At 45.9% G+C, this 143,035-nt stretch overlaps 3 protein-coding genes across 4 annotated transcripts; 1 reads left to right on the forward strand and 2 right to left on the reverse strand.

The window, feature by feature from the left end:
• The first annotated feature begins 27,694 nt into the window (after nucleotides 1-27,694).
• Nucleotides 27,695-60,025, forward strand: PHGDH (phosphoglycerate dehydrogenase). Its single transcript, XM_040471473.1, has 12 exons — nucleotides 27,695-27,952; nucleotides 34,977-35,128; nucleotides 36,883-36,948; nucleotides 42,357-42,411; nucleotides 42,510-42,608; nucleotides 50,332-50,464; nucleotides 50,963-51,111; nucleotides 52,527-52,679; nucleotides 56,247-56,379; nucleotides 57,337-57,467; nucleotides 58,562-58,799; nucleotides 59,718-60,025. Exons 1-12 carry the CDS (start codon nucleotides 27,815-27,817, stop codon nucleotides 59,870-59,872), a joined length of 1,602 nt encoding a protein of 533 aa, XP_040327407.1. The 5' UTR covers nucleotides 27,695-27,814; the 3' UTR covers nucleotides 59,873-60,025.
• Nucleotides 60,026-63,595: 3,570 nt separating this feature from the next.
• On the reverse strand, nucleotides 63,596-83,075 carry HMGCS2 (3-hydroxy-3-methylglutaryl-CoA synthase 2). Of its 2 annotated transcripts, XM_040471474.1 has the most exons (10): nucleotides 82,903-83,075; nucleotides 78,146-78,600; nucleotides 74,555-74,680; nucleotides 73,804-73,968; nucleotides 72,199-72,364; nucleotides 69,955-70,125; nucleotides 68,563-68,669; nucleotides 67,838-67,963; nucleotides 66,004-66,115; nucleotides 63,596-63,956 (listed from the first exon to the last, which is right to left on the reverse strand). In XM_040471474.1, the coding sequence occupies exons 1-9, from the start codon at nucleotides 83,004-83,006 to the stop codon at nucleotides 66,009-66,011; spliced, it is 1,527 nt and encodes a 508-aa protein (XP_040327408.1). In that variant the 5' UTR covers nucleotides 83,007-83,075; the 3' UTR covers nucleotides 63,596-63,956; nucleotides 66,004-66,008. The 2 variants fall into 2 exon arrangements, with proteins under 2 accessions (XP_040327408.1, XP_040327409.1); XM_040471475.1 differs by lacking the exon at nucleotides 73,804-73,968.
• A 26,918-nt stretch (nucleotides 83,076-109,993) lies between these two features.
• REG4 (regenerating family member 4) lies at nucleotides 109,994-122,771 on the reverse strand. The gene is made up of 5 exons (XM_040471476.1): nucleotides 122,632-122,771; nucleotides 119,515-119,612; nucleotides 116,433-116,570; nucleotides 114,625-114,727; nucleotides 109,994-110,372 (listed from the first exon to the last, which is right to left on the reverse strand). Exons 1-5 carry the CDS (start codon nucleotides 122,696-122,698, stop codon nucleotides 110,305-110,307), a joined length of 474 nt encoding a protein of 157 aa, XP_040327410.1. The 5' UTR covers nucleotides 122,699-122,771; the 3' UTR covers nucleotides 109,994-110,304.
• Nucleotides 122,772-143,035: the final 20,264 nt, after the last annotated feature.

A 143,035-nucleotide genomic window follows, 5' to 3' on the forward strand; every position in this document is an offset into this window, starting at 1 on the left:
ATTCTTGAGAGAGACAGAGACAGAGAGATAGAGCACAAGCAGGGGAAGGGCAGAGAGAGGGGAGACACAGAATCCGAAGCAGCCTCCAGGCTCAGAGTGTTAGCACAGAGCCAGACGTGGGGCTCGAACTCATGAACCGCGAGATCATGACCTGAGTCGAAGTCGGACACTTAACTGACTGAGCCACCCAGGCGCCCCCTGAACTGGTTTTTTAAGAAGACATCTGCAGTAAGTCTCCATACTAACACTTTTACTAGAGCGCACATCATCTCTTCACATGTTTGGCTACTATGGCGTAACATATGGACCTTTCATTTAGCCGACACATCTCACAATAGAGAAGATTATTTCTGGAGACCTGCAACCAGTAGAAGTTGGAGAACCGCAAGGCTTTCCTTGTAATTGATCTTGAAAGGGAAGGCTGTTTTCTCAAAGACCATTTCTCTGGGGACAGCTGTGTTAATTTAAGTGGAAAGCATCTTTTAGGACCAAATTACAGAAAACAAAGCAAATCTGGAGTGGCATGGGGATTTCATGAGTCTCTGCTCTAGAGATAAATATACAAAGTGTGCATGTTTGGCTTTCTCTGTTACCACCTTAGGCCTAGGGAGTTTGAATTCTGCCAAACTGCTTTTGCCTTTACATTAATTATTGACTCAGCTGTCTCCAAAGTATTAGTGTACTTGGGCTGGTATATTAGAGCATTGACAAGAGTGAGAGGAGATGCGGCCTAAAAGTAATGTGTTTTTTTTTTTTTTTTAAATAAACCGAAACCATATTTCTGGATTTGTGCAGAATGGGCTTCACTCTTCCAGCTAGTGACAGGGACAGGTGAGAAACTGCAAGCAAAAACAAGTGTTAGTGAGGAGGTGGAGAAAAAGGAACCCTCTTGCACTGCTGGGGGTGCAAACTGGTGCAGCCACTCTGGAAAACAGTGTGGAGGGTCCTCAAAAAGTTAAAAAGAGAATACCCTGCAATCCAGCAATCGCACTACTAGGTATTTACCGAAAAAACCCAAAAAACCAAAAACAAAAACCCTAATTCAAAGGCATATATGGATCCTGATGTTTGTAGCAGCGTTATCTACAATAGCCAAATTATGGAAGCAGCCCAAGCATCCTTGGATAGATGAATGGATAAAGAGGGTGTGGTGTGTATATGTATACACACACACACACACACGCACATGTATATGTATATATGTATATGTATATATATACATATGTATGCATATATATACATATATATACACACACACACACACATGCATTCAAGTGAATATTCAGCCATAGAAAGAATGAAATCTTGCCATTTGCAACAACATGGATGGAACTAGAGAGTGTAATGCTAAGCTAAATAAGTCAGGCAGAGAAAAATAAATACCATATGATTTCACTCACATGTAGAATTTAAGAAACGAAATGGGGGCGCCTGGGTGGCTCAGTTGGTTAAGCGTCCAACTTCGGCTCAGGTCATGGTCTCGCAGTTCATGAGTTCAAGCCCCGCATCGGGCTCTGTGCTGACAGCTCAGAGCCTGGAGCCTGCTTCGGATCTTGTCTCCCTCTCTCTCTGCCCTTCTCCTGCTCATGCTCTGTCTCTCTCTTTCTGTCACTCAAAAATAAATGAACGTTAAAAAAGAAAGAAAGAAACAAAGTAAAAGAGGAAAGGGGAAAAGAGAGAGAGAGAAAAACCAAGAAGCCGACTATTAACTATAGAGAAAAAAACATTGATTACCAGAGGGAAGGGGTGGGGGTGGGGGAAATAGGTATTGGGGATTAGGTTAAGGAGGGCACTCACAGGGTGATGTATGGAAGTGTTGAATCACTATATTATACACCTGAAACTAATATAATATTGTATGTTAACTATTCTGGAATTAAAATTAGTGAAAAAGAAACTGTGAGCAAAACCCATGACCATGTTAGTGAGGAAGCACATGAAATTGAAATGAAACGAGATGAAATGAAATAATGAAATGAAATGAAATGAAATGGAAAAGAGGTTACCTGAAAAACATTTAAGAATTATGTTGTTACTAGGATTTTCCTCAAAATCACTTAGGTATCACAAAGTCTGACGGGGAAGGGTGGGTTTGGCTGTGGGGGAGCCAACTAGGGACACGGTTACCCAGCGGTTATCTGAGAGACAGTCTCTTCCCAGCTGTTAATGTCATAGATGGTGTATGACAGACCCCAATCAGACTACACGCCTCTGGAGGGCAGGGACTAGTTATTCCCTCAGAAAAATTCATTAAGCACCTGTCTGATGCTGGGGGTGGCAAGACGACGTTTCCCCTTGGCTGAGCTTCTTGGTATCGCGTATGGGAATCCTTGGCTAGTCCTGCTCTCAAACTCCTGACAACTCTCCTCCTCCTCTGGAGACACTCTGTATGTTTTGCTGAGACCTCACGATGCCCATCATTTATTCGGGCTAGCGCCTGTCACTTGACTGAGTGTGTTTTTCCTCACAGACCCTTCTCCCACCACCTGGAGCAGGTCCCCCACCCCTGCTTCCAACTAGTGGTTCTACTGGTGTTCTAGGCCCTTCCAGACTTCCCCATCCAACTTTCCCTGGGCTATGTTGCTTCACTCACAAGTGTGTTCATTCCACAAATGTTTTAAGCTTCCACTTTGTGCCAGATGCTGAAGATGCCAACTGTTTACAGTCATTACATTGCGAAGGGAAACACAGACCTGTGGACAAATACGTATAAGAAAATCTTACAGAGGGCGCCTGGGTGACTTAGTCCGTGGAGTGTCTGACTCTTGGTTTCAGCTTAGGTCATGAACCCAGGGTCGTGGGGTCGAGCCTCATGTTGGGCTCTGCACTGAGCTTGGAGCCTGCTTGAGATTCCCTCTCTTTCCCTCTGCCCCTGCCCCCCACCCCGCTCATGCTCTCGCTCTCTCTCAAATTAAACAAAAAAACCAAATAAGTGAAAATGTTATAGATACCTTGGATGGATGTGTGTATGGCATTCAGTGGGGCACCAAGGGCTAGCTGATAAGTACTTCATGAGGTTAGGGGTAGGCAGGTAAGACTTCCAAGGGTAAATGTTAGATGAAGTAGCTTGAATCAGACCTCTGCTCCTCCAACAGCTCTCGACATTCTGTCCTGACCATGTTGCACTGCTGGTCAGAGCTCTGGCAGTGGTGGACAGAAGAGAGGGCAAATACATACTACTAAAAGGTGCATCAGCCTAGTGTCCAAGGGAATACTTGGTCATGGCATATGATTATTTTTACACGTTGCTAGTATTTCATTGAGGGTGTTCGTGTCTAGATTCATAAAGGATGTTGGTCCACAGTTTTTGATGTCTTTGATTTCATCAGGGTAACACCCCATAGAAGGATTTGGAAGCACTCCTACCTCTTCCCTTTCTTTGGAAGAATTGTAAATAATCGGTCTCAATTCCTTCATCACATGTTTCCCAGAATGACGTGAAAAGCTCAGAACATATTCTTTGAACCTGAAAGGGACAAACTAATGGTTTGTCAGAAAAAAAAAAAAATGTTCTTTTTAATAGAAAGAAGACCAGCCCAAATTGAGAGGAAAAGTGCTCGAGGGTTTGGGAGAACTTTTCATGGTCTGACAAGACAGAACACCATAAAAATTTACAGTCCAATCCATTTTATGAACTGTCATATGAAAATCCTCACCCGAAGTACCAATGAATCAAATGTGACACCACCACTAATGGAAAAATCATGATGACAAAGCAGTTTCATATCAAGGAGGCAAGGACAAAGTACTATTAAAAAGTCTATTCATATAAATAATAGGTCAAGAAAAAAATCATACGAACTCAGTTCATGCTAAAACAGCATTTGATAAAATATCCATTCTTGATAAAGGCTGTACAAAAGTCATTCATAGATGGCATGGTAACAAGAGGGATAATGGTAGCGATGTCTCAATTTAGGTCCAAAGATTACAACAAATGTACCCCTTTGGTGTGGGATGTTGATGGGGGCCAGGCTGTGCATGTGTGGGAGCAGGGGCTATATGGGAACTCTTTGTGCTTTCTGCTCAATTTTGCTGTGAATCTAAAACTTCCCTAAAAAAAATAAAATATTATTTCAAAAAGGAATGGCTCATAGAAAAATGCTTCTTTAAAAATGATTTAAAAAACATAACTTCAGACCAAAAGCCAACATTGTATTCAAGGTGAATTCCTGAAAGTCATTTCATTGTAATATCTACTATCTCTTGTATTATTACCGTCATTTGAAAGATCCTAGCTAATACATGAAGACAGGACACAAAAATAAATCCCCTTTAGAAAGGAGAACACGGAGAATTACTATTTACAAAGGATAACATCCGCTAAAGAACTCAAAGAAATAAACTAAAAAAAAAAAAAAAGAAAAAGAGTTAAAATGAGTAAGAACAGAGAGCACAATGGCCAAACACAAGGCAAATATAATTCAATAGTTTCTTTCGATAACAATACCCATATCAGGTGAGCGCATGTTACTTATGTAGCAGACACTGTGGAAGTGCTTTTCGTGCACAATCTGATTTAATCTTTTAAAACCCTGCAGCCATTAATGAATGAAATTCCACAGCAACTTTTATGAGGTAGGTACTATCATTACCTTCATTTTATAGAAGAGGGAGCCTGGACTTAGGAGGCAAATAAACTTGCCCAAGGTCACAAAGCTAGTATGAAGCACAGGTAGAATCAACTAAGTCCCACTCTATTATTATTGCTATTATTGTTATAGTTATTATTATTATCAAAGAATATAGTAGATCCAGGTATTCTGAAATGGAAAGGTTGACTAAGATGTGTTCGTTAAGTGTTTTTTTTTTTGTTTTTTGTTTTTTGTTTTTTTTTAAGCAAGTTGCAGGAAATCAGTTATCGTGGGAAGCCATTTTGCAATGCGGGGATACAGTTTTGGTTGTCAGAACTGGGTGGCGGTGGTGGGGTTACTACCGGCAGCCAGTGGTTAGAGACCAGGGATGCTGCTAAATGCACTACAAGGCACACAGCAGTCCTCCAAACAAAAAATAGTGCCAAGGGTAAGAAACCCTGTTCTAGAGGAATATGTGCCAAACTCCCAACAGTGAGTATCTCTAAGACTTGAATTATATGTAGAGGAATTAGACCCTTTCTAAGTCATTAATTTCTCTTTGCATTTCTTTTAATGAGCTTATTATAATCAGGAAAAAAACCCAACGTTTTGAAAAGCTATAAGTGGTTGGAATAGACACATTAAAAAAAGAAAAACCAACCAATATATTTAATCAAATTAAATAGCAGATGAGCAGATGGGGACCAAGACCAGAGCAGCTATGAGAGGAGAGACTGGGCTTGTTCCTAAAGGACACCGCGGAGCTGGTTAATGAACTCAGGTGACAATCAGCCTTCCTATCCAAAGGTGTTTCCTGCCCCCTGCCGGGGCAGTTCTTTGCTGGTCTCACTGGGAAAGGGCTCCGCCTTCGGATTAGCGTGGGCAGGGCAGGGGCCGGCCGTGTGGGAGCTGGTGCTCCTCCCGGTCCCAACATCACACCCAGAGTCCTGGGGGTTGGGGAACGTTGGAGGCTTGATGGGACATAAGAGTACCGTGAAATGGAAGTCATGGTGCCACGTTCTTCAACAGGGTAAAATTTGCCCCGCCCTCGCCATGCCCGGGGTGGTTTTGTTACACTGGGCTCTCTTGAGCGCCATCTGGTGGACAGATTTCTATTACCAAGTCGGACGTGCTCTGGTGTTCCCCACAAAGATTTCAGTCACGTTAGCTTCTTGTCTGCGTTTTCAGTTCCTTCCGCAGTAGCGCTAAGACTTGTCTTCAATTCCTCAGTACCGTGTGCAATTGACAGAGTGCAGGCAGCCAGAAATTGTTGAAAGAATAAATATTGATCCATGAGGAGCTGGGAGTGGATTTGGAGTCAAGCCTGAAACTGTAATGGAAGGAGCCGAAAAGCAGGAATAAGGGACTCTGGTTGTAAAGGGTGAGTGCAATGCCTGCCACTAAGGGAAAAACAAACAAACAAACAAAAAAAAAACAGCTCCAGGCCAGAGAGCATCTGAGATGCCAGACAGCCTCCTGGGCACACACAGGAATCTGGGAGTCCTGGACTCCAGGCGATTTCTGAGAGTGGACGCGGGCCCCCACTGTGATGAGAAGCCACGAGGGGCGCAAGTTCTCCCTGTGTGATTTCACTCGCCCCAGCCATTTCAGCTCTGCCCTCACAATTCCCCAGTAACACAACTGCCAGCCTCCAGACAGTGGGCCCCAGGGGAGTGCAGGCACTTCCCCTTCTAGAAGGGACAGCTGCCAATGAGGGGGCCCCAAGGGAACACAGGGCCGGAGGCTGCAATGTTTCCAGACTTCTCAAAAGAAAAGGAAATCTTGATTATCATGTGAAATCCCTGAATTTTCCAATATTGGCTCAAGTTACTTTTGAAACACTCAGCGGGCCCAAAACCCAGTGTGTTTTGGGCCAGTAGTTAGTGACCCAGCAACTAGAAGATCTCTCTGCTTCTTTTCACTCTTCTGCCTCTGGCCTCCACCCAGATCTATGCATGGCTGGTTTTTAAATTGAGGTCAATTGATAATCCTGGCTCAGTGTGAACCTCAAGGTCCACGGTGCTCTGTCTTTGAAGTTTCAGGACAATGAGCTTCTCTTTAAGGAAAAAAAAACAAAAAACAAGGTGTTTCTCTTTAGGTAAAATATCTTTCAGAGCAACCCAGGCCTGCCCCCTAATTCGACCCCACCCAAACCCAGCTGTCTCCTCTGTTTCTTTCTGCTACAGATCTCTGCAGCATGTTGTGTTTTGTGCATCTGAACTAGATCAAGCCTCTGCATTCTGACCTTTTCCCCTGGGGTGCGGTCTTTCGAACTTTCTGCTTTCATTAACTTAGAAGCCTATGATGCTGTCAAATTAGTCAAATTAATTTCAGTCAAGCACCATGCGCTAAAGCTAGTGAATCACTTTGCCAATTGGTCTTTAAAAAGAGCAGGGTTGCATGTAGACCCCACGACACACACACACACACGTGCGTACAATTATATACGTATAATTATATATGTATATTATATTCCATATGCACAGGCTATATTACATAGAATGCACATATATAATTGTCTATGTGTTTCACTCAAGCTACATGTTTTCACTTTATTCATGGCTTGAAAGTTCTAGAGAACTCAGTGTGGAAAGAAAAAGTTAATGAAAATGTCTGACCCTTTCACTCAGCATTGCTGGTAGTTGTGGGAAAGTTTCTAGAGTTGTCAGTCACAAGTTCCTATGAGAATCTGACCTAAACAACTTAGCCTTCCCTCAAGAAAACACTCCTAGGCATACTGTCATACTATTTCCCAATGCTTGCTCATAGATGCCTAGGAATACATGGACCCCAGGTTACGAATCCCTGCTATGCGAACGAGGAGTAAGGCCACAGCACAGAGCCTATAGATCTAATTTAATTTGAAGGTAGCCTGTCAACCATAAACTCCCAAAATACATCAATCACACCTTCCAACAGAATTGACCCAAGACTTGAGACACACTTTATACTGTCTTATTAACTCAGGGCCTGTGCCATACAAAATTTCCTGTGTCGTTATAGCCTATTAAGGTCATATCTGACCACTAAGCATTCGTACTTCTGACTTTTTGCTTGGGTCCTGTCTCCTCCATTTATCTGTATCTCTCTTCCTTCAGCTGGATTAGGGCTGGGTTAGGGTCAGAACTGGGGGTCTGTTAGCATCGATGAGGGGCTCACCAGAAGGCTAAGACCCCCCAAACTTGACTGTTCTACCATGTTGGGATAGGCTTCAGTAATAGGTACCATGAGGCTGTCCTGGGAGTCGTATCGGGAAAGTAACCAGGGGGGAGGGCAAAGCAGTACCTCAAGGAAGCCTGACAAGATATCAAGTGGCATCAGGAACCTAGCCAGGGAACTGAGAGTCAGGCCAGGACTATAATCTCTAGGATTGGGAGAAGTAAGACAGGAACTAGCATTCCAAGCTAGGAGCCAAGACATGAAATTAGACACAGGGAAATAAAACAGACCCCTAGTCACCAGTGTTACAGTAGAAGTGGCAATTTTGAGAAAGCACATACAGTAAAACCTTGGTTTGTGAGCATAGTTCATTCCAGGAACACGCCTGTAGCCTGTAATCCAAAGCACTTGTATATCAAAGCGAATTTCCCCATAAGAAATCATGGAAACTCAGATGATTTTTCTGCAACCCAAAAATATTCATGTAAAAATCATTACAGTACTGTAACATAATACAAACTAATAAAGAAAATGCAAAATATAAAGAAAAAAAAAACTAACCTGCACTTACCTTTGAAAACCTTCGTGGCTGGTGTGAGGGAGACCAGAGAGAAGAGGGTTATTGTGTAGGGCGACTTTCACTATCACTAATAGAATCACTGCTGTCTATTGGCACAATGGAATCTTTTTCTTTTCGTGCAACTTTAGCAAGGAACCTGTCCAACGACAGTTGCTTTTGCCTCCTTTTGAGGACTTCACGGAAATGTGACATCGAATTGATGATCACCCACAATCCGCAGCGAGCGATAGAGAGAGAGAGAGAGAGAGAGAGAGAGAGAAAACCATTGGCTCAGTTGTGATCACCTGACGCTAAGCATCACCTACGACTCGTATTGCAAGACATCTCTCGTTTACCAAGTTAAAATTTATTAGAAGTGTTTACTCATCTTGTGGAACACTCGCAGAACAATCCAAAGTTTTTCTGTACTCCGCAAACAAAAGTGTAAGTTCGCAAGAGGACTAGCAGTAGGTTGACTTGATTCTAAGTCAGTGAGCCTTAGTTCTATAGTACCTTACATTCTTCCTACGTATCAGTCATCTCTGAGTCAGGGATGTAACTGAGTCTGCAAGTGGGAACCAAATGGATCTACTAAGGCGTCTCAGAGATTTTGAGGGGATAGAGAGCCAGGCAAAACCCAAACCATGTCACTGGCATGCCCATCGTTGGTAATATTTATATATATCAGGTAATATATATATATATCAGGATGGGAAGTCAGAACTGAACATATTCTAGACCAGAAAGTCTGTAGTGTGGGGAAGTTTTTTTGTTTTGTTTTATGCATTTGTTTGTTTTCCACAAAATATATATATATATATATATATATATATATATATATTAGGATGGGAAGTCAGCACTGAACATATTCTAGACCAGAAAGTCTGTAGTGTGGGGAAGTTTTTTTGTTTTGTTTTATGCATTTGTTTGTTTTCCACAAAGCTAGCAGAAAGATAGTAGTGTTTTCGATGTGAATATAAACTTTGGAGGTAGACTCCCTGAGTTTAAATCTCAACTCTGCTATGAGGTTAGCTGCAAGATGTGGGCACGTGTTAAAATCTCTATATTCCTCATAGAGAGGTTAATATAATCTCCAATCTGTGATAGAAGATAATATTAGTACCCGCCTCATGGCATTGTTATGAGTAACGAACGAATGATTGCATATAAAAGTGCCGATGACAATGTCTGGCACATAATAAACACTGTATGTATTGAAATATAAATAAAGAAACTGAAAACATTTATGACTCAGGCCACCTCAATATGAATCCTGAATCCCAAATGAAATCTCTTGGACAAGAAGGTACTCAAGAAATGGTCTATAATGGTGACAGTGCTGGGGTGGCATGCGATGATAACCACAGGACTCCGGGAACCTATTGAGATTTGTCCCTAATATATTTGGGTCTTGGTTTCTGGAATCTGAAGTGTCTGCCTAAGAATGAAGACGAAGTGTCAATACACCAAAGGGAAGAAGCAATTGGGAAAATGCACAAGGTAATGGAATAAAACATTGTTTGTCTCACACAATAGAAATCCAAGGGAATACCCGTTTTAAGGGGGTAAAAAACAAACACTTGACTAATCCAAATATTACTTAATCCCAGTTTGCGTTTCTCAAGGTCAAGAACCATGTTCAATTCTTGTTTTTATCCCCTGTTCATGGTAGAGGTCCTGTACTATGTAAGAGTTCAAGATGTGTCTGTTGAATGAAGTATGTAACACGAAGCGAAGGTGTTTGATACTTACTTTGTGTCTAGGATTTAAGAAGTTTGCAAGACTGGGGCACCTGGTGGCTCAGTCGGTTGAACGTCTGACTCTTGATTTCAGCTCAGGTCAGGCTCTCATGGTTGGGATGGAGCCCTGAGTTGGGCTCGGAGCTGTCAGCATGGAGTGTGCTTGAGATTGTCTGTCTCCCTCTCTCTCTGCCCCTCCCCCGCTGGTACACACACACACACACACACACACACACACACACACACATCATGTGCTCTCAATAAATAAATAAATAAATAAATAAATAAATAAATAAACAAACCTAAAATTTTTTAAAAATAATAAAAAAAAGTTTGGGAGACTGAGCGTTAGTTAACCATGGGTGGAGTAGGGATTGCCTTGGAGAAAGAGGGATAACTTCTAAGAGGAGAGTGGAAGAAGAGAGGAAGAAAGAAAGAAAGAATAAGAAAAAGGAAAAAAGAGTCAAGAAGGAAAAAATTCTGATTTATTTTTATTTTTATGTACTTTATTTTATTTTATTTTTTAAAATATATGAAATTTATTGTCAAATCGGTTTCCATACAACACCCAGTGCTCATGAAAAGATTCTGATTTAATGATTCTGTGTTAAACAGCATGTTATTAAACAGAGTAGCACTGGTTCTGTATCCGTCTACTAGTCAGGGACCTCCAGAGAAACAGAACCAATTGGAGAGATATATATATATGTGTGTGTGTGTGTGTGTGTGTGTGTGTGTGTGTGTGTGTGTGGAGAGAGATGTATTATGATGAATTGGCTCATGAAATTGGGGAGACTTACAAGTCCAAAATCAGCAGAGTGGGCAGGTAGACTGGAGACGCAGGACAATCTATGCTAGTTCCAGTGCAAAAGCTAGCAGGAGAGCCCGTGGTGGAGGTAAAATCTGTGGGTAGTCTGCTAGAGGATTCCCTTTTGCTGGGGGAGACTGGTCTCTTCGTTCAATAGAACAAGCTGATTATATGAGGTTCACTCACATTCTGGTGGGCAGTCTGAGCAGTCAAGATTCACCAGTTTAATTGTTAACCTCATCCCCAAACACCCTCCAGGGCGACACATCTATTATAAGCTCTCGGTCCCCTTAGAAACCAGAGATAACCTATGGCTCTCATACCCTTATTTTGAAAGAGAAATAACACATTTAATACATTTTTGTTATCCTTTTCTTTTTTAAGAAAGTTTTTAATGTTTATTTATTTACTTATTTATTTTCAATGTTTATTTTTGAGAGAGAGACAGAGTGTGAGCAGGGGAGGGGCAGAGAGAGAGAGAGACAGAGAATCCAAGGCAGGCTCCAGGCTCTGAGCTGTCAGCACAGAGTCCGATGCAGGGCTCGAACTCATAAACCCCAAGATCATGACCTGAGCCGAAGTCAGATGTTCAACTGACTGAGCCACGCAGGCGCCCTAAATGTTTATTTATTTTTGAAGAGACACAGAGTGTGAGCAGGGAAGGGGCAGAGAGAGAGAGAGAGATACAGAGAATCTAAAGCAGGCTCTGGGCTCTGAGCTGTCAGCACCGAGTCCGATGGGGGGCTTGAACCCAGGAACTGTGAGATCATGATCTGAGCTGAAGTCAGATGCTCAACCCACTGAGCCACCCAGGTGCCCCTCTGCTATTCTGTTCTAACACATACTTCACAAGTGTACCAGTATACTCGTAGTGGAAAAGTTTGGACATCGTTTGGGGTGAGTTCTTGCATGAAAAGCACCTGCGATCGTGAAAACAAGGAAAGCACCGAAGGAAATAGCACAGCGACAATGTGGAAGGAAGGGGAGACCCTGGATGGCCTTGTGGAGCACAGCACTGACCCATGGACTGCTCAACTGGGGGACCATCACGTATAAGAGAAACTTCATTTGTTGAAGTACTATGTTTTGAGGCCTTTGCTACAGCTTAGCCTTTCCTGATAACATAAACACTGGTACCTGGAGACGGATGCTGTCATGAAGAGACCTTAAATACGTAGCATCAGCTTAGCAGTGGGGGTACACAGCGAGCGCGGTTGTCCTGGCCCAGAAAGTTGGTAAGCCTCGTGGCAGGCAGCCCACTCTCCCTTCTTCTCCCCGTGGGATGCGCTAACCTGTCAGCCGTATGCCACGGTACACATCGCTAACATCAAATGCTTTTGATACCTAATTGTTTCCATATATCCGTTTTCGCAGGAATATTTGCTTACCTGAGCTGTTTATCTCCGTCATCTAACACAGTGCCAGGCCCAGAAATACAGGTTGGGTGAATAAATAAATACATGCTCAAAGAATGCATGCATGCATGCATGCATGAAAGAATGATGAGGAAATTCTCTGCTGCAGCTTGGACTGTGTAGGATTGGTAAAGCACACGGAATCTCCAGGTGTCCGGACAGCCCTTCATTCCTACTAAGCTATGAGACTTGTGTTAGTGATCAATCAAGGTGAGCCCTGGTCAGCCAGGGCTTCAGAACTGACTGGAAATGCCAGGTAATAAATTCTAAGCTTTGCTGACTCACAATGTTGCTGCTGGCCCGGGGAAATCTCCCTTTGTTTGCTGCACAAGATCCCTTTCTGTTAGAAAGGACCATGATTAAACTCCAGGAGAAAGTAATCTTGCTATGAGATGATAAACAGAAAGCAAAAAATTAAAATAAAAAAATTTTTTTGTTAAGTCCCAAATATCCTTTGTACTAGATCTGTTTGTTTTAGAATATACACGGGTCAGGGGCGCCTGGGTGGCTCAGTCGGTTGGGTGAGTTCGAGCCCCACGTTGGGCTCTGTGCTGACAGCTCAGAGCCTGGAGCCTGCTTTGGATTCTGTCTCCTTCTCTCTCTGCCCCTCCCCCACTCATAGTCTCTCTCTCTCTCTCTCTCTCTCTCTCTCTCTCTCTCTCAAAAATAAACATTTAAAACTTTTTAAAAAAAGAATATACGCTGGCCAGAGATCTTGATGTCTTCTTTCTGTTCTTCTGATGTCTATGCTATGAGAACAGAAGGAATAGTTTATTGAGAAATTATAGGAGAGGGGCACCTGGGTGGCTCAGTTGGTTGAGTGTCTGACTTGATTTCAGCTTAGGTCATGATCCCAAGGTCGTGGGTTTGAGCCCTATGTCGGGCTCCACGCTTAGCGTGGAGCCTGCTTTAAGATTGTCTCTCTCTCCCCCTCTGCCCCTCTCCCCTGCTCGTGCTTTCTCTAAAATAAAATAAAATAAAATAAAATAAAATAAAATAAAATAAAATAAAATAAGAAATTATAGGACAAATAACTGGAGGAAGGAAATGTGTATCATTGTAGGTTCTATGAAGACAATAGTAACATGAACAGAATAAAAAAAAAGGATAAATTATGTATAATCTTACTGTTTCACTATGCTTTAATTTATATGTTCTGTGTCACACTATTCATATGTTTGCTTATTTTTTTTTACAAAGATGTAACAAAGAACGTACATACTCACAAACACAAACATACACAGACAAATCTTCTGTGTCTACAGGGGAGTCCAGCCTGAGGGTAAACATCAGGCCACACTGGGAATAAGATTCCACCCCATTTCATTCAGCAACGGTTCTAATCCTCAACCCCCCTCCTCACTAGTTCTGGAGTTCTCAGGAAGGAATCCTCCCAGCCATCTTGCACCCAGCTCCAATTCTCCTCCAGTTCTCAGCATCTCCCTTGGTAACATCTCCCGCTGCTGCTGCTGCTGCTGCAACTGCTACAGAAAGTTCTGGAACCTCAGGAGAGGGGCTGACTCCTCCCTTTTCATTCTGCCTCCAGCCGCCAAGGAGGGCCGGTTCAGTGCATGATTTAGCTTGTTTCTGCTCTATGGACAAACCCACTGCATTAGAATCAGCGACACAGGCTCTGAGACAGTACAAACGGCAAGATTTTAGTGAAACTGCGCTTGTTTTCACACCTACGGTTTTCTGATCATCCCCTTTTCTTTTTGCCAACTCTGCCCGAGCTTAGCTTACCTGACTCGTGTCTCTTCTCTTTATGATGGAGTTTTACTCAATAGGTTCTCAGTCCCATGTGCATAGATATACGCCATGTGGGTCCCTTCAGACGGGACCAGATAGGTTTAAAGCCTTGGATGAACATAATTTGGTGTCTGGGCTTCCTGATACAATAACATTGATAAAATCCTGGGTTTTGCCTTTTCTCACTTTAGTATTTTGAGAGTATATCCAGGTTACTACATAGTTCTTGAAGTAATTATGTAAGTGGTTATATAATAAGAATTATATAAGATTAATATACCATAATTTACCTAATTGTTCCCATGTTTTGGACATTTGGGTTATTATTGTTTTTTTCTCCAGTTTAAATAAGGTGAATTGTGTTATAAGTAAGCGATGAATCATGGGAATCTACCCCCAAAACCTAGAGCACACTGTACATACTGTATGTTAGCCAACTTGACAATAAATTATATTAAAAATAAATAAATGAATAAATAAGGTGAATTCAGCAAGAAAATTTAAATGGTCTTGACTGTGTTTTGGTTTGGAGATCTACTAGTTAGGGAGATTCTAGCTTCTGTAACACCCCAAATTTCAGAGGTGTAACACTGCCACCATTTATTTCTCACTCATAGAACCATCCAGTGTGGGATTCTTGGTCAGCAGTGGCGGGTAGGGGAGGGACTGCCTCACTTATTCACTAAAGGACCCGGGTGATGGGCTTTACCATTGTCAGCACATGGCTTCCCAAGCCTGTCTGTCCTCAGCCAGCAAATAAGTCGGAAAGAGAGGCTCATGTGAAGGTGTCATAAAATCAAATCCACCCATTTAATGATACAGTTTGATGAGCTTTTGGTAATTGTGTACCGATGTATAACCACTGTGACAATAAAAGTATAGACATTTCCAACACCCAAAAAAGTTCCTGGTGCCCCTTTATATCTGGTCCCTTCTCCCAACCCTTAGCCCCAGGTGACTTTCTGCCAGTAAAGATAAATTTTTCCTGTTCTTCAATTCCATTTAAATGGAATACAATATGTATTATTTTGTGGCATGCTTCCTTTGTTCAGCACACTCCATGTTGATGATTGTATTAGCAGATCATTTCTTTCTGCTGCTGAGCACTGTTTCATTGTATGGACACACCGTGACTCACTAATTTATTCGCCGTTCGCCAGTTGATGGACCTCAGAATGAGTTCCAGTTTTTAGTTATTATGAATAATGTTGCTCTGATTTGCATATATGTCTTTGTGTGTACACATGTTTTCACGTCTCCTGTGGAAATACCTCGGGGAGGGATCACTGGGTCATAGGGGAAGGGTATGTTTATAAAATATGGCTATACTGTTTACTAAAATGGTGGCGCCATCTTGTATTCTCAACAGCAAGTCCTGAGATTTCTAGCTGCCATGTCCTTACCAATACTTGGAACTGTGAGTGTTTCCAACTTTAGCATTCTAGCAGGTGTGTAGTAGAATCTTGGTTTTCGCTTGCATGGCCCTAGCAACTACAGGCTGAGCGTCTTTTCATCTGCCTTTTGACTATCTGGATGTTTTATTTTGTGAACTACCAGTTCAAATCTTTTGCCCATTAAAAAAAATGGGTTGTCTCCTTATTTTTGAGTTGTAGGAATTCTTTATATATTTTGGATATAAGCAAAGAGTGTACTCTTCATTATCCAGTCCTTTCTAATATCTTTAGATAGCTGCTTTTTGTCTTATGTTCAGACTTGATCCTTGTTTTTGCAGAGGGGGATGTTCTGTAGCATCTTCCTCTCTCATTACAAGAGGTGGAACCATGAAGGATGTTGGTTTTAAGGGCCAGGACTGGAATGGGCGCTCATCGATTCTGCTTGCTTTCTGTCGCTAGACTTCAGTCACAGGACAACACCTAAATCCAACAGGGCTGGAAAATTTTGGTCTGTGTACCTATAGAATTGTGTGCCCTGGAGAACAGGATTGATGATCAACTAGCAGTATCTGCCACGGGGGACTGAGGAGGAACATGTAGTAGCAGGAGTTCTAGCCTGGGAGCATGGTAAGATTATTTCTAGATCCCTCCAACAATAAATCATTGCATGATACTTACCGTTTACTAGACACTGGGCTATAATAACAGAGACATTATTGAGCCCTTACCAAGGGCCAGACATGTATAGACTCTATAAATGTTTCTTGATTGTTGAATGGACCTTACTTCCTAAGGTGGGCTGAGGAAGACCGTCTACACCTTTCACTGCTACTGCTGTATGATGGTATATCTAATGATGCTTCCCAATCTCACCATCCCCAGCGGAAGCAGGGTTTATGAGCGATGAGGCTGCTTGCCAAGCCCTCCTGTTCCCCCTGAGGGAAAGGATCACTGGAGAAACAGAGCATTATTAATATCCCCCCCACACTTCCACAAGCCAGTTTTTCCACTCTCTGGAATTAATTATTTGTAGGCTTCTGTTGACCCTCAGGGGTTTGGGTAATAGTCTGATTTATAGGCTGTCTCTTAGGTCTCTGCTATGCATCGCTATCAAACTCAGGACTGCACCTAACCCTCCATTCTAGAGGATTCACAGACCTGTATCTGATGTTGCAGAGAACTTCCTGCCTCCCTACATGGTTTTGCCAGGTTTACTTATAATAGCCCTTTGAGTTTTCAAATGGATTAGAAATGCTGCCTGTTATCATCTCTCTGTCCAGAGGCTCTAGACACAAAATATGTATAATAATAATAACAGGCACTTGGTAGATGCTGCTGCCCACAAACTGCTTCCATTTTAGTCTATCCAGCCCACCCCCTTCACATGAGTCATTTGGATGACACTGGTAGAGCTCCCTCACTTATTCACAGGCTTCATTTCTCTTTTTCCTCACCCTAGGCTCTTGTCACGAGGTTGCCACATGAAAGTGGTCCAGAGATATTCAGCAGCGGTAGCCAATACGAGAAGTAAAAGGACCAGACAAGACAAACAGGATCTAAGGCTCCACAGTTGTTCATAACTGAATGCTGTCCACACATCCATACCTAGCACCCCTTTTACGTATTCCAGATAAAAGCCCACCGTCTAATCAACTCTCCATCCCTTTACAACTTCCCTATTTCTTTTTGGATAATATGCACCCTCCTTGACTGCAGGGCTATTCCGGACCTGGCCAGTATCCATCCACCTGCCTCATTTCACATCACCACCTCCTCATATCCTATGCTCTGATATTATTGATCGATTTGCAGTTTCCAGAACATGCCATTGTTTCTCACCCACTGGAACTTTTAGGTATCCCATTTCCTCTGTACAAAGTGTGATACAGTTACTGGATTGCTCCTGTAGGCTTTCGATATTCAGCTCAGTGTCCCCGGTGCTGGGACTTCCTCAGCCCGGTGCCGTAACTGTGCCGCAGCTGATCTCGTTTCTACTAGCGCATCTGAGACCACCTTTACCAGAGCACTTTCCACATTGCTCTGTATTAGTGTCGCTGATTTGTGTGACTGCATGAGCCACTCACTGTCAGCTCCAAAAGATGCAGATTCTCTCTTATTTGCATAGCTCATGGCATATTTTCATTGAACCATAAATACACCGAGGAATAAGTGAATATTTACACAATATGCTTCACTCTTTGGTTTGTTTGACTTGTATTTGAGGTGATTCTTATAATTTTGTACAGATGGGCGAGTCAAGAAGAGACACTGGAGTAAAGGCCAATCAAAAAAAATGTCTATAAGGAAAACACGTTCAATGAAAATGGTTGTAGAATGACAGAAAATGAATAGTCACCTTTGAACATATTTGCCTTTTTTCTTATCAAGTAGGTAGCCTTCAAACACCCCCAGAATAGTAGTGGCTCTTTTTTCTCATCACTGAGCAGTAAAAACAAGTAACAGTTGTTAAGGATGCTTATTTTCAAAACACATTCACTTTATTTTTTCAGGACACGTGCACAGGTGTACAACAACCGTTTTCAGACGTGGACAATGAGCTACAGAGAAGTGATTTATCAAAGATCCGATAGCCACTATATGGCCAACCTGAATGTCTATCAACTTTAATTATTGGATTGCCAGTTATACCTTCTCTGCCTATCTCATGTCCTAAGAGTCTCTGTTTGCCTTCTGGAGAATACAGAAACACAAGTGCTTATGTGTATATATTATACACGGTCTAATAACTTGTTATATAGACGGCTGGAGAAAATTGCTAATGAGGATATAATCATGGACTTGACTCTAGAATTTGCCAGTTAGCTTGTCTGTTTTTCCTCCCTATCAACAGCCTGAGTCCTGTGCCAATCTCTAAATTAAAAACCCCTCTGCGACATGAAAGGTTTTTCCATAACCTCCTTTTCCAAATTGATCTCCTTTCTTCTCCAACAAAAGGCATCCACTACAGGCAGACCAATGTCCCCTACTCTCCCTGCCTTCACCTTCACGAATCGCTAATACGCATTGCTGCTTCCACACCTGTGCTTAGAACCCTTTGGAAAGGTTCACTCTTCTTTACTGCCTATCCTATCCTATCCTATCCTATCCTATCCTATCCCTTTTTAAAGGCCCAGCCCACCCATTCCATGAAATATTCCAGAAATACTAGCCCACCTCTGAGCAAACCACCAAACATATGGGCCATTCCATTTTCTTGGTACTTAATAATAACGATAATAATAACATAATGCCTTACTAGTTTTCATATCCTCAACATTTCTCATAACTCATAAGGAAGCCCTCAATAAATGCTTGTCAAAGGAAAGACTAGTGTTATGATTTTGTTTAAGTCTTCAAATGGCAGACTCCGTTTGAACTATCACTGAGAACTGTTTTAGGACCATCGCAGGTCCTGGGCCCTGAGCCTGGAGTGCCTAATGGATGAAGACACCTTGCTCCTGATTTCAAAGTAGACCCATGATACCAGTGTCCAAATGTGCAGTTTTGATGGTGGAGCTCCACTCTCCGTTCAGATGCCGAGCTTGCCCTGCCCTTCTCTAAATTTAGCCCCTTTTTCCCCCCATGTCAGATTCCTCAAATAGAATACAAACTTCTTTGGGAACAGAGCTTGTATTTCATTTACGCCTGCATTTCTTCAGATTGCCAACCCTGCATAGCACTTTGTAATAGGTGTGTAATCACTTTGAATTTATAACTCATCTCCTCCTCTATATTTGTGTTCTGGAATCTCCTGTGCACTGTGCTATAGAAGTATGGACCATTGGGCTTGATAGATGTTGAGGAAGCCTGACCTTGGAGCTCGTGTTTGTAGGGGGGGAAATGCTAAGGTGTTAGAGAGTGCTACAGACTGAATGTTTATGGCCTCCTAAAATCCATATATAGAAGCTCTAGTCCCCAAAGTGATGGCATTTGGAGATGAGGCCTTTGAGGGGGATAATTTGATTTTAATGATGTCATGGAGACAGAGCGTTCATGCTTGGATCAGTATGCTTACAAGGGGTTAAGGGGATCAGAGCTCTCTCTCTTTGCCAGGGGAGAACTAGCAAGGAAGTAGCCGTCTGTAAACCAGGAATAGGACTTTCACCAAGAACCCAGCCACACTGACAGCCTGATCTTGGACTTTCATCTTCCAGCACTGTAAGAAATAAATATTGTGTCAGCCACCCAGTCTGGAGTATTTTGCTATAGCAGCCCAGGTTGACTATGGCATTTACAGGAAAGCAGCTCTGTCTTCCCCGGCTCTCTGATTCATTTTGGTAATGACAGGAGACGAAATGGGATGAAGCTTGCTGTCTGGTGCCTACTCAGAGATGCCCATTTTGTCTTCGGTGCCCACACCTACCTTCATGGCAATCATTAAAGGAGTGACAGTGCCTGGGTGCCCTCCCTACCCAGTCCCTAAGACCCTTGAAGGATCAAACTGCACCTTCTCTAGAAATTGGTCACTGTGCTTGCATCTTCAAAGGCGCATCGGAGGACTGCACCTGAAGCCGCAGAAGATTCTTTGATTTAGATGTAGCTTCCATGTTCTTATACTACACTAATGTGGAGAGGCTGAATTCTCTGGTTCTTGCCCCCTCGTCTACACTAGTGTCTGCGCTTGCCTCCTTCCGCTCCTCTGCTGGTGCTCCAGGGACGGCTTCTCTGCCAGTGATGCAGCCAAAGGTCCCCGAGGCATTAGAGTGATGCTTGGCACGCCCTGCTCTCCAATGGCTCACAATCCAACCCTTGAACTGGTTGGGGATGGACAGCACCTTGTCCTTCATTTCCTGTCTCTTTCATCTCTGCCCTCAGGCGTCCTTTATCAACCAGCCATCCTGGAAATAGATGCTCAAGGAGGAGTATGGAGGAGAAGGGGAGAGAGTCCTCCCACCCCATCCACCCTGTCTCATTTTAGGCTTAACTAAGTAAGGGCTACCCAGGATTTTTGTTTCTTTGTTTTAGTGTAAATTCCTTGGCTAATAAGAGGCAAGGTAGGGAGGGGTCCATTAATGCTCCTTTTACCCTTCTTGTCTTCTCAAATTTCTTTTTGCTTCGCCGCTGCTTAATCTCTCTGTCTGGATGAAAATTTGTTCTTTTCATTTAGCGTGATTTCCAAGTGTATTAGATTTCTACTGCTGCTTAACAAATCATCATCACAAAATCGGTGGCTTAAAGGGATGCACATTTATTCTCTTGGAGTTCTGGAGTCCCAAAGACAGAAATCAGTTTCACAGGCCTAAGGTCAAGGTGTCAGCAGGGCTGGTCGCTCCCAGAAGCTCTTAGGGCAGAACACGGGTCCCTGCCTTTTCCAGTTTCTAGAGGCTACCTGTACTTCTGGCTTGTGGCCCTCCCCCATTTTCAAAGCACATCATTCCAGCCTCTGATTCCTTCCACATGGCCTCTCTCTCCTTTGGCTCCCCCTTGCATCCCTCTGTGAGGACCCTCATGATTAAATCATACCACCCAGACAGTCCAGGATCGTCTCACCACCACAAATTCTGTAGCATATTCACATCTGCAAAGTCTCTTTTGCCACAGAAGGTAGTCCCAGGTTGTGGGCATATGTCTGGAGAGCCATAATTCTGCCTCTCAGACCAAGATTCACATTTCTCAGTAAATACCAATACCTTGGACAATTTCTCAGGCAACATAGAATCCTGATTTCTGCCTGTCCTCGATAGTCACAACACATTCAAGGGGCGCCTTGTAGAGGCTGCTTTTAGGCAACAGGCTTGAGCCATGGAAACTTGAGCAAGGCCAAAAGGCCCATAGCAACCACCCCACTGAGCTGAATACAAATAGGCTCATTAAGCGACCCATTTTGAAATAGCCATAGGCCCTAACTGACCAGTTACAACCAGGCACAGTTCCTAAGATAACCAAAGAAAGGGAATTTCCATAGGTCCCTATACTCCCTCACTCTACCCTATAACTGTGGCTCTTCATCACCACCTGGTCTCTCTTTGCAATCCTGCCCACCCCTCCCTTGCAGTGTATTCAGAAAACTTCTATCTCTTTTGTTCTACCTTGGGTGAACACTGCCTGCACCACCAGCCTCCTACCCCAATTGGGACATCCCACATTTGGTGGCCCCCCATCCAATCAGTGTGCTCCATATATCTGTCCATAGAGCATGCAACTCTTGATCTTGGAGTCATGAGTTTGAGCCCCACGTTGGATGTAGAGTTTACTTAAAAAAAAAAAAATAGCTATAACACGAAAGCCTGTCGTATTGTTTCTAAGTTGAGTGTAATGTTTTAGAGAAGGAAGGACTTTTGATTTTATTTTGAAAGATGCAAGGACAGCACAAGTAGAAGTTTGACTAGAGAGGTGCCTGTGTGGCTCTGTTGGTTAAGTGTCTGACTCTTGGTTTCTGCTCAGGTCACCATCTCACAGTTTGTGAGTTCAAGCCCCAGGTTGGGCTCCAAGCTGAGAGTGTGGAGCCTGCTTAGGATTCTTTCTCTCTCTCTCTCTGCCTCTCCCCTGCTTGTGCTTTCTCTCTCTCTCTCTCTCAATAAATAAATAAACTTAAAACAGAAGTTTGACTAGAGATTTAAGGAAATGCTGTAACCATAACTTTACAACCTATTGTCATGTAACTTTTGGTAAGTCATTTTACCTCTCTAAATTGTAAAGCTGGGATAAATATGTGTATCAAATCTATCATTTATAAAGCACAAATAATAGTGGCAGCTATTCCTTAGAATTATTGTGAGGCTTTACTGCATTACACTTAGCTAGTGCTTTTAAAATGATCAATTAATTTTGTATTATTATTATGATTATTTTGCATTTGTTACCATGTCTAATCCATGGAAATATGGGATTCTAACAAGAGGGGATCCTAGGAGGCCCACGAAGAAGCCTTAAAAGGTGCATGAGTTCCCCCAAACTGCACAGTTTTGTAGCTTCTTTCAGATTCTTCTAGAGTTCAGTGACCTAAAGGGGTTTTGGGAGCCTGTAGTTGAAGGTAAGGAGAGGAGAGCCTGAGACCTCAGAGGGAAGCTAGTAGTGATCAGAGTTTCAGAGACTACTAGTAGCCTACCTCACAAGAGACAAGAGTAAAAATTTGCATCCTGGGGAGGAAAATTTTTCCTCTATTATTCTAGATTCTTCTGACTGATCTAGTCATCGAATTAACACAAGACAGATTAACAGGACAAAAACAAATTTAAACACATAGGTACCCGAGCCCCATTAGAATATAAGACCCAAGGTCAAACAGGGCAATAGAAGATTATATGCCATCCTGAGCTAAGGACTAGGATAGAGGCCTGGGCTTCCAAGGGCAAGAGGGTAATTTAAAGTACTATAAGGAGAGCAAATGGCTAGTAATTAGATGTAAGCCTTGCCATGTGGATAGGACTTTCAAATAAAAAGTTGTCTTTGGTAATAGCTCTTTTTCTGGGCCAAGCCTACTTCTTTTAGTTAAGGACTTGGCAATGGGATCTGGTGAAAAACAGATCTCAGTGACCCCTTACCCCATCAGGGTATCTGGAAAATAAAATAGTTATTCAGAAGAATGGCAAAGGAAGGGAGTTGCACAATCAGAAGGGATATTTTCTTTTCAATTAAAAAAAAATGTTTATTTATTTTTGAGAGGGAGCAAGACAGAGCACGAGCAGGGAAGGGGCAGAGAGAGGGGGAGACACAGAATCCAAAGCAGGCTCCAGGATCCGAGCTGTCAGCAAAGAGCCCAACGCGGGGCTCGAACCCACCAGCTGTGAGATCATGACCTGAGCCGAAGTCAGATGCTTGACCAACTGAGCCACCCAGGTGCCCCCAGAGGGATATATATATTTTTTTAACGTTGATTTATTTTTGAGACAGAGAGAGACAGAGAATGAATGGGGGAGGGTCAGAGAGAGGGAGACACAGAATCTGAAACAGGCTCCAGGCTCCGAGCTGTCAGCACAGAGCCCGACGCGGGGCTTGAACTCACAGACTGCGAGATCATGACCTGAGCGGAAGTCGGATGCCCAACCGACTGAGCCACCCAGGCGCCCCTAGAGGGATATTTTTATACAGACTGTGACAAAATCTGGTGAATTCTCTCCGTACCACATTGAAGTACACCTTGCTACTGGCCACGGCACTCCTGTACATTCAGTCTTCCTCTCTTTCTTCTGGAACAGCACTGGGTAAACACCAACACACAGCTTGGATCATCTTTTTGAACATGCAGACCAACCTTTCTATTAATATATTCTTCAAGCAGAAAAAGTATAATACAATTGATCATATTAAGAGGGTCTTCTTTTTCTTTTTAACATTTAGCAGTAGTTGGATGAAACAGTATTCTTCTCTTAATTTGACCTGGTGGCTCCCAAAACTCCTTTTTCAGACACTTACCTTCTTTCAGGATGAGTTACTTTCTCTGGTGGTTAACTTCACCCATTGTTCATTGGTTCTTACCAGTTTCACTGTCAGAGATTTGCCTTTTCAAGTCCTGACTGTACCTTACCGAGTGATTCCAGGTGCCAAACAAGAACCCACCTCTCTGCCAGTCATAATCATCATGGTATTCATTGTCATCATCATCATAATGATAATCAAAACTATACCTAAAGAGGAGCTTTTTGGGGGTTCAGTATAGAATGATCATTTTAAAGCCAAGATAATATGTTCCCCGCCTTACACCTTCAATTGTCTCCCATCCTACTTAGAATAAAATCTGAACTCCTTAGCATGGTGGACTGGTCAGCTGTTGGGGTTGCCAGTCTACCCTCCACTCCTTCTCTTGTCTTAACACCGTGAAGTTTCCTCATACTCTTAGTGTCTATTCCAGACGGGACTAATCCTTTCCTCAGATCTGAAGTGGGTGCTTTCTTCGGGACTGACCAGTCAGCATATTCATTCCCTTGGCCACAGTGTTAGGTTCATGGGTGCGTGACCCCAGTTGGCCCAATGAGGATCAGGTATGAAAATATTGCCACAATTCTTAGAAGATGAATACAACCTTTTGGGGTTACTAAACTTCTTAGAATATACGACTGAATTTTATATTCTCCACTAGCTGGTGACATTCTTGCCACATCTTGCCTTTCTAGAAATGAAACGAATCCAGAGAAAACAGAGACAGGAGGGAGACGGGTTGCCAATGACACTGATTTAAGTCCATTCCTGCCCACGTTTGATCCTTTTGGACACCTTGAGCCAGCTGAAATCGAGTTTTTATTATTTGCATCCATAAAAGTCCAGACTGTTCACATGGCCTGAGTGGTCTGTCCCCCGTCAACCTCTCCACCTCACGTTGTGCCATGTTCCCCCTTATTGTCTATATGACAGGTACTGTTTCCTACCCAAGTGACCTTGTTCTTAGTTTCTCTCGAATGTTCCTCCAGATGTGCCCCACTCTCTTCTTCCCCCTTCAGATCTCAGCTGAAGTGCTGCTTTCTCAGAGATTTTCCTGACCATTCACCACAGGCCACACACTCCAACACTAGACTGTGATTCCTCTCAGGGCATGGACCACGTGTGACACGCTCAACATTGTTATCCCAGTGCATGGTCATGTGCCTGGCACACAGTACGGGCTACAGGAATATCCGGGGGCAAATTCCTTAAATGTGCCAGACTTAAATGTGCCCTCTGCCCAGAATTCTCTTTCCTCCATTCTTCGCAAATTAACTTCTTATTTCAGTGTCACCTCGACTATCATCTTCTTGGCAAGGCCTTCCCTGGCTCTAAAGTCTAAAACAGATCCCCTCCTTCCCCCCCCCCCCACCCCTTCCATCCTCTCTAGCACGTTACTCAGTTTTGTATTCTTCATCATGCTTTCGCAGCCTGAGATTGTCTTGTTCCATTCTTCGTTTATTTGGTTATTTTCTGGCCCCAAACAGAATATAAGCTCCGTGAGACAGGGACCATGTTTGTCTTGTTTGAACCTTCATTCCCAGCACCCTCAGCCATGTCTGGCATGTTATAGGCTCTCAATAAATATGTATTGGCTGCCTGATTGAATGAATGAATAAATGAATGAACGAATGAAAGCCAAGCACCACAGATTGCACTCATTTGAGTCCTTCGCGTTAGTTAATCCTCATGACAACCTTGTGAATAAGCACTGTCCTATGAGCCCCATATTGCGGAGAAGAAAACTAAGTCTAAGAGAAGCAATGTCACCTGCCCAAGGTCACGCTATCAGTAATTTCAGAAGCTGGAACTCAAATTCAGATGTGCCTATTTTGCAGATGACAGTTCATCATCTCCTGCTTAAATTGTCTGTTTTTATTACTCATAATGTGACTTTGGCGATCACAGCTGGGCTCCAAGTAGAAAAATAAGATTCCTACCTCTCCCCCTCTACTCTCCCCCTTTAACCTCATCCTCTATAGGCAGAGGTGCCGGACAGCTGTGGCTCCTGCACCCTTAGGTGCATGGGGTTGGTTGGGCTTGCCCTTGGAGGGCTCACCACACGCCAGGAAGCAGGGAGGGCACATTATTTGTGGGCTTCATCTCCAAAAGAGACAGCTAAGCAGAGGCTGGCCTGGGCCGGCACTAGGACCTTTCCCCTAAACTCACTAAGCAGACTGTGACTCTTCTCAAGGGGCTTGGGGGCTCAGGGAGGGGACGGAGTGGGGGGGCTGGAGAGAATTGCAGAACTATTTTCCCAGAAGGCCAAAGTTCCTGGGGCGCCTGGGTGGCTCAGTCGGTTGGGTGTCTAACTTCGGCTCAGGTCAGGATCTCACGGTCCACGAGGTCGAGCCCGGCTTCTGGCTCTGTGCTGCCAGCTCAGAGCCTGGAGCCTCCTTTAGGATTCTGTGTCTCCCTCTCTCTCTGACCCTCCCCCGTTCATGCTCTGTCTCTCTCTGTTTCAAAAATAAATAAACACTAGAAAATAAAAAATTAAAAAAATTAAAAAAAAAAAAAAAAAAAGAAGGCCAGAGTTCCTGCTTTATGGATGGAAGCAGTAACATGGGGTCGGGGGAGACTGGTCACTGATCGTAAAAGAAAAATCCTCAACTTGCAGTCGATGTTGGAGGGTGGATGTTGGATGGTGAAGGATGGGAGTGGGGTGGGTGCAGAGAGATATTATCTACATTCTCGGTGTCAGGGCTCCACTCAGCTAAGGTAATGGTATCACACAGCAGAAAATCACTCCGCACTCCTGCCCTGCTTTGGAGAGCAGTGCAAACTCCTCCTCAGGGCAAAACCCTCCTGAGCAACCCTGACCCCTCCTTAGTTTGGCCTCCTGCACCCCTAGGCACACACCCTGAGCCTTTGTAAATGTCACTTCTTTTCTACCTGGTTATTTCTTATTCAGCCCTCACGATTAGGCAATTGACTAGGAGCAGCTTGAAGGCAGATAATGTCTTACTTATTTCCTTATCCTCAGGCCTGGCAGAATAGTTGACTTCAGAGAGCAGTAGTGTCAGCTGAAAGGCAACCTTGCTGGAAAGCCTTCCTTGGTGCCCCTAGGCTGTGCTGGATGGTTTTCAGGACCAGGGCACACAACAGCTAATGTCTGGACAGGTTAACAGAACTGAATTCTAATTCACCTGGGAGCATGCCTGATGCTGCTTTTGATTCTAGATGGCCTTAAATAATCCAAAACGGATTTTCCCAATATTTCTGTAAATATTGGGGCATGGAATAGTATATTTGTTGTGGGGTTTAAACATAAAGGAGTTAAGAGATGGAAAGTGCCTCCTTGGTCAGCATAGAAGTTAGACCAGACTGACATCTCACATTCTTTTTGTCTTTTTCATAATCAGAGAAGAAGTGGGGGAAGAGGAAAATGGGGAGCTCTAACAAAAATTCTGCCTGCTCTAAATGCATCTCGTCCTTGTTCTCTTTCATACTCTTAATTCTCATTACGTCATCCATCTGTAATTAAGCACTGCTTTGTGAGGTCTCAGAAAGTTTCCTATTGCTTCTTACTTTTTAGCTTTCCGTGTCTGCCTTTGGTACCCTCGGTGTTAGCCCACCACAGGATGTCTTTGCCCCTTCAACATCCAGCGCGGTGCCTTGCACATTTCAATGAATTCTTGTTAAGGAATTATTGAATATGTTCTGAGACAGAAAGAAGTGAACATGAAACATTTCTCTCACGGTGAGAACAAATATTTCTGTTTCAGATACGAATCAGCTAGTCAGCGCAAATTGTGCTTCTATATGCTCACCAGGTGTAGGGAAGGCCTTTGGCTGAGATTGAGAAATTCACCGCGGGAGCATAATAAAGGGGGCGGGGAACTAAAGGCTCAGAGCCTCGAGGAGGAGGCGGAGTCACCTAGAGTTTGAGTATTTTTGTCCAATCAGAAGGAGGCCGTATAAGCAGAAGGGGGAGATAAAAGGGGCGCGGGAGCTCGTGAATCCTGCCCAGTTACACCAGCCCGCCAGCAGTAACCACAGTTCATAGACTTAGGTGCTCCTGCCCCGCGCGAGTGGCCGATTCCGAGGCAGACCCCAGCAATGGCCTTTGCAAATCTGCGGAAAGTGCTCATCAGTGACAGCCTGGACCCTTGCTGCCGGAAGATCCTGCAAGATGGAGGGCTGCAGGTGGTGGAGAAGCAGAACCTGAGCAAAGAGGAGCTGATAGCCGAGCTGCAGGTAAGGCGAGCGGGAGAAAGACGGGGGCTCGGTGGCATCCTCTGCCGAGACGGGCCGGGGCCAGCGCGCCCCACCCCCCACTCCCCGTCCCCGGTACCAGTCAGTCCTGGGGCCTCCTGAGATTGGAAACTGGGGGAGGGAGGAGAAGCAGAAGAAACAGCCGCGAGCTGCAGGATGCAAACTTTGCGTTCAGTTTGCAACCCCGTGTTTCGCGCTGGCTCGCTTCCCGCCGGCATTGCAAAGTGCAGGCTGCCCGGACCGGTCCTGCGGGCTGCCCGAAGGATGCCAGCGCGGCTCCCCTGAGCCTTCGCGCGCTGTGGCCCTGGCAGCCCTGCGCCGCCCCCTACCCGGGCGCCGGGGCACTGGGGGAAGGGGCGCCAAAGTAGCTTCGCCGCGGGGAGCCCAGGGACCGGCGATTCTTCCCGAGCCAGGTCCTGGCTCGCCCGGCAAGTACAGCCTTCCTTGGGGGAGGCCGGGGCGTTGGCGGAGTCCCAGCCAGTCTCGTGGCCGCCGGAGAGGCTGCAGGGAAGGCGGCCCGGCTGGGGCAGCAAACGCCGTACCCGCCTTTCGTCTGATGCAAGACTGCCGCGGGTTTTCCCCGCCCCTCGGCCTCCAGAAAGCTCTCGGAGGGAAGGGGGGCGGGGGGGGGGGGCGCCAGAGGTCCCCGGGCCGCCCCCGCAGCTGCCGTCACGGCGCCCGGGCTCCAGGCTTTAAAGCCCATGCCCGCCTGCCTTATGGTTGGCCTTGTCGCTGGTCACGAATGACCAGCCTGGGTTCGAATCCGATCCCAAACGCCCCCAGGACATTTCTGTTTCTTAGCAAATCTTTCTCAGACATGTATCAGTTTGCCTTGCTGCACAGTTAGCGCAATCTGCTTAAAGTCTTCCTCTGCCTTGGTCCGGTGAGGTTTGGTGACCTCGTGCAACCTTAGGGCACTTACTTTGTGAGCTCTTCACTAGTTCCGCGCCCCCCCCCGTCCGCGCCCCACTGTATTCTCTCCCACCCCCAACTCCCACAGCCCCGCAGTGCCGCCTCCTACCAACCTCGCTCAACCCCGGCGCACATCCACCCCCTCCATTTTCTCCTCGGAGGGCCCCTTGAAGCAAACCACAGAGGCGGCAGCAGTTGCTTTCGCTGTGCCGGAACCACATGTCCTGGAAGCTGCCTGTGCTCCCTGTCTGCCCTCGTATCTGCGTGTCCCTCCCCGTCCGCCCCGGCCCTGCACCGCCACGGTGGTGTATCTGGGTATCCAGACCCCGTCCTGTTCTTAGAGAAGTGTCTGCCTGGTCCCTGCCTTCAAGAGGTGTGTGGACTAGTTAGGGAGCCTGGCCATCACTCCTGAGAGTATTGGCCAGATGACACAGTACTTGAGTGCCAAGTGAGACCAGCCGGCAACCTAGCTTCTGCCTGTTCTGCTGCTGCAAAAGTGGAGACAAGGGGGCTGATGGGTCTGAATGGGGGTGGGGGACAGGGGCTCAGGACCTGATCCAAGGTAGGGCCGGATGGGAGGTAGGCACCTCAGCTTGTTGCCTTCTCTTTTGTATGGGTGCTGTCAGTGGCCTTGACTCGGCAGTGGCCAGAAGGTAGTGCTGTGGCCTCTAGACCAGCTTCTGACCCTCCCCTCCGCCAGAACACCAGGTTGGGAAGAGTGGCCTCCCCTGGGGCTTTGCAGCTTTCCTGTGGAAATTAGAAATCCTAATTTCTAGGATTTCCAGGGAGGGACAGGGTGCGGGATACAGGCAGAACTGAGCAGAATCCAGGCCTCACCAGTACTGGAGGGGTTCCATGAAGTTGAGAAGTTGGCTGGGTGGGTTGCTGGAGTCTGGAGCTACAACTTGGAAGGACATCTTAAAGGCACTGACAGATCCTGGCAGGAGAGGAGGGGTGTTTTGTCAGCTACTGGCCAGCATCTGTCTTGCTGGGCTGTTGGAGCCCCCCAAGCCTTCGTGACTCTCTTTGTAAAACATTCACTTCAGAACATCAATTAGTCGACCTAGGCAGCCCCCTGGAGGGGCCTCGTATCCACAGTGTCTTTTTTTACTCCGGGTGGAGAGGGATCTGTGTTAGTGCCTCCTGCCCTCTCCCATTTAAATCTTCTTAACGCGGAGGGAAGCTGGAGCGCATTGCCTGCCCAGGCCTGGCCTCTGTACCCACTCCTCGCTGTTCAGGGCGGGCACAGTTTGCTCTCACTGGCTCCGTGGTCAGAAAGTACAATGACCCCTGAGAATGGTGCTTTTCAGACTCAAAGCAGTTCCTTGCATGCTGTGGGTAGCTGGTGGCTGGTTTTGTGGGTCATGATTAGCATTTTAAAAAAACAAAGTAAGTAGCTGGGAGCAGGGCAGATAGGCTGAGTATTATGTCATGAAATTTGTTTCAATGCTGTGGGCACTTGTAGTGTCTATGTGGTTAGTGAGCATAAAATCACAACTTACATAGATGTTTCTTCCTGTAAGTCTTAGTCAAAACAGTTTGGAAAACACTGTCTTGGAATAATAAACTTAGTGATACATAGATTTTTCTTCTGTTTTATTGAATAGCAGTGCCGGTCAGAAACCACTAAACCACATGCTAGTAGTAATGCATTTAGCTTACTGAGCACATTTACATCTTTATCTCAGAATTTTAAGAAAGGGGAAAAACTTCCATGCAAGATTCCATCCTTTGAAAGGCTCCGTTAAAATAGCAAGTTCCTAGCCTTTGCACAGGGATGTAATTTGCAACAGTTAAGGTAGCCATGTACTTAATCAGGATGGCACACATTGTGCTAAACAGCATCTCCCTGCATTCTCTGTAGCTGGGGAACATGACCTGGAGAGTTCCGCTTCCCTCGAGATTTAAGTCAGAGGCACCAGCAATGCTAGCTAGCATCACCCTCAAGGCCAAGCCTGTCCTCTTTGGGAAAGGAAGCAAGTTTGAACTTGAGAAACGTGAACAGCTTTCCACTGCTGAGTTAGCATGGTTTTGTCCGGAACAGCTATAAATCCAGCAGAACACTGGCTGTTTTCCAGCTCTAAGGCAGCTGCAGAGAGCATTAGACGGCAGACAGAGTGGGTGCAGCATCGAGAGGTGCCAAAATGGACTGCAGGACACCGGAGAAGAAAGTTGTAGTCACAGCAAACTGCACGGAGGACGTGGGCGGATTGACATGGGGCTGCGGTTTGCCTAAGTAGAGGAGCCGGCAGCTTGGACCCAGGTCTTGGAGGGTTGACCTGTGACCCGAGGAGGGGATGGTACCTAGAAGTGCAGGGGTTTTGAGGGGTCACCAGGAAGCTCTCAAGAAATATGTGCTGATTGGGGCACCTAGGTAGTGCAGTTGGTTAAGCATCCGACTCTGGCTCAGGTCATGATCTCCTCATGGCTTGTGGGTTCGAGCCCTGCATCGAGCTCTGTGCTGACAGCCCATAGCCTGGAGCCTGCTTCTGATTCTGTATCTCCCTCTCTGTCTGCCGTCCCCCGCTCATGCTCACTCTCTCTCTCTCAAAAATAAATAAACATTAAAAAAAAGAAAGATTTGTAAGAAGCCTTTATTATTTTTGGTGTTGAGTCTTTGTTCTGCTATACATGGTGCAAAGAGTTTTTCCGCACGTTAACGCATCACTTTCTTTTAACTTTGTTTAGGGGATTTTTTCCATAAGAAATTTACATTTAAAAGATGGTAGAGCCTGAGCCTCTTGATCTTGATCTCTGGGGTCCTGGGGTTTAGAGCTTACTTTAAAAAAAAAAAAAAGGAAGGATGAAAGAAAGGAAGAAATTTACATTTGAAAAGTTATCAAATTTGTCAGTGTTTTCTTTTATGGTTTCTGGGATTTGGGCCTTGTTTATGAAGTTTCCCCATCCTGAGATCATAAAAATATCCCCTTACATTTTCTTCTAATGCTTATCCGCTTTTATTTATTTATTTATTTATTTATTTATTATTTTTTTAATGTTTACTTATTTTTGAGTGGGGGGTGGGGAGGGACAGAGAGAGAGGGAGACACAGAATCCAAAGCAGGCTCCAGGCTCTGAACCGTCAGCACAGAGCCCGATGCCAGGCTGGGACTCCTGAACCGTGAGATCATGACTTCAGCTGGAGTCGAACTCTTAACCGACTGAGCCAACTAGGCGCCCCCTAATGCTTATCTTTAAAAAAATTCTTTAATTCTTCTGGATTTTTAAAAATCTATAGTGAGATAGAAATTTATTTATTTTTTCTAAATTTACCTCATACCGTTTATCACATAGCTCTTCCTATCCCCATCAGTTTGAATACTACCTTTATCATTTTCTCAATTCCCAGACAGACACAGATCTGTTTGTCTATTCCAGGCACACATGGCTCTGTTTGCCAGGTCCCCATTTGGTTCTGTTGAGCAATTTGTCAGTTTCTGAACATTTTCGTCCTGGTTCTCTCTTAACTTATCCTTTCTTTCTTTTTTTTTTTTTAAATTTTTTTTAAAGTTTATTCGTTTATTTTCGAGAGAGAGAGGAAAGAGAGAATCCCAAGCAGGCTCCATACTGTCAGCACAGAGCCCAATCGTGACTCAAACTCACAGACTGTGAGATCTTGACCTGAGCGGAAACCAAAGGTCGGACGCTTAACCAACTGAGCCACCCAGGCACCCCTTGACTTATTCTTATGCTCACAGAACTCTTGAATGCTGTTGTATAGGTCTTCTGCCTCCTTATCACAGAGAGGAGAAGGAATTTCCAGTGGTGGATTTTTAAAAAAAATTTTTTTTAATGTTTATTTATTTTTGAGAGAGACAAAAGTGTGAGCTGGAGAGGTGCAGAGAGGGAGACACAGAATCTGGATGAAGCAGGCTCCAGGCTCTGAGCTGCCAGCACAGAGCTCTATGTGGGGCTCGAACTCACGGACCGCGAGATCATGACCTGAGCTGAAGTCGGACGTTCAACCGACTGAGCCACACAAGCACCCCTACAGTGGTGCATTTTTGATCATGTGACATGTTTGAATTATTTAGGGAAGGAAGGTGGTGGTGGGGAGAATGGTGAGGGTAGGTTTCCATGGCCTCTCAAATCACTGAATTCATTTATTCAATGGAGTATTCTAGCTATCAAAATAATAAGGTATTTTAAAAAGTAAGTTATCAGCTATTAAAATAACCTGCTTTAGAGATGTAACATATAGATGAAGAGACCAAATTGCAGGTCAGACCGAGAACACCTGACTGTAAAACAGATGATACAAAAATAGGAGGAGGGAGTGATGTTAAATCCAGGGTTGTTGGCAAAGGTTTCATGGAAGAGAAGTTCGCTGTACCTGGAAAAGTTGGTAGTGGGTGGCCAGGCATGGGGATCCTTTGCTTTGGAGCCAAGAGCAGTGGACTTGAATGTGGGACAGTCAGCAGTGTCCCCATGTGCCCAGGCATTGGCTCATGTCCAACGAGGCTGCTTTATAGGGAGGAATTTCAAGCACCCTTGAGATTCTCCCTGGCGTTGGCCAGTGTTGGCAGTGAGCCCAGATGGGGTGGTTCCTGTTCGGTTCCTCTAACTTTTCCGTGTGCGTGTGCCTTGTACGTTCCGAGGTCACAGCATACATGCGTAATGGTGAGTTTTGGCATGTCTGTCACTGTGAGCTCCTTGAGGGGTGGGACTATGACTTACTCCTCTTGTGTTGACGGAGTCTAGCATAATGCCGCTACATACCTACCAGGCACCCCATAGGTGGAAGGAAGGCATGAAAAGGGCAGGAAGAGGGGACACGGGCATCCTGAATTTTGTCAGGCTTCTGTTTCTCATCTGTGAAATGCAGTTGGACCAGAGGCTGGTCACGTGTTCCTTGGAGTCTCACATTTTGAGGTTCTGTTTCAGAACTGTGGACGTGAAAGGGCTCTCTGTGGTCAGGCACAGCCCCCCCCCCCCCAACCAGGGAGCATGCATGAGGCATAAGCACCTCCTGAGGAAAAATTTTACAACTTTTGCTGAGCAGTCATTCCAGTGCTTAGAAGACCCCCGTGCGGAGCCCGGGGAGCCGGATACAGTGGCCTTTCTCTGTCCTCCCAGTGTGTGTGGTGGGCAGGGAAGGGAGAAGGTTCTCATGGCTTCCAGGTGAGAGCTCTGCCGGGGGAAATGGCGGAGCGGCTTACATCAGTGGGGTCAGATCAGACATGGGGCGTCTGCTCCGTCCCTCTTACTTTACAGGTGAAGACCAGGGGTGGGGGAGGTGACTTAGCACCGTGACCCGCCTTAACTTTGGCAGACCTGGAACTGGAACCCCAGCCTCCTGATCCCCAGCTTCCTGCTTTTGCAACAGCACTTGCCTCCTCAGCAGCCCCGGATAGCCAGTTTGGGGCAGAGCGGGCCCCCGTGCACCTGGCCCATTTCCTGGGGACTCACACTGAGTGTTTGGGCAACAGTATCCTTATTCAGAGAACATATCACGGGATTCTGGAAGAGCCCAAGAAAGCTTGTCTTGAGGTCTAACTTAGCACAAGTAAAGCGGCTTCAATGCATCCAGAAAGTATGCATATTTTTTAGTCTAAAACGGCCTGTGTTTCTCAACAGCTATAGACTGGTTGAACTGTTCTCCCTTCGTCCTCTTACTTTGGTCTCTATTTTAGGAAATGTCTTTCTTTCAACAGTTTGTCTTTTCCTCACTTTTTAGTCGCTCAGCCAGCCAGCACTTACTGAGTGCCTCGCATGTGCCAGTCATAGGGGCTTACAAAGTAGAACTTGGTCCCACCTCTCCATTCAGCAGCAGTGTCCGACGGAAGAGGTCATGTCTGTTGAGCGGGGCAGTGTCCGATGAAGAGGTCATGTCCGTTGAGTGGGGCCAGAGAGCCTGCCAGGTGCGATACCTATCCTAGCTCATTTTCTCATGCACTGGAGGAGGCCAGATCTCAAATTCTGAGCTCTTAGGGGAGGGAGCCGGGACTTGACTCCAGGCCTGACTAACGGCGGACTCTTCCTTACTGTGAATATATCCAAAGTCAGCTGGCAGGCAAGAACTCCCACTTTGGGCAAAGAGGTGCTAGGAGGTCTGGAAGACCGACTGTGGACCCAAATGTTTCTTCTGCCTCAGGATTGTGAAGGCCTCATCGTCCGCTCAGCCACCAAGGTGACTGCTGATGTCATCAACGCAGCAGAGAGGCTCCAGGTGGTGGGCAGGGCCGGCACGGGTGTGGACAACGTCGACCTGGAGGCTGCCACCAGGAAGGGCGTTCTGGTCATGAAGTAAGTCGAGGAGCCCAGGAGGGCATGTGGAGGCTCACCACAAGCGGGGAGGGGAAAACTTCAAGAAGGCCAGGGCAGAGTAGGAGGCTTTCAGGAGGATGGCTGGTCCAGGCTGAGCCCAGACAGGTGGTCCGTGCTCACAGCATAGTGGTGCCCCAGGTTTTTGACCAGGAGGCTCTCTTTGTAATCGCAAATCACTTCTTAAGCCCACCCCACGGATGTTTGAGCAGCAGCCTGGTTCAGGAAACGGAAGAATGTTAGTGCATCTGTCTGCGTTCCCTACTCCAGCCTTGCCCCTTCCCCTCCACTGCATCTGGGGTCAGGTTTTCCTGGGCTCTGCTTGGCCGAGCACAGCCTTTGCTTGTTGAGTGACTATATTCTTTCCCTTCCTCACCTCCCCTCACCCTTCTGCAGGCAGGAGCTCAGCTGCCCTTTCACACTCCAGGGCCAAGAGGGAAAGGGTCCCGATAGAGCTGTTTTTGCAGAAACTCAGAGCAGAGGTCACGACTGCGTGCCAGGGCTAGGCCACACTTCCCTCTGGCTCCCGTCTGGCACTTAGACGGTGTGGCAATGTTATTCTAGCCCACTTCTTTGTTCTCCAGCCTCTTCCCTTCCCTTGGGACGCTGTGTCCTCAAAATCTTGCCCTCCCTTCCCTCCGATTCCTCCTATAGTGGAGGGGTTAATTGGTCATAGCCCATCCTATGTTCTTGCCCTGGACACAGAGGCAGTGCCCCCAGTCCTGCCCCTCCTCTAGCATCCCAGTCTAGCCTTTTCGCTAGGTGGAAAGGCAGGCTCTGAGAATCCTTTTATCTTGACCTTTTTTTTTTTTTTTTTTTTTTTTGGTAGGATCTCTTAATTTTTTTTCCTCCTTGTAACTTTCATTTCCAGAGATGGAAAGATCCAATAAAGGAAAAAGGAGGCTAAACATGTGTGTTACACTTGATCTTAGCCAGAAGGCCAAGAAGCAGTGAATATGTGTTTTAATAAACTATTCCAAAAACAAAAAACAAAAAACAAACAAACAAAAAAAAACTCACAAAAAAACACAAAGAGACTTTGAGAAAAGAAAAATACCTGTGTGAGTTTCAGCTCTATTCTCCTGTCTGTGAAATGGGCAGAGTCAGCATTGCTGTGTGTGTGAAGGTGTGAGGAAGCTTTCTCACTTCAGAACTTGTTGAGAGATAGGAGGAGAAGTCAGTCAGGTGGAGGTAAAAATACTAGCTTTGTGATTGATAGAAGCCAGGCTGGGCAACTTGATGAAGGTGTGTGGCCAGTGGGCTGACCTGAATCTGATAGACTTGCTCACCCATCTCAGGCGCAGCCCCGGTAAGACAGATGACACAGAACAGCGGGAATCTGGGCTTCCTGTAGGCAAGTAGTTCCTCAAAGGAGAGCAAAGAAAAGGACTGAGCCACATCTATATCTCCCCATCGAGTGAGACCCTTCTCTGCCTGCGGAGAAGCGAGTTTGAGTCAAGAGGCCAGCTGTGTTTCTCTAATGGACGTCCCTCTGCATGAAAACATAGAGTCAGGGCGAGGGGGTTGTCTTCTAGCCTTGGGATTAGGGGAGGGGACCATCGGAGAACCCGGGGGGGGGGGGGGAGGCATGGGGCTGGAGGTTGTAAGAGCGGGTGAGGTGAGAGGGTGGGAGAGCCAGCACACCGCACTCAAGGCTTTCCGTCCGGACAGGAGTGGGGATATGGGGTCTATGGGGTCTGGACCTACTGAAGTCCCCTCTCTCCTTTGCTCTTCAGCACCCCCAATGGGAACAGCCTCAGTGCTGCGGAGCTCACCTGCGGGATGATCATGTGCCTGGCCAGGTAAGTCCCTGACTCCTGAGCGGAGCCAGTCTCTCTGGTGTGTCAGTTGTTATGACCTCCCCAAACAAAGTGACCCGGAAACGCTTGGCGACACGCAGACTGCTAAAAATGCGTCAAGGCCATTAATCCCTTACGGAACGCTCCTTCGTCGTTTCCTGCTGTCTACGCCACCCTCTGGCTTTTCGAACTCTAAGCCTCAAAAATAAGGTTTCTGCTCCCTGGAATATCCTTCCCGATTATCTCTTTTTTTTCCCCAAGTCATTCCATTACTTTATTTTTATCACACTCATTATTAAAAATTCAACTAGGGGCGCTTGGGTGGCTCAGTCAGGTAAGCCTCCAACTTTGCCTCAGGTCATGATCTCATGGTTTGGGGGTTCGAGCCCTGCGTCGGGCTCTGTGCTGACAGCTCAGAGCCTGGAGCCTGCTTCAGATTCTGTGTCTCCCTCTCTCTCTGCCCCGCCCCCACTCACACACACTCTCTCTCTCTCTCTTTCAAAAATAAATAAACATTAAACAAAAAAAATTTTTTTAATTTAACCTCACATAGATATAAAATAGAAGAAATGCTCAACATTTTTATTTACTTGGGAACATTTTTGAGTGAACTAATGCCAAAATGTAACAGCCTCCACACCTCAGGGACTTCTCATACACCACAGGTTCCCAAACTTTGTTGCACGTTGATATCATCTGAGATGATAATACTAATGCCTGGCTTGCACTCCCAAAATTCTGATTTAATTGGCATGGGTGAGACTTGGCATAGGGATTTTTTAAATAAACTTTTTTTTTTGTTAAGTTTATTTCTCTATTTTGAGAGAGAGAGAGGTGTAGGGGCAGAGAGAGGGAGAGAGAATCCCAAGCAAGCTCCATGCTGTCATGACCTGAGACTTGATCCCATGACCCGTGTGATCATGACCTGAGCCGAAATCAAGAGTCAGAACGCTTAACCAACTGAACCACCCAGGTGCCCCAATAAACTTTTTATTTTCGGAGTTTTAGATACACAGAAAAGTTGTAAACATAGTAAAGTTCCCATATACTTCATACTCAGCCTCCCCTATTATTAATATCTTAACATTGGTATGGTGGATTAGTCATAACCAATTTGCCAATATTGAAATATTGATACATCTTTTTTAATGGTAAGGCTGAGATTTAAATTTTTTTTTAATATTTTTTTAATGTTTTCATTTATTTTTGAGACAGAGAGAGAGCATGAGCAGGGGAGGGGCAGAGAGAGAGGGAGACACAGAATATGAAGCAGGCTCCAGGCTCTGAGCTGTCAGCACAGAGCCCGACACGGGGCTCGAACTCACGGACTGTGAGATCATGACCTGAGCCAAAGTCGGACGCTTAACCGACTGAGCCACCCAGGCGCCCCTAAAAATTTTTTTCGTGTTTATTTATTTTTGAGAGAGAGCACAGAGGAGAGGCAGAGAGAGAGGGAGACAGAATCTGAAACACACTCCAGGCTCCGAGCTGTCAGTACAGGGCCTGACACGGGGCTCGAACCCCAAGATCATGATCTGAGGCAGAGTCAAACACTTAACTGACTGAGCCATCCAGGTGCCTCTGATACACAATTTTTAACTAGTCTTCTCCATCATCTTTCTCTGGATAACTCTTATTCTCAAGATGAAGCAGGAATGTTAATTCATCTAGAAAGCTCTCTCTGGATCTCCCAGCTAGGCTGTGTCCCTCACTGATTCCCCTGGCCTTCAGGACTTCACTCTGTCACTGTCCCTACAGCTCTTTATTGTAACAGAATGGAGCAAAGCCGCTCTGGGATCCCTGTACCTACCTGTGGATTCTTAACACAAGAGAACTCAAATGGTCACATGTCTTGCTCTACCAGCAGGAATTCTGGGAGTGCAGGCCTCTTCAGTAGAGGGGACGGCCTAGGAACTCATAGATATGATGCACATAATGTGTTCAGTAGTAAAATGATGGTATTGAGCACTGCTGTTGAATAGGCATTTCTGTGGCCAGTGGGGAGGGCAAGAAGCCAGTGGACAGGTCAGAAAGTTCACTGGGTCCCTTCTCACACCCTTAGATCCTTAAACCAGGGGGACCTAGGCAGACAGGGCTCTTTACTCCTCTACTCGGGCCTGAGGCTTCTAGGGCTGAGAAATTAACTCTCTCTCCCTCTCAAACCTGTTCTCCCTCCTGGGACAGGGTCTGGAGGAGTGACCTTTGTTCTAACTCTTCCCCTACCGGAGCGCTTAGGTATTCACTGATACTCATGGCCAGTGAAGAGGAAAGACTGGAGAAAAGAGTCTGGATGGGGTCCCTGAGCTGGCCGTCTACAGCTTCCAGAACCTTGGGGCTGGATGTATTTCCCCCTGGACAACTGTAGTAGCCCGATGTCCTGGTTTCCCTCGTGCAGTTAAATTCAGCGGTGTTTTTGTTTTTTGAGTGAGGGACTTCTCTATCAGCTTTCTGTCTAATTAATTCTCTTACTCTTCTCTGGAGGTAGAAAGAAAGGCTTGGGAGCCAGGAATAATTTTTCTCCTGTTCCAGGACCCAACTAAAGTAGAAGGATTTCAAGGAAGTGAAATTTCCAACCTCTCATCCAACAACCTCACTCATCAAAGATACGTCAAAACTAAGAAATGAGCACCCTGTGGGACGCCTGGGTGGCTCAGTCGGTTGAGCGTCCAACTTCGGCTCAGGTGATGATCTCCCATTTTGTGAGTTTGAGCCTGGTTTTGGGGTCACTGCTGTCAGCACAGAGCCTGCTTCGGATCTTCTGTCCCCCTTTCTCTCTGCCTTTCTGAAAGGAAGAAAAAAGGGAAGGGAAGGGAAGGGAAGGGAAGGGAAGGGAAGGGGGAAAGAAAGAAAAGAAAAGAAGAAAGAAAGAAAGAAAGAAAGAAAGAAAGAAAGAAAGAGAAAGGGAAGGAAGGAAGGAAGGAAGGAAAGAAAGAAAGAAAGAAAGAAAGAAAGAAAGAAAGAAAGAAAGAAAAGGAAGTAAGGAAGGAAAGAAAGAAAGGAATGAAAGAAAAAGAAATGAAAGGAAGGAAAGAAAGAAAGGGAAGGAAGGAAAGAAAGAAAGAAGGAAAGAAAGAAAAGGAAGGAAAGGAAGGAAGGAAGGAAGGAAGGAAGGAAGGAAGGAAGACGGCTAGTCTCTCATACCTTCTTGTGTGTCTGGTCAGACTGCTTTTCCAGCAGGGTAGCGACAGCACAGTGGGAGCCGTGGATGTGAGGTTGAGAGCGTTGGGCAGTATGGGTGGAGAGAGGGCCTGAATGGGCCTCACAGTGGGGGACTTTGAACAGATAGCAGGAGTTCCTAAGGTGCAGGAGAACAGTGACACAGAAAGAAAGAGAGGGGAATGCAACCTCTCCCCCGCTTTAGCTTCTCCTTTTGTGAGTCAGGAGGCTACCATTTGGTTCTCGGGAGACCCCTCGCCCCCATCACGGTCCTCCCCAGACTGGTCCTGTGAGGACCCCGAAGTGTTAAAGCCTGAGGAGGACTCGTGGGCTCCTGGAGGGGCTTGGGAGTGTCTTGTGCCCCACGGTGCCACATGCACCTGTCTTAGATGGTACTGTGGGCTCAGGAGGGCAGAGAGAGGAAATAGCAGGGCTCGGGAGTAGCAGTGAGCCAGACCTGAGAGGAGGCCGTGGGCTCTGTCTCACTAGGTTAGAGCATGTTTTCAGGCTAGCTCTGCTGAGAAGCAAGCCCTTCCTCAAGGCAAGTCATTATCCTTGGGACATTCCTGAAATGAGGACCCACTACTGAGGCCTGATGGGTCTGATGGGAGCTTCTCCCCGTGAAGCCTGTTACTTGAGCTTTGTGAGCTTACCCGTGATGTCACGGGGGCACAGATGCCCCCCTCAACCTGCCCTCAGATGGAAGTGTGTCGGCCATGTGTAGACCACGAAGTGTATTTTTTATAAGAATTCAGTGAGATGGAGATACATGAACAGCATGTTGGAATCTCTCTGTTTACACACTCGTGCTTGTGTGCGTGCGCACATGCACACACACACATACCGCCCTGAGTTTTGTGACTGGCGGGAAAGACTGCATTTAAATACTTTGGAGTTTAACTGTGAGGGCGATGTCCTCCTTGGCTTTGAGTCAATTCAGCTACTTCCAATGGGTGATGCCTGCTCAGGGTGTTTAGTCCCTGCCTTGTCTCTCTCCACGCAGATGTTGTGAGCATTACAGGTGCTAAGATGTGTCTAAGCATTTTTTTTAATTTATTTTTTTATTTTGAGAGAGAGAGGGAGAGCACTCTTGCATGGCGGCGGTGGCGACCGGGGGGGGGGGGGGGGGGGGGTGTGGAGGGACAGAAAGAGAAGGAGAGAGAGAATCCCAAGCAGGCTCTGTGCTGTTAGCTTGGAGCCCGATGTAGGGCTCGAACCCACAAATCGTGAGATCATGACCTGAGCCAAAACCAAGAGTCAGATGCTTAATCAACTGAGCCACCCAGGTCCCCCTTGTCTATGCATTTCTTATGGAGTGTCTAAAATAGAGAAGGTACTCCTTAAACATTTTTTAAATTTTTATTTGTTTTTGAAAGAGAGACAGAGTGTGAGTGGGGAAGGGGCAGAGAGAGAGGGAGACAAAGAATCCGAAGCAAGGCTCCAGGCACTGGGTTGTCCTCATAGAGCCTGACGTTGGGCTCGAACTCATGAACTGTGAGATCATGACCTGAGCCGAAGTTGGATGTTTAACTGACTGAGCCACCCAGCATCCCGCTCCTTCAACATTTTAAACATTGTTTCCTGTCTCCCTTTTGCACTTCCAGAGAAGCCCGGATGACATAATCTTACCCTCTCACCTCTGACTCTGCCCTAACTTCCTTTGTCCCCTCCAGAAAACAGGTGGAGACTCAGACCTTTGTTTTAACCAATAGGAGGAAATAGGCTGGGTGTTGGGGTAGGAGTTGGTATGCACCGTGGCACCCACCCGTCCTAGGGTAGCCTGAGACTGCTGCGGCTTAAGAAACTGTAAGGAAGAATTAAATAACTAGCTGTCTGTTGATACAGTAGAAGATGCAGGTGGCAGCCTTTGATGGAAAAATAAAATGAAAATCCTTGAACTTCCTTAATGAACCTGATGTCTTCAGAGTCGCTCAATACCCCATTCGTTATCCCTGGGAACCCTGAGGATTGGCTCTGACTTCTTACATGCCTAGAGTCACTTGGTGGTTGAGGTGGAATCAGAACCTTGACCCGGAGTCCTGGCTGGAGACAGAAATCCCAGGGCTCCCCTGTCAGGCCTCGCTGGGCGGTTTCCCTCTGCTCCACTCCCTTGACCCCCCTCGGTGTCTCTGTACCTGAGCTCCAGACCCAGACTGAGCCCGGCCCCCAGGGGAATGACTGTCAGAGGCGGCCGGTCAGACCTCACGCCCTGCCTTCTGCGTGGGCCCCGGCTGAGCCTGTGTCTGTCCTTGCAGGCAGATTCCCCAGGCCACGGCTTCCATGAAGGACGGCAAATGGGAACGGAAGAAGGTGAGCAGCCGGTCTTGCCCCGCCCTGCCTGGCTCGGTGCCTGGGGTCCACTCTGCCGCTCACTTTGGCTTCCTTGCCTTTTGCTTGTTTGCTTGCAGTTCATGGGAACAGAGCTAAATGGAAAGATCCTGGGAATTCTTGGCCTGGGCAGGATCGGAAGAGAGGTGGCCACCCGAATGCAGTCCTTTGGGATGAAGGTAAGAGGCTGGCGAACCCCTTGGACGTGGGGCTCTCTGTAGCAGTTTCGGGAAAGGCAGCCTTGCTCGAGAGAAGGTAAAGGTTTTTTCCTAGGAGGCTCTGACCCTCCGGTAGAGCCCCTGACTAAGTAGGCAGTGTAGCCGGGGAGGGGAGGAACGTTGGCCTGCCATTCTGGATACCTGACCTCAAAATCTGGGAATAACTTGGTGCAGGCCACTCAGCTCTAGGGGGAGTAATTGCCCTGAGTCCCCGTGGAGCAGAGGGGTCTAGTGTCCTGCCCTTTTCCTCCCCTGCCACGAGGGCTCGTTGTTTTGCCGTGTCTGTTCCCTGGGATAATTTAGAAAAACAGGAGCAAATTTGGAGCCTTCTAGCAAAGCAGCTGTCCATCCACTGGCTGGCTCCACTCCGTAGTGCAGAAGAGACCGCAGCGTGCTTCCGTGTATGCCGTGATACGATGTTAAAGCCTGCGGTGGCTGAGGCACGACATATTTCTCAGAATTCTTCCCTGACCCCCGTCTCCCTCCAGGACCTGCTTTATCCCACTCTGGGAACTCAGTGGTTCTGGCTGAGCGAGGGGCTGTCATTAAGAGCAGCGCCACCCCCTGAGGCCGGTCTGGGAGGCCTCGCAAAGGGGGAGGCCGCTGAGCCACACATAGGAGAGCACCTGCAGGGGCCGGGGACTAGGCAGCTCGGAGTGCTAGCTGACGTCTCCTTATTCACCGGGGCTGTGGGGGGATCGTGTGTTCGAACTGCAGCCAGGAAGGCTTTTGTGAAACATAAAGGAAAACAGTTTTGGCAAGCAGATCATTTCTAGAAAATTTTTCGTAGACCTGCTATGGCATTCTCCCTTTCTCCTCTTCTTCCTCCCTTTCTTGTGTCCTTCCCCCCGCCTCCCCACTTCACAGAGTTAGAAGGAACCTTATAGATTAACGCTTACTTTTATACTGATGTGTGGAGTTTGTATGTATTTGCTAAGACTTCCCGCAAACGGAAGGTAGACAAGAACCCAGGTGGGTGCCCCATGATACCGCATTGAACATCTTCCTCTCCCTCCTGCCTCTCTTCCCCACCACATTTATTCATGCCAGCCAGACATCTTCCCTAAGCCGCAGCGCATTTTTCGAGATCCCTGGCCCAGCAGGATCCACTGGTCATGAGAACAAACCAAAGCCATCCCTTTGGTGCAGGGGCAGCGAGGTGCCATGCGCTGAAAGGTGTGCTTTCTCCTCCTCTCTTTTGTGAGGGATTAACGTAAGGGCTCTGCTCTAAAAGCAGGGGTCAGGGCTTCACGTAGGTGCTTCACTTGGGGGTTCTTCTGTCCGGATGTCTCTGGAGGGTCACTGTCGGCTGTCTTGCTTTGGGACACGATCTTTGGAAACCCCTGAAACATCCCTTGGAATGGTCATTCCCCCCACCCCTCCACCCTTGCCAGCAGCCCTGGTCATTTCGGAGTGGCCCAGGTGGCCTTTGTTTATACTCTTTGCTCACTTTGACGGAGCTTCCTAACATATTCCCGAGCCCAGGTGAGTTTTGCCGCAGGGCAGACAGATTACTGACCCGCTTGGTCCAGATCTGCTAGGTTGATGTGAGCGGCTGCAAAGGGCAAGATTTTCCAAAGGGCGAGGAGGGAGGATCGTTGAACAAATTGTGAAAGGGATGGGTTTATCGGCATCCAGGCAGGAAACAATGATCAGTGTTTACTAGACGCAAATTGTTTTCCATTGGCCTTGTTCTGCCTTTGGAAACCAGCAGTAAACTGATGGATGGTGGGAATCCCCAGATGTCTTGTACCTGGGGGGTTTAAGGTTTTATTTTAGTTAGATAATAGGTGAATGCCTTCTCACAAAAACTGACTTCTAGATCCTTATCTCCTTGGGTAGCACCCCAATCCTGGTCTCACAGGTAACATCACTTTAGCGTGTGTCACCTTGGACTTTTTTCTGTGCGTTTACACGGAATGCATACAGTTCTTTGCCTACAGAGGGATTCTGTGCCCTTTGAGAATAGACTGTTATACATGATGCCAACATAAAAATGTATGTCTTGTAATAAATACATTTACCATATTTTTAAACTATTGCGTGGAATTCTGTTGTGTAGACAAATAGCCTTTTATTTAGCCACTTCCTCAAGGATAGACATTTAGATGGTTTGGAAATGTGGACGTCAGTAAGACGTTGGTGAGGTCTTTCATGATACCCTTGGGATTAAGATGGAAAACGTGAGCTTAGTGCTAAGGCTTTAGTAACTGGTTGAGCATAGCCCTGTCTCCATCTGGAGGGAGATGGTCCAGGATGGTGAAGGGCTCTCTGCCTTCTCCACCTTTTTCACCAATGGCCTGGATGACAGGAAGCAGGGAGAGGTGGTTAATTCTCAAGGGTGTGGAATGAGATCCTAAAAAACATAAGAAGGCTAGAATGCTAGTTGGGCATCCTAACAGGAAGTCTGGCTAGAATACCTACCAGTGCCCTACACATGGTCCCCCAAAGCAACTGAACATATATTAGATGTAGAGGTGTTGTTAAAAAGCTTTTGTAGCAGGGCAGACCTTTGGCTGACAGAAATACAGTGTACAGTTAAAAGTGGCATGGCTGATAGGAAGGTCATGTGATGTTTGGCAGCATTAAAAGAAGCATGGATTCCAGAACAAGGAAGGTGACATTTCTCATGCTCTGTACCAGTCAGACTCTGAAGTATTGTGAACCCAAGCTCTGCGAGACTGAAAGTTCTGGAGATGGAAGGTGATGGTGTGAGGTTCCTGTCTATACTTCCTAAGTAAGGGTTGAAGGCACTCGGGTCACTGAGCCCCATCGTGACTTGGGAGGCATCCTGGGAGGCTGCCCAATAGCTAACGGGCAGTCTGTAGAAGAGTATTGCTCTCTAAGCAGTGGATCCACGGAGGACCAAGAGGTACAAGCCCGAGGGAACAGAGCTACAGCCAGAGCTGGCCCCAGATGGAAGGGAGAGAGCCAAGTCTCCCACTACTGCAGATACACCTGTGAGACTGGTTGAGTACTTGGCCGGCATGTGTGGACGAAGTGTATGCATTGGCAGACGTAGAAGCAGACGGCCTTTAAAACTCTGGTATCTCCAGGCACCCCTTACCCATGGGCTACAAGTTTCTTTATCTGTGGAGTGGTCCTTAGCAGGGAGTTCACTGTGCCGTCGTTGGAAATAGAATAAAACTATTAAGGGCTGTGGTTTGTTACAGTAACTTGGGCGAACACTGTGGTTGAAGACAGAGTGGACCAGGAGGCGGAGGAGACTCCGAGGAGTCCTGGTTGGGCGGCTCAGGCAACTCGGCTGAGCATGTGCAGATTATCTTTATCACCCCTCCCCTCGGGTCTTACCCCGGGCTTTAATCTGTCACCCAGGCTGTTAATCACTAATGAGGCTGTTAATGGATGACTAACATCCAGCCCCTTCCACAGTATCATGATTTAAGAGTTGACCTCTTCATGTCACAGGAGGGTTGGCAGAGACCCTTTTGTGCTCAGATGTGGGGGCTGCCCCCCCCCCCCCCTTTCTTTCCTGTCCTTTCTTTGTCACTATCTGGTCACTCAGGGAACGGGGGATATGCTGGACCTTAGCTCTGCTAGGGGACTTCCCAGCAGCACCTGGTTGAGTGTGTGTTGGGGGAGAGCCCTTCTATGCTGTCGTTCCCAATGAGCACAGGCCTGGAAGGAACCTTCCCAGGCCCGCTGAGAGCAGCTGCTGACTGGCTCTGGGCGTCATGGCGCAGATGTGTGTTTTGGGATAATTCTGGCAGCCGGTAGCCTGCTGGTGGTCTGGGTCATCTGAGTCAGGCTCCATGGCATTCTTTCTGCCTGAAGATTTTTCCCAACCTCGTGCCGAATCACAGGTTGTACGCTTCGGAGACGTTCACGCTGGCGTGTCCCCTAGAATGTGTGATCAGACCCAAGCCCGCCAGGAGCTGAGCCTTGCACTCTCTTACCAAGGTTTTTCCCTGAGGAGCAGACAAGCATCTCTTGACAGTTACTGTGCGGCCAGTGTCGTGATGAATCTGAAGTTGGCCCAGAGGGGTGGACATTGAACCCAAGGCGCCAGCTCTCACTGATTTCTTTCAGACCCAGCTAATGTTTACTGAGGTCTGCCTGGTCAGATACTGTGCTCACGGTGACCGCTCGGGGTCAATATTATCATCCCAGTTTTACAGATAAGGAAACTGAGGCCCAGGAAGGCTGTATGATAATGTTCCAGATAATAGGACTAGTAAATGGTGGAGTCCAGCTGAAACTCCAGGTTTCCTGACTTCCAGTCTGGTGCCCTTTGTCGTGCACCAGCACGGTCTTCGGTCCCAGTCTGCACCGGCTGCATGGTGCATGATCCATGCCGTGTCTCTGTGCTCCTCCTTTCTCAGGACAAAGCCTCCCGAGGCAGGCAGCTCGTATCTCAGTCTGGTAACCGCAGTTCCTGCTGCCCTAGAGTACTGATTTCAAGTTCTTCCCAGAGCCTGAAGTTCCAGAAAGGTGCCTTAGGGACACAGGGAGGGAGACCCTCGGGAGACAGTAGGTGGTGGGGCTCTGGGCCTTCACCTCTGCAGCCTTGGTCAGTTTTTATATTGGGTTTCTGGTAAGATTTCATTGTCCAAAGGGGAGAGGGTTCTAATCCTAAGGCAAAAGAATTGGCTGTGGGGTAGAAAGGGGGTATGACGGGGAGGCACCTTTCCTTTGAAGGCCCCCTTGCTCTCTGGCATCCACTGCTAAGCCAGAGGGCCCAGAGTAGTGTAGGCAGCGTCTCCTGCCTTCTGTGTCACCAGCGGGGAGGTGGCTCTGCATGAAAAGCTAGGCTTCCGCTGCTGCCCAGCAACAGGAGGCTGGTGAGGCCGGGGTTCAGGCGTGGAGCCCCTCTGCGGGTGTCCCTAAGGCTCCTCTAGGAATAGTCATCGGATGGTATGTACCTGGAATTGTTCCAACTTCTGTCCATCAGGACATCTGACCCTTTCCAGGACCCGTCAGGACCCTACTCAGACATTGGTCTCCTGGGCCCAGTGTCACTCTTCCTACTCCCCCCTCCTCCCCTGATGGTCTCCTGATGTGAGAACCCCAACTCCTGGCTGAGTTCAGCTCCCGTCTGCCCTGAGGATCTCGAGTGAAAAATGCAAACGGGTTTTCTCAGCCGAATTCTTCCCTGCAGTTGTCTACAGCTGAACAAGAGAAAGAAAGCTGAGTCAGGGCCCGTTGACCACTGTGGAAGATGCCCATCTCCTCCTTCCCCATCTCCCCCTTTAGCTATAGGCCCCTCCCGTGGGGACGCTGAGCCAGGCTCGGCCCACGGGACCCTTCCTCCCAGCATCCCCCCGCTGCTTCTTGGCTCCTGAGAGCCCAGAAGCCCTAGCGTTGCGTGAACTTGCCTCCATGAGGCTGGGCTTTGTGACCTCTGCTGGTGTTCCCGACCTGTCCCCACTCACATGAACAAAGTACATCTGGATTAGACATGAACAGGGCCATTGTTCCGGACAGCCTCTGAACCGGCAGACAAAGAGGACTTGTAAGGACATGGGCGAAGATCCTCTCTCCTCCCCCAGACACCTCATTGTCCCCACGAAACGAATAGGTTCTATCTGAAGGGAATGACCATTTGGGCCGGGGTGGTCATGACCTTGTGACCTACAGCCTCTCCCCCACAAACCTCCACCTTGGCTTTCCTGGTTCCACGAGGCTGATGATGAAAAACGTGATCTGAAATCTGTACCTTATTCATAACCAACCATTTTCAGTTCCTTCTCTGGAAGGGCTGAATTTTATATAGAAAGCTTCTTTGCTGTGATTTTCTAAGATAACTTTTATGTTTCCCCCAAAGAATTGGTGATCAGTGGGAGAAACAGTACAAAGCACAGGAAAACATACAGGAGCAAAAAATTCCACCACACAGAGGTGACCACCGTTAAAGTGTTCGAGTATTATGCGTTCTGTTCTGTTTGTTTTTGTTTAATCCTGGGCCATCTCTGAACATTGTAGGGTTCACCTGTAACGCTTCCGGGTTAAGGGAACTTTTTTTTTCAAGGAATATTGAATTATTGAATGTTGGAACAGGGGAGGACTTTGAAATCATCCACCTAATTCCTCTACTTAGGACTGAGGACCCAGGTCCAGGCCTCCTGGTTCAGTGTCCGCCCCTTGGCTTCTGCCGGTGTGCCCAGGTCAATTGGCTGTCCTGCCTTCTTGAGGACATTGATGCCTTTGAGGTTTTTATGGCTGCCACACCTCTTTCCCCCAGTCAATGCTGCTGACGTGGACCAAGCTGAAGGAGAGAGTTCGGGGTCGACCTCCTGGGTAGACCCGACAGAAAGTGGATTAAGTCTTTGCTGTTGAAAGAGGTGTGATGCTTCATGGCTGGTTGCGGGTTCTTCCCAGCTTCTTGTGCTGGCTTGGTAACCTTCAGAGCGTTGCCCTTGCTGAGACATGTGCGACTGGCACCCAACACTGGTTCTGATGCAGGAGCGAAGTGTCTATTTCCTCCACCCCTGTCTTCTCAGGAGGGGCTGTGAGCCTCCCTACCTGATGTAGAAGGATGGGCACTGTGGGCACAGGCCCCAAAATCCAAACACTGGTTCTTGTCCCCACGCCACCATTTGCCCCCTGTGTGACCATGACTAAACCATTTCACCTTGCTGCCTTACTTTCCTCATCTGTAAAATGGGGGAAATCATCGTGCCTAATCCATTGGATATGAGTTGGAAGCACCTGACATAGTAAATGCGAAAGGAGTGTTCGCCATTATGAGCGATGACTACTCCTCTTTTCTTCTTTCTTCTGAGCTTTGTCTTCTCCAACTGTCCTTCCCTCACCGGTATCTGATGGCCTTTGGTAAATACCATGAGGCTGATGGAGTCTGTACCCCCGGAGTTTCCTGCCTGCCCCCTGTCTCCCAGGAGTCGGCCTCCCTTCCTTCTCAGCAGCCTCGGAGAGGTCACTCCGCCTGGGGAATCCCCTCCTTCCCTGTCAGCCCAGAACGTTCTTCTGGGTCCCTCCCCATCCACGGTTCCTTTATGTCTCCCTTTCCCCCCTCTTGACGTCCTTGTTCCGCACCCCCATCAAACCTGTCTTGTTGAAAGGATCCGTCTCTCATCCTTTAGACTTCTGTGTGATTAGTCACCAAGTCGTGCCTTCCAAGACAAGATGCATTTTAAGAAACTTCAAGAAGGAACCAAACTTTCCTCGCTGATGTGTCTACACCACTCCCCAGTGTCCATTCTTGGTCTCCTTGATCACACTGCCCCCACCCCCTGCTTCCTCACTCTGCTGAAGTTGTCAGTGCCCCTGCCTGCGCTCTGACCCTGTGGGTCCTGGGCCAAGGCCAGCCTGTCCTCTCTTGCCTGGTTGTACCCCACGAGTGCATCACTGCTCCCCAAGTGGTCGTCCTGCCTCTCTGAGGCTCCCTGCTTGCCATGAGTTTCTGAGCTCCACCTTCCCCCCGCCCCCCCCCCCCCGCCACGCTGCTTTTGCATCTGTTGATGGTTAAGGGCCTGGGCCTCCCTTTGCACTCGGGGCCTGCTCCTCCTAATGTGTGAGCCCCACTTTCTCCAGCTCTAAAATAGAATAGTGCCAGCCTTTACTGTATTAGTGTGAGAGGTAAACCGGCATTTGGAAAGGTTTAGCAATAGTGGCTCACTAAATGGCCACCGTTATTAATAATACCAATACTAAAATTAATAGTGACATCAGCCCCTCTCTCTGTCTCTCTCTCGCTTCTGACCAGACTATAGGGTACGACCCCATCATTTCGCCGGAAGTCTCGGCCTCCTTTGGTGTTGAGCAGCTGCCCCTGGAGGAGATCTGGCCTCTCTGTGATTTTATCACTGTGCACACACCTCTCCTGCCCTCCACCACGGGTACGTGTGTCCCTGCTGATGGGTTGGCCTCAGAAGCCACAGACCGGATCAGGGTGGGCCCTCCGTCTGGCCCTTCTGTAGACGCTGGTGACCAGGTCCCTCGGGCATGGCGTACGGTGATGCTTTGTTAGCCAGCCCTGCATCACACGGAGCAGGGGTGAGCTAGCTGAAAATGCACAGTATGAACTGGGTCAACATGTCCGACCAGTGATCTCACAGTGTTTTCCTGGGGCCACTGCTGGCCTTTCTGGTTCTGGGGCCTGCTCAATGTACAAATACCTCAGGCAGTACTCGGATGTTTCTAAACTGAGTTAGGCCTAAGTCTGGAACAGAGACTTTTGCCCCAGAGCGTCCGAGAAGGGAGAGGTGAGACCAGAGAGGCTGTCGCCCTGCTGGAAGGAGGCCAGTGGGGAAGGAGCTGGTGGGCAAGGGGAGGCCTGGTACTGGTGCCCGGATGCCAAGCACCGGCGCTGCAGTAAATCTCCTCCCTCCTCGCAGGCTTGCTGAATGACAGCACCTTTGCCCAGTGCAAGAAGGGGGTGCGTGTGGTGAACTGCGCTCGGGGAGGGATCGTGGACGAGGGCGCCCTGCTCCGGGCCCTGCAGTCGGGTCAGTGTGCTGGTGCTGCACTGGACGTGTTTACGGAGGTGAGTGCCTGGCAGAGGACAGGAGCGGTGAGCAGAGGGGCCCCGGGCAGAGAGCCCGGCAGGCACAGAAGCCTTTGGCTTAGGGTCTCTAGCACCTGTGGTAAACGGGACAAATCGTGTTGCCACAGATCATGCCCTTGTGATCTGAGGAGCCCTTGCAGAGCTTACTACAGAGACAGCCATGTTGTTTTTTGCAAAACTCAGATGTTAAATAGGACCCAATTCCTGGTCGCAGGCGCCCTCCACTGCTGCCATGTGGATAACTTCTGGGGAGACGGCACCACAAATGAGTTCTGAGGTCGAGGACCTGGGGCAGAGAGAGGTCACTTGGGGCAGGGTGCAATGTATTGGTGCAGGTCTCTGATGAAATGAATCCCATTGCCAAGAAGACGTTCCACCCAGTGTCCATTGGCTTATCCTCTCTTCAGGGAAGGAAACGAAGCCTGAGAATAATGGCCAGAAGTGTCCCCCTGGTCCCGAGCATGGGCTGCTCTTTCTGTCTCTCCACGGGAGAGCTAGAATGATGGATAGGGCATTTCCACTTGGATGCTGTTGGCCTCTCTCAAAAGCCCTGCCACCAGCATCAGAGATCCGGGAGAAAGAGCAGGGATTTTGGATTAGGCAGCTGGAGGTTGCTGGTTACTTGCGGTGGGGCCTTGGCGGGTCCCCAGCCCTCTCTGAGCCCTGGAGCACTCACTGCGTCTTCCCTGCCCTGGGACACAGTGCCTTGGGTTGGTACTCCCGGTCATCTTAACCAGACGGTAAGCTTCTCGAAGGCAGACTCACGCCTGGCCATCCCCCAGCCCAGCACCTTCCTCTTGCTGTCTTTGGCCTCCTCATGGCACTTGCTAATATGTGGACAGCACTCACAGGCCCAAGCGGCCAGACAAGAGACCTGAGTGATGTTCCCAAAGGCAGTGCGTTGTGCTCAGTGAGCCGAAGGGTGGGAGGGACACTGGAGGGTGGGCAGAGGGGCTCGGATGGACCGCCGGTTGTGGTGACAGCCAGGATGTGACACCTGTGCAGAGAGCCTACTGTGTGAAGAGCTGACAGTCCGTGCTGCACGGATTCAGGGGAAAAACCAGTAACAGCAACACTGGCTGACAGCCTCCTGAGTTACTGGCACATAATCTGCACAGCGGTGTTACCAGATGGCTGGTATTAGCCCATCTTATAGATGATGAAACCAAGGCTCAGAGAAGTAAGCGGAGATTTACCCGAAGGCGCATAAACGGTGGAGCTGAGATGCAAATCCCATCCATCCTTCTGTCCACTCTGCCATGGTGGGACATTAATGAGGAAGCCGGGCCTGGAGACCAGCGACCTGGCAAGACTGAAGTAGAAGGCGTCGTCACCCCTGCCCTTCTCTCTGGTTTCCCTGGGCAGCCAACCAAGAGGTGTCTCTTTCTGGGTAGGAGCCACCGAAGGACCGCGCCTTGGTGGACCACGAGAGCGTCATCAGCTGCCCCCACCTGGGTGCCAGCACCAAGGAGGCCCAGAGCCGCTGCGGGGAGGAGATTGCCATCCAGTTTGTGGACATGGTGAAGGGGAAGTCCCTGGCGGGGGTGGTAAGTATGGCCAAGTGGGGCTGGAGCCCAGGGTTCAGGGGGAGGAGCAGGAGCGGGGCATCTGGTTTTAGGGAGTGGTGATAGGTCCTGTGAACAGTAGTGTGCCGATCTGATTCTGCTCTGGGAGCAGAAGATAAGGAGTCCCTTGAGCCAGGCCTGTGGGTGGGGTGGCAGGAGCCGCCCTGTCCCAGCCTTGGTAGCTACAGCCGGGCCGCGGGGACCCGGCTCGGCACTGCTATATTGTAGCCTTGCTGCTGAGATTGCTGCTCTTCCCAGGGTCTGGGCTCCGGAGAAACGCTCCTTTGTTCTCCACAAGCCTTGGGAATGAAGGAGTGTGGCCTGGGTGATGCTGGATGATGCTGGATGCCGTGGGGAGTGGCAGCTGGGGGACCGGCCGGTGGAGAAGCTTGTCAGGGTCCTCTCTCACCTCCGAGGCCTGAGTGCTCCTTGTCCCATGTCCACCTTAGAACCTTGGGCGGGACGAGTCCCCAGTCCCAGAATGAACCCTCCCAAGCCCCCTCTGTTTCCCCAAATCATGGCCTGGTGTCCCTACTTCCTCTCTTAGCTCATACTCAGCCCTTCCTGGCACATTTTGCCTCCAAGCTTAACTTACTTAACTTACTTCCAGTCCTGTCTCAATCATTCAGTCTTTGGATGTCCCTTAAGCTCCAGTGGGTACCAGAATCTGTCCTAACCCTCTGGGGACACCGATGACTAAGGAAGGCATAGCTCTCTTTCAGGGGGGCTTGCCACCCCTTCACAAAGACATGCTTGACCTTTCCAGTCCAGTTTCAACCCATTGGCAATGGACCATATTCTCCCTTGTTAAGATCTCATGAGTTTATATCTTTAAGTTCTGTATCACTACTCCAGAAGGGAGCCAAGGTTGGTCCCCGACCTTCCTGGCTGAGCCTCAGCCTGGGGATTTTCACAGCTGAGGACGGAACCGTAGCAGGAGAGACACAGGATGCTTTGTTCAGCCCGCCAGCCCTGGTTTGATAGCCCAGCTTTCCGGGCCACCCTGCCGTCTACACCCTGAGGGAGTAAGGGAGCCAGCTGCTCCCCTGAAGGACCGACCCCATCCCCCGCCCCCAGGGCCAGCCTGGTGGTCAGCGACCACACTTGGCCAGCCCATCTGTGTGCCTCTCCCCTATGTATTCTGCGTCACTTGGCTCCCCAGAGTGGGGGGCACTTTCTCCCTGTGCACATCTAGTTTCTGAGCAGGTCCCTCCAGGTGATGTGCTGGGACCTGGGCTGAGGCCTGGGCAGTGGCCAGTATCCACCAACTGGGGCTGGACTTTTCCCTTTGTAGCCCTTTGCCAGGCATGCGTCTGCCCACCTGTCACAGCCCTTGGGAGTTCCCATGGTGTCATTAGGTCATGGTGACATTCCAGGCCTTTTCATGCTGGGGGCTCCTTACCACCAGCTCCATCAAATAGAACCACAAGCTATTCCCATCTTATATCAGAGGTAAACTCTCTTGGTCAAAGTAAACTTGGGCAAAAAAATTTTTTTTAATTATTTTTAATGTTTATTTATTTTTGAGAGAGACAGAGCGCAAGGCTGGAAGGGACCGAAAGAGAAAAAGACACAGAATCCGAAGCAGGCTCCAGGCTCTGAACTGTCAGCACAGAGCCCGATGTGGGGCTCAAACCCATGAACTGTGAGATCGTGACCTGAGCCGAAGTCTGAGGCTTAACCAAATGAATCACCCGGGTGCCCCTAGACTTGGGAAAATTTAAGTCTCACGCAAAGCAGCTGGCTGTCCTGCGGTAGGCTTTTGGAAAGAAAGACATTTGTGTCACATGGGAAATCTCTCCCCGTGCGTCCACTTCAGTTTCGTTCTGTCCTAACCTTAAACACAGACTAACAGTAGGGTCAGGCGCCTGACTCTTGGAGCCCTCCCACTTGTTCTGTGACCCTGCAAGGAGCACCCCCGGGTTGGGTCCCGCAGGGGCTGCCCAGAGGACACTTTCCTCCACGTCCTGCAAGCTCAGCCCAGCCCACTGGCGGGTGGCACTTCCACTCGGCTCCTGGCCACTGGGCCTGCCTCGTCCCACCTCCTGATTCACTGCTGCTCTTTTCTGTGTCCCCTTGGAGAGGAGCAGGGAAACCCCGCCACAGGAGCCCTCAAGCCAGGGTGCCACCCGCGCAGAAGGGTCTGGTGGGAAGCTCTGCCCCCCTGGCTATTTCCGACATCAGCAGCCTGTTTGATTTGGATCAAACCCCAGGTTTCAAATTAAATCCTTCTTCAATTCTTTGGTTCTCTTTACATGTTGAGTCACCAAAGTGGCCAATGCTTAAGTTCAGAGCCAGACCATCTTTTTTCTTTTTTTCTTTTTTCTTTTCTTTTCTTTTCTTTTCTTCTTTTAAGTTTATTTATTTATTTTGAGAGAGAGTGCACACGCAGGGAAAGGACAGAGAGAGAGGGAGAGAGAGCATCCCAAGCAGGCTCTGTGTTGTCAGCACAAAGCCCTACACAGGGCTCAAACTCACAAACCATGAGATCAGGACCTGAGCTGAAGAGTCAAATCAGGACCTGAGCTTAAGAGTCAAATGCTTATCCAACTGAGCCACCCAGGTGCCTCACCCTTTTTTTTGGGTAGAGTTTATTTACAGAGCCAGACCATCTTGAGCCACAAAATGGAATCAAAATTCTGACCCAGGACAAGCTGGCTTTGTTACCAAGTTCTTGGTTGGGGGTCCAGACCTACCCTAGACTTCTACCTTTAAAAAAATTTTTTTTTAACATTTATTTATTTTTGATAGAGAGAGACAGAGCACAGCAGGGGAGGGGCAGAGAGAGAGGGAGACACAGAATCTGAAGCAGGCTCCCGGCTCTGAGCTGTCAGCACAGAGCCAGGCATGGGGCTCGAACTCATGAACCACGAGATCATGACCTGAGCCGAAGTCAGATGCTTAACCGCCTGAGCCACCCAGGTGCCCCTAGACTTCTACCTTTAGAAGGACACATGGCTTTTGCCCCCTTTAGCTGCCCAGGTTGCCTTGTGGTGGGCCAACGTTTGAAAGGTGATAGGATCATCAAGAGTATGTGAATTCAACTTCACAAATTGTGATATTTGGTCAAAGTGATTAATGACCATGTACACACTTTTTAAATTGAGGTATAAAGTAAACAGGAAGGCATCCTGGAACGACCTACCACTCTAGGTCCAAGTGATCTGTGACTTGCCATACAGCTTACATCAAAGACCCACCTTCCTACTGTGCCGTCCGGACCCTTCCCCAGCACAGGAAAGACCAGTCTCCCACGGCGGGGGGGTGAGGCTGGCACTGTTCAGGGACGGAGACATTCCTTTATCCCCCTTCTGGAGATTTGGAATGGTCTTAGCCTTTTGTGTGCTTTTCTGGCTCTACAGCAATCCCCAGCAAGTTATTGTCTTGGTGGCTGATGGAAGTTGCCTTCCCTCCCAGCCCCTCAGGCACACGAAGCAAGGATGGGTCTGTGCCTTTTGCTGTCTACGTGGAGCTGTGGTTGGTAGCCGAGATGGGCAGACGTTTGCCCCTCCTTTTCCTGACCTTAGCTCTGCTCCCCTTTCTGTGCAGGTGAACGCCCAGGCCCTTACCAGTGCCTTCTCTCCGCACACCAAGCCTTGGATTGGTCTGGCAGAAGCTCTGGGGGCACTGATGCGAGCCTGGGCTGGATCCCCCAAAGGGACCATCCAGGTGGTAACACAGGGTGAGCTGGGGACACTGCAGAGGGAGGGGAAGAGGGTTGTGTGTGCAGCAGTTCAGCGACAGTGAGGGACTGGGAAGCAACTTGACCTGGTCTTGTGACCCCATGTCCCACGTTATGTCTGCATATGGCTCACTTGCTACCCAGTGGGGAAAGAGGGGAGGGGCGCAGAAAAATCACTGGGAAATACATGTGATTTTCACAGGTCACGTTTATATAGTATTTTTAAGATGTAGGTGTTCTGGGTGCCAGAGAAACCTCCACAAGAGACAGAGTTTCACATGAGAGGCCACAGGATTGGTGGAGGGAGTCCCAGATTAAGCGACAGGACCTTTGATTCTAGGTTTGGCCCTGTCGCTTACCTGCTGTGTGACTTTCCTTTCTCTGAGCCTTGGGTTCTTGAAAAGTGAGAGTTGGGGTGGGTGTGCTAGACGAGGCGGTGGGACAGTTCGGGCTCTGTGACATAGTAAGGTGGGTCCTCGGGCAAGCCGATGGCCCTGGGGAGCAGTTGATCAGCTGGGGAGTGGGCATGAGGACAGTACTTGAGGTCTGCCCTCAGGCTCCAGCCACTTTTGCAGTGGGTCCAGCTTGTGCGGATGTGGTGAGAGATGGGGGAGGAGTCTAGCTCCCCAAACCCTTCTGAGGCTTGCCCCCCACTATGGCCTGCTATGCATCTGCTCACTTGGGGAGAGCTCGGGGGTGGTTAGACCCTGAGCACTGACAGTAATAGGCAAGGTCAGAGCCAGGGGATCCCCGGAGAAAACAATGCGGGGAACTGGGTGGCAGTTACTGGCTCTCTGCCCTCCAGAGGGAAGCAGAACTGCCCCGGGCAGGGTGGGGGGTGGGGGGGACAGGGCAGCGAGGAGGCCGCGACCCAAAGCTAGGCGCCAGTGGTCTCCGGCCCGCGGCTCCTGTGTTGTTCACCAAACGGTGATCTTATGATAACTTCTCCGTCCCCAGGAACCTCCCTGAAGAATGCTGGGAACTGCCTGAGCCCCGCAGTCATTGTCGGCCTCCTCAAAGACACTTCCAATCAGGCGGATGTGAACTTGGTGAACGCCAAGCTGCTGGTGAAAGAGGCTGGCCTCAATGTGTGTGCCCCTCGCCCCCCCTTTCCTTTCCCTCTGGGCCCTGCCCTTCTCTCCCTACCTTTCCAGAATATGCTTACAGCCCCGCTCATTGAGTGGGAGCCCCGAGTGTAGGCCCCGTCGTTGACACTGACCGTCTGTGATAGGCAGCCATCGTTTCTCTGTCCGCCTGCCTCTGAGTGTTGCTGAGTGAACCTAGCACTCCTGATAGTGCTTTGTGTATAAGTGCCCCATGAGAATGGGAGGCCGGAGCAGCACCCCTATTTTACAGCTGAGGAAGACGAGGGGCCAGGCTGCATCTGGCTGGAGGCTGGGAGGTAGACCAGCAGTCTCTGACTCCTCTTACCATAGCACCCGGTTTCTTTCTTTCTTTCTTTCTTTCTTTCTTTCTTTCTCTCTCTCTTTCTTTCTTTCTTTCTTTAATTTTTTTTTTAACATTTGTTTATTTTCAAGAGACAGAGTGCCAGGCGGGGAGCGGCAGAGAGAGAGGGAGACAAAGAATCCCAAGCAGGCTCCAGGCTCCAAGCTGTCAGCACAGAGCCTGATGCGGGGCTCAAACCCACCAACTGTGAGATCATGATATGTGCCGAAGTCGGACGCTTAACCGACTGAGCCACCCAGGCATCCCCATAGCACCCAGTTTCTTGATTAGCTTGCAAATTCTGGAAGCTTCCTACACGGCCCTCATGCCTCCCTTTTGGTGTCTTCCCCTCTGCTTCCCTTTTTAGAGCACAGTCTGCGTTTCTCAGCCAGCGGGAACTCCCATGTCTCCCTCTTCTTCTCCTCCTCCACTAGGCCAGGGAGTCTGTGCAGGAAGTGGTGGGCAGGGTGGGCCGCCCCTTTCTCCTCCTTCCCAGCTCCCAGCCTTTGCCCGTACCTGGCAGATCTCTCCTTGCCCTCCCTTGATGGAGGCCTTTGTCCCAGGAAGCTAATGCTCAGGGACACCTGACTGGGCCCATTGGCCCTCTCCTCCGGCCCTGAATCGCTGAGCATGTTGGCCGGCCTGGAGCGCTACAGATCAGCAGTGAGGTGGACACAGAGGGGGGATGCAATGCAGCCGGCAGGCATAACGGAGCCCCCTTGCCTTCTCCCCGCAGGTGACCACCTCCCACAACCCTGCTGGGCCAGGGGAGCAGTGCTGTGGGGAAAGCCTGTTGACCGTGGCCCTGGCAGGTGCCCCCTACCAGACTGTGGGCTTGGTCCAGGGCACCACGCCAGTGCTGCAGGCGCTCAACGGAGCTATCTTCAGGCCAGAGGTGCCTCTCCGCAGGGGTCTGCCCCTGCTCATCTTCCGGGCTCAGCCGGCTAATCCTGCGATGCTGCCCACCATGATTGGTGAGGAGGGGTTCGTAGGGCTGGCCTGTGCCCTTGAAGCAGGGGCGAGTGTGTGTGTGGCACGGGACTGGGGCGGGGGGGGGGGCGGTGGTCTCCCCTGGCATTGGGCTCCATGGACCTTTGCCTCCTGTAGCCCCTCTCTGCCCCTCAGGGCATTTCTGGATCTGCAGCACACAGTGGGGGGGAGGTGGTGTCTGTCCTGCCAGTTCCCAGAACATTTGGGAAGTGGATACAGAGTTCAGAGAGAAAGTGCCTTATCCCAGGTCACAGAGCCGTGGGCCGGCGGTAGGACCCCAGAGCCCCTACTGACTGGCCTGCTCACCATATTAAGCGCACAGCGTGGACGTGCCTGGAGAGCTGGGTCCCAGGCCTCTGGGCCCAGGAACTCTGAGCCTTTGAGTGTGGCTCTCCTGCCTGTGGGCCGGACGGCAACCAAGCCTGTGTAGACATCCGCTCCGGCAGTCGTGAGCATCTTGGACCTGCCCCAGGCCTCTGGCACCGGGACACTGGGAATTTTGGAGCCCTTCCAGGTTTGGCTGAGTGCATCCACAGACCTCAAAGGGCCTAGTTTCACCATCCTTGCCAGCTGACCAGAGGCACTTTCCCCTGCTTTTCTCCTTTGCTGTTGGTCCAGATAAAACCGACAACAAGCAAGTCAGGAGAAGGCTCGAAATCTGTGGCTGGATCTTCCCTTCTCTGCCTTGCCTGATGGTCAGGGTGTTCCTAAAGAGTCTCTGGATAGCGAGGGAAGCTGGGCAGGTGCCCTGGTGAACTGTCCCTTAGCTCTTTGATTCTGAGACTATCACCCCCCATTGCAACTTTGATCACAGGAATCCAGGACTTCCAATCCTGCTCCCTGTCTCTTGCTTCTTCCCCCATGCCCCGTGCCAACCAGGAGTTTGTCTGTCTACTTCCCAGGCCTTCTGGCAGAGGCAGGAGTGCAGCTGCTGTCTTACCAGACCTCGATGGTGTCAAATGGGGAGACCTGGCACGTCATGGGCCTCTCCTCTCTGCTGCCCAGCCTGGACGCGTGGAAGCAACATGTGACTGAGGCTTTCCAGTTCCAGTTCTGAGCCCTGGGGGCTTTTCTGAAGAAAACCTGCCCACCGTGACCAACAGAGAGAGGAGACCCACATCTCGGGCCGACACTGCTTACTCTGCAGACCTCAGCTGACCTCTGTAGAGCAGTGAGAACCACCCAATAAAAAGCCTACCCCAGATCGCCAGTGCGCTGCTGTTATTACCCTGAAGAGCCACCAGAGGGCACCCGCAGGCAGCCGTGGGCAAGGTTCGGCTGCAGGAGGGTAGTGGGTGTGGCGGGAGATTGGGGTGAGCAAAGTGCATGCCTGGGTGTGTGCTCAGAAGAGGGATCCCTCTCTTGTCTGTCTCTCAGGTTATTCAAGCGCATTTTTTGCAGGTAGAAAACTCGGTATTTCAGAATCCTGTGGGATTTCAGATCCCTTCCATCTGGGAGTATACGTGCACGTGGAAAAACAGAATTCTTCAAACGGGCACGTTACGCACGCAGGCTAGGTGATTTGCCCAGGAGGAAGCTTAAAACCCAGACCGTTCCCAAAGAAGTCACCGTTCAGTGGGAGGGACAGCACACAGAGGCCACTGGGTGTGCTGAGGTGTGTGTGAATTCATGTTGAGTCCAGAAGAGGCATGATTTGAGCTGAGGGTGATATCCCTGAGGTGTTCGGAAGGTTTCATAAGGGGAAGAAAGTAAGTTAAGGTGTGAGGCATGAGAATACTTGCGAGTTCACAAAGCCAGCTCAGAACGGGTTGGACAGTGTATTACTTGACTTTAAAAAAGAAAAAAAAAAAAAAGATGGTTTTCACGAAACATGACAGAATGGCACTCTCTGACCCTAAAGGCTTTGCCTTTTGATGGTTCCTCCCCTTTAGGAGGAGATGACCTGTACCTACCTTGGGCCCAATAGCATCTGTTTTTGAGGCTCCCATCTGGACTGAGAAGGCCTGGCCCAGGGCTGCTGGTGGGCATTCGCGGGAGCGACCCCCCACTATGGCCTCTTGAGTGCTGTGATTGAGTGAAAGGCCCAGGGGAGCCACCGGGGATGGTGACTGTGCTGTGTCTGCAGTGCTCCGAGAAAAGGGTGGGCCTTCAAGGAATGTCTAATTCTCCTAAACCTTTGTTTTCTCATCAGGGGGAGGGATGGGTGCCTCAGAACCCCAGTGAGGATTAAAGCAATTAACATGGGGTTTCTGGGAAGTACACTTGGTAAATACGAGTTTCTTCGTCCCTTTCTTTGAGAGTAGACGGCAGGTCTCCCTCAGTCTCTTTCACGGGATCCCATGCATCAACAAGGCCTTCCCTTGAGGCCACCGATCCTAGAAAAACAGGCTGAAACTGATCAAGTTCCAAAGTGCGTTGAAATTCGAACTCGACATTCAGTCTCGGTGTTTTTCTTCGAAACTCTCTGGACACACCGTACTTGGTGCTCAAAGGTGGTCAGAACAACTTCTGGGAACTCTAACTATTGGAGCATCTCTAAGTGGCTTTCTAGCCTTGGTGGCATGAAAAGGCATGGGACAATTTCCTTGCATCGTCTTGTCCCACGACCATCCACATAACTTCCAGATCCATAAAAGCAAGACTTGCAAACCCAGCTGGCGCCACACAGAGGATGCTGTTTATTCCTCGGTGTCCCTCTGTGGTTTGTGGCATCCTCACTTTGGAGAGCAATGGCATTCCTGTGTATCTTGCCCTGGAAGGAGAGGCGTGCCTTCAGCTCTCTCATGGAAGCAGTGGGCCGGCCAGTCTTCACGTCTGTGTTGATGCGTCATGTGATGCATTCCTGCTCGAGGCACCTGTAATGTGGCTTGGTGCCCTTACCTAGTGATCCTTTCATCCTCTTTCCTGCTCCAGGTCACCCAGGGCAATTTGGTTTTTTTTCCTACACAGGGAAATTCTTTACCCGCCAGCCCTCTGTGGACAAATAAACCAATGATAGTAGCAGACTTTAGGGTGAACGTGGGACAGGGCAACTGAAAATCCTTCCCTCCTGTGCTGACCTTCCGTTGGTGGGGAGGGCTCTTTTCACAGCCAGCAGGTGTCAGTTTCAAGGAAGTGCTCCCAGAGCCATGAGAGGAAGGCCCAGTGCTCTCAGAGAAGGAGGGGACTTGCATGGGGCCAGGAACCTCTGCGCAGTAGATGCAATGACCAATGACACCCTGGGTGCCCTGGGTTGAACCAGGGCTGATAACCGGCTGGTGTGCCAAGGGCACAGGCAGCATCTATTCAACGGGTCGGCATCCTGATATCCTCATTGTTAAATCTTTTTATGATCACGCCCACATTGTGTTCACATGACTCCTGAGTGGAGGCAGGCACCAGCATCGGGTGATATGGAAGGTTCTGGTTGCTCAGGCCAGCAGAGGCAGTTTCAGCACCAAGACCCCACAGTGAGCTCCGTTTGGATAGAAGGCAAGGAAGGCCCAGAAACTGATCTCAAGAACTCCGGTGAGTAGGGTTTTTTCCCCACGCCTACAGACGCCACTCCAGAGACCTTAGGAAAGGCTTATGTTGTCCTGCCAGGATTGCCAACTAGACTAAGGGCCCCCAAACAGCTTGCCGAGGGGGAGCAGGCAGCAGGGTTCAGCAAAGAGGGGCTGCTGAGCCATAGCCCCAGCTGGCGTAACCGGTGGAGTTCAGCACGCGCCCGGAGAGGGCTGGGAAGTCAGCTGATGCTGTGTTAGCTGCTCAAATCGGGGTTTATCTCAGATTTTCTGGTGCCTCTTGTGACACGAACGGCCTTGGGCACACAGTGAAGTGGGCTGGCTCAGCATCTCATTCCCACAGGCCCCATGCCCTGCTATCCTTAGCGCCTCCCCTGCCAGCCGGCCCTGCTCCCCAACAACGGAAACCATCTTTTCTGCCTCATAGCACCCCTTTCTCACTGGAACAGCTGAGGAAGCTTTCTAAAAGGCCCCTTGTCCTCCGTCCCCCTCTCACACCTCTCCTAGCTCAGTCCCACCTCCCTGAACCACTTCTATTTTATGAGGAGCCTAGAAAAAGCAGTGCCCTAACCCAAGGGGGTACAAACCATCTTGTGGTGGAAAAATTCCCTGGTAGCTACCAAAATACTTTTTTTTTTTTTTTTGGCTGGAGGAGTAAAAAGCATGCTGTATTAACCTCTGCCCTGTGTTTATTGCCCCAGATAACACTGGCAAGGCCTGAACAAGGAGCTTTGGTTGCCCTTGAAGTCATTTCTAGCCTGTTCTGCGTGGTGGCATCATTAGATCAGGGAAGGAAGCTGGGTGCAGAAGCTATTTCCCCTAAGCCTCTCAGAGAGTGGAACTGGACGGAGAGAGGGAGGGTGTGAGGTGTGTGCTTAGCAGTTTTACAGCTGGAGGGGGGAGCGGTGTGGTGAGGAGACTGGGGGCCGCAGAGCCCAAAGGTCCAGCAGGCTTCTGTGCATGTTGGCTGGTGCAGGTTTTGTGTTGGTTTCCAAGAACTATAAGCGAGTCCCTCCCTCTAACTTTTGCATTGTGTTACATGGGCTTATATAGGGGCACCTGGGGGGCTCAGTCGGTTGAGCATCCAACTTAAGCTCCGGTCATGATCTTGCGGTTCATGGGTTTGCGCCCCACGTCCGGCTCTGTGCTAACAGCTCAGGGCCTGGAGTCTGCTTCGAATTCTGTGTCTCCTTCTCTCTCTGCCCCTCTCCTACTCACACTCTGTCTCTCAAAGATAAATAAATGTAAAAAAATAGATAAATAAAAAAGTTCCCGGTATAAAATTTAGAAATTGACAGAAAAACTTAAGAAAGGAGTGAAGCTATAACAGCACAGAAATTTAATAATGATACAAACAGCCACAAAGCTGTGATGAGCAAAGTTATCTGGATGTTTTCACAGTTCTGGAGGGCAGCGATTGTGAGCTAGGCCTTCTTTCCAACCCCTCCTCCCCGGAAGACCGCTGCAGTACCATAAGCCCTTGACAGTGATTGTGGCAGAGAAAGGCATAAAGAGCGCTAAGGATGGCCCCTCACCCTCCAGGGGCAGTGCTTCTGGGGGCTACTGTGTCCGATCTAATCCATTTCCATCTAAGAGTGGCCTTTTAAAAATATGATCCATGGGCAGAAATTCTGCTGGTGTCGATTTCTCAGGAACCACTCCATGGATCTGTAGAATTTAAAGAAAGAAAAGAACCACATCAATGCGACTCTCATCCTGGGCATCCCCCCCTTGCTCCTGGTACCTGTTTCTTGTCTGAGGTGAGGCTATGCAGAGGGGCTCTCCTACCTGGTCCTGAGGTCTGGGGAGCTCCGCTGCCCACCCAGACCCGAGCCTAGGTGCCTGAGCTTCCCCTGTGCCCCGTGCCACGGGAGCCAAGGGACACATTCTGCCTGATGCAGGAGCGGGCTGGTTGGGGTGCCTGGGTGGTTCAGCTGTGCTGACAGCTCAGAGCCTGGACCCTGCTTCGGATTCTGGGTCTCCCTCTCTTTCTGCCCCTCTCCCACTTGCACTCTGTCTCTGTCTCTCTCTCAAAAATAAATAAACGTTAAAAAGTAATAATAATAAAAAAAATAGCAGGCTGGCAAGGCTGGATGGTGACGAGACGGAGCTCCCCAGAGCACCACACTGACATAAAATCTAACTCAGCTAAAATTTCATTGTGGTAGGTTCCTCGCTTGTACGACTTATCAGCACGAGAGAGACGATGACTGGAGCCCCAGCTTTCCTCTTCAGAGGCATCATGTTTATGGATCGTGATGGGAAGGGAGCCTAATTCGGAAACTCTCCTTTGAAAGTCCCAAATTTTTCTGTCTCTCTCCTTTTTTTTTTTTTTTTTTAATTAATTAATTTATTTTTTGGAGAGAGAACAAGAGTGAGTGGGGCAGAGGCAGAGAGAGAGGGAGACAGAGAGAATCCCAAGCAGGCTCCACACCATCAATGCAGAGCCTGATGCGGGGCTCGAACTCATGAACCGTGAGATTGTGACCCGAGCTGAGGTCGCACGCTTAGCCGACTGGGCCCCCCCCAGGCGCCCCCCTCTCTCTCCTTCTGATGCCTGAACTAGCTTGACACATGCAGCTGTCTCCTCTTTGCCATTGACTAGCCCGTAAGAATCAGACTGCAAACAAGCAAGCCAGCAACCAGTGACCCCAAGGCAGTGCCAAAGTCTGTGACCCTGCTCGCTGAGCTCGTGGGTCCACCACACCCTGCTGGCCTGGCCCGGCAGGCCCCTTGTCCACCTCGCCTGGCACTTCACATCCCCACAGGGGAGGCCAGGCTGTGTGAACCGAGGACATCTGCATCCTGTGGTTTTGCTGCTTTATCCGCATGTCTCCTTTTCCCGCGGGCTTCCTCTTCTTCCCTTGCTCCACACCTTGTCCTTCGCAAACATTTTTACCCTTCTTCCTTCATCTACCAAAGGAGGGAAACTATACACGTGCACACACAGGAAGTGTTTGGGGATTGCATTTATTGAGATTTGTGGGTCGTTGCAGAAGTTGCTTCTCTCTCTTCCATTCTCCATTTTACCAACTTGCAAGATAAACCGAAGGCAGATGTCTGAGTCCATGAACTACAAGATTCCAAATCGGAATTCTTGATTTTCCTTTTAAAAACACCCAAAGAAGTCTCCCATGCCCCCTTCTCAGGCAGTCCTCTGGCAGGAACCCTTCTGTCCTCCCCACCCCCATCCCCTGCTGAGTTTCCACACCTCACCCCTTCCTCCCCAGGAAGGACTACATGGTGAGGCTCCCGTCCACCCAAGCTTCTGGCTCCAGCAGAATCCCCAGCACCCTGTTTCTTCATGGATCTGCCCCCAACACACCAGTGAGTACCTTTCCTGAAGCCACTCATCTTTGTTACTGGTCTGTCCCCGCTGGAAGAACAAGTCCCACAGGCTCAGGCTCACAGCCTGCTTCCCCTCATAGATGCTAACTTGGTTTCTGCCAAGCTTCTAGGAGACCTTCCCCTGGTGAGCAGATTGGGTAAACCAGTTGCCCCCCCCTTTTTTTTTTTTTGACATTCCCAAGTTTCAAGCACGGCCCTTCCCCAGCTCTAGTCTTTCCAAGGCAAAGAGCCCCAACAGTTTGATGTGGTCCTCGTGGTACAAACTCCCCACCTCTGATCACCTTGGAGCTATGGATCCAGTCTGGCCTGGTGACACTATCGGAACTGCATCTGAAGAGGAAAAGCTCTGTGCCACCAGCCCTGCAGAATCACTCACCACCTTTAGACCGGTCGCCGGGCGTACTTGCGACGATGTAGCTCATCCACTTGCTCCAGGTACCAGGTGCCTGGGAACAGACTGCTTATGTCACCAGGTGGTGAGAAATTCACTGTGGAGGGAGCAGAAGCAATGCTTAGGGAAGGCTGCATGGGGGTGGGGAAGAGACAATAGTTTGGGGATGCCTTCACGGTGAAGCTGTCCTGGCTGTGCTGCAAGGGGCTGTGAGGCCACCTGTTACCTCCCCACCAACAGAGCCCCGGACCAGCCCAAGAACCACAAGCAGCCATCTTGAATCTACTATTTGGCTTGCCTATTAGAACTTTTCCTCAAGGAGTATGACCTTTCCCTACAGTAAGCTCACCCTTCCTCTATTGAAGTCCTCATCATGTCCTTTTGTCAATGCTATCTGGCTTGAGGTATGTGTGCCTTTGAGCTTCCTGGCTTCTAACAGACACTTCCTTCCTAGCCCTAAATTCTCTGGATCTGATGCATTGTAGTATTTCTGTTCTTTGTCTGTCAGCATTCATCTTGGGTCCTGTTTTTATTTTGTTTTTCTTCTTTATTCTAACATGTCCCCTGTTGCAGACATGCAGACTACTAGGTCTAAAGTTTTCCAGAACGTTCCCATTTCTGTGAATTCTGTGGTCCTTTTCATATCACACTGCAAGCCATGTGTCCCAAGTCTCTGAGAAAATATGTTTTGTTCTGGTACTGTTTTTTTGTTTTTTTGTTTTATTTTTTTTTTTTCAACGTTTATTTATCTCGTTTATTTATCTTTGGGACAGAGAGAGACAGAGCATGAACGGGGGAGGGGCAGAGAGAGAGGGAGACACAGAATCGGAAACAGGCTCCAGGCTCTGAGCCATCAGCCCAGAGCCCGACGCGGGGCTCGAACTCACGGACCGCGAGATCTTGACCTGGCTGAAGTCGGACGCTTAACCGACTGCGCCACCCAGGCGCCCCAACTGGTACTGTTTTTAAAACCACCGCCTGAGTGGCTAGTCGGTTAAGCATCTGACTTCGGCTCAGGTCATGATCTCATGGCTCATGAGTTCAAGCCCATATTGGGCTCTGTGCTGACAACTCAGAGCCTGGAGCCTGCCTGGGTCTCCCTCACTCGCTGCTCCTCCCCTGCTCATGCTCTGACTCTCTCTCTCTCAAAAATAAATAAACATTAAAAAAAAATTTTTTTAAACCACCATCTGGTCTTTCCAGTTGTAACTTTAGCTTTTGTCTTTTTTTCCTTTGTTGCTTTTTTTTAGGGGGGGGGCAATACTTTTTTTTAATGTTTCTTAGGGAAAGGGGGCAGGTAGGCAGAGATAGTAATATCTGTTGATAGCTTATTTATATACATTAATTCATTTAATCAATTGGCAATCCTGCAAAGCTGGTAATGACTTTAGAATGAGACAACTAAGATTTCAAAAGTTTCCCCAAAGATAAAGAGCTGATGTTTGTCACAGGTCAGTTTAGATTGGAATATCCAGCTCCAAAGTCTGGGTTCTTTCACCTGTTACACAGATAGCAGTTTTCAAGACCACGCATCTAGTATCCTTGGGACTACACTGTCCCGTATCCTGTTTTGAGTGGGTAGCTACAGTCTATCCTGGGAAGTTACATGCTGCCTCCCCCCTCTTCTCTACTCTGCCAAATGCTTCCCCACTCAATTCTTGCACCCTTAGACATAACAGATTTTCTCCCCATCATATCATAGGCATATTTGCGCTGGCCCGCTGTAGTCCAGACTTCCGATGAATCCCCAGCTCTCTGCCCCTGGCATGGAATCTGAGAACAAAAATCTGTCTCTTTCTCTTCCTGCCCTTTTTCTTACCCTTATGGTAGAATTGTTCTCTTTGGTCCATTATTTCTGTGAACTCCTCGGGAGACATACGCTTCCGGGAGGCGAGGCGTTTTGGCAGGTCTGAGACACTGGACACCAGCTTCTCCAGGGGGGATCCTGGGAGACAATGGCCAGACTGTTAAATCTACTTCACGGTCATTATCACTGCTGCTGACCATGAGTCCGATAGACAGCGAGGTTCTGTGAAAGTTCAGACCCTGAAGGAAAGTGCTGTGTGTGGCTTAGCATGTCAAGAAATGATAAAGGTCAGCAAACATAATGTTAGCAAAACATACAAGCAAACACACTCATCCAGTCAAGGCATGTCCCACATAGTGCTTACGTGTGCACCCCTGATCACATCTGACGTAAAATAATCAGCAAATATTTATTGGATATCTCAAACCCACCAACTTCCCTTTAACCGGTTGTGACAAATGACCATTGATTACTTCTTGCCTCGTCCATTTGCTGGAACGACCTGACTTGTTCCCCCGTTTTCGCCTTTGTTTCTCTTCAGTCGAGTCCAAGTAGGAGCCAGGCAAATGCTTCAACTACATTAGTTAAACTTACTCCATTGCTTAAATCCCTTCAGGGAGTTCCTTGGCTTTTAATCACAACATTGTTCTCTCATGATAGGAGCCTCAGTAGTGATGAGGCAGAGCGTGGTTTCTTTTACCAGATGAATCTTACCAGAAGTGCCTGATAGAACTCACCTGGAGAAGCATCCTGGGACACTCGAAATGAAAAAAAACTCGCTGCCAAGCCAGAGCCGTAAGAGAAGGCCCCAATCCTGGAGCCAGCCAAGTCTTGGGCAGAGTGCCTAGAGGGAAAGAAAACCCCAGAAATGTATTGGCATTATACTGTGCACTTCAAATAAGCCACCAACCTATCGGCCCAATCTAGTCAACCTCTTGCAAGTAGAAATGGGCTCCAGGCTCTCTACGCAAATAGGGACCTTTGGAAGACCCTGGGGATAGGCCCAGAGAGAAGAAAATCTCCCGGGAGGAGAGCAACTAAACCCAAGCTACCGAAGGCACAATGAGCATAACGGAATTTGGGGGTATGAAAGGGGCTCCTTCTCACCTATGAGGACAAGATGAATTCAGTGAACTCGGAAGTTTGGAGGTCAGACCAATTCAAGGCTTCCATGTTTGCTGGTAATGTTTCACCACGTGTAACTTTTTTATCATCCCCTCATCAGTAATAATTTGATCGAGTTCATATATATATATATACGCATTTATATATATCCTATGTTATATGCAGGTACTATAGTACAGGTATCGCCTTATAAAACCCACAAAATAGAATATCAACAGAAATACCAAATAACATCTGAGCACTTGCTGAACACTACTGTTTCAATTCTTAAAAAAAAAAATTTTTTTAATGTTTATTTATTTTTGAGAGAGAGAGTACAAGCGGGGGAGGGGCAGAGAGAGAGGGAGACACAAAATCCGAAGCCGGCTCCAGGCTCTGAGCTGTCAGCACAGAGCCCGACATGGGGCTCGAACTCATGGACCGTGAGATCATGACCTGAGCCAAAGTCAGAAGCTTAACCGACTAAGCCACCAAGGTGCCCTTAATTCTTTTAGACATTTAACACTCATCAAAACCCAAAAAGGTAGGTATTATTAGTGTACACATTTTATAGATGGGGAAAGTGAGGCACACAGAGGTTAAGTATTTTTCCAAGGTCAAAGCTGATAAGTGGTATTTGAACCTAGGTTGCAGGTTCTACAGCTTGACTCTTAACCACCAGTTAAGTGCTCTCTAACTCAGTGGAGTGCTGTGTACTCTCTTCCTAAGTACAGAGATTTCAAACGGATGGGATAAAAACATGCACAAAAGTGCTCCTGTATACTTGCTGCATCCGGGCAGGTCTTGCACATCCCTTGACATCATACAACATCACGTTGGAGACCATTGTTTAATACCGATAGTAAAGCTGCCTATACATATACTTTTGAAACAAGTTTCTTTCATTCTCTCTCCTTCTTTCTTTCCTTCCTTACACATTTCTGAGCTAGAAGAGGAACCAAACTTGGTTGACCCCTCTGACCGTGGGTTGGGAGGGAGATGGTGGGACCAGACACAGTACTCACCGGGACAGAAGGGAGGCCAAACATCCATACAGCGATGAGGTGTATGTATTCCCGTTGTGCGTGGAGAGGTAGAGGGAGGCCTTGGTTTTCTTGTTGAACATGTCCAGAGAGGCCTTTTGAAGTGCCTTATCCAGGTCCTTGTTGGTGTAGGTGTCTTCCAGCTTTAGCCCCCTGGGAGGCGGCCAGAAAAACAGGCCAGGTGAGACAGCATAAGAGGGGAGGGAAGTAACAGCTTCTGGAAAGAAGACTTTGGGGCACGTGTTTTTATTATAAAATTCTAGGAAATACAGACAAGCACAAAGAAAAACGATGTCACTAAGAGTCCTACCATTCAGAGAGAGCACTTAGGTCATACTGTTCTCGCGGAATACATCCTGCTTTCGTATAGTTAAATGGAAAATAAAATCATGCTATGCATTCTACTCATCATGCTTCCCTGGCTAATTTTCCCTATGACATTAAATCATCTTCCATAACATTATTTTTATTTATTTATTTTAAAAAAATTTTTTTTTTCAACGTTTATTTATTTTTGGGACAGAGAGAGACAGAGCATGAACGGGGGAGGGGCAGAGAGAGAGGGAGACACAGAATCGGAAACAGGCTCCAGGCTCTGAGCCATCAGCCCAGAGCCCGACGCGGGGCTCGAACTCACGGACCGCGAGATCGTGACCTGGCTGAAGTCGGACGCTTCACCGACTGCGCCACCCAGGTGCCCCCTCATAACATTATTTTTAAAGGCTGCAGAACAAGTCATGGTACAACGTGCCCTACCTTAACTACTCTCCCCACGCCTGTCCCCCAGTGAAAACACTACAGCAAAGAGCTACCTGTTCCCTTAAACATGTGGATTTACTGAACCAAAACGTGTGCACCTCTTCAAGGCCTTTGCTTCGTGTTTTCCTATTTCTCCCCAGTGTCCTTGTGTCAGTTGACACGTCCATGGTTGCCTGTCTTCCCAGAGCCTTGTCACTTCTGGGTGTTCAAATTTTAAAACAGCTATGTAAGGAAAATGGTAACTCGCTTAGATTTGTTGCCACTGAGTGCACACGGTGAAAAATAGGATTATGTGCACTTCTTCTTTGAGAAAATTTCTGGTCCGTATCTTTTTCTCCATTTTCTATCAGGGTGTTTATCTTATTGTTGATGAGGCTTTCATATATTAAAGACAGTAATCTATTACCTTTGGTGTATATTAGAATTTTGTTTTTCATGGGACAGAAACACTACTTCTAAGACATGGATCTAAGACATGGGTCTTAGAAGCAGTGTTTGTGCTAATTTTGATATTTTAGTTAGTGGTGAGGTTAGTAGGGGCAGTAGGTCAGCAGTAGGGGCAAGTGTTGGTAGAATGCACCAAAACCTGAAAAAAAACAGCTACCAAGAATAAAAGGGAATATTTTCTTCCCAGTGGGAACTGTATATTGAAGAGTCTTCTTTTCTAAATGTCTTGGAGTGATGCCTCAATAACTAGTACTCTTCTAAGGGGGTGAACTAGACTATCTCCATTTCATAGGTGGAGGATATTGAGGCAACAAGTGAGACATTAAACCAAAGGCAAGTGAGAATGAGGCCTGATGCTCCTGAAGTTGCCATCCCATACTGTGATTATCTGCTTCTAGGTGTTTCTGTAAGATCCTCAAGGCAGGGACCAGGGAGTCACATTCATTCTGGTGTCCTTAGAGTTTAGTAATGATGCCTGACGCATAGCTGATGTTCATAAAATGTTTTCTTGACTTGGGACACCTGGGTGGCTCCGTCGGTTAAGTTTTGGACTTCGGGTAGGGTCATGATCTCACGGTTTGTGGGTTCGAGCCCTGAGTCAGGCTCCGTGCTGACAGCTCAGAGCCTGGAACTGCTTCAGATTCTGTGTCTCCCTCTCTCTCTGCCCCTCGCCCGCTCATGCTCTGTCTCCCTTTCTCTCAAAAATAAATAAACATTAGAAATTTTTTTTAAAATGTTTCTTGACTGAATGATTTAGCCACACTCCCTTTCCCCTTTTTTTCTTATTCTCTGAAGCTTCTCATAGCCACTTGATCTCGAGGTGCTGGCAAACGCCCTGTGCTCCCTGAGATAAAAGGAGGAGGGCGCTATGCAGACCATTACCCAATAACTCGTGGACTCCGTGTCATTGGTATTGTGTTGGAGGATTGCCCCTTCTCCCCCCATGGCTGCCTAGACGTGCAGAAACCTCCTCTTTCCTCAGCCCTCACGAACCTCTAGGTTCCCCCAAAGAGGACTCACCTGAAGTCCTCCAGCCCCTTATACAGGCTGGTCTTCGTGTTGCTGCTGGCTGACAGGAAGTCATTGAACATCAGGCGAGCCAGAGATTTCTGGACCATCTTGCAGAAGGGCGTGTGAAAGATCATAAACTGTAAGTCATCGAGAGTGAAAGGCCGATTGATGCCAGCTGGAAGAGGAAATGTGAAAGCAAGGATGTGCCATGGCAGATGAGCCATTTAGACCTGTGTCCCGCGACCTAAGTGTGCTGAGGGACTCACAGCCTCCAGCAACCCACATGGGTTTGTTCATTCACTTAATGAGCATTCTGCTAAGCACTTACTTATAAAGGAAGAAGTGAGAGAAACAAATATTTTCTTCCTCTCTACTGTTGCCAACCTTTCTGACAGATAATTCCTCCAAATCAAACTACTGTTGCATTACTTTCTCTATTTTTCAGAGGAGGAAACAGAGTCTCTAAAATATGAAGCTAGGGCATGTGTCCAAGATTACCCATCTTGAAAATGGCTGACTTTGGATTTAGGTTCTGATGTCTCTGACTCTACACCCCAGACTGTCTCTCTCACTCCAAGGAGGAGGGCAATGTGCCCTCTGCCCTTAGGAGTGTTTATAATTTAGTGCTGAGAGTCAAAGCAGCATCAATCAAATTTCGTACGAGGTTAAGGAGCAAAATTAGAATGCCAAAAGGATTCCGAGCTGGTGAGAGTAATTAGCCAAGAGGGATTTTATAGTGGACGGGAGGTAGAGAGGTCCAGGTGGACTGCTTAACCCCTGGGGTCGGTGGCAGCTGGCATTCCTCTCAGCGTGGTGGAAAGGGTCAAGAAGTGGCTCCTTAGGCCACCCCTAGAGCATCCGTGCTCTGGCACTTTTGTACATGCCTTTTCCTACCCTGATGCTTATCTGGGCAGGAGTACGCAGTTAAGAACCCTTGTATTTTCTTTAAAGTAGATTGCTCTGTATTTTTAAGCTGAAGTTTGTTTCTTTTCGGATTACGAAAGCGGTACATGTTTTCTTAGCAGGAAAACTCAGAAACTAAAGGTGAAAATAAAATTAACTTGTAACATTACCATCCAAAGACAAATCACTAATACGTTAGTGTACCAAAAATAGAGGTCAGATTTTTCAGCACTAATATGTTAGTGTACCAAAAATAGAGGTCAGATTTTTCAACATCAACCAGACTTCAAGAGGTAGCAAACTACAAATCATGAGTCAAATCACTCCTGGCTTCAACAGAAACAAATCCTAGCCCCAGTAGGAGGTGGTTATTCTGACTCACCACAGTACCTCCCCAGGTGGCTGACACCCACTGGTTTCCTACTGGTGGCTTTGGTTCTGAATTGCTTCCTTTCTTTCATTTAACTTCATACATGAATTTGGATGGCTTCCAGATGGACTTAAGCATAGACCCATGGAAGGGTGTCAGAGGAAGGGTACTTTCACTCTCGATGACTTACAGGGTGTCAAAGGGTGTCAAAGGAATTACATGAAGCAATTCTCTTGAGATCATTTTTGGAGGAGAGAAGAAACCTTGTCTTAAGCTTTTAGGACAAACCCTTGGCCCCATGGAAATAAGAGTCCCCATTTTCTACCCTCTGAGCCCCATACCTTGCTTCCACTGGTTCTGGATTTTTTGACGGTATAATGTGTAACATCTGTCCAAGGCCCGTAGGTAGCACTGGATGGAGAGCTTCCCATCCACCATTGGGTACTCTGTAGCCCCATCTGGTTTGTAGAAGTCGTATACGTTCTCCATGTGGGTTCCCCTAAGCCCTGGCAAGGCACACAGAGGGATTCAGGACTGTGCAATGCAGTCCCCACAGAGCAGAGAGGATAGGGGAACCATGTGCCAATAATTTCTTGGTCTTCCTCTGTCTCATGCTCAAGCCTGAACCCACTCAACATCCCTCACACATTCAAAGGAAGTTGAAAAGATTGTTGCTCTTATGGCATGAGATGTATATTTCCCTTTCCATACTTATACAGGCTTAAAATCTGGAATAGATGCCAAAAGTCTCAAGGGAGAACCTTTCTCCTCATACCCAATTATCTTCTTTCATATTCAGTTGCCAGTCTAGCTCCTTAAGGGTCCTCATCTACAGCATCAATGCCACTCGTTCCATGCATCATTATCCCCATGTGTGATTGTGCAGAAGAGGAAAGCTCACCGATCCCTCTCTTCCCTTCCTCCCTGCCCTTTGCTCCCCAGTACATACAGCCTTTTGAAGGCAAGCAATGTCATCCTCAAATCCATACTTTAGCTCTGCATAGTGAGTATGCCAGTTTGGGATTGGGAGCTATGTATTTGACTATGCATGCACAGTCTCTTTGTACCACATATCCACAGTTTATCACAGACCTCTCTCGAGGGCCAGAGGGGCCTTGGGTCCAACCAGCATGGCCACGGCTCCAGCCCCACCTGTGGGACGAGCGTTACCACTGGGATAGACTGCAATGTCTCCACAGACCACCATTGCATAGCGACCTGTAATGAGAGACAAGATGTAATTATCATCCCTACCAAATCTTGAGTAGATGGGGTGCTTTCTATGACCCAGGCACAATTTTAGGTAATGAAGATAGACCAGTGAACAAAAACAAATATCCCTGCTCTCACAATAAGCCTATATATCAGGTACAGTTATTCCCTCTTTATAGACAAAGAAATTGAGGCCCAAGGAACTTAAGTCACTTGGCCAAGGCACACAGCTAATAGATAGTATGATAAGGGTTTAGGGTCAGGATTCCAACACAAATTCACTGAAACCCAAGAACCTTCTTTTAAGAATTCAAACAACTCCCAACTCCATCCCCAACAACAAAAATATTGTTTTATATATAGTTTATATATAGTTTGGAAACTATAAAAAAAAAGTATTTAGAAGCTGTTAAAGAAAAGATTAATAAATTTGGCTATCTAAAAATTCAAACTTTTTATCAGAAACAAGCTCAGACAGGGGAGCTTGGGTGGCTTAGTCGGTTGGGTGTCCGACTTCGGCTTAGGTCATGATCTCACGGTCCGTGAGTTTGAGCCCTGCGTCAGGCTCTGTGCTGACAGCTGAGCCTGGAGCCTGTTTCAGATTCTGTGTCTCTGTCTCTGCCCCCCGCCCCACGCTCTGTCTCTGTCTCTCTCAAAAATAAATAAACATTAAAAAAATAAAAAAAAAGAAACAAGCTCAAACTGGGGACATATTTACAATATTTAAAATCAACAAAAAGCTATTTTCTTTCATTTATAAAAGTCTCATAAAAAAAACAAGGTATGTAATAGGAGAACGGCCAATGAACATCCCAAAAAATATTGAAGTTCTCTTATAATGAAAAAAAAAGACAAATTCTTATTTTTCCCTATTAAGTTGACAATGATTGAAAGTTTGATAATATGTATTATAAGAATGTACTTTTTAGTACATCTTGAAGAACAATTTGGCACATTCTATCGAACTTTTATTTATTTATTTTAAAAGTTTATTTATTTATTCTGAGATAGTGTGTATGTGTGCGGGAGAGGGACAGAGAGGGAGAGAGAGAATCCCAAGCAGCCTCTGCTCTGTCAGCGCAGAGCCTGATACAGGGTTCAATCTCACTAACCGTGAGATCATGACCTGAGCTGAAATCAAGAGTCAGAGGTTCAACTGACTGAGCCACCCAGGTGCCCCTCTATTAAACTTTCAAATCAACATATGAAGCAACTCCATTTCTAAGAACTTATTCTTACCACATTATCACAAGCTATTATACAATGTTCATTAAAACATTTTTTTAAGGGCACCTGGGTGGCTCAATCAATCGGTTAAGCAGCTGACTTTGATTTCAGCTCAGGTCATGATCCCAGGGTTGTGGGATTGAGCCCTCCATTGGGTTACACACTGAGCATAGAGCCTGCTTAAGATTCTCTCTCTCTCCCTCTGCCCCTCTCTCCCACTTGCAGGCTCTCTCTCTCTCTAATTAAAAAATAAAACATTTTTGTATAATTGTAAAAAATACACCGCCTAAAGATCTATCAATATGGGACCAATTAAATAAAGTTTGGCATATTCATCAATAGAATATTATAAGGCTTTTCAAAGATGAAGTAGACCTTATATATATTGATATAAAATGACCTCTAAGACATCATGGAGATGAGGAATAATATGTACAATGTTAAAAACTAAAACTGAATACTTATGTGTATGCTCGGAAGTACATAGAAAAATTCTGGAAGAATATATAGAAACCGTTAGCGTGAAATTCTGGAAAGTGATAATGGGGTGTCGAAAGGGAACTTTTTCTTCACTGTCCACTCTTTTGTGTATGTGTATATTTTTTAATTATAAATTTCAATTACTTTCACTGAGGAAAAAAAAAGAGCAAAAATTGAAGTCTGCTGGACAATCTGAGGCTATACGACTTTTTCCTTCCCTCATACCCTGCTGTCTCTCTGGAGTGATTCTGAAATTCCTGGTAAGTCCCAGAACCATCTCTGTCCATCTGAGGGACCCCAGGTGGAACGTTGGCCAGGTCAAAGCAGAAATCCCACCTACACTGATTTTGTCTAGTCTTGGTGGTTGCCATTAGGCTAAAGTTTAAATACGCTTTTGTTTTGATACAAAATGATTCACATCTCAGTAGTTTTTTTTCCTCCCTCTGACCAAGACATCATGTTAAAGAAGGATACCCTCCTGTGGAGTATGCTGCCACTCAGCAGAATCTACTCATTTGAAATGACATGCTTGAAGCTTATGATATTCCTGAACAAGGTTCTGAGTTTTGGTTAAAGGTTGGTGAGTGTCCCTTGCCCTTCATTTCTATTCTCCAACTAAATGCTTGACTGGAAATATTGGTGATGACAGAAGTAGGGGTTGCTGGACAGGCAATAATATAAGTGCCAAGTAGGAGAAGCATTGTAAGAACAGATTTGATGATGTAGGGGCTGGGACATCCCAAGTCAATGGAACCTTTGATGGTGAGGCTACACAGAACAGTCAGAATCAATACTGAATGGATGTGTGAATTGCACTGCCATGCTGTGTGATCAGAGGCAAAGAGTTCAACTCTTGTTGGCCTCTCTTTAAATAAAGAATATTTGATTAGATAAACTTTAAGTTCCCTGCCAACATTAAGACTTTACAATTAATGTTAATTATGGTTTCTGCAGTTTTAAACTCTAGTTTCCAACTTAGTAAATATACTAAGTGCCTTGACAGAAATGTTCTTTCACAGCTCTGTGGATCTCTTCTACAGTCTTTTTACCATCCCTGCAAGGCAGGTCACCAAATAAGAACTCTGAGGCTCAAAGTGGTTAAGGGACTTGTCAACAATGATCAACAGAGCTAGGTTTCAAACTCTCAACTTGTTCTGTTTCTCTTGGACATTTTCTTGCTATCACAACAGGTGTTCATCCTCTAATATATCCTTGAGGGAAAATATAAGTAAGAGACAGGATAATGTTCGTATGTTAAGCAAAAAACAATTTCCTAGTAACCAGGAAAGGGAGAAAGAGAAGAAATACTCTGTGTACTAGTGTATCCTGTGATTCTCTGGGTCTATTTCTACCAGGGTGTCTTCCCCTTAACATCTAAACTTGTACAAATTTCTGTCTCTCAGAGGCTAAAGAGAAGCTTACAAGAGAGAGGAATATATTGGGTTTGGTTTGGCATCTCACCCCTGCCACACACTAGGTGTAAGATATTGGACCCTCCATTTTTTCACCGATAAACTAGGCATCAAAATCACTTCCTAGGCTGTTGGAAGTGAATGGCTATGTGAACATGCTGCCTAATTAACAGTATAAAGCTATACAAGTCTAAGCAGTTATCATCATTGTAGTTGTTGATGACAGCAGCAGCTGTATAAATGAGTTGTCCTTCATTCCCTGATGAAACCACTGGGGAAATGAAGAAACAAAACTGAGGATCCAACCTCGAACCCAGCTCCTGTCTTACACAAGGTCTCAGGCAGCACCTACCATCCCAGGAGCTGGACTCTACCCAGTTGGCAGCATTGAAGAGGGAGGCAGTGCCACCGTAGCAGGCATTGGTGGTATCTATGCCCTCAATGTCAGTGTTGCCCGAATCCTGGAAGAGCTCCATGAGCACTGTTTTGACAGCCTTGGACTTGTCGATGATGGTCTCAGTGCCCACTTCCAGCCTGCCCACAGAGTCCCACGGGAGCTGCGTGCGTTCCATCAGCTGCTGTACCACCGTCAGGCACAGGGAGTTGATGTCCTCCTGGACTGAGCAGAAGCCCATATGGGTTTGGCCCAAGCCCACTGTGTACCTCCCTGCTTCCACATTGTTATATTTCTCCAGGTCTGTTTGGTCCACATATTGGGCTGGGAAATAGACCTCCAAGGCAAGGATCCCCACGTTCTCTGGCCAAGTATCTGTTTTGGCCAAGGGGACAGCAGGAACTGTAGAAAACCTGTAGTGGAGATAACAATCAAAATCTTACAAGTGGTCTCCAGCCAGTCTTCTCAAAATATAACACAGCAATTATTTCATCCATTTTTCCTGCATTTTGAAGCTATGTTGTCAAATGAATGCAAATTTGAGATGGTTATCTTTCTGTAACCATTTGACTCTCTTATCCTTATTAGATGTCCCTCTTTATCTTTGTGATATTTCTTCCATAAGGTCTACTTTTCCTGATGTTAAGAAAGCTGCCTTTTTTTTTTTTTTTATTACTGTTTGCATCGTATATCTTTTGCTGTCCTTTTATACTTTTAACTTCTTAGGGTCTTTATATTCAAAACATATCTCTTCTAAACAGCACATAGTTAGGTCTTTTTTGTTTGTTTTTTAAAAAGTCTTACAATATTGATGCTTTAGTTGGAGTAACTAGTCCAATTATATTTATTGTGGTGACTAATATAGATGGGATTAAATTTATTATCTCACTATTTATTTCCATTTCTCTCATATGGACTTTGTTTCTTTATTTCTTCTTTCCTGTATTCTTTTGGATTAAGCAAGTATTTATTATTATTCCATTTTATCCCCTCTTTTCCGTTTAGCAATGACCTCAGAGAGATTACAATATACATGCTTGGTTTATTGTACTCTAACTTAAATTAATACTTCTACTTTCTGAACAGTGAAAAACCATACTTTAGTTTAACCTCATTTATCCTCTCCCTCGCTTTGAGCTATTATTGTGATATGGTTTACTTCTACACATGTTATAAACCCCATAGGATATAATTTTAAAAATCTCATTCATTTTTAAGGTGCCCCTCTCATTAACCTCCTTCCCCCTTCTTCTTTCTTTTTACTTCACAAGAACACACTTACTGTTTTCCTACTTTTTAAGGCACTTTTATGCTTGATTCCATCCTCTCTGCTTTTCCTGATTGGGCCTCCCGGTATTTACTGAGCACATCCCACACAATGTTCTTGATGCCCAGTAGTGAAGACGACATCCTTTGTGCCCACCAAGAGAGCACAGTCTAATGGAAGAGGCAGGCATTTTACAGCTAAATACATAGTGTAAGAAGCAAATGCTGTGAGAATATGGAAGACAGAGAGAATAATTCTAAATGGAACAGAGAGGAAATGGGGAAGGAGACAGTGGAAGAGGAAAGAGATAATCTGTTTCTTTCCTGGACCTACCCACCTTGCTTTAATCCTGACTGCTAATATCCCTGGTGAAATTCTGGAGTTTCTCCTTCCAGCTACAAGTACAGAGCTCACCAGGTCCACCTCCATCTGTTCACACACGAAAGTACCTGAAATCTGGCAAATTTAGTGATGTTCTTCCTTTTACAGATGGTCAAATCATGGCATACATTGGTGAAGTGATGTGCTCAGAGTACCTTCATAGTTACTCATGTGTTAGAAATACCCTGTCCTTTCACCACCTTGGGTGTCACCAAGGCACTCACGAGGGCCACTAGGGTCCTTTGACTCATATCTGGCTACAGAATTCCTGACCATGGTGAGGGGCAGAATGGCTCCACAGGCTTATACATTTAGCTGTATGCCGCCATAACTGTAGCTCAGGTTGAGTGCATTTGTCAATCAGCTTGAGGATTCTGGGCTTCTGGTAAACCCCAGTTCTCCCATCAGAAAGGTCACTTTGAAGTGCTGTGAGGCAAAGTGGGTCACAGGATCACAAAACAGTGAGGCAAAGTATAAATGTTCATCCATTTCTGACAAGAGAGGTTTGGAATTTAGTTATCTACCCTATTTATTTGGTGTTCCTCCCAAATAATTGGAGTTTGTACTATCAAATATTTGTGGAGTATCTTCCCTAGTACGTTGGAGCTAATGGTTAGCCAGCACTGGTCTTGTGCTTGGCTAGCTTTCCCCTCAGACTTGTTTTCATTCTGCCTTCTCTAAGCTCCCTTCCTCCCTCTCTTTCCAATTAGAAATCTCAGCTTTCAAGGAAAGGTTCCAAGAATCAGCCACTTGGTAGCTTTTGTAATGATCTTAGTAGGGAGCTATTTCTGGAAATGGATTCCAGAGCCTTGAAGAAAAGTTAACATGTAGAGGCTTCCAGAAACATCAGACCACTGGAGTTAAGAGGGCCCTTTTAATCTTGCATTTTCTCCAGAGAGTAATCACTTTATTTCATTTAAAACTGGTTTTGTTCTGAGGAGGTTGCTTGGTTCAAGAATATGCATTAAGCTTTTATTTCTTTATTCCATCTCTCCTCCTTCTCTTGTGTTCCAGAATTCACTATTATATGTCAGGCACTGTGCTAGGGAGAGGCTGTAGAGGTAGAAAGGAAAGGCAAAAAACAAGAGGAGGTCAAGATTCTTTTTTTTTTAATTTTTTTTAAATGCTTTTATTTATCTTTGAGACAGAGAGAGACAGAGCATGAACAGGGGAGGGGCAGAGAGAGAGGGAGACACAGAATCCGAAGCAGGCTCCAGGCTCTGAGCTGTCAGCACAGAGCCCAACGCAGGGCTCGAACTCACAGACCGTGAGATCATGACCCGAGCTGAAGTCAGACAATTAACCGACTGAGCCACCCAGGCGCCCCATGGAGGAGGTCAAGATTCTTGAGGACTTCCTTGACCAGTGGGAGGAATAGACGAAAACATACATATATACATGCACACCCCGACGGAGAGTTAGAATGTGATAAGGGCCTCAAAAGAGATATAGGCAGAATCCCACAGGAGTTTGGAGGAAGCAGAGATTTCTTATGGGTAGAAGGCTCAGGAAACATTTTGTGGAAGAGGCTACATTGGAGATAAACCTTGATGGATGAGTGGAGCTTCTGCTGATGAAGAACTGAAGGTGGGGGGCGGTGGGACGGCAGTCACAGTGGAGGGTGACTGAACACAGTCCCCTCCTGTGGAGTGGAGAGTGGAGGGGATTAGGAACACAGCACAGGAGAAAAGCAGGTGGGGACCATCAAGTGGAAGGCCCGATTCTTCCTTAACAGGCAGTGAAGCATAAGCTAAGATGGGAGCAGTTCTTGGGTTAGATTTTGAGCTGGTGTTGTGGAAGGGACAGAAATACAGAGAGACCCATAAAAAAGATTGGGTTTTTTGTTTGGTTGGTTGCTTTTTTTTAAAGTAGGCTTCATGCCCAGTGCAGAGCCCAATGCAGGGCTTGAAGTCAAGACTCTGAGACCCAGACCTGGGCTGACTGAGATCAAGAGTTGGATGCTTAATGCTCATCCAGGCCACAGAAAATGGGATGAGCTATGAGTACATCAGAAAAAGGAAATGTGAACAAAGATCCCAAGTGTGAACCAAGGATGCCAGAAAGAGAGGCAGGTTGGTTGAGCTCTGAGGTTTGTCTCTTTCTGGGAAGCCCACTGTTGCTTAGTAAAACAAGCACACCCAGGTCAATCCCTTCCTCACAAATACAAAAACAGGTTAAATGCTGAGCTGGGACATTAGACTTGTCTAAAAAGGGTGGGGGAGAATGTGGACAATGGCAGAGAATCAGTAAGAGAATAAGAAGCTTAAGGAGCATCAGCCCTTCTCTACACATTCGTACAGCCAGGTTCCCTGGGTCCCAGGCAAGGGAAGACACTAGATCATAGTCATTTTTCTAAGTATTCATGGAATGCAGTGTGGGAGGAATGGGCTAGTCCCACGGCGCAGTGGGTCCCGAGGTGCTAGCTGTAGTTATTTTACTACCAACGCTGGTAGGCTCCAAGTACATGGGCCAAAGCGGAGGAGTGTTTACAAATAAAAGGTATGCGTGTGTGCTTCTGTGCGCAACCCGCTGCGCATGCGCGCACGCACACACACTTATCTTTACATCCCATTTCCCCTTCTCATGAAATCCGAGAGCAGTGAAACATGCTTCTGATCCCCAGTCCATTGGGAACCTTGCTGCAGTGATTGAGGCAGCGGGTGTGACTAACACTGCAGTTGGCACAGAATGCTGCAGGTCTTGGCAGGAGCTCAGGGTAAAGGTGGAAACAGTGGTGGAGAAGAGAATGATGGGGGGTCCCTGGTACTGATATTTCCACTGCTTTGTGCAGCTGGGGGAGTGAAAGATGTCATCATCTGTGAACAACAGGTATCAGAGGTTCGGGATCCCGGAGCTCTGCAGCTGAGGGACCACCTGTTTAGAGAGAAGGTAGCTGAGACCCTAAGGGGTTAACTTGCCTATCTAAGGCTGTGCACAAGCCTTGCCTGCTTTTCACTGGGATTCTACCGAGCTTTTCCTCAAGGCAGCCCTCTGCCCATCTTTTACTGGTACCACGACCCTTCTCAAAGAGTGGCCTGCAACAGTCCCTGGGAACAATGTGACTCACCTTTGGTGGGCTCCTGGGAGAAGGCTAGCAGGTGAGAGCGAGGCTTCCTGCATTGCTTTCTTCACTTGCAAGACCCGCTTCACTGAAGTCAACAGCCGTTGCATTTCCAGAGAAATAAGCAGAAAGCCAGCAATTCACAGTCCTTGGGAGAGTTACCGAGAGGTGCCCCGTTAGGCTTTATAGAACTCTGAGATTCCTGCCTCTGGAAGCCCCACCCACCCCTGCTTATCAAGGCTCATTTGGCTTCTAAAACTGGGCCAAAGTTCTCACTCAGAACATGGGAGAGTCGAAGACAAACATCATCTCTCCAACTTGTATGTAGCTGCCGTGAGCCTGGGCATGTGTGGGAGTGGATGGCTCTGATCCCTCCTTTCTCAGCCTTATTTATAGCCAGCCACGTCATGGGGCTGTGATGGTCCTTGCCGCACATCCTGAGGTAACACCACCTGGCCTGTCTTGGACCCGGGCTTCTCATCTGAGCTATTCTTGCTTATTGTTCCAGAATGCTCTCTGTGGAGTTAGCAGTTATTATTTTAATATGTTATGCATAATGAGGGACATCTTTCAAAACCAAAAGGATGAATGTTCTAAGAGTAGTTGGGAGTGGATGTTGGCATACAGGCAAAGGGCTGGGAGTAGAGAGGATGTGGACTCAGCTCTACCTCTCCTCTCTTTACCATCACTCTTGCACGTGTATAGCTCTACACAATCTTCAAGTCAACTTCAAGAGGTGTTGCCATAGAAGTATGGGACCCCCAAAGGGGCTCCCCAGGAAAGGCCCACTTTACAGATGAGGCCAGTGATATTTAGTCAGATGACACGACTTTCCCCAAGACCTAAGTGACAGATTAGGGACTCAACTGTGCCTTTTGACTCCCGATTCTGGTCTTTCCACTCTACTCTTCTACTTCTCCATAAAAAGGCTCCTGCCATCTGACCTTGCAGTGAATTGTTCCCTCCACCCCTCTCTCATGGCACCAGTCTTTCCCTGTATTTTACAAAGGTCACGCATTCATTCACTGGTTCACTCAGTAAACTTCCCTAACTCGACTCTGTGGAAGGCATGGAGAAGAGCCAGAGTGGTTCTTGTTTTAGAGGAATCAGAGGTGACTTCATTTGCCTACAGACAGAGACCTTCCAGAAGTCTAAGTCTCCTGGGTCTTCCATCATGTTTAGATTCTTGCCTCCATACACCTTGGTGCGTTACTGCCCTAACCCGATCTCCCCACTCACTCTGTCACCCGTGCCCCAACACTCAGCCTTTGGCAAAGTTCTGTCATCAGTCAAAATTCTTCATTTCCAATTTCTTTTCTGAAAATGACCTTTGTTTCTTGCTCTGTCTCAACCTACAGTTTTCAAATGGTGGTTGGGCTCTTTGCCAGCCCGGTCATATCCACCCCCCTGCCTCCGTTACTCTAGGTACCACAGTGCTCAGAATAAGGCACATGTCCTCTTTGCTCTGCATTGATACTTCCGGAGAATTTTTCCTCTCCCTCCTCTCAAAAGCCCCACTTTCTTCAAGCCCACACCCTTCCTTCTTGAAGTCAACTGACAATCTTGCTCCACTCCCCTCGTTCATGAGGATTGAACCACATGGATCACTGCCTGCCTGTCCACATCAATTCTCTCAACATTCATGAAGATGTCAGCCTAGGTAATCCACTCCAACTTTTCACTAAGTTCCCACTTCTATGACATTGTCCTTCACATGCCTTTAGCCCTCCCACTGTGCACTCATACTCCTGACCATATCAGTAGAGTATCCATATTACATCCTAAATTTTAATTTCATGGAGCTTAATTTCTAATAACCATATTAGAAACCGTATCTTCCCAGCTCACTTTTAAAGAACCCCCACATTCTTCTCCCACTGGGACCACCATTGGCTACTCCATCTTTTTGCCATTTATCATACCTCTAAATCACCTCTTTTCTCTCTTTCTGCAGCTCAGATTCCCTGTGGTGCATCACCATAAAGAGTCTCTTGCACACACCCCTTGCCATGTACTCTCTCTGTCAGACTGGCCAAGCAAACCATTGACTTTGGTGAAACCCATGCTTGGTCTAATCTATGCCTGTATCTGAGCAGCTAACTATGGCTGAAGAAAAACTCAATATTGTACTGACTCATTAACTTTACATTTACAATCACACATCTCAGATGGGCTCCCAGCATGCCTCGCAATTCCACTACAATTTCCTAGTCCATTGGCTCCCCTACTCCCAACAGAGCCAGTCACACTTCCTCTTCTGTATGCAATCCTTATCCTCCGCTCATTCTCAGCTGATTACTTTGACCCCTATTTCACTAAGAAAATAGAAACAATCAGAAGAGAACTACCTGACTTCCATCAGCAAAGTCAGCAATCTCCTGCCTTTATACTCAATACTCTGCCTTCCCACTGTTCCTATCTGGAGGGACAGTCCCTGCTCTGGCTTAAGGCTGAAGTATCCACTCATGCACTGATTGTATCACTTTTGGTCTATTTGAGGACTGTAGTCCTGCAGTTGTGCCCTCTCTTCCTCCCGATCAATTTCCCTTTCTTATACGTGTATAATCCCATCTTTGAAAACTCCATCTTGACCCTAAATGTCTTACTGAGTGTGCCACCAAATCTATGCTCTATTCTATAACAAAAGCCATTGTCTATTTTCAATGCTTCACATCCTTACTCTCATTCTACCTTTAATCAATCCATTTAAGCTTTTGTTCCCAGAATTCCACTGAAGTTCCTTTTGCCAAGGTCATCAATGACTTCGTTATTGCCAAATCCAATGGTTGGTCCTGAACCTTCAGCTTATAGACTTCTCAGGAGCACACAGCAAGGCTTCTCACTCCCTCTTCCTCGAAATACTCTTTTCATTTGCCTTATAGGACCTGACGTCCCATGTTTTTCCTCCAAATTGCCACCCACTCCTCCTTGCTGCTCTTCCTCTAAATGTTGGAGTGATCCAGGTCACTTCTCTAAGAAAATATTTGGAGCTAAATAGGAACATTAGGCTCTAAGACCAAAATATACAAATATTCACATAGGATTATGGACACATAACTGACAATTGTAATAACATGGAGGACCAAAATCAGTCAATCTGGTATAAACTTTATTCGGTACACACAACAAAAAAAGCACTATTCTAAGCGTTGGACATACAGGTGGGTGGAATTATTTTCGGTTGGTTAAGGCAGCATGTGCTAAGAAATCACTGTGTGCCAGGTACTATGATAGGTACTTTTGTGTATTGTCTTACTTAATTTTCACAACTGAGATTGACAATATTATTACATCTCATACACAGATGGGGAAACCGAGGTTTAGAAAAAATATATAACCACCTGTGGTTTTAGGCCTAGGAAGTGGCTGAAATGGGCTTTGAATCTATGCTGTCTGTCTAGACCTATACATAATCTGAGCCAGCCTTCCACCATTTTTGACCTGAAAGAGTGGCAATTCATGTGGTTCAACCAGATATTTAAGTTTTCCCTTTGGAATAAGGAAAACCTGTAAGTTGGGGAAGTACCAGGAGTATAGTAAAGGGCAAACAGGGGGAATTAGTAGCACCACCAAGGTGATAGCTTTCCGTCCTGAAGGGAATTTAGTTCACTTCGTCAAGTAATTGTCTGCAAGCACGATCAAATGATTGTTTTTTTTCTATTCATCGCCCCAAGTTTTGAAGGAAATAGATGACAACATCTGGCTGTTGTGTTGAAGGAAGATGCATCTCAAATGCTTAAATGAACTCACCGTCTGTACTTCCTAAGTGAAAACAATTTTATTTTTGCTGTGAGATTTTCAGCTCCTGGGCTGCAGCTTTTCAGCTGAGTGGTGATTGGTCAAAAGTGTGCGTCATGATAGATAAATATTAAGACTCAGATAAATTGATCATTATGGATTAAAATGTTTAGACATCCAGGGGGAAAGTCTTGCAAAAACAATGTTTGTTCTTTTAGTAATCCTGCCAAGAGTGATGGCTTAGGACAGCAAAATTATAAACAAGATTCCCAGGTAGATTTACCCACATCTAGTAGCCACATCTGCCTCTCTTACTGCAGAAACTCACAGTCCTCATTTCAACAAATGTGTGGAAAGTGCATGTATCCCAGGTCCTGGTGACTCATAAATTGAAGTAGACCCCCTCCCATGTAGACTTGCACTTTATATCTCAACCTAAAGGAAAGATGCTTTCAGGATTTTAGGCAAGTTATTTCTAGTCTAGACCTAGAGAAATGCTTTTGTGTTTTGGGAAATTAACCATGTTTATTTCACACTAATACTGATGCAATACACCCGTATCTGTTAAACAGGCAGTTCTGAAGTGCTTTCATGTGTGATCTGTACTCACAGAGGTTCTACAAAATTGATTTGGACATTGATACTTGGAGAGATGAAGTGACCTGGCTTGTGGGCATATCCTCAGTTTGATGGAAGGGCTAAGAATAGAATTCAGTGCTATACCTCCAATTCTAGGGCTCCCTCCCTGCAGCTACATGTGAGTTCTGTTGTCAAAGGGAGGAGCCGACAACAACAACAAGCTCTGTTGTCAAGGAAGGAGCTTGTGACTTCGTTACTGGTTAGCCAGTCTCTTATTTGCCAGGTGATTGGCCTTTTGCGATTGCTGGCAGTGAAGTTCAGACTTTGATTCCAAAGCTTCCAGAGCTTTGTGATGGAGGAGCGCTGGGGCTCAAAGTTAGTGGGGCATAGATTCCTATCTAATTAGGTGAGAGGTCTTGCGAAAAGTAGGGGAAAGGGCATGGGGACTGATGAGGTTTCTCAGAAAAACACTGAGCGCTGGGGTTTTGTTGTTTGAGTTTTATCATTCCAGGAGTTACCTCGTTTTGTTGTATCATCAAGGGAGCAAACCTAGCAATATGGTGTATCATTTCAAGTGAGGAAGATTCAGTGTTTGCGTGAGGGACACACAGTGCAGTGACGGTGCAGATGCCCATGATTCTCGATGAACAAATCCTAACATCATCTGTCATCACTCCTTTGGTGTTTGTGTCGAACCTCTATCTTCACAGACATTTAAGCAGCTTAAAATAAATGTTCTCACAGTCATTTTATGTTAATAACAATATGTCACAAAATAACCAATTAGTATAAGAAAGCTTTTCCTTTTTTGAGCTCTCAGAATGTTGATCATTATCAAGTATGCATTTGTCATAATTAGCATATTTTATATTTATTTGCATGGCATTTTATGTCAAAACTTTTTCTGCTTGGCAACGTGGCAAAAACTGTCATAGGTTGTTTGAATGCCTCTTCCCAAATCAACCCAGAAAGCACTACCAAAATGCGGGAAAGCAAGAATATGAAGAATAATTTTTTTTAAAGCTGTGAGCAATCCCTGAGGAGTCTGAAGGATGCCCGGATGGAGTGAGGGGTAGGGATGGGGGCAGGGATGAGGTTGGAAGCAGGCTGAAGCCTGGGGTGAAGGATGGCTGGAGGCAGCGATGGGAGGAGGGGCATCGCAAAAGCCCTGACCTGCTGCCCAGTTTGTGAAAAGAGGCAGATTGACCAGTCATGTTCTGATGATCATTCTAACAAACCTCCATTCTCAACCCCCCAAACTGGTGGCCCGACAATATGTTCTCCTGGTGCCATTGTTTTCTAGCGGTTTAAATGTGCAACTTGAGTCAAGGGAGTTTCCTGGTGAAGTGGCAGCAAACAGGGACGGCCACCAGCGGTTGTGTGGAGTCTGGGGCTCTCGCTGTGGGCTTATTCCCACCTCTCACTTGAAGTATGCTTTGAGGAACATGGACCGGGGCCAGGCGTTCAGGGCTTCCCCAACAGAGGAACCAGAGAGCAGCTGTTACCTCCAAGGTATCTGAACTCAAAGTAATAAGACACTGAAGACAAAAAAAAAAAGACAGCACACTGAATGAGGCATCATCTGAAACAGAATTTTTGGTACAGACAGACCAAGAACTTAAATAATCATACTGTGGGGGTTCCTGCGTGGCTCCGTTGGTTAAGCATCCGACTTCAGCTCTGGTCATGATCTCACAGTTCGTGGGTTCGAGCCCCCTGTCAGGCTCTGTGCTGACAGCTTGGAGCCTGAAGCCTGCTTCAGAGTCTGTGCTTCCCTCTCTGTACTCCTCCCCTGCTCACACTTTGTGTGTGCCTCTCTCTCAAAAATAAACAAACATCGGAGCGCCTGGGTAGCTCAGTCAGTTGAGCGAGCGTCTGACTTCGTTTGGCTCAGGTCGTGATCTCACGGCTCATGAGTTGGAGCTCCACGTTGGGCTCTGTGTTGACAGCTCAGAGTCTGGAGTCTGCTTCAGATTATGTGTCCCTCTCTCTCTCTCTGCCCCTCCCTCGCTCATACTCTGTCTCTCTCTCTCAAGAATAAATAAAACATTAAATAAATAAATAAACATTAAAATTAAAAAAAAATCATCCTGTGTACTTAAGAAGGGTGGGGAAAATTTTGTATTACAAGGAATTAATAAGAAATTGTAGAGGAGGAAAATTGATTTTCCCTTTACCTGTCTAGGTTCTTGGCTGAGAGCCTTTGTAATAAAAGACAGGTTAACAAGAGAAAGATAAGTTTAATAACAAGTATACCGCCTGTATACATGGGAGATACACAGACAAATTGAGTAAAAATCCTCAAAATGTTATATTCCGAAAGCCTATACATATATACATACTTAAAGGAGAAACATTAATTTAAGAGCAGGAACAAGACAAGGATGACCAAGACAAGGTTTACCACACTGTACTAGAGATTCTGGCAAATGTTGTTAAAAAAAGAGAAAGAAATATTAGTTGAAAGGACTAAAGGGAAGATGTAAATAATCGTAGATTAGTTAAAAAACTAAAATCAATGAAATATGTGAACTAAAAAATGATTCAACAAAGTTGGAGACAACATCAATTTAAAAAATCAACAGGGCTTCTCTACATTAGCATTAACCAACTAGGAGCTATGATGGAAAAAAATACATCTAATTAACAACAGCAACACAAACAATATAAGGTCTAGAAATTAACTTAACCAAGACTCTACAGGACCTTTATGGGAAAAAAAAATTTTTAGACTTGAATAAATAGCACAGAAGGTCATTTGAAAAAATAGAGAAACATTCTATGCTCTTAGATGGCACAACTTAATGTTATAATGATATTTATTCTTCCCAAATTAATCCACAAATTCAATGCAACCCAATAAAAATTTCAGTTGGATTTTTTGGAAACTTGATATATTTTTCTGAATACGTAAAGATCCAGAAATAACCAAGTTAAGCTGGAAAAATAGAAATAATGAGGGAGACTTATTCCAGTTATACAAACCCTTGGTAATAAAATCAGTGTGGTTTTGGTGCAAGAAGAGACCCCTGGGGTAGAATAAAGGGCTCAGCTGAAGATTCATGTATACACGGACATTTTTATGACACATATTACATCACAAACCAATTAGGGGACGATAGATTAGTTAACAGAGGAGGTACTTTGTGGACAAAACCCAAACTGAACTCAGATCAGGAGTGGGAGATCACTTGGGTGTCTACCATTGGAGAAAGAATGGGTAAAATGTGGTTGGAGATACAAAAGAGAGTGCAACAAAATGGTTAACAACAAATTAAGAATCAAGTGGCTGGGAAAGAGGGAACTTGGCAGCCTGTAACTTCGCTAATTCCCAGATCTAGAACATCAAAGCACAATCGTTATACCTGTGGCTCATCTTTGATTCTAACTTGATGAGGAAAAGGATTTTCTCTGCATTGGGTTAGTCTGGCTTTTGGCTGACCTTCAAGCCCAGAATAAGAGGCAGAATAAATTTCCTCTTGTGCCCATTGGAAACTTTCTTCTTTTCTTTTTTGAAATCTGTATTTTCTTACGGGGAGGTAGGAGCTAAAGGAAAAGTCAAGTATTAATGCCATAATGCCATTCAACAGAATAAACAGGCTTAGAAAAAATGAAATGCTTTGCTCAAGTGGTGGTGCTGAGGACTTTGGACTCCTACTTCTCTTAAAATTCTGGTGCCTGCAGTTTATTGTTAAATACAGGCATACCTCATTTTACTGTGCTTTGTTTTATTGCACTTTGTAGATATTGCATTTTTTATAAATTGAAGGTCTGTGGCAACCCTGTGCTGGGCAAGTCCATGGGCACCATTTTTCCAACAACATTTGGTCACTTTGTGTCTGTATGTCACACTTTGGTAATTCTTGAACGATTTCAAGCTTGTTCATTAATATTATATTTGCTATGGTGATCTGTGATCAGTGATCTTTGATGTTACTACTGTTATTGTTTTGTGGGACCACAAACCATGCCTATCTAAGATGGAGAACGTAATCTATAAATGTATGTGTTCTGACTGCTCCACTGACTGGCTGGCTCTTCCGCCATCTTTCGCCCTCTCCTCAGGCCTCCTGAGACACAACAACTTCGAAACTAGGAAATCAATAACCCCTCAATGCCTTCTAAGTGTTCAAGTGAAAGAAATCATATCACATCTCTTCCTTTAAATAGAAAGCTAGAATAATTCTGCTTAATGAGGAAGGCATGTTGAAAGCTGAGACAGGCTGGAGGCTAGGCCTCTTGTCCCAAGCAATTTAGCCAAAGGAAAGTTGCATTTGCAAGTTCTTGAAGGAAATGAAAAGTGCTACTCCAGTGAAACTCTGAATGATAGGAAAGAGAAACAGTCTTATTACTGATATGGGGAAAGTTCTCGTGGTCTGGATGAAGGATCAAACCAGCCACGACATTCCCTGAAGCCAAAACCTAATCCAAAGCAGGGCCCTAACCTTCTTCAATTCTGTGAAGGCTGGGAGAGGCGAGGAAGCCACAGAAGAAAAGTTTGAAGCTCGCAGAGGTTGGTTCATGAGGTTTAAGGAAAGAAGTCATCTCCATAACATCAAGTACAAGGTGAAGCAGCAGGTGCTGATGTAGAAGTTGCACCAAGGTATCCAGAAGATCCAGCTAAGATAATTAATGAAGGTGGTTACACTGAAAACAGATTTTCAATGCAGATAAACAGCCTACATCAGAAGATGCCATCTAGAACTTGCATAGTTAGACAGAAGTCAATGCCTAGCTTCAAAGCTTCAAAGGACAGGCTGACTCTCTTGTTAGAGGTTAATGCAGCTGGTGACTTGAAGTTGAAACCAATGTTCATTTACTCTTCCGAAAATCCCAGGGCCCTTAAGAACTTGCTGAATCTACTCTACCTATGCTCTATAAAGGAAACAACAAAGCCTTGATGACAGCAATGTGTCAAAACCAAAATCTCGTGAACATTTGCAATAGAACTCAACGATATTGTGTCCCCATGGGCCCCAGCATAAAAGCAAATGAGATTAAATCAACAGTCATAGAACCTGTGGTGGCATCTGAGGAAGCAGAGGGTGGCAGTGACCTGTTGGAGGAATCTGAGAACAGAATTCCTAAAGAGCCAGTGAGAAACCACTGGAGAGCGGGCCAGACCAACCAGTTAGAGAGCAGTAGCTCAAAATAGCTCAAAATAGGAGTGGTTTTGCCTACCTCAATGCCAGTGAGTGAATTCGAAGAGCTGAACATAATCAGTGGTGTGCTGTTTAACTATTTAAAAACTCCATTTGTGTTGTTTACTGATTTCGTGGTGTAAATACTCCCATCAAGGCTTACCGCATGCTAACAACATGGATACAAAGTTGGGAAGACAGGTGAACAATCCACAATTGCAAGGTGGGAGCCAGCTGTGAACAGTGGGAAGAACCAGAGCCCTTTCCCAGGACTGGTGGCATACTGGGAGTGGAATCACAACTGAGAAAGAGAAGGATAACAGCAAGAAAAGGAAGAGAGGTGGAGATAGAAATGGGGGAATGGCACGGAGCCAGGAAATCTCAGAGAACAAGCTGCCATATTTTGGAACACTGCAGGAAAATAAGAAAAGAGAGGGCTCTGCAAGGTTAGAAAAGCTACTCTGAACCACGCTACCTTCTAAACGTTCAGGAAAGGGGCCCCTGGGTGGCTCAGTCAATTAAGCATCTGACTTCGGCTCAGGTCACGATCTCATGGTTCGTGAGCTCGAGCCCCGCATAGGGCTCTGTGCTGACAGCTCGGAGCCTGGAGCCTGCTTCGGATTCTGTGTCCCCCTCTCTCTCTGCCCCTTCCCCACTCATACTCTGTCTCTCCCTCTCTTAAAAATAAATAAACATTTTTTAAAAATCCCCTCAAGTCACACATCATTGATGAAAGACTTCTGTGTTGAGACAGAGAAGAAGGTTGTATTGTACACCATACAACAAATGAACTAAAGTTCTATTAATAAATTACCCCCAAGAAATAACAAGTACTAGAGAGGATGTGGAGAAAAGAGAACTCTTGTGCCCTGTAGGTGGGAATGTAAAATGGGGCAGCCACTAAGGAAAACAGTATGAAGATTCCTCAAAAAATTAAAAACAGAATTACTGTATGATCCAGCAATTCTACTTCCAGGTACTTATCCAAAGAAAATGGAAACACTAACTCAGAAAGATATGTATACCCCCCCCCCATTCATTGCAGCATTATTTACAACAGCCAATATATGGAAACAACCTAAGTGTCCATCGACAGATGAATGGATAAAAAAAAAGGTGCACGCACACACACAGTGGAATACTACTCAACTGTAAAGAAAAGTATGAAATTCTTAACTTGAGAGTATTATGCTAAGTGAAATAAGAGAAAGATAAATACTATATGATCACATTTACACGCAGAATCTAAAAACAAAAACACGGGCACCTGGGTGGCTCAGTCGGCCAAGCGTCCGACTTCAGCCCAGGTCATGATCTCATGGTTCGTGGGTTGGAGCCCCGCATCAGGCTCTCTGCTGTCAGCTCAGAGCCTGGAGCCTGCTTTAGACTCTGTGTCTCCTTCTCTCTCTGCCCCTCCACCATTCACACTGTGTCTTTCTGTCTCAAAAATAAACATAAAAAAAAAAAAAAGAAGAAAATGAAAACAAAAACAAAAAACCAAGCTCGTAGAGACAGAGAACAAATTAGTGGTTGTAAGAGGCGGGGAGGTGAGGGTGGGTGGTAAAAATTGGCAAAGTCGTCATCACACATAAAAAATTTTGTTAACTACTTGTGGATGTTAACTAGACTTACAGAAGTGATCATTTCACAATGTATACAAATATCAAATCACTATGCTGTACACCCAAAACTAACATAATGCCAGATGTCAACTAAATAAATAAATAAAATGTACAAGGTTTTTCAAATAATAGATAAATAAAAAAAAAACTATCCCAATGTCCATAATGTTAGATGCCAACTAAAACTCAATAAAGATAAATAAATAAATACAATTTAAAAGGGTTTTCAAGTAATAAAAAAAACTACCCCAATGTCCATCACCAGTAGAGTGGACAAATGAAACATGTTTTGTGTGCAGAATGGGATGCCATATAGCATGAGAAGGAGTGATCCACAACCATGCGACAACAGGGAGGACCTCACAAATACCGTGTTGAACGGAAGAGGCCAGACCAGAAGGAGGAGAGACTGCACGAATCCGTGCTGCTCAAAGTCAGACTGCCGGGTTGCCCTTTGGGAGAGGTGTCATGGCTGGGAATGATGCGAGGGCAGCTCCTAGGGTCCTTGATCTGGGTGTCGGTTCCATGGATGTGTTCTGTGCGTGAAAGTCCATCGAGGTGTGCACTTCCGATCTGCTCCCTTGGCTGTGCGTCCAAGTGAAAGAAATATTCTTAGACCCTCCCGTCTTCCCAAAGGCCCTCCTTGGCTGCCTGGTCAGGTAGGGGTCGTCCCTCGCTCAGCTCCCAGCCGTGTCCCTGCTGCGCCGCTCACGCTCAGGCACCTTTTCAGCTCCTGCTCCCAACGCATGCCCTTCCTCGTTTTGCACGGCTTCCCGGAAGGTACAGGCTTCACGCCATCTGCTTCTGTGTCAACGAACAGCGCCGCCTGGCCTCCTGGCCTCCACTGGTTCTTCCCCAGTTGTGGAACAAGATGGTGAACAAGGTGTGAACAAGATGTTCTCTGTCCCAATACATTCTCACCTGGGAAAAGCGTTTGAAATATTTACAGTTTGGGATTCACGAATTCTCTCTCCAAGGGAGAGTTTTCCGCTAACTTATAGTGGAAGCTTTTCCCCATCCTCCTTCTCTCTGCTTTCCTGCCCTCCGGGAAGTGAGATGCCACGTTCCGGGGGGGGGATCACACCTGTGACGTTGGGATTGTAAAGTCGCAATCTGGGCTCTGCCCGTGTCTTCTCAGGCCTCCATTTCAGTGCCTGCTGCAGGTGTATAAATGCTTCCGGAGTCTCCCTTGGCCGTCACATACGATGAGTCCGAAGCATGTGTGCTGGGCAGGCTTCCAGAGTTCCCCGGAGAGATTAAAGCTCAGGTCGCCCACAGTTTGTGATTTGTTAGCACACCCTTTAAAAGCTGCCTCCTGGGGCGCCTGGGTGGCGCAGTCGGTTAAGCGTCCGACTTCAGCCAGGTCACGATCTCGCGGTCCGGGAGTTCGAGCCCCGCGTCGGGCTCTGGGCTGATGGCTCAGAGCCTAGAGCCTGTTTCCGATTCTGTGTCTCCCTCTCTCTCTGCCCCTCCCCCGTTCATGCTCTGTCTCTCTCTGTCCCAAAAAATAAATAAATGTTGAAAAAAAAATTAAAAACAATAAAAATAAAAAAAATAAAAGCTGCCTCCTTTTCCTGTCTCAGGTCCCCACTCCCCTAGGGTTTCCTGCACCATCTCCCACACAGACTAGTTCCTTGTGAATCCGTGCCTCGGCATCTGAGACTGGGGGACGTAGACCGAGAAACATTCACATGCGCCCATGTACCCTGAACACCTGCATACGCACAATGAATTATCAGCGTGTGGAGGACACACCCTGAGGTGACTCCCAGTGAGTCCCACCCCTTGTATAATCGCTCCCTGCTGAATGCGGATGGAACCCGGGTGTTACTTCCAGCCAATGGAATAGGGCAGAAGTGATAGGCTGGTCACTCCTGGGCTTATGTCACATTATAGGAGGCTAGAGAGAGATTCTGCTGTTGGTTTTGGAGAAGCAGACTACCGCGTGTGAGCTGCGGATGGGGGCCACGTGTCAAGAAATTGTAGTGGCCCCTAGGTTGTGGGTCTTGCCTCTGGACAACAGCCAACAGGAAAACAGGGCCCTCCATCCTGCAACCGCAAGGAAATGAACTCTGCCAACATCCTGAGTCTGGCAGCAGATTTCCCTATAGGAAGCCTACAGAGGAGAGTGTAACCTTGTCGATTCCAGGATTGCAGGCTTAGGAGATCCTGAGCAGGAGCTCCCAGCTAAGCCACTGCAGAGCTCTAGCCCCATGGGAGTTTTGAGTTCTGAGTATGTGTTGCTTTAAGCCACCAAGTTTATGGTACATCTTTATACAGCAGTAGGAAACAGCTACATTCTCTGTGAAATCCTTCAGTGAGAGATGGGGACTTGTTTCTCTCATTCCTTGCTGGCAGGGATCTGACCTCTGGCCTCCGGGGGTCCAACTTTGCTCTTTGATTTGTTATCTGAGAATGGCCAGTTTTGTCACCTTTCTTGTTCCTCATGAATTGTTTCCGTCAAAAGTAGGTATATGGATGGGGAGCTTGGGTGGCTCAGTCAGTTAAGCGTCTGACTTTGGCCCAGGTCATGATCTCGTGGTTCGTGAGTTTGAGCCCCGCGTTGGACTCTGTGCTAACAGCTCAGAGCCTGGAGCCTGCTTCAGATTCTGTGTCTCCCTCTCTCTGCTCCTCCACTCGTGCTCTATCTCTGTCTTTCAAAAATAAATAAACGTTAAAAAAAATTTTTTTTTAAATAAATATGTGGCTGGTCCTCCAACTGTCTGGTGAATACAAGGTTCTTCAATAATGCTTCTTTATAAATTCCTTTTGGAGGGCTTGATCCAGCAGTCAGATTTTCCCAATGTCAGGACCAGGTCAAGTCTCACAGGACCTTTTTCCATGTCTGTTTCAAAAGTCTGTTGGGTTGTAACATGATCCTTAAAGTTTTTTCTTCATCCTGCCTATGTCAGCAACTTGACTTACAGATTCAAGCAATCCTCTAAAATGCCCTGGGACCGAGACTCTCTCCTCTGCTCTCTGGGAATTTGGGAGAAATTTAACATTATTTGGCAGCTGTCTACATTTCCGAAGACCGTTGGACTCTGCAAGGACTTCTCTACAGCTATGGAGTGGGACCAGCTCAGCCTTCTCTTTTTCTTGCTTTCTGATACATGCTTTATCTAGCATTTCGGTACCGTTTCTGGTCACTGCCGAAATGTCTCTTCCCTAGAGATGGGAGTGCAAGTGGGAGTGATACGGAAGAGTCTTCTAGGATCTCAGAATTTCAGTCTGGCCAAATGGAGAGGTCCCCATGTCAGCCCCCATTTCTGTAGGTTGGTCCTGGCTTGGGCAGTAAGCATGCTCCTGGGTAACCCAGGCATCTGCTGGAGAACTGCTTGCAAAAGTTTGCAGAATCGGCCACAGGCCGGGGCAGGTGCCCACGCATATTCTCCAGAGCACCACACAGTAGCCCTGTTCTGGAACTCCTTATGCAAATGAACCACCTCTCTCCCTGTGCTGGCTTTGCCAACCTTGAATCTCAGGAACTTTTGTAATGCCCCCGATTTCGAATCCGAGAGACCACCAAGGAGCCCATACTGATGCAAATGCACGAGGGTTTATTTGCAAGCTTGAGCTTGGGCCCAAGTATACCCGACACAGCGGAGCAGGGACTTGGACCCCTAGGTTAAAAGGCGTAGCAGTTTTATAGGGCCAGTGGCCAATGAGATTGTAACACACACAGAAAGTTGCATAGTCATGCCAGTCCACATGCAGGTGGCCAATTGAATTACAATTTACCCTATAGTAACTGTTTGAACTAGCCTATCACTCTGGTCAGCATTGGTGCGCAAGTTTGGCGGGCAAAAGGCAGGGTTTATATTCTTTGGGGGTTAGGGGTTCCGTATTCCTATATGAGCCGGTTTCCAGTAAGGGTGTGCTCAGTGGCTTGGCTAGGGTGGGGGAGTGTCTTAGGCAATAAGTAGGTCATGTGGGGGTTATACATGAGATGGTGGGTGTAGCACAAAATAGAGTTAGGCTTGCTCTGCTTGTCCAGGGGTAGGGGATTTTTGTTAAATTCCTTGGGTCCCACACTTTAACCAAGTCTTGACACTTTTCTGGTAAGTTCTGATCCCAGGACACCGGCAATTACACCTGAGGCAATTACAGTTGCAATATGCTTAGGATAGCCATTCAAGAAACTTATTTCTTGAATTAGAAGATTTGCTGCCAGGGTCTTAGGGACATACGTCACTGTCCTCCCTATTTAATACCTTCCTTGACGAACAATTTCATTAAATCTACTCAATGATCCTTTTTAAAAAGAAAAAATTTATTTTCCATTTTACAGATGGGAAAACTGCCTCAGAGGGGTTGAGTGAGCTGCTCAAGGTCACACAGCTATTAATTGACACACCTGGAACTAGAATCCAAGTGTGTTTGACAACAAAATTCATGCTTTTTCCTTGTCTTCTGACACAAAGGAAGAGAACTCTTGGATTGGTGGGGGAATATAAAGACTTGCCTTAGGAATCTAAACACCAAAAGGTGTCTCTCAAACTAGAGCTGTGTGCCCCTTGTGTTTGATGGGAATCATTTAGGGAGTTTGCTGTTCTCTGAACAACTTCTAAAAAAGTATATTTTCAGGGGAGCCTGGGTGGCTCAGTCGGTTGAGCGCCCAACTTCGGCTCAGGTCATGATCTCACAGTCTATGAGTTCGAGCCCCACATCGGGCTCTGTGCTGACAGCTCAGAGCTTGGAACCTGCTTTGGATTCTGTGTCTCCCTCTCTCTCTGCCCCTCCCCTGCTTGCGCTCTCTCTAAAAAAAAAGAAAAAGAAAAAAACATTTTTTAAAAGTATATTTTCATTTTGATCACAACGTGGGGGGAAATGATCATTTTCTGTATAATATGCTTAATTACTTTCAGAGTAATGCCTTGAGAGTTTCCTGCTGAATTTGCATTTATGGCAAAATTCATTGACACCAAGCTGTGTTGCTTTGATTACCAGCTAATGGGAGGGAACACAGGCTGGTTTCCCCTGTAACAGGGTGTGGAGTAGAGGCCAAGTGTTGTTGCCTTAGGGCTTGCACACAATGAAGGCCTTGTAGTTTAGATGGAGAAAAGCAAAGCAACATTTGAGCCACAAAGTAACTGAAGAAGCTGAACTAGAACAAAGCATCCTAGGCTCCTTTTGCAAGCCTAGTTTCGTGGCAGCAAACCCGCATTCTCTGTTAAACCACATTAATGTGAATTTGAAGTTTATTGGATATATAGTTTCATTTGTACTTAACGTGTCATTTTTCTTGGTTTTGTAGCTACAAGCATAAAGCATATACTTATTTTAATGTTTATATGTATGTAATATAAAAAGATACTTTTTATTTGAGGGGAGTTGACCTAAAATGTTACATTAGTTTCAGCTATGCTATGCTATGCTTGCAAGTATAGCTACCATCCATCTGTCACCTTACAACACTATGGCAATGTTATTGACTGTATTCCCTATGCTGTGCCTTTTATTCCTGTGACTTACTCATTCCATAATTGGAAGCCTGTATCTCCCACTCCCCTTCACCCATTTTGCCCATTCCCCCACTTCCCCCAGAAATCATCAGGTTGTTCTTTGTATATATAAGTCTGATTCTGCTTTTTGTTTGTTTATTCATTTGTTTCTTTTTTCAGATTCCACACATGAGTGAAATCATAGGGTATTTATCTTCCTCTGACTTATTTTACTTAGCATAATACCCTCTAGGTCCATCCATGTTGTCACAAATGGCATGATCTCATTCTTTTTTATGGCTTTGTAATATTCCTATACACATATGTATATGTGTATACACACACATATATACACATACATACACACACACACACACACACACACACATACCCACACCGTATATGTACCATGTATATACATCACCTCTTCTATGGACCAAAGGTTTTGTAAATCTGTGTTTACTCTTGACTCATGGCTGAAATTCTAGAATTGAACTGGTAAGCTCCCTCTCTCTGAGTCTGGATGTCTACGTATGAGAAAGACCTTTACACCTCATTGTGTGTGGGTGTAATATTTTCCTATGGTTGATATTAACAAATCGGGTTATAAACTACCTTAAATGAAAGGATCTTTATTCTCATTAGCTTATAGAGATAAATACGTGCTTATACAAATGGAATATTTCTAAAATTCCCAGAAAATAAGGAAATTGAACCTCTAATGTTTTCAGTGTGCTAGATTTAAAAAGCATTCTTATTGATACTAAGTCAAAAATGTTTTAAGAACTCAAGTTCATGTAATTTTGGTAAATTTGGCAAGTTAGCTAGTTTAACAGTTTTGAGTTAATAAAAACAGCTAAGTCTTCACTGCTCTATCAGTGTAGAGTATAAGTGTGGATTTTTGTTCTATGTGGGTATATTTTTCTCAAACTTATGCAGATTCACTGACCAAATAAGCTAACAATACTTCTGCTTAACGTTCACAGTTATGAAAAATATAAATTTGTTTTTCACAAATTGACTTATTCTGATGAAATTTTATTTCCACATTATACTTTGTAGTATATCAACTTGAAGGTAATTTCCAAGATGTTTAAGTAACTTAAAACCTCGGACTGACATGAAGTTGGATTAATTAACGGCTATACAATACCTATAGTCTCCAAGTAAGATAAATACTGAAACACTAATTACCAAGCGTAATTTTAACTTTAAATGATTTTGCTTCTTCTTTGCTACAGGGAGACTATATATCCTTGAGTCTATTAATGAATGTGTTCATTTTTGTTATTTTGAGAAGTTGTATAAAATACGGCATAGAAAGGTGTGCTGCGTTGACCGGCTCTGCAGGACTTAAAAAGAAGCTGGTATGGAACCCCAGTTGTCTCCCACCCCCCAGTTTTGTCTGCAAATTAGAAGTTACTTTGGTTAAAAGTTATAGTGAATATGGGGCACCTGGGTGACTCAGCCGGTGAAGTGTCCAACTCTTGATTTTGGCTCAGGTCATGATCTCACAGTTGGTGATATTGAGCCCCATGTCGGGCTCTGAGCTGACAGTGAAGAACCTGCTTGGGGATTCTCCCTCTCCCTCTCTCTCTGCCCCTCCCCCCTCGAAAACAAATTAATAGACGTTTTAAACAATAAAATCTAAAAAAAAAGTTATAATGAATATATGTGATAAGGCTCTATTTAGGAGCAATAGTTTCAGAGAAATACCACTGTGTGTACATGCTTCTATTTGTCAAGGAAAAGGTGAGTACCGTCCTACAGGACTAATTGGTTTATCTCTAAACCCCTCTGTGCTCCTGAAGGTTATTGAGGGTCCCAAGGAGCTTTACTTGTGGATTATAATTATTAATATTTACCATATTGAAAACAGAAACAAATTTTAAAACACTTACTTATCGATTCATTCGAAGATAGTGGCAATGAATGCATGGCATGTTAATAATATCTTAGCAATGTTATAAATTTAATTTTAACCTCATGAACCCCCTGAGATGGTCTTAAAGTATCAGTTTGTTCACAAATAGGAAAGAGTCTATTGAAAGACAAAACTGTAAATGAATTTTATTTGCTTTGGTTTGTAATACTTCAGTTTGGAATGTAGGAAATATTTAACTTCTTCCCATCCCCTCTCTCTCCCTCTCTCTCTCTCTTAGAGTTTTATTATCACTTTGAAATGAACAGCCAAGTATTGTGTCTAATGTAAATGTTCAAATCTCCCAAGAACTTGATTTCTGCCTCCCTAGGATCAAATTCTAAATTCAGACTAAAACGTCAATCTTTTCTGGATATCTTTTGCATCTAACACTAACTTGGAGGCTTCCTGGAGATTCCTTGGAAAAGCACAAAGATTTGTTCTTTTACTTTGTAAAAAGAAAACTGTTAGAAACAACTATTTCTTTGATGCATTATTGTCGACAAGTCTGCACTGGTAGAATTGTCAAATCAGAAGAGACGCTTAGCCTTGTCTACACCACACTGGTATGAGTTCAATGTTATTACTATAAATATTTCTATGAGAAGCTGCTAGCAATTGGTCAGTGCACTTTACTATCTATGGTGTGTTGCTATCTATCAGTCTTGGTGTTACTTTGCCTGATATTAGACAATGCTCTTCGTCGTAACGTCGGTTATTCGAGGTCGATAGCAGTTACTTATGGAGTTTATTGATATACATAGGCTGAGGACCTACTCTAGACTCGCTGAATCTTTTACCTAATATTGATACATATATTCTTTTGTTCTTGTTGTTACCCTAAACAATTTTTCTAAACTTAGAATATGAAAAAGTTGGTGGAATTGATTTGAAGATTCTAAATATAGATAGTGTTCAATTTCTGACACCTGAAAATTTCCATATCATTACACGTGCAGATACTAACATGGCATTGAAGAATTTTTTGTTCTCAAAATAGTATCTTACTTTAAGATGAAAAACCAGGTATATCAAGCTTAGTTATGAAAATACCTATTTGTTTTTTTAGTATTTAGCAAAAAGGCTCTTCTTTTTAAGTATTGAGAAATGCTTGGGATATTCCTACTATAGGCTTGGTATATTCATGTGCTGTGACGTCAATAATATTCTAAGTTATATCTGAAAATTTTTCTCTATAAGGCTTATGTTCACCCACTTTTTAACCAGAATTATTTTTTTTTTAATTTTTTTAATGTTTACTTATTTTTGAGAGAGAGAGAGAGAGAGAGAGAGAATATGAGCGGAGGAGGGGCAGAGAGAGGGAGAAATAGAACTCAAAGCAGGCTCCAGGCTCGGAGCTGTCAGCACAGAGCCTGACGCAGGGCTCGAACTCACAAACCACGAGATCATGACCTGGGCTGGAGTCGGACACTTCACCGACTGAGCCACCCAGTCACCCCAAACCAGAATTATTTTTTATTCTTTTTTGATATTTTAGGTGGGTCAAAGCAGGAAACCGCATAAACTACTCTTATCTACATATTCTGTCTCATCTGTCACTCGGACTTCTGCCTGTTGAAAATAACAGGGCCAGACATGCCCGCCCACGTATAATGTCTTGATCCCGGAGTGTGATTGCACTGCAAGAAACTATTCTGGCCACTCCTGTCCCTCCTGCCTGTCACCACCCATGCAGCTTTACTTGAGCAGTGGCATTGCCAGGAGTAGATCCCGGCCACTCTGAACAAATGGTGGTGGAACTCTGGTGCACTATTCCTCTGTGCTCAGTGGCCGGGCCCTGAAGACCAGACTGCGGACTCTGCCACTACAGAGAAGGAGTAGTGAATGCGCTTAATCTGCAGCATAGGGTTTGGAAGCGTGGACTTCCGAGTCAGACATTCCTGTGTTTGAATCTTAGCTCTGGCACTTATTGTCAAGGGCAGATTGCTCACCATCTCAGAGACTCTATCTGTCAGGTGTTATGTGTTTGAGGATTAAATGAGATGTATGTAAATCAGCATTATGTTTGGCATTTAGTAAGTATCCAATTAATGGTGGGTTTTATATAGGAAACCACCTACATAAACCTCTCTCAGGAGGAGGCCTAGGGTTTGCTCAGCCATCTTTTCTAAGAAATTTTCATAGAGAAACTTCATGGTTTTAATTACATCCTCAAGAATTTTGGGGGGGCGGGGAGCAAAAATACCATAGTTTTAAAGTAGATGTGATGGGGCGTCTGGGTCGCTCAGTCGGTTGAGCGTCTGACTTCGGCTCAAGTCATGATCACACAGTCTGTAGATTCAAGCCCCGCGTCAGGCTCTGTACTGACAGCTCAGAGCCTGGAGCCTGCTTCGGATTCTGTCTCCCTCTCTCTCTGCCCATCCCCTGCTCACACTCCGCCTGTCAAAAATAAACATTAAAAGTAATTGAAAATAAAAAAATAGAGTAGATGTGATGACTTAATCAGGTATTTACTACTTCCTATGTATGTACTATGGATGGTACTTTATTCTAGAATCTTAAAAGGGCTTAACTTGTAGGTAATAGTACAAAATCAAGGCTTCCTCCTGCACATTCCTCTCTGCCCCAGCTTTGTCCCTGAACCTGCCTCTCCAGCTGCCTTCCCGGGGCCACTGAGCTACAGGGCAGGACTTTGGTGTTGCTCATAAACTTACTTGTACTTTTACAACCTGTTTCTACGTCTGCGCTGTTTCTTGGTTGCAACATAGCCCAGAATGACAGTCTTCAAGTAGGACACATATCTGAGCCTTCATCATCATGCGTGTTCTATATTTTATCCCCACTGTTAACTTTTGTTAAGTTCCTGGTGACATTAGAGACGACCCCTGACTCAGGGAACTATATGATCCAGGTAGAAATACAAAAAGAGAATGTTGGAGTTGGAAGGGATTGTTCATTCCAGGGTTGCCTACTGGCCTCCGTGGGCAAAAACCAGTGGACCCTCTCTGTTTGGCTCACACGCATTTTGAGAGAAATTCATTTGACGAGTTTCCCAGTCCAACTTGCTTTTTATATCAGGCCACTTCACTTACTTATATCTAACCAGGTGCTCTGAGCACTTGAGTTTAACTGAAGACCCTCATTTCATAGATAAACTGAGGTTTGAAAGAGACAGGTGTCCCAAATCCCAAAGACTTAAAATGGCAACAAAACTGAGAGACAGGCCTTGTGCTGTAGCAGTTAGGGGGGAAAACACTTCTTAAAAAGGCTTAGTTAGCAAAACTGGAGTGGGGGTATTGGAAGAGGTGGGGGCACTTGGTGGGAAGTACATGCAGACATTAGTTAGCGGATGAAGGGGTTCTAGCATATTCCCCACAGAGGTCCTGATCGGAAGGGAGGAGGAGTGGTTAAACCCACTGGTCTCTCACTTTATTGGGGCCCTTGAAGTGTTAACAGATAATGCGGTTAAGTGGCTCGGTATTGGATTAAGAAGGTAGTTGCAATGATAAGGGAAGGGAGGGAAGGGAAATAAATAATTCCCATAGGGATGAGGTTGGGAGAGGAGACTGAGGGGAGGAACCTGAATGTGAAGGGTTTTTATAAATAAATAGGTTTAAACATTGTTAAAAAATATTTATTTATTTTTGAAAGAGAGAGAGAAAGAGAGACAGAGCATGAGTGGGGGAGGGGCAGAAAGAGAGGGAGACACAGAATCTGAAGCAGGCTCCAGGCTCTGAGCTGTCAGCCCAGAGCCTGACATGGGGCTCGAACTCTCAAACCACAAGATCATGACCTGAGCCGAAGTCCGACGCTTAACTGACTGAACCACCCAGGTGCCCCTAAATAGGTTTAGATTTAAGGTTTTTCAAAACAGACATGTATTTGCTCTCCAGAAGCAGAGAAGTCACTGAAAATGCTTTCTGGGTGAATCTTTTCCATCCCTTTTGGGAAAGTTTTCCTATAACTTTAGGTCAGTTTTATTGAGAGGTAATTTACATACATCAAATTCACCCTTTTTAGGTGCACAGTGTCATGGGGTGACAACTGTACACAGTTGTGTGACCACCACAGCAGCTGTGATCTGGAACATTTCCATCACCCCAAAGCATTCCCCCATGGTCCTTTGCAGCCAACCCCCTTCCCGTGTGCAGCTGCTGGCCAGCACTGCTCTGCTCTCTGTCACTGTAGTTTCGCCTTTTCTAGGGTTTCAGATACGTAGATTCTTACAGTATGTGGTCTTTTGTGTCTGACTTCTTGTATGTGCATAATTTTCGAGATCTGTCCCCATTATGTGTATCCATAGTTGGTTCCCCTTTATCACCGAGCAGTTTCCCATTGTGTGGATCTGCCTCAGTTTGTTTATCCATTCACCAGTAGGTCCAGTAGGTGAGTCAAAACCTTTGGGTTTCTTTCTGGTTTTGCACTATTATGAATCAAAGTATCACAAAATAAAATACAATTAATAACTGTGTATAGGTCTTTCTGTGCACATGTGTTCTCATTATTCTTATTAAGTAAATGGCCATGAAAGGACTTTTGGGTCCTATGGTAAGTCTGTTTAACTTTTTATAAGAAATTGCCAAACTTTTTCCAGAGGGACCCTTTTGCATTCCTGTAGCTATGTATATTTGAGGCTTCTGGCTGCTGTGACTCCTCACCATCGCTTGGTATTATCAGTCTTTTCCTGTTATAATGTTTATTTGTTTTTGAAAGAGACAGAGCATAAGCAGGGGAGGGGCAGAGAGAGAGGGAGACACAGAATCCAAAGCAGGCTCCAGGCTGTGACCTGTCAGCACAGAGCCAGACGCGGGGCTACAAACTGATGAACTGTGAGATCATGACCTGAGCCGAAGTAGGAGGCTTAACTGACTGAGCCACCCAGGTGCCACAGTATTATCAGTCTTTTAAATTTTAGCCATTCTAGGGGCACCTGGGTGACTCAGTCGGCTAAGCTTCCAACTTCGGCTCAGGTCATGATTTCACAGTTCATGAGTTCGAGCCCCACGTCGGGCTCTGTGCTGACAGCTCAGAGCCTGGAGCCTGCTTCGGATTCTGTGTCTCCCTCTCTCTCTGCCCCTTCCCCACTTGTGCTCTTTCTCTTTCTCTCATTCAAAAATAAATAAACATTACAATTTTTTTTTTTTATTTTAGCCATTCAAGAGGATGTATAGTTGTATCACATTTTGTTTTGTTGTTCTTTTGGATTATATTTTGAAGTAGTTTCTCAATTTTTTTCTTTTTTGGTTTTTGCTTTCTGTGTCCTAATACATCTAACCCAAGATCACAAAGAAAGATTGCTACCTATATTTACCCTTAAAATAAATGGTTTCTGGCTTAATCTAAATGCCCTCAGATTACTCTCCTCTATCTTTATTCATGTAGTGAATGCAAAGACTTCACCTATTATAGTAAGTCTGATGGAAATGTGTATTAAATTTTTAAATTAGTGCTTGGTGTGCACCTCCTTCACTATCCTGTGTCTGTATTGCCTCCTATGTGCTTGTCCACAGCCAGGCAGACATCCACAGAACTTTCTGGAATCCAAGGTCTTTCCTCTACAGCTGTCCTCCCACGCTCCAGCAGAGGGCGCTAGTTTGTGTCGCGGCAAGCAAGCAGCTACTTAGGACATCTCATGTGACGTTCACAGAGAACAATGACATTTGTTAAGCTCTTAGGCCAGACCTCATTCCAGACTCTTTACATATTTTAGCTAACTTAATCCTCAAATCCCTGAGGAAGAAAGTGAAGGCTCAGAGACTTTAGGCTCCATGTTAATGCAGCCATTTTGAGGCAGGGTAGGTCAGATGCCGGGGGCTTAATTCCAAGCGCTTTGCTCTTCCCGCTGTAATAATTCACCACAGGCTGTGGCTGGAGTCTTATGTCACTGAGCACATCTTGGGAAACAATATCCGCCTGATTGTTATCTTTCTTGAATCAGATGCTTTTCCAGTCTTAGTTCAGACACCTGATTCTTAAGTCCTGCCATGCAGCCTTTGGACAGTTTCCAAAAGGATGGCCCTCGGCCCCCAGGTGGAGACTCCCCTTGCACATATGTGTCACGTGTCAGGGCCACAGAGGAGGGTTGTGTGGCTGGTGCACTGCACACAAGTACACAACTAAGGGGGCAGGTCAAGGCTGAATTCCAACCTGCTTTTGTCCTGTGGGTCCATGAGGCTGTGTCTTCCTTTCTCAGTTCCCACAAAGACACTGTGTCTGCCAGTGGTGGCCTGTCCTTCAGGGGAAGCTGGCTAACCCCTGAGCTCCAGGGGAGTCACGTGTGCTGTCCCTTTGCGGAATTAATCACCACATCCCACCCTCCTAGCCATAGTGATTAGTTGAGGACTGAGCACATAACCCATGTCAGGAGATTCTTAGCCAATGAGGCTTAGGTTAGAGGCTTCTGTTTGAGGGCTGTGGGGTCTCTTTTTTCATAAGGTAAGGATGGGAACTGCCACAGCCATTCTTGCAATTCGATGGGGCTTGATAATGGGGTTAATACTCAGCAAAAAAAAGGTCAAAAATAATGCAAAGAGAAAACCCTATGCTGGTGACTTTGTTGAGCCCTTGGTCAAGCTATGCCTGAAGCCCAAATCTAGTCATGGACCATAGAGTAACATATAACAATAAATTCTCTGTCTTGCTTAGACAGCCTGGCTATCAGTTGTGACCAAAAGCACGCTAATTATTCCGTACATAGTCCACACAGGCCCACTCCCCATCCCCTCTTCCTGGCTTTGTATTCCCATCATAGCACCTGTCACCTTCTCATACAACATTATTTACTTAGTTAATTGTGTTTCTACCTCCACTCCTCACCCCTGCAGAACGGTATGCTCTCTAACAGCAAGGAATTTATCTGGTTTGTCCGTTGATCGATTCACAGTCCCTGAAATGAGTTCTTAGTACATAGCATGCATTCAATAAACTTTTGTTGAATGATGTAGTGATATATCCACCCAATGAATAAAGATTACTAAAATGCGATATGCACAAATCAGCACACACTGATTTTCCAAAGTTAACCAAGGACCAGCCTTCTTTTTTTTTTTTTTTAATTTTTTTTTTAACGTTTATTTATTTTTTGAGACAGAGAGAGACACAGCATGAACGGGGGAGGGGCAGAGAGAGAGGGAGACACAGAATCGGAAGCAAGCTCCAGGCTCTGAGCCATCAGCCCAGAGCCCGACGTGGGGCTCGAACCCGCGGACTGCGAGATTGTGACCCGAGCTGAAGTCGGGCGCTTAACCGACTGAGCCACCCAGGCGCCCCATGGACCAGCCTTCTAATAAGACAAGCAGCTGCCCATCCTTATTTGCGAAAGTCGCGAAGCACACGCTGTGCACACGTACACGCGGCTTGTTGGCATGTCAGCAATTTCAGAGAGGGTGCTTCGTTTTCGCTACATCACCAAGCATGTTTCAGGTGGGGGCACTTGGGAAGCTCAGTCAGTTGAGCATCTGACTTCGGCTGTCATGATCTCACAGTTTGTGAGTTCCAGGCCTGCGTCGGGCTCATTGCTGTCAGCTGGGAGCCTGGAGCCTGCTTCGGATTCTGTCTCCCTCTCTCTGCCCCTTCCCTCTCTTTCTCTCTCTCAAAAATAAATAAACATTAAAAAAAATTTTTTGGGGGGGGGCGCCTGGGTGGCGCAGTCGGTTGAGCGTCCAACTTTAGCCAGGTCACGATCTCGCAGTCCGTGAGTTCGAGCCCCGCGTCAGGCTCTGGGCTGATGGCTCAGAGCCTGGAGCCTGTATCCGATTCTCTGTCTCCCTCTCTCTATGCCCCTCCCCCGTTCATGCTCTGTCTCTCTCTGTCCCAAAAATAAATAAACGTTGAAAAAAAAATTTTTTTTAATTTTTTTTTTTAAAAGAGTATTTTAGGTTGGTGTTGCTCTTCAGCTGGAGCTGTTACATATGTTTAATGTATTTACAGAATGACTATTAGATTTTACTTTGTTTTGTGTTGGTACATCTGTTATTCATCCCTTCTTGGATTTTTATTTTGTTTCTCTTTACTTCTCTGCCATCATGAGCTCCTTTTCCTCCAGAGAGTATGAATGAATTAGGGAGGTAGGTGGGCCATAGTCAGAAGACGTTGGGAACCTCTGCCTTTTGGGGATATTGTGATCCATGTTTCCTTCACATTCTGTTAGTTCTTACAGGAAATACCAGGGAATCTGGCACTTGCCCCAATGATTTTCGTACATGGCCCCTGGCTGTCTAGCATTCCTGATTTATCTTACCATCTCGGTCAAAGAATCTGATACCTTTGTTTGTTTCTCCAACAGTGGCTCCCCAGAACCCTCGAAGGCGTTGGTGGTTGCTTTTTGCTGACCTATCAGCTTCCAAAGAATGACCCTTTTCCATCCGATCATCTTGCCTGGACTCCCACCATGAAGACATTTATCCCTTGGGTTAACAAGCTTTTTCGTGCTTAGAGGAAGCAATACGTTATCTCTGATGTCTTCCTCTGGCTTCGAAAAGAGTGACAAGGGTGTGGGGGGAGGAAGGAAGAAGTGGGGAAGGGGGCAGGAGGGCCAGCGCGCTGTCTGTTCACTCCCCCTCCCTTCGCTGCACCCTTCCCCGAGCCAGCTTCTTAGCCTGTCTTGGGCTGCTAAGGTCACAGGGGTGCAGGGGGGTGTTCTCAGGTTTTGGCATAAGACTCTGTGTTGACCGGTTGGCACAGCACCGTGGGGGAAGCCGATGGCCATCCACACATCCAGAACTGCGTGGGCGGCCCAGCCACACTTCCTCTCCTCTCTGGGGGTGCTTCTAAGAAATGCAAACGAGATCACACCAAAGCCACATTTCCTGTAATTGTCATAGAAGCCACTGTCATACAGTGTTGAGGCCTCGGATGCTAATAAACCTAGAAGAGTGAGTGTGACAGGGCCGATCAGCCTCAGTTGCCGTGTTTGCTCTGAGACAATGATCAGACGCAGCCGGCATGCACAGAGGGAGGAGGGCAGGGGCGTGTGTGGGGTGAGCGCGGCCTCGATTCGTGCTCTACACTCGGTATTTGCACAGGAAGTGCTGGTGCGTGCTGCATTTGTTGCTCCTCCAAGTTAAAAAGTCTGCAAGAAAATAAACAGACGTTCAAATCCCTCCAGTTCTGTATTGCACTTACCAGCGTTCCCTGGGTCTCTTGCTTGGAACCCTGGGAAGTGCACTGCCATGCTTAATTTCATGCGTGGACTGGGCTAGGAGGTGGGCCCAGGCGTTGGGTCAAACACCAGTCTACGTGTTGCTGCAGAGGTGATTTGTTTGGGATGTGATTAGTATTTAAACTAGTAATGAGAAAATTTCATGAGTGAAGCAGACTACCCTCCATAATGTAGGTAATCATCCAATCAGTGAAAAGACCGAGTTTTCCCAAAGAGCAAGGAATTCTGCTTCCAAAGTGCCCTGGCCTCAGGATTGTGACATCAGAGCATGTGGGAACTCACAGTCCGTAGCCTGCCCTGTGCATGTCAGCTTTGCTGGCCCGACAATCACAAAAGCCTTTTTTTTTTTTTTTTTTTTTTTTTTTGAGAGAGACGGTGCAAGTGAGTGAGGGGCAGAGAGAGGGAGAGAAGTGGGGCTCACTCAAAGCAGGGCTCGAGCTCACCCGATGTGGGGCTGGAACTCACGAACCATGAGATCAATGACCTGAGCCAAAGTCAGATGCTTAACTGACCGAGCCACCCAGGCGCCTGGGAGCCACTTTAAAAGAAATCTATCTCTCTCCGTATACATCCAATTACTTCTGTTTCTCTGACGAATACCAGCACTAACTTTGTTCACGGAAAGAAAAATAATGTAAACGTCAGGCACAATTGCAGAAGCCCCATGCCAGCGAAACTTCGGAGGGGAAGACAGAGCTGGACGTAAAAGCGGGGTTCTTTTGTGTCTGTAACAGGAGGCTGCAAGGATGCGGAGGTGGTTTTTCCAAAGTCCGCAGCTGAGGACTGGAAGCTGCTGAGCCAGTCACGTCCCACAGGCCACCCCTTTATAAAGAAGGACTGACGGCAAGGAGCAGGTGATCTTGGAAACGGAAGTATTTTTGTGGACAGGGCCCACCAGGGCTGTCCACAGATCTGCTTATCACCCTGCGGTGTGGGCAGCAGAGTGGTGAGTCGTTAGACGTCTGTCCGTCTGGCTCTGACCTGTGCGTCCTGCCCTGGGGCCAGTGTGTGTTGGTGGGATGAGAGCCCCGGGGACAGAGGGCACTGCCAGGCAAATTGGGGGAAGGTGTGCCACCTCCCCTTCAGAGGTCTCCAGAGGTAGAGAGGATGGGGCCAGCCCATGCCCATGTCCATGGCAACCAGAGCCGGGCCACAGAGAGTAATGATATGGAGACGACGAGTTCTAGGTACTGACAAGGTGTGGGGCCGGGAGAACACGGCTCTAGGCTTCAAATAATCAAGAACACAGGCAGCTCCCCCATGGACACCAACTTAGGGAGGAGTCTGATTGCACTCTCCTCCTCCGTTCCTTTACACCAGAGAGGTGTGTGTAGACCATACCCCTCCCCTCCAGGTCGGAGAACCATGAGTTTACCCTGACTGGGATAAGCACTTCACATATATGTGTTCAGGTGATTAGTACTCTTGGTTTTCCCTTTCTGTGGAGAGGCAACTGAGGCACAGAGAAGTAGGAAATTGGCTCAGGGTCACAGAGCTAACTGGAGGAACTGGAATCCCACCCCAGGCATTCCAAAGGCAGAGCCCATGGTCTTGACTCCAACTCCATTGAATATGAAATTTCTGTTTACTTATTTTTGAGGAACAGGGAGAGAGAAAGAGGGAGAGAGAGAGCATGCATACAGGGGAGGGGCAGAAGGAGATGGAGAGAGAATCTTAAGCAGGCTCCGTGCCAGCGTGGAGCCTGCCTCAGGGCTCCCATCTCACCATGGTGAGATCGTGACCTGAGCCAAAATCAAGCGTTGGATGCTCAACCAACTGAGCCCCCCAAGTGCCCCTGAAGTTTCCGTTTAAATTGTAGCACTACATTTTTAAATGTGTCAGAGAGGACCAGTAGAGTTGTCAGAAAGCACTGTACGTGCAATTTGTCAGAGAGTCACAAGCAAGTTCCGCCGTGGTGCAGAAAAGGAGTCAGAGGGGGTGAAAGAACCGACCAGACAAAATGGCCTCTGAGGGTCTTTCTAAATAGACATAAAAAAGGAACAGGTCTAGCCACACACAGGACGTGTGCATGGCGGTGTTGGGGACATTAATACCATACCTTTTGGGTCTGAAGGAAACAATTCAGCCACTGAGTTGGCGGGGCTAAATCTGTTACACAAATAGAAAATGACACTGACAGGGCCAAGGGAAGGCTCTCTAAAATTCTACCTTCCACCAGTTTCTTGCTAATCCTTGTTTCATTCCTTGTGCTTTTCTGGCTTGAGTACCTGTATTCTGGTGCCTAAGAGCTGGGCTGAGTGAACCCAGAAAAGGAAGAGAGTCTGAAAGACCTAGAGCTAGTTCTCAGGAAGACATCAGGCTTCCAGTTCCCACACAGGTGGCTTCGTTCCTGGGATTTTGCCCATGTGAACACGGACTGATGGGAAAGACTTGTGTTTGAGAAGTTGGTCCAGTTGAAATCTCAGAATCACAGGAAGCACTCTGAAAGGTGTCTAGTCCATTGCTTCCCCAAAGCTGGACTGGCCTCCAGCCTTAGAGATTCTGATGCTGTAGGTCCAAAGTGATCCCTGGAATTTATACTTCAAAAGTGTTCCTCGATTGATTCCTTCATGTGCCATGTGCTCCTCTTCTAACGCTTTTGGTACTGCAACTACAATGTCCACTTTTGCCTGGTTAATTCTAGTGATGGGGTTCTCACTGCTTCCTGCACATTCTAGTTTTGGATAGTGCTAATTGTTAAACTTTCCCCCCCTTAATTTAGATAGAAAGTCACGTATTACCAGTTTCTACCTATTGGTCTTGGTTGTGTTCCTTCCATCTGAGCTGTCTATGCCTTTCCCAGCAGCGGCTGTGGGCTCTACAAGTCATTGGGAAGCCCTTCCTTTGCCCGTGAGGAGACCCTCTTATTGCAAAGGGTCTCGACCTGGCCTCAGAGTTTGTTACCTTATTTCTACCATTCATCTTTTGCTGTTGGAAAATTTTCACACTCTTTTTTTGTGCATATAAAAGCTTTATTCCCCAGACAACAGCCACCCTGTGTCATGTTCCTGAGTCCTCAGTCCAGGCCTTTCCCAGGCCCACTTCCGGCCTAGGAGGGGTGTCCTGGTGACACCATGATGGCCTTTTAAACCCACTAGGATGTTGTCTTCGGCATCAAATAGCCTCTTTCTCTTTGCTATTCTGTTTTCTTGTTTTACAGCAGAAGACTTTTCACATCACTTAATCTCGGTGTTCTCAAATGCTAGCAATTTTGCCCCCAGGGGACATTTAGCAACATTTGGAGACATTTTTGGTTGTAACAACCTGTGGTGGGGGAGTGGTTCTACTGATCTCTGAAGATTGAAGACCAGGATATCCTGAACCTACAACGAACAGGACAGCTCCCACAACGAAGAATTATCCAGCCCCAAATGTCATTGGTACAAAAGTTGAAAACTGGAAGTTATTAGCATAAAAAGCGAGGAATGAAAGACAAGAAAAACGAGGAGACTCAAGTGATTGTGTGCAGCCTAGAGCTAAGGTTCTGGGCCCTGCATTTTGGGAACAAAACTCAGGGAAACAAACAAGAGGGCAGCAGGCAGGCAAAGATGAGGTTCCCAGGGCTCATGGGGAACCCAAACTAGAAGGAATTCAGAAAGAAGTTATATGTATTTCTTTCCTGTAGCCTGGGTTTCCCAAAATGTGACATCTTTCCCCTTCATATGTACACAATAGGATTTAAAAATAAATGTATTTGGGGCCCCTGGGAGGCTCAGTCGATTAAGAGTCCAACTCTTGGTTTCGGCTCAGATCACGATCTCACGGTTCATGGGCTCGAGACCTGCATCGGGCTCTGTGCTGACAGTGCAGAGCCTGCTTAAGATTCCCTCCCTCCTTCTCTCTCTCTTTCTCTCTCTCTCTCTCTCTCTCTGGCCCTCCCCCTCTCACTCTCTCTCTCTCAAAATAAATAAATAAAATGTAAATAAAAATAAAAGTAAGTGTATTTAAGAAAAAAAGTGAGTGTATTTTAAAGAAGATATTAAGAATAGTTGGTCTATGGATATGGCGAAGATTGTAAAATGATCACAAATGACTGTGGGTTGGTAAATAATGTCTGTGGCAAGGCCACTATCCTGTGGGAAACAGAGCTGCTGGTGTGAAATGGGGCCCGCGGGGGGAGGGGGGGGAGGGGAGGTGGGTGGGGGTGGGCGGCGGATCTTACCCTCTCTGGAGTTCATCTCCACGCAGTACTTGTTCCCACCTGCGGACTTGGCCAACTTTCTGTACAAATAGAAGGCCCCATCGATCCACTGCCACTTCTGGCTCTGCAAGTGACCACAGATGGAAGACAGTCAGCCTGTGCACCTGCTCACAGCCAGGCGGTCCTCTCAGGCCCCTTGAAAACCCGTAAAAATCTTTCATCACAAGAAGCCCAGGGATGTGCACAGAATGAAAAAGAGAAAAGTCACCCCATTTAAAGAGGAAAACATTACTATTGATTTTGGCATAGTTACTTCTGGTGTAAACATTGTTATTTATCACGATCTTTTTATGGACTAAAATAGGTGGTGGTCTTTAAAAATACATACTCAACTGTGTATCTTGCTTTCAAAACATTTTTAAATGGTCATGGTGCACTATAATTTACCTTAATGGTATTGATGATGTTTATGTTGTTTCTAATTTACAATGATTATAAAGAATACCGCTATGAACTACTTTGTTCCTGAAGCTGTTTCTGTACTTAAACTTATTTTTTTAGGATAAAAACCCAGAAGTGGAGTTAATGGGTCAAAGGATGTGAATATTTTGAGGGTACTGATATGCATGGCCAAACTGCTTTCCATCTACTGGACAATGTCTTTACGTCCTTAAAAATATTATTCATTAAGACAAAGCAAAAGTCTGATAATCTGATAAGTCAAATTATATTTCTATTTTAATTTGCATCTTTGATAACTAGAGACATTACACATTTTTAAGGACTTTATTAGCCACTTACTTTCTTCAGTTATGAATGTAGAAAATTAAATACCCCCACAATTGTATAAATAGATGTAAATATTTGTCCTAACTCTGAAGAAGAGAGTTGACAGCAATGTAAATACATAAAAATGTGTAATTAATTGTATAAATTATTTGCAACATCTATGGCGAAGTTTTATCAAGAAACAGAAAGTCTGGGGGTTCTTTTCTGGTGTTCCTTATGTTTGTTTGGGTTAACTATAGAAGATTCCCACGAAGAATCTGTAAACTGCAGCTCCCACAGAGGGACCTCGGCACCCAGCCCAAAGACCTCACATACCATTCTTTACAATGAGGTACTGATGAAGATTAAAACGAAGGTCTAGTGAAAAAAAAAAAGTCATGGGTAACATGAAAAAAAATAATAGCATCTAGGAAAAAGCTTGGCTGAAAGTTCCCAACTTTAACTCAAGATCTAATGGGAATTTAATTAAGCTACATTCCCTAACAGATGTGTGTGCGTGTATGTGTGTGTATGTGTGTGTATGTTTTCATATACGTGTATATATCTATATATGCTTACACAGCTTTAAAAAAATGTTTACTTATTTATTTTGAAAGAGAGAGAGAACAGATGCAGGGGAAGGGTGTGGGGGGAGAATCCCAAGCAGGCTCCATGCTGTTAGTGCAGAGCCTGATGTGGGGCTCCACCTCAGGAACCATGAGGTCCTAACTTGAGCTGAAGTCAAGAGTTGGATGCCCAACTGACTGAGCCCCATAACTTTTTTTTAGGCTGTGAAAAGCCGGTCATTTTGTGTTCTAAGATTTGGGAGGACTTTAATTAGGTAGAAGTTCTACAAAGTGATGCCATTGAAATAATTTCCTCCGTTGACGGCCAGAACTGAGACCTAGACCTTGAGGCTTTGGCCTCTGTTGGTTGGAGGCAGTAACTGAAAAAGATTCACTCCCTGTGCCTCCGTCAGTAGGCCTGGAAGCTATTTCCCATGCAGGCACCATCTATCTGGCTCTCCCAATGGGACACGTGTGGGCCAAGTCTGAGGTTACCTTTTGTGGGTCATGCAGGCCGATCCATACAGGCTTGGTTTTTTGGTAGCCACTTATATACTTCGCTACGATGTTGGCTTCCTTTGCATTCTGGAGAGATGCCAGGTGGGCTCCATTTCCATACAACTGACACTCGTACTGTGGGCAAGAAGTTGTGCTAATCATCTCCTGAGGTTTAAACACATAGTCCTCACCCCAGAACCCTAGTAAGTACATAACTATCTTCTCTGCGGCAACTTTTAAAACTCTCAGCACCAGACCCGAACTTGTTTTACTCCTGTATGTCTTTTGTTTGTTTGGAGCAGGGAAGGGGCAGAGAGGGAGGGGAGAGAGCATCCCAAGCAGGCTCCACACTGTCAGCACAGAGACAGACGTGGGGCTCAATCCCATGAACTATGACATCATGACCTGAACTGAAATCCAGAGTCAGATGCTTAACTGACTGAACCACCCAGGCGCCCCTATATGTCTTTTTTTGATCCCAAATTCTTGCTTTTCAAAGATGCTATCAAGAGAAGGCAATCTGGATTTTTCTTCTCGATTCCTGAATGATAATCACCTTTTGTTTTAGGGATTGGATGAAACGTGGCATAACCATTCTCTAACTGGAAACATATTGTCCCAATAAACAAGGCAAACATTTTATATATCCACATCTTCTAGAGAAGTATACTTATCTTATGCTCTTTTGCGGTTGTATTACAGGTTCTGCCTCCATGATACAACTTAATGTAATGAAAACATGGTTTTGGCTGCAGTTGCTACTTCAATGCCCCCCTTTGGTATCTTGCTCATGATTAGACATGGCTGGTGTTGGATGTTAATGCATTCCTCACCCTTGCCGACCATTTCACAACACCGGCATGTTTTCATAACTTCATTTGACTGTCAAACTTGTGAGGCATGGAAGCCAGATTACCAATCAACGTTTAGTGAGAGGCCCAGTCACAAAGGGTTCCTGGGACAAAAGAGGAAAGAGTCTCTGTGGTTCAGTGAGATTTCCTCTCCAAGTTCACGCTCCTGGTAGTGCCATAACAGGACCTGGAACTCAGACCTGGAAACTGTCATTCTCATGGTCCCCTCCACACCAGGAATTTCGAGAACTAAGATTGGCCCTTAATATTGGCAACTAGCAGCAGCAACCAAGGTATTTATTTGTTGGGTCCTTTTCCAGCACCTTCTCTGCACTACGTTCAGGAGCAATTAACTCTGCTAAGGCTTTGTACCAATCCTGGACCGTTTTTGCCTTAAGAACCTCAAATAAACACCCAGCATGTGTAATAAGCTCTTGGTAAGTTATTTTAATGAATCCTTCTGACAAGGCCATGGGGTAAAAGTGACATCCCCATGTTAAAGCAAGGAAACTGGTAGAGTGAGGTACGGCTATAACTAGTGAGTGGCAGAGTCATGATTTAAACTCAGGTCTATTGCTGGGTCATAGGATAATTCTATTTTTAATTTTTTGTGTAGTTTATATGTGTAATGGAATACTACTTGGCAATGAGAAAGAATGAAATATTGCCATTTGCAACAATGTGGATGGAACTGGAGGGTATTATGCTGAGTGAAATAAGTCAGTTAGAGAAAGACAGGTGTCCTAAGTTTTCACTCATATGTGGAATTTGAGAGACGTAACAGAAGACCATGGGGGGAGGGAAGGGGAAAAAAATAGTTTCAAACAGAGAAGGAGGCAAACCAAAAGAGATTCTTAATGCAGAGAACAAACTGAGGGTTGATGGGGGAGTGGGTTGGGAGAGGAGAAAGTGGGTGATGGGCATTGAGGAGGGCACTTGTTGGGATGAGCCCTGGGTGTTCCATGTAAGAGATGAATCATGGGCATCTATTCCCAAAGCCAAGAGCACACTGTATACACTGTATGTTAGCCAATTTGACAATAAATTATATTTAAAAAATAAATAAACAAACTCAGGTCTGTATTACTCCCAAGCCTCCCAGGTAACTTCCTCTTTGGGCAGAATTAGTTTTGGAATGTCTGGGTACAGGCAATACAGGTGGCCTTTAAGATTTCTTCAAGTTGCTTCCCAAGAATTGAGGAGAGGCCCATTACTTTCCACCAGCTTTTTTTTTTTCTTTTCAGAGAACAGTGTCTGAGAAACCCCTTCTTCATTTAGCACATTCTCCCTCCTTCCCTCTCTCTCTCTCTCTCCTTCTCCCTCTCTCTTTCATTCACACCAGCTCAGGAAGCATTGCATTAGGGCTGACTTCCCTGGGTTTGCTCTGCTACTTACTCTGGGTGTGATCTTGGGAAAGTCACTTATGCTCACACTGCATTGGAATTTTCCATTTAAAGATCACAATCTTGCACTAACCCCACACTTTTTAAGGTCAGAGAAGACTTCGTATCCTCAATAGCTATCACTTGGTAGGTGCTCCGTCCTTGGTGAGTTATTTATACACAGAATTCTGAGGCCGTTCTAGGCCCAGATCACACCACATTCTCCCCAACCAGTCATGTCAATTAAACAGCCACAACCCAGAGAAACGGCAGCACTGGCTCCCACACTCCTCTGAGGTGGGGTGGCCCTTTGGGTATCTTCTAGACAAAGCCTCAGGGAGATAAAGCCAGCACATTTGCTGGGTTGTGTAGACAATGAAGCCTTCCATTTGTTTGGACTGCTTCACTTTCTGTCAGGTGGTTCTGAAGACTGGTGTGCTCCAGGACTGCCTACACACTGCTCTTTCTGGTAAGTCTGGTGCAGCTATTCAATTGTTCTTTCTGGAAGGTCTTTATCTTCTCATTCTCCTTCTATTTGTGTATTTCTGTCTTTCTTACTGACAGCGAACTCCTTGAGGGTAATGGCTGTTTCTTGTCCATTCTTATGTCTTCACAGCTCACCTAGGATCTGGGCACATAGCACCTGCTCCATCCATGCTTATAGAACTGGAAGAGGAGAACACACAACGCCATTCTCTGCATTTCAGCAGCGGGTGACTCCTCAGAATGCCAAGGGAGGACTCTTAATTCTGAGCCAAATGAGACCTGCAGCTCTGGGTGGCCCCTTTAGAGATACCTCCAGGTGGCTTTAGAGATACCTGTCCTAGCATGGGCCAGATTCCTTACCTCAGCCTCAGACCAGGTCCTCAGCTTCCGGAAGTATCCGTAGCAATTGGACTTGTAGTAAAACCATCCAGCAGCGCAGCTGGGTCTCATGATGATGTCTGCACAAACACAGAAGGCGATTGCAAGCGATGATGGCAAAGCCAATCCACTCCCACACTCGTCAGTCTACAGAATGCAAGGGAGGCTGGCTGTCCTGAAGAAGGATCCTGCTGGGCTGCCCAAACTTTATACAGGTTATCTTTCTCCCAGCCTTCTCCAAAGGGAACTATGGCCTTTGTAAGGGGAACTGTGCACTGGAGAAAAGGCTACAATCAGATTAAAAAAAATTTTAATGTTTATTTTATTTTTGAGAGGAGGGAGGAGGTGCAGAGAGAGAGGGAGGCACAGAATCTGAAGCAGGCTCCAGGCTCTGAGCTGTCAGCACAGAGCCTGACACAGGGCTCGAACTTACGAACCGTGAGATCATGACCTGAGCCGAAGTCAGATGCCTAACTGACTGAGCCACCCAGCTGCCCCTAGCTAAGACGATTTCATAGCAGACCCAGGGGGACCCCACATCCATCCCACGATTATCTCTCCAGTTATGAAATACACAATTAGAATAGCCACACTCAGCAACTGGCAGAATCCTCACATTGGTTGTCAGGTCAAACAGCTATAATTCAAGGCAGCACAAGAATGGGCAAAGGGCATAAATTGGTAGTTTTAGGCATTATGAGGAAGGAGTGGGTATTTTTGACCAGGGGGACACAGGACAGGTTAGATGGCAACTTGGATGGAACTTGACACTGGGTGAGCTGGGTAGTGTCAATAGCGAGGGGACACGTTAGGCAAAGGAGGTGCGTGAGCAGAGGAATGGAGGCAGAAACGTGCAAGATGTGCACCACAAGGGCAAGCACTTAAGTTTGCCTCAAGTAGAGGGAATCGTCCAGGCAAGCATGGTGGAAAGGGAAAGGAGAATCAAGGTCTGGACAAGGAAGCCATGACCGAGAGGCACAGGCTCTTCCTGCTACTTGATTAATGAGTGGGCCACGTCACCGAATCTGAAGGTTTAAGAAGCAGGGAAATGGCTGGAAATACAGAGGGCCTCGGTGATGAAGGGAAGGCCAGGCTGGCGAGCTCGGGCTTTGTGACCACGTGGCTGCACTCCAGCGCTATAGATGAGCGCAGGGGTCTTTCCGTTCCTCGGAGACTTGCGCAGTCTGTCGTTGTCACATAGCAAGCACTTCCTCTCTCCCCACTCAAATGACACTCCTGTCACTCGTTTGCCCTGATCTATTTCATCCTTTGCCTATACATCTCTAGGGACTTCCTATGCTTTCAGATAAGCTCCCTACTCTGGCTAGCAGGGCATTCATGACCTGGTTCTGCAGCCCTATCCAGCCGAATCTTCCTATGCAGCAATCCCAGGAAGTCTCTACAACAGGGAGGAAGATCTGTAAGAAGAGTAGAGTAGCGAGTGTAGAGTAACCGGTGGTATGTTCTGGCTCTACCTCCTCCAGAGGAGAGAAACCAGAGAGGGCTGGTGAGATCCCAGAGTCGGGAGACTGGTTTCTCGCTCCCCAGGTTTAGCCTGGGTGAATTTCAAGCTCCTGGAGATAACCACCTGGTGGGTTGCCTCCACAGGAGAGTTGAGGGCCACCTCTCATTGTCTTTCATATTCTATTTTTTTTATTTTTTTTAATGTTTATTTATTTTTGAAGGAGAGAGAGACGGAGTGTGAGTGGGGGAGGGGCAGAGAGAGAGGGAGACACAGAATCTGAAGCAGGCTCCAGGCTCTGAGTTGTCAGCACAGAGCCCCGACGCAGGGTTCGAACTCACAGACCACGAGATCATGATCTGAGCCGAAGTCGGACCCTCAGCCGACTGAGTCACCCAGGCGCCCCAGTCTTCCCTATTCTAGCACGGTTCAGAGAAAGCGGCTCAATCCCCCAGGTCCCGAGCAGCCATAAGGATTGACAGAACTGGTGGCTGGCAGTCAGCATGGGGTGGAGGGCAAAGAACCTTGAAGCACAAGGACACATCCAGGGTAGGCTAAGGCAAGGACCACACACATGAGCCACGGGCACCAACATGATGCTGGAAATAACTCTGCTTCTCTTCCTGCTTTCTTCCAATTGATTCTCCCCTTGGCCAAAGTACTCCCCAGTGGGAGTAGTGTTAGGTTATATACATGCTCAGGCATGGTTTCCCTCGCTGGGCCATGCAGGACTATGAGAAGCACCCTGGATGAGGCGCCAGAACATTATGTAATCTTGCTTTGTGACTTTGAGCAAGTCTCTACCTTCTTGGGGCCTCATAAACAGAACGAAGGCATTACACCAGATGTGCCCACACTTCATTTCTTTCCATTTCAGATACTCCATGATACTTATTCTCAGCTCATGAGTTCTCTTCCTGGCTTTCTCCCCTGGAAGATCCTAGGGTATTGATTCTTGTTTTGTTGACATGTTACTTTGTACTTGATGCTGGGTCTACATGTGTGGGGGAGCCATCTCTCCAACAAGGTTGTAAGTCCCTTGCAACCCAGAATTCCCAGTATACTCAAATAGGAAAACAATGCATAAACATTGGGTACCTCTAATTATAGCGCTCACTTATTGACTACTAGATGTCAGGTGCACATTGTCTTCCCTCTTCACAAGAAACTTGCAAAACTATTGTTATTATCTACATTTAGTTGATTATTTAACTATGGCTCACAACCACATGAGGTTAGAATTTGTTTGATTCTATAGTCCTTGTATTTGTTTTTCCCCTACAGTTTATTATTTATTGAGAGAGAGAGTCGGGGAGAGACAGAGAGAGAGGGAGAGAGAGAGAATCCCAAACAGGCTCAGCACTGTCAACATGGAGCCTGATGGGGGGCTCGAACTCATGAACCATGAGATCATGACCTGAGTTGAAATCAAGAGTCGGATGCTTAATCAACTGAGCCACCCAGGTGACCCGAGTCCTTGTACTTTTTTACCATGTGACATTGTCTTTTGTTCCTGTCTTTGACATCTATTTCCTGTAGCACCTAAATATTTTGGGGGGTGAATGGATGGCTGTCAGTGTGCTGCATGAACACAGGCTGTGGGTGGGCTCAGTCCCAGCTGAGTGACGGATACTCACCACCCAAGACTTCAGTGCTGAGTACACAGCTCAGCAGTAGGAGAAGCCACATTCTTTGGGGGGCCATCTTCTTCTTCCCCTGGGCACAGAAGTGTTTCAGAAGCCTTTATTACAAGGAGTTTTCCTTTGAAGCTCCTGGATTCGCCTAGACCTGCAGCCTGAACACATTGGGTGAGACAGACCCAGGAATTTAGATGCCAAATCACATATGGAGGAAGCAAAGTATTTTCCTAAACCCAGATTATACAATGAATGGAATCTCAAGCTAAATGTAGAGACTGGGAATAGTTAACTTATGTCACCTGCAAGACCTCTGGTCCAGCGCCAGAGACGTAACTGTACTGGGCTGAAAAGTCTGGATGGAGACAGTTTGGTACACTGTGGAGAGCCTGCTCCTGCTATTCTCTGGGGAACCAGCAGAGGGAGCCTAAGCCAAGCTTTCTCACAGATGAGGCAGTAATGGGCTTTCTATACAATCAGCTCAATCAAATCAAGTCAGTCTCAAGAGTAAATTTTTCTGTGTTAGAATTAAAAGTGAGTATATGGTCCAATGTCCACATTTTACAGATGAGAGTCTACCTGAGGCCTTTGGGTATGAAGTCATTTGGTCATTGTCTCACAGCTATAACCAGATCTCCAGACTTTAGGGCAACCCTCTTTCCTTCACACTTAGGTGATAACCACATTTTTTTGTTTTGTTTTTAGAAAATAAATGGGCAATAGTGTGCGGACAACAGTACTGTTCCCCCAAACTTTGAAGAACACCCAATTTGTCCATTTTTTTTCTTGCTGATTTTGGCTTGATAAAGAAAAACCTCATTGTTTTTGTTAGTATTTTTAAAATATTAGTAATTAAATTACTTAAATTAGTAATTAAAAAAATTTAAAAATATATAAAAAAGAATTTAAACATCTTTTTCTAGAATGCTTATCTTTAAAATTTTCTTTTGTGAATTTTTGACTTAGAGCTGTATGCATTTTTCTGTTCGATTACTATCTTTTTTCTCAGGAATTTGTAGGGCTTTTCTTGTGTATTTATTGTCTTTCACATATAACTAAGAATATTTGCCAGTTTGTACATCTTCTCGTTGCTGTTTCTTGCCACACTGAGAATTTCAAAAACTGTCATATTTATCTTTTCCTTCATAACATTTGGAATTTATGTCAGCAAAAAAAAAAAAAAAAAAAAAAAAAAAAAAAAGGCCATTACCATCCACATAAGATGAAAATATCTGCCCATATCCTCTTTTATTTTCATCTGCCTGGTATTTATTTTAGTGTAAACACGGGATCGGGTCCAAGATTTTTTCCCAAATAATTATTAGGATGAGTAAATAATTAATTGAATCCTTATCTGAGCATACTTTATGATCCCAAAATCAGAATACATATTCTAACTATCTTATAGTAGGTTGCTTACAGGAATGATGGAACATAATATTCAAACTTTCCTGGGCAATCTAAAGATTAGATGCATATGAAAGTATGCACAGTGCATGTGAGCACTGTGACACAGTGTTAAACAAAAAGGTGAAGCATATCATAACCCTCTCCCCATCACATTGTTTTACACTCTTTTTTTTTTTTCTTAAAAAGAGAGAGAGTACACATGGGGGAGCGGCAGAAGGAGAGGGAGAGAGAATCTTAAGCAGGCTCCACACTCAGCGTGGAGCCCAACTGGGGGCTCAATCCAAGACCCTGGGACTGTGATCTGAGCTGAAATCAAGAGTTGGATGCTCAAGTAACTGAGCCACCCAGGCACCCCCACCCTCTCCCTACCTTTATATCATCACATTAACCCCATGCTCCTCTGACGAACTTCCCTTCCAGAGGTGATGGAGGTATTTTCAATGTCCTCAACCCCCTTAGAACACAAATAGCAAAGACTTCTCTGTCAAACCAACTATCTGGGGGAAGGGATGTGTAGCATCTTTTGGAAGAATCTACTAATGGATCTTAGCAAACTGACATTCATTGAACGTTTGCATGCCACCTAATCTAATCATAATGAGGCTGCAATGCAGGTATCATTAACTTGCTTTCCACATGAAGACACAAAATTCATTAAGTAACTTTCCCAAAGTTTCACAGCCATTAGATTGCACAGCCATAAATTAACCTGACACAGACACCAAAGGTAATCCTTTTTATAATAAAAGAGGAAAGAAAATAAGTAGTTCAAATTAAACATACACACACACACACACACACACAGAAACAAAAAGCATGACTAACATCATTAGACCTAGAGCTTTTCATTTCTGGCCCAGTGAAGGTCTGGCAGAGGAAGTCAAATGTTCAAAGAAAGCCCTCTGCCCTCAACTGGGTGTAGGATTACCTGGTTGGCATTCAAGGCTTGAGGACCCCTGCTTTCTTCAGCATCCTAAGAGATCCCAGGAAGTTTCTTGAGTTTTTATATCTTCTTGCCTCTGGAATTACATGACCTTTGTTGTAATCATAGAGCAATAATGTTGTTTAAAATAACAATCCATCCATAAAGTCTTATCTTTAGTCAAAAGGAACAGCTGCGAGGCTTGAGAACATTCTGAAGAAACTCTCCCTATTTGCAAACAATCTTTCCTTTACATCCTACCTTATCAAAACCGACAATATCCTGTAGTCTGTTAGAAGCCCGTCCTCCTCTCGCCTTACTCACTTTTTCTTTTGTCAGTCATTTTTTCCCTTTACATTGTTGATTTCCTTTATTTCTCCTTCCTTTCTATAAAGATGCCCCACTTCGGGGCGCCTGGGTGGCGCAGTCGGTTAAGCGTCCGACTTCAGCCAGGTCACGATCTCACGGTCCGTGAGTTCGAGCCCCGCGTCGGGCTCTGGGCTGATGGTTCAGAGCCTGGAGCCTGTTTCCGATTCTGTGTCTCCCTCTCTCTCTGTCCCTCCCCCATTCATGCTCTGTCTCTCTCTGTCCCAAAAATAAATAAACGTTGAAAAAAAAATTAAAAACAAAAATAAAGATGCCCCACTTCAACTCTGGAGAATCGGGATGTTTCTATCTTTGCAGAAAGGATTTGCCATCAGGGCTGGACATAACCTATGTACCCCTGTGGTGGGCTTGAGGGATACACACAGACTTCCCTCTCTGAGGCACCAACCCCATCTCCTTCAGCATGCACTCTGTTCCTCAAAAATCTGTTTAAGTTCCTTCTTCTTGTTCCTAAGGAACGAGGTAGTGAAATCTTGTCCTAATGCAGGGCAATTATGTGAAAATAGCTTACATTGATCCAATATTTTACCATGCAGTGTTTTCACCTAAGTCACTAATGAGATCCTAACAAATCCCTGGGAGTGATGCAGGATGTGCACCCCCATTTCACACCGAAGAAACCTGATGTTAAGAGGTGTAAAGAGCCTGCTCTGTCAGGTTCACAATGCTGGTCACTGGTGGAGCTGGATATTGACCCCAAGCCCTCTCTGTTTCCTGAGTCACAGTCTTTTTTTTTTATTAATTTTTTTAATGTTTATTTATTTACTTTTGATTTTTTTGTTTTTTCTTTTTTTTTTTTTATTTTTTTTAACGTTTATTTATTTTTGAGACAGAGAGAGACAGAGCATGAATCGGGGAGGGACAGAGAGAGAGGGAGACACAGAATCGGAAGCAGGCTCCAGGCTCTGAGCCATCAGCCCAGAGCCCGACGCAGGGCTCAAACTCACGGACCGCGAGATCATGACCTAAGCTGAAGTCGGACGCTTAACCGACTGAACCACCCAGGCGCCCCTATTTATTTACTTTTGAGAGAGAGGGAGAGCACAAGTGGGGGAAGGACAGAGAGAGAGAGAGGGAGACACTGAATCCATCAGAAGCAGGCTCCAGGCTCTGAGCCATCAGCACAGAGCCCAATGCGGGGCTTGAACCCACAAACCGTGATATCGTGATCTGAGCCAAAGTCAGACACTTAACTGAGCCACCCAGGCACCCCTCACACAGTCTTTTTAAATTTTTGTTAATGCTTATTTATTTTGAGAGAGAGAGAGAGAGAGAGAGAGAGAGAGAGAGAAAGTGCATGCAAGCAGGGGAGGGGCGGAGAGAGAGAATCCCAAGCAGGTTCTGTGCTGTCAGCACAGAATCTGACACGGGGCTCGATCTCATGAACCGTGAGATCATGACCTGTGTCAATATCAAGAGTCAGATGCTTAGCCTACCGGGCCTCCCAGGTGTCCCTGAGTCACACAGTCTTATTAAGAAAATAACCTATCTGGAAAGGCAACACAATTTCCTTCTGTAGTGTAGTAACAAACTATGTTGAAGGTGTCACCAATTATTCAATCTCAATGGTCTAGAACTTTAAGTCTGGAAAGGATAATGGTATTTCTCAAGTCCTAGAAATATACAGCTAGTTCAGAGTGAAGCTGATGTCAGAGGTGGATTTTCTTACTCTCCACGCAGGGTTCTTTTTACACTGCTACTCAGGCTTTGCCATTGGCTTTTTCTAGCCTGTGTATGCATTCACGGTGGGACAAGAGAAAGTAATATTTCCATGGTGTGCGAAGTGTTGTTTTTTTTTTAATTTTTTTTTTCAACGTTTATTTATTTTTGGGACAGAGAGAGACAGAGCATGAATGGGGGAGGGGCAGAGAGAGAGGGAGACACAGAATCGGAAACAGGCTCCAGGCTCTGAGCCATCAGCCCAGAGCCTGACGCGGGGCTCGAACTCACGGACCGTGAGATCGTGACCTGGCTGAAGTCGGATGCTTAACCGACTGCGCCACCCAGGTGCGCCGCGAAGTGTATTTTAGAGAAACTCTGCCATTCTGATGATGCTTTGGGGAAAGAACACAAGGCCTGGCTTCTGATGGATGTTGGTTCAGGTCCCAGTTCCATTACCCACTCACTGTGTAACATCAGACATTCTCCCGCATCTCTCTGAGGCTCAGTTTCCTAACTGTATGTGGTAGGATGTTACCAGATGAATTTTATTTTTTTACTCTACCTGTTAAACACAACCTTTTCCCCTTTAGGTGCCTGGATAAGAATCATCATTGCTTCATGCCATAACAAAGAGCAAATATATAAATTCCAAGCTTTATTTAAAGGTAGAAATCCAAACAGAGTTCTTCTTTTTTTAATGTTTATTTATTTTTGAGAGAGAGAGAGCGAGAGAGAGAGCACAAGTGGGACAGGGGCAGAGAGAGAGAGAGAGAGAGAGAGAGAGAGAGACAGAACCCAAAGCAGACTCCAGGCTCTGAGCTGTCAGCACAGAGCCCAATGTGGGGCTCAAGCCCAGGAACCATGAGATCATGACCTGAGCCGAAGTCAGACGCTTAACTAATGGAGCCACCCAAGCGCCCCATAATTCCAAGTTTTTTAAGTTCAAAAGCACTGGTCCAAGGTGTCAGAGAGAAAAGTTTTGACAAACTATATGTTTAGGTAGATTTCCCGACCCCACACCCCTCACTCTGCTATCTTCATTCACCATTTAAAGATCTTAAGGTCTTGAGATGAGAGCGGGATGAGAAGGACATGAGACAAGAGAATTAGAGTCTTATAGGACCTTAAGTGGTCTTCCACTGAATCCCCCCATTAGCTCCAAGGATGGGCATTGATACAACCCACATAAAACTGAATTGAAAAGGGCCACTGAACACTGAGTAGAATTATTTGAAGTGTTTCTATATGTAGAGTGTCATACATGATACTTAGAACCCTAAAAACAGCAAATCAGCAGCAATTACCTCCAAAATTAGTATCAGAATAGCACCATACCAGAGTAATTAAAACGGAAGTCACACAAATTTAGGTGACCTATAAAGTGTGAAGGGAAACAACTTTCAACCTGGTATTCTATACCCAGCCAACCAATCATTGAGGGGGGAGCACCAAGTACAAACATATGAAAATTATCAGAATGTAGAAACGTTATTGTCCATAGTCTATTACTGAAATTACTGCTGAAACATGTCTTTTGGCAAAAAAGAAAACAATCCCTGAAGAAGAGAATGTGGTACAATAAAGAGATAGGTGTTGATGTTGAATAAGAATTCTAATGATGTGTAGAATAGGATTGAATGTGACTTTTATTTTTTCTTTTTAAGATAAGTCAGGTCAAAAATACCAGTCAAGGGGCGCCTGGGTGGCTCAGTCGGTTGAGCGTCTGACTTCGGCTCAGGACATGATCTCACAGTTGACGATTTCAAGCCCCGCATCAGGCTCTGTGCTGATGGCTCAGAGCCTGGAGCCTGCTTGGGATTCTGTGTCTCCCTCTCTCTCTTCCCCTCCCCCGCTCATGCTCTGTCTCTCTCTGTCTCAAAAATAAATAAACACTAAAAAAAAAAATAGAAAATACCAGTCAATAACAACAAGGGTTATATATAGTTAAGATCCGATGCTAATTAGAAAATTTTATTAGAAAATTTTCATGTAAGTATGTGTATTTCCAGAATACTATATGTATAACGCACACTTAATGTTGTTACATCTCTGACCAAATACTAGAATTGAGCCCTACCTCCATCCAAACTTCTAGGATAGCAGGAAACACATTCCAGGTCTTAGCCCCTTCTGTTGCTGTAGCCTGGGACACTAACGCTTCATCCACTCTCATCTGAGCTCTATCAACACCTCCTTTCAGTGTTGATGTTCTTCTTCTCTTTATTTGTTTAGTTCTGTTTATTCATCTTTTAATTAATTATTTCAACAAATGCTGAATGTTATTAAGTGCAAGGATCTGGTTGGGGGTGGTGGGTAGGTCCAGTGGGGAAGGCAACAAGAGGTAAGAAAAAAAGCACTGATTTGGTCCCCGGCTCAGCCTGGTTTGGTTCACAACTTGAAGCTCTTCCCTATTCTATTCTTGGACGGTAGACATGCCTCATTGATGCTCACAAAGCCATAGGCTTGTGTTTAAATTCTGTTTTCTGTCTGTCTTCCCAATAAATCTCTAAGCCACTGCAGGTCAGAGATTGTGCCTACCTCATCTCTACAAACTTCTGCTCAGGAAGTTTTAGCGCTAAACTAACAAGCAACCTAAGAAAGAGCAGCTGCTTTCAAACCTGCCCCTTTTCTTCTTAGGTGTTTCCTTCCAGAGGACAGGCAACCTCATTCATGCCTTTCTTTTTCCCACAAATAAAATTTTTTTTTTTTTTTTTTTTTTTTTTGTAATTAACTTTTAGAATACATTCACCTCCTTCTCAGAGAGAATTGTTCTATTTCCTCTTCTGGAAAAATTCATGCTCTAAACCCACTTCAAGCATTTTGCCTTCATCTGTGTACTTTACTTCCTAAAAGATTCCTCCAAGGGGGAACATAGACATTACTATATCTCCACAGATGGTGCATTTCTGAAAAGATGAGGGTGACTATAAATGCTTTGATCAAAGTGAACTTACTGATGGAAAATAAAAGTATGACCTCTTGGCATGTGTTCACTAATATTCAGGAAACTCTCATCAATTCATGGCTCACTAGTACAACTGCCCCAAAGGATTTTCTGTGAATGGACATGTTCTGTGCTATCGATGCAGCAGCCACTAACCACACAGGCACTTGAAACATGGCTAGCGTGAATGAGGAGTTGAATTTTAAATTGTATTTAATTTTTGTCAACGAAATTTAAGTTTAAACACCTACATGTGGTTAGTGGCTACCATATTGGACCAGTAAAACTAGGATGATAGGAGTGGATTTCTTATAGAAACAGACTGATGTGAAACAAAAGAAAGATTGTTCCTATTTTTGAGGAAGCTCTAGAGACAGTGAAACTTTCCGGAAATAAGTCCTGAGAACTTGAAGGAGTTGTGGGGAGTTTGTGGGGAAAGCTGTAGAGGTTGGATTTGAGTCTAATTTAATTTGACCTCCAAGCTGACACCTACGTTATACTTCAGTAAAAAAAACAAAAAACAAAAGACAAAAAAACGACTTTGTCATATCTGCAGTTTTCTGACTCTTGTTTCTCTTATGGAAGCTCAGATGGCAGTGATCCCTCCGCCTTCCTTTTCAAATAAGCTATGGCCTCCATTTTGAGTCAAAGAGTAGAGCTTCTCATTGCTACCTCATTTGAAGTCACAGATGAATTGTCTTCAGCTTTGGAGTGACAGCAATTCACTTTGTACCCATTTTAACTATTGAACAGTTTCTACGTTACTGTTGGTGCCCATTGGAAGCTGTTTGAAAGGGTCAATTATTTTTTGACATCTAGACATCTCAATACTATTAGATTGGCATGAGAAAGGACCCTTGGCCAGGCAGGTGCAGCGAGGTGGGGAGCTCTTAATGGGATGGTCAATATGAGAAAGAGATCAAAGCAAAATGCTTTAGGGATATGTGAAAAACAAAGTCTAGCAGAGGGGTTTGGAAAAAAACTGAAGGGGCTGTATAATGAGAAGACGAGTATTGAAATTTTTTCCAATTCTGAATCTTAAGAAAACAGCGTAAGCTACTTATTACTTTAAAAGACTATGGAAGAGTTCCTCCTCACCCCGTTAGGGTGCAAACTTTTAGAGTCTTGGGCTTAATCCTTTTATATTTGACAGAGATATTGACCATGAACAGTACTGCAGGCAACATCCCATAATACTGGACCAAATCTTATCAGCAGGAGAGAGGAAATGAGTCACTGAGGAAATGTTCATTAACTTTTACAGCCAGTTTGGAGAAACTCCTGCTGTGAGGACAGAGGAGTTTGTGTCTGCTCACTCAGTCTTGATGTGGAGGACTCATGGCATAGAGTAATCTCCCTATCTCCACATTTTCTGGGAATGTACTATCCATAGATTCTGGAAAGTTCTACCACTTAGAAAGCATTAGCTGATTTGCTCAAGAGGCACAAAGGGAGTTATGGCACAGAGATGTAAATTGAGAAATGCCATACCTGACTAGCTCCTTTTTCATTCTTCAATACTTTCAATCCAGGCTTCATCTCCTCCATGAATCCTGCCCCAAACCAGCCTCTTCTCTGTAATAACATTCTTCTTGTGATATGGAAATTATTTGTTTATGGGCCTGTTGCTCTCAACAGGGTGCCACTTGTCAAGAACAGGGATGTGACTTTCCATTTCTATCTGCGTATCTGGAGCTTAGATGGTGTGCAGGATGTGTTTGCAGAACTAAACTCAATATATGGGAACGCCCAGGGCCGTGCTTGACACACAGAAGACACATAATGTACATTATCTCGCATCTTCTATACTTTCTTCTAAAGATTTCCACTGACTTGTTTGGGCTCATTATCTGCATAACATACACATTTTACAGATATGTATGTGAAGGTGTGGAAAGATTGTTATAATAGCAGGCAATGTAATTCGTTTGGGGAGGTGTCTTCAAAGACATTCCCTTGATAAGCAAATTGAGGTGGAAAGTAAGATCCTAAACATATTGATTAGCAGGACGAAAGCATAAAACATATTTCTAAATAGTTCTGTTTTTGAGCAATAAACATGAAATTTGGTGGTGGGCGGCAGAAAGAGGTGAGGAGAGGGTGGAAGTAAAGAGAGAGGTTAGCGAGCACTGTGGTGTGCCCAAAAGACTTTTAAAAACAGGTTTGCCTAATGTTAGGCCCAATTTTTGTAAAAGACTACGTAAACTGCTCTCCATTTCCCCAAGAGCTTTGTACATTCAGTCATATTCACAGAGACCTTATCAGACTGGGGGTTTGGTTTGCTTTGGTTTTATTTTTATATTAGGATTGTGCCACATAATCTTAATGGAAGATTCCAGTATTATATGTAGACCACGATCCCAGTTTTGTAAAAGAACTAAGCTATATAGGTATTTGTGTGTATACGTGTTTATGAGCCTAGAAAAAAGCATGTAAACCACACTACTCCGTGATTACCCAGGAGAGAGGTGGGAATGGGAAAAGGGAAGAGCTTTCACTTTTTACGTAGCTGTGCATTGTTCCAAGTGGCCAATAGCATGTGATTTGGGGTCACCCTCATTTCTCTTTTCACTTCATTTTGGATTCTGGTGGCTTCAGAATTTCTTCCTCCCTCCATACCTCCCTTCCTTCCTTCCCCTTCTTGTTTGCGTCATTTTTTTTCCACGGTACTATCTACTTGCTTCTCTTCTCTTGGGTCTCGTCGTCTCACCTCTTCAAGATGAGTAGGTGAAGATGTATTCCCATTATTGCCAGATTCCTTGTTAATTGTGTTCTGTTTCACATTTCAAAAAGATTGTTTTAATGATGACATCACTATATTAGGTTTAATGCATGCATCTTACACACCAACCTTGAAGGGTTTTGACAAATCTATACAACTGTGTAACAATAACCCCAATCAAGATATAGACGAATTCCATCACCCGGGGGAGATTGTCTCTTGCCCCGTCCCACCAAGATAAAACTATTTGGACTTCATCACTACAGAAGAATCTTGCTTCTTTTGTCTTAGGTGAGTAAAATCATACCATATATACTCTATCATGTCTGGATTTTTTCACTTGAAATAATGTTTTTGTGATTCTTCCACATTGTTGCCTGGATTAATAATTTGCTCTTTTCTAACGCCCGGTAGCATTTCATTGCATAAGTACAGCATAGGCCATCGTTCTTATGACTTAGAATTATTCTTGGTTGGTGGACCTTTTAACTCTACAGCTTCTGACTAAAGCTGCTATGAATGCTGTTTGTCTTTTGGTGGATACATGTTTTCATTTCAGGAGCAGGCGTGGGATTGCTGGCTCACAGGATGAGTGTGCGTTTAAGTTTGTTAGAAAGTGACAAACTTTTCCAGAGCATTGGAACCGTTTTACACTGTGTGAGTACAACGTACACTGTGTGAGAGTTCCAAGGGTTTCACATCCTCAGTAACACTTGCTATTGTCAGTCTTTTAGTTCTCTCATCCTAAGTCAAAAAGTAAGATACTATTTCCTATGCTATAATTTATCACAAAGTGAGGGATTAGAAGCTACCCAAAGAAAATGACTCAGACCTTAATGAGAAGAGAATTCATACGTGGGAGAATCAGTTCCTTTCTGGGCCTCTTAATTATCTCCAAAATGATAGCACTGGCATGGATGATTTCTGAGGCATTTCTAACTCCGTGGATTAGGAAGGAAGGCAGGTGAGTGTATTGTTGGCATACGGCCTTTGGCATCAGGATTCAGGTTCTCACCAGGCTCTGCCACCTATTAGCTGGAGGGAGGGCTTTGGGTAGATACTTAGGCTCAAGAACACTCTATTTTCTTACTGATAAAATCAGACATGAATTGTGCGTCTACCATAGGAAAGTTTTGAAAATTAAATAAGACAATGAATGCAAAGAGTTTTGCATAGGACACAGTGAAGACTTCATAAATATCCGATTATAAAAACACAGACGCTTTCTATAGGCACGCTGACCACACCGACTCCATCTTGTTCTCCCCCCCTGGGCCACAGATGGTGCCACGTTAGATAACTACCCTGTGACCTCACCACTATGTCCCTTGCTCTATAAAAGCTGTGGCTTGAGGTCCAAATGGGGCAGAGAGGGGAGGCAGACAATGGCTTCATATCACTTAGATCTCTGCCCACCGGCTCCTCCTTGTTAGTAAATTAGTAAGTTAACAAGTTACCCCTTGTTAGTAAGTTAGTAAACTGTACAAATGGTGTGGAGTAGCTTGCTTCATTTTTCCATCTTAAAGTGCCTTCTCAGTCTGGAGGATACTTTACTGGCCTTCCTCCGCCTTTTAACAATTTCTAAAGTATATTCTTCAGGAGAAGGTGGTGTTAACAATGACATGATCAGTCCTTAGTGTGGCTGACGTGACAAGATGGCTGTTTCCAACTTGTGGGGTCTTCAAAGAAAGTACAGTGCTTCATTACCACAAAAATTTTGAAACATAGAGTTGAAAGGCTTTTACAAAAGTAGTGTACTTTCACCTGTATACTCATCACTTACAGTCTATCATTAGCATTTTACTATCCTTGATTTATCAAATACACCTCTATATAAATATTTACCCAAATCCCAATGTACCCGTCAATCCAGGTTGGGATTTTTTTATGCATTTCAAAGTAGACTGCAGACATCAGTACACTTTCCTCTAAATACTTTGGCATACATATCATTTACCAAGTTAAATATTTATTTGATTTTTATTTTGAGGTAAAATTAAAAGACTTTCAGTTTTGACAAGGGTACACAAATGTGTAAACCAAACCCCTATGAAGATACAGAACATTTCCATCACCCTAGAAAGTTTCCTGTGCCCCTTCTCAATCAATTCCTACTCCATCCACAGGCCAGGACTGTTCTGACTTTTTTCATCATAGGTTAATTTTAAATTTCAGAATCTATCAGTAGAATTAAAGAGTATGTGATCTTTTGTACATGGCTCCTTTTACTCAACAAAATGTTTTTGAGACTCATCCATGTGTTTTGTGTGTCAGTAACTTGTTACTTTTTATTGTTCTTTTTAATATTCCATAGAATGAATATATCAGTTTATCCATTCTATTGGTAGGTACCTGAGCATTTTCAGTTTTTGCTATTCTAATAATAAAGCTGCTGTGAACGTTCTTGTATAATAAGTCATTTTGTGGACACATTTTAACTTCTTTGGGGTAAATACCTTGGAAGCACTGAGTCATAGAATAGGTACGTGTTTAGTTTTATAGGAGTCTGCCAGACTTTCCTCAAAGTGGTTGACTTATTTTACATTCTCAGCAATGATGTACGAAAAGGGTTTTTTTTTTCTATTTCTTTAATGTGTATTTACTTTTGAGAGAGAGACAGAGCGAGAGAGACTGAATGGGGAAAGGGCAGAGAGAGAGGGAGACACAGAATCTGAAGTAGGCTCCAGGCTCTGAGCTGTCTGCTCAGGCACAAAGCCCGCCACGGGGCTTGAACTCATGACCTGCGAGATCATGACCTGAGGTAGAGTCGGATGTCTCACCGACTGAGCCACCCAGGCGTCCCTTTTTTAATTTTTTAAAATTATTATTATTTTAATGCCAAAGGGCTTTTCCTAACTGGAGACATGGCTGATGACTTCGGGAGCATGAGTATGGGATACAGGAACACCACTACCACCATCCCACCGGGCTTTAGGAAGTACATTAGTTGTGTTAGGAATCCTAGGAATAGCATGAGTTCCTGTCACACCACACAGGGTACTCAACTGATTAGGGCATGGGAGGCCCTGGGGTCACTAGTAGGGAAGTGTCCCATGGTGAGTCATTACACCTGTGCCCACCTATCAGATAAGTACATTCTTTATCCCTTCTTGGTGACTCCTAAAGATAAGGATAATCAAACAAAATAATATCATACCTGGAGAAATCCAGATCTCAGTAATATTTAAAATACAGGAATGCAGAGTTAATGCCAAGGAGCAGCCAGTGGGCACCAAATTTGAGTTCTATGTGTCAAGGTAGGGAGTCAAAGGCACAAGTTCTTTGTAAGAAGTTACCAGTTGTTTTTCCTGAGTACAAATGGGTTCTTTGTTTACACTCTGCCTCATGTAGCCCATATGCTTCCTCATATCTCTTTGAATGACGATGTCCCTTATTCAACAATCCCCTAAACGTTCATCAGATAAGGATTTTATGAGCATCCTTCATGGGGTTCAGCTTTAAAATGATTAAATCTTATGGTTTTATTGCAAAGTCTTGCCTCTGTTTCTTTTTTAAGATGACACAATTTATAATATGCAAACTTGCTGTCTCTTCCCTGAGCAAACAGTTGGCCGTGACACAGGTGGTCATAGAGTTGGGTCCATGTTTGTGAGTACAGTCACGTAAGAGCCTCTTATCTGGAATAGCCCTGGGAATGAATGCTTGCATACAGGAGACAGAAGGCGTTCAGCTGACTACTTCAGGATATATGCTTTCAAAAGCAAAGTCGTTGGGAAGGATCCAGAGTTACAGAATGTCAGAGCCAGAGGAGAACATGGAGCTCATTGATACCTCCTCCCCTTCTCATAAGGGAGGTAGTGGAACAAAGCAGGAATGAGCCTGGCGTCTGTGCTCACAGTTCATTGGACGTTGTCACGATTAAGATTTTTTTTTTTTATGATGAAGGAGAAATACACTCCGGCCAGCTCAAAGTCAAGTGGGTTTGTTGAAAAGATAAAGAAGCACCTTGCAGAAACGAAGTGTGCCTAGACCTTGGGGGCTCTGGAGGGGAAAGTGAGAAGCCATCGACTGGTGGTTGATGCTGCCACTGCCTCTGGGGTCACGTGGTCTGTTGTCTCCTTTGGGCATCTACTCTACTCTCTTGCTTCTTCCCTCAGCCTGGCATTCCCTGCGTATTTGTCTACATGAAACTGAACATCACTGTCCCAGTCCCCATGCTACCTGACCCTTCAGGTCAAATTTAAAAAGTGTGAAGTGGCTGGCTCTTTAAAACATGTCTGTTGGAAAGACAGCTGAAATCCCAATATTTTGACTCCTGGTTTAGTGATTTATGCTGAACTTGCTCCTCAGAACAGGAGCACAGACAGTGAGAGAGCTTTGCCTCAGTTTTCTCATTGCCAAGACAGGAATAATAATGTTCCTACCCCGCAGAGTTTTTGTGGTGATTAAACCCGTTTAGCATAGAACAATGCCCAGGGCGTATGCTATTAGTGATGCCTGATGTTATTAGCTGGTACTCTCCCTCTGCTCTCCCCCTGTCCACGCCTCCACCGCTTGCCCCCAGAGCCACTCTCCATGCATCTCCGTCCTGCTTTGTCCTCCTCAGAGTGCATACCCTGGGCTCTCTTGTTGACAGGCTCCCAGGTAGGTTTGGTCAATGGGAGTCACCAGAAGGGACCCGGAAGCTGAGAGGAGAGTGAGGTCAGTATTTCCCTCTCCGCCCTCCCTGCACTGACGCTGAGCTTCTGGAAGTACCTACAGCCTTCCATTATTTCTGTGACCCTCTTCCGCAGTCTTAATTCTCAGGAGCTCTGTGTAGCTGCATTTCTCTCCTTGTTTCTTTGCCTCCCACAAACAACGGTCCAGAAGCCATCTCTTCATCCAGACTCTAAGAAGCACATGGTAACAGGAACACTGGCATCCAGGAAAAGGCCCTGTGGTGCCTTCTGCAGGCTGCAACTAATGTCGAGATGCAGCCATGAATTTGGCTTCCTGATGTCAGTGGGAATCACAGGATCCTGGAAAACTAGGCGACAGGTGACAGTGCTTAACCTTCTGGAGACAAGACCTGAGCAATTGCCTTGGGGGAGGGACAGGAGAGGAGAGGCTCCATACTCAGCTGGAGAGCAATGGGGCTTCGTGTTCCAAAAACATTTTTGGAACAAGACCTATGCACCCCCTGGATCACATGACAATGGAAGATACACACATTTCTCACCTGCGCCTGAACATAGGGGAAGAAACGTTTAAGCTGAACTGCCCTGCGTACCCTTCCTGCATCCACTAGGACAGGCAGAGAAAAAGAAGATGTGGGGACCAAAGGAGAAGGGAATGAGGCCCCTGCCTAATTCTCCTTGTCATTGGCAAAGGGGGGCATTAGTCATGACCCCCAGCCCCACAAGGAACGTGTAAATATCAAGATCCTGCTGAACTCACACCCAAAATGTGACTTGCTGTAGACAAAGCTATAAGGGACCATCAGGCCCGTGGCCGGGTGCATCACATCGGCCATCTTGGCTTAGTTTCACTGTTTTGTCTGAAGTCCCCTGGAGTTGCCAGGATGCAATGGTGAGATAGTCAGTTCTGTGGTTCCTCTTATAATTTCTTACTTTATGAAATGAATGTAGCCAGCTTTCATTTTCGGGGCCTAGAACTGAGAGGTCCCATGGATCAAATGGAAGGTGGAGAGATATATGTGAGATATTCATAGCGGATGGCTGCGGAAGTTAAGGCCCTTCTACATACTTTCTACCAGTGAAGGTTCTGGGACAGACACTTGTATTCAGAGAATGACTGTACTTTCTTAACAGCATATGCCATTCTGAGGTTCAGTGCTCAGATAAATGATACGGGACTCTAGGGAAAAGAAAAGTTATTTGCTAATGAAAACCCAAGGGAAACTCATATTACATAGAACTGACAGACCAAAGTAAATTAGAATGATAGCCATACAATCAGCACCTTTGATCAAGCCCTAACCTACGGGTTTAAAAGAAGGTGCCTTGAGGGCAGCTGGGTAGCTCAGTCGGTTGAGTGTCTGACTTGGGCTCAGAGCCTGCTTGGGATCCTCTGTGTCCCTCTTTCTCTGCCCCTTCCCTGTTCGCGCCCTCCCCAAAATAAAATAAAAAAATAAAAGGAGGGGCTTCAAGCATAGTCATTTTTCATTGAATTACTGTAGAATGGTATTCTCAAAAAACAATGACTGTCGTTGGTGTATTTAGCGTATTTTTCTTTTGAATTTTCTAAATCTATTTCATTATCTTTATCTTTAGGTTAAGCCATTCAAAAAAGAATCTGGTTGGGAAGCCTTGGTGGCTTGGTCAGTTAATCATCCGACTTCGGCTCAGGTCATGATCTTGCAGTTCATGAGTTTGAGTCCCGTGTCGGGCTCTGGGCTGATGGCTCAGAGCCTGGAGCCTGCTTCAGATTCTGTGTCTCCCTCTCTCTCTGTCCCTGCCCCTACTCATGCTCATGCTCTGTCTCTCAAAAATAAATAAAAAACATTTAAAAAATCTGGTGTCACTGAGTGCATATGGAGATCTCCTTTATTTGTCATATCTCTTTGACCTGGTTTTCCTACCGGCTTGGGTTGTGTTTACTGATTCTCTTCCTTTTTGGTTGAAGACATTTTGCGACCACTATCCCAGACAACATCAGAATCGCAGCCAGTAGTAGGAGGAAGAGGCACATTAACAGAAACAGCAGAGCATGCTTTTTCTTGGACGGGTGATCTTTGATCCCTGATCTCACCTGGAGGCTCGCTGTTCCTGCTGCCTCCAAACCCAGCCTCCTCACGGAAAGGGGGGCCTAACCATACAGTGGCAGTTGTTTCTATTGTTGTAAACACCCAGGTCGTCGCACCTTCGCAGGGCTGTGATTTTGACACCTTGTCTGTGAAGCATACCACATCCTCACCACAGGAAGTGCTATCCCTTGCCATGCCTAAATCTGGCAATCCGCTGGCTATTAAAGATGCATCCTACCGTGCACCTGCGAAGAGATGTACCTTCTGCATATGAGTGGAAATTAGAGTAGTGTGCTCAGGAATGTTGGGGATGGCCTTGACACGGATACACTGCAGGTTTCTATAGAACACACTCTTAGTTGTACATGTTATACAGCCTAGCCACCCCTCCGTGGCTTCTTCTCCAAATATGTCTTTACACCAGTAGACATTGAATGTAGCACCCCTTTTTGTAGCAAAGGGAAGCACCTTTGCAAGGGGTTGCATCGTGCTTATAAGAATCAACTGGGCGGAGACTTGAGTTCCCATCACAGTATTCTGCAAGATCATATTCATTTTTTTCCTGCTTACATGTGTCCAGATGGATGTAGATGACACTTAGGACAGCAGAGTCCCATACTGTGGTTGCGCCACACTTGAATTTACAGTCTGGTTGGCAACACTCATTGTTTTGACAGGCCTCTTCTGAGCCACAGTCACATTCCTCTCCTTCACCCACTACTTTGTGTCTACATCCTTTCACTGAAAATGTCATGTCTGATATATTATTGAGACAATCAAGTATTTGGCATATTAAGTTAAAATAACTGACCAAACTACAACTACTAAACCCATTCTGCCCAAAACCCATGATACACCTAGGACTGCCTCCCTTACGTTGACAGAATGCAGAATCACCCATCATCCCTACAGCATGTCCCAGTAGACACATAAGCAGAAGACACCATGTTTTCTGTTCCAAGTGCAAGTTGATGCACTGTGGTATTTATCACAAACTTCTCAGATCCAGCCCCTCTTGCATGCATTACCAAAAGACTCTTTTACAGAGATGCGTGACCAATCTGTTTGAGTTTGAGGATATTGGACATCTCTTCTATACTTTGAAAAGAAACAGAGACCATTAAGTAATTGCTTTTTACTAGGATTTATTTTACCACTGCTGATCCAGATTCCAATGGCTGCTAGATGTGTCTGTATATTCAGTGCCTGAAATGGAGAGTCCGTAAAACCTGACGGGAGAAGTCCTTCACAAGTGATATGGGTTACATTGTGCTCCCTACAATGTAATACAAACTTCTTATGATCAAATACCAGAAGCGATTCCATATACTTTCTGTAGATAGGGGTGTCAGAATGTTCCAGCTGCTATCATTGTTCACGGATGTGCTCTTCTGGTCCTTCATGAGTTACAGAACAGGCCTTAGTGCTCACCTCCCCGTCTTTTAGGAGATAACAGATGTGCTCAAAGCTGGAGGAGGCTTTGAGGGTCTCAGTTTGGAAAAGCAGGTCTCCCATGGTCAGCACACCACAGAGGCCCCCAGGCATATATTCATTATGACTTTGGCCTCCTGGGAGCTTCCACAAAGCCCCTCTAGTTGCAGTCTCTTTGGTCCATACTGCCTGTCCTCCAGAAGGCCTTCCTCCTCGGTGAGGGAGCACAGTCACAGGTGCGGGGTTCAGGAGCCTATGGGGCATCAGGGAGAGGACCTACTTCCCACCCAAAGAGTTCAGGAGGTAGGATACCCTCCCTGGCCCAGCCTGTTTCTCCATTCTGGGGTTCAGCTTCCTGGAGACAATGATCTCATAGTAGTCAAAGCCCCACTCGGGACGGGCATTAAAAGCCTGCCCCAGGCACCTGGGACAGTGTGGATGGCCAGCAGGTGAGTGACAGAATGGAGTGGTCCTGGGCCAGGGAAGTCCCCATTGGCTTCCAGCCGGAGCACAGGCCCAAGGTCCAGCATGAACCACAGTGGCCAGCACCAGAACATATTACATAAATGTAGTTTTCCTTGAAAGTTTTGATAGATCCGTTGTATCTGAAGACAAGTCAGGGAAATTTTGCTGTGTTTATGTAATATGCTATGTAATGTAATGTAATGTTGTCTGTATTCCTCCAACGTCTTTATTCCTTCCTTTGACTCATATTACTCCTCATTTAATTCCTGGGCCTTCCTTCTATACCTCTTATTATTTTATCCTCGGAACAGGAGCTGTTATCTGTCCTGCATTTAGACAAAGATCTCACCCTTGACCTCTCAGTTCACTCATTTATTGTTTAGTTGTGTCTATAAACTCCTAAAGGAAAACTAAAGAGAAAATCATTATGACTGGAAATAAGCAATGATATCTTACAACGGGAACAAAAAAGACAAGCCATTGAAATAAAACAGAACTGATAGGGGTGTCTGGGTGGCTCAGTTGGTTAAGCATCTGACTTTGGCTCATGTCATGATCTCGCAGTTCGTGGGTTTGAGCCCCATGTTGGGCTCTGTGCTGACAGCTCGGAGCCTGGAGGCTGCTTCAGATTCTGTGTCTCCCTCTCTCTCTGCCCCTCCCCCACTTGCACTCTATCTCTCTCTTTCTCTCAAAAATAAACATTAAAAAATTTTATTGATTGATAAATTGAACATCATCAGAAGTTAAAACTTCTGATGTTTGGAGATTCCATCAAGAAAACGAAAAGGTAAGCCATAGATAATATCCACAATACAAATATCTGAAAAGGAATTTGTATCATAATCATACAAAATCAGTGATAAGAAGGCAAATGACTCAATTAAAGATGGGTCATATATTTCAACCAATACTACACAAAAGATACAGAAAAAGTGATCACATGTAAAGATGCTGGAAACCATTCGCCATCAGGAAAATGAGAGTGAAAACCACAGTGAGACACTTCACATCAGCTAAAATGGCGACAATTAAAAAGACTGACGATGTTGGAGAAGATGTGGAACAAATGACTTTCTGGTCATTGTCGAGGAGAATGTAACATCCTATGACCCTTTTAGAAAGCAGCTTGGCAGTTCCTGATAAAGGTAGATATATGCTTATCGTGTGACCCATCAATGCTACTCAAGATGTATAAGGACATGAATCTACAAAAGGACGTGTGCACAATGCTCTCAGTTGCGTCACTCACAGTGGCTCCAAATGGCAGCAATCAAAATGTCCATTCGCAGAAGAACAAAGCTGAAGGCATCATGCTCCCTGACTTTAAACTATATTACAAAGCTATCACAATCAAAGCGGTATGGTATTGCATAAAAACAAACACACAATCAATAGAAGAATGGAGAGCTCAGAAATAAACCCATGCATATATAGTCAGTGAATTTATCACAGGAGAGCCAAGAATATACAATGGGGAATTGACTGTCTCTTTAATGAATGGTGTTGGGAAAACCGGACAGCCACATGCAAAAGAATGATTGCTATTAGGCTACTATCATTTCACAGTGTATACAAGTATCAAATCATTCTGTGGTACACCTGAAACTAATATGATGTTAAATATCTGTTATACCTCCACACAAGCGTCCATCGACCTGTGAACAGATAAACTAAGTGTTCTATGTTTATACAATAGAATACTACAAAGCAATAAAAGGAAGAAACTATTGATACTAACAATAACAATGAAGAATC

This window comes from Herpailurus yagouaroundi, unplaced genomic scaffold, assembly GCF_014898765.1.
Source record: "Herpailurus yagouaroundi ecotype Mexico unplaced genomic scaffold, PumYag 77, whole genome shotgun sequence".
NCBI classification, from domain to species: Eukaryota; Metazoa; Chordata; class Mammalia; order Carnivora; family Felidae; genus Herpailurus; species Herpailurus yagouaroundi.

Excerpts from the sequence above, each read along its gene's own strand:
- HMGCS2 (XM_040471474.1), bottom strand. The coding sequence starts at position 83,006 with ATGCAACGGCTGTTGACTTCAGTGAAGCGGGTCTTGCAAGTGAAGAAA. Across the intron at positions 72,365-73,803 it reads CCAGAACCAGTGGAAGCAAG|CTGGCATCAATCGGCCTTTC; the intron begins GTATGGGGCTCA and ends TTCCTCTTCCAG. Across the intron at positions 67,964-68,562 it reads GTCCCAGGATGCTTCTCCAG|GATCCCCCCTGGAGAAGCTG; the intron begins GTGAGTTCTATC and ends ATTGTCTCCCAG.
- REG4 (XM_040471476.1), bottom strand. The coding sequence starts at position 122,698 with ATGGCCCCCCAAAGAATGTGGCTTCTCCTACTGCTGAGCTGTGTACTC. Across the intron at positions 116,571-119,514 it reads GGACCTGGTCTGAGGCTGAG|TACGAGTGTCAGTTGTATGG; the intron begins GTAAGGAATCTG and ends TCTTGCCCACAG. Across the intron at positions 110,373-114,624 it reads GGAGATGAACTCCAGAGAGG|ACTTTTTAACTTGGAGGAGC; the intron begins GTAAGATCCGCC and ends ATTTTCTTGCAG.
- PHGDH (XM_040471473.1), top strand. The coding sequence starts at position 27,815 with ATGGCCTTTGCAAATCTGCGGAAAGTGCTCATCAGTGACAGCCTGGAC. Across the intron at positions 42,412-42,509 it reads GCAAATGGGAACGGAAGAAG|TTCATGGGAACAGAGCTAAA; the intron begins GTGAGCAGCCGG and ends GTTTGCTTGCAG. Across the intron at positions 56,380-57,336 it reads CATCCAGGTGGTAACACAGG|GAACCTCCCTGAAGAATGCT; the intron begins GTGAGCTGGGGA and ends CTCCGTCCCCAG.